This window comes from Phascolarctos cinereus, unplaced genomic scaffold, assembly GCF_003287225.1.
Source record: "Phascolarctos cinereus isolate Bilbo 61053 unplaced genomic scaffold, phaCin_HiC Scaffold_2;HRSCAF=192, whole genome shotgun sequence".
NCBI lineage: Eukaryota > Metazoa > Chordata > Mammalia > Diprotodontia > Phascolarctidae > Phascolarctos > Phascolarctos cinereus.
This window is the reverse complement of record NW_027555625.1, coordinates 145,359,172-145,462,291: the sequence shown is the minus strand read 5'-3', so window position 1 is coordinate 145,462,291 and position 103,120 is coordinate 145,359,172. Positions and strand designations below refer to the sequence as shown.

Sequence of the window (103,120 nt, the reverse complement as noted above, 5' to 3'; positions counted from 1 at the left end):
TTTTCTTACTGCCACAGCCTGCAAACCACTGCAACGGAGGTCCCCCTCTTTCCATGATGCCACACTGTGTGATGGAAATGGACATCTCACACTTTGGTGGCATCCATAGTATGGCCTGTTTGATTTAGGCAGCTAGGTAAAGCAAGCTGATAAAGCAGTGCACCTAGAATCAGGAAAATCTTGAGTTCAAATTCAGCCTCAGACACTTACTGGTTATGTGACCCAGGGCAAGTCATTTGATCTGGGTTTGCCTCAGTTTCCTCAGCTGTAAAATAGCAATAATACTAGCACCTACCTCCCAGGGTTGCTGTGAGAATCAAATGAAATAATATTTGCAAAGTGCTTATCTCATTTGATCGTCACAACCAGGGGAGATAGGTGCTATTATGATCCCCATTTTATAGTTGTTTGTGGAAACTGAGGCAGCCAGAGGTTAAGCAACTTGCCCCAGGTCACACAGCTAAGTAAATATCTGAAGCCAGATTTGAATTAAGGTCTTCCTGTCTGTAGGCCCAGTGCTCTACCCATCTAATCTAGCAAAGCACTTTACACGCATTGTACAAGCACAAGCTTTTATTATAAGACTCTTGGTCATTGCAGAACAATCTCTCCTAATGTGCTCACATAATAGAGACACAGAGTAGTGTACTGAAAAGAGCATCCTGATCTCGGAGCCAAAAGAAACATGGATTTTCATCCTGCCTCGAACACATATTAGTCAGATGGCTATCATCACATTCCTTCATCTCATGGAGATTCATGTCCTCATTTGTAAAATGGAGATGGTAATACTTACAGTCCCTACTCTGCAGGGCTGAAGCGAGAATAAAATAAGGTAGTGTAGGAAAAGAAAGTCATAATCCTTACACAGAAATGTAGATGTCAACCATAATGGTCACCGAATAACTCACATTTGTATAGTGCTTTGAGTTTACACAACACTTCCCAGATAAAAGCCTGTGAAGTAGATGGTATAAGTGGTAGTGTGTCTTACAGATGAGAGAGGCCCATTCTGGAGAAACTAGGTCTGGCAAGATTCCCATTTCGAAAACAAAACCCATTAAGTCCTTACTCTCTAAGACTCTGTGTTGACCCAAAGAGATGTCCAAAAGGTGAGATTTCAGGAAGTGTGAGGGAGATTTCTCAGGGGAAGAAAGATTTTCCCTTAATTTAGAGATTCTTAACTTTATTAGTTGTCCATTAGGAGACTGGGAACAGATTTCAGGGGGTCTATGAACTTGGATGGGAAAAAAGTTATATTTTTATTTTCACCAGTCTCTCATTAACATTTCCTTCCATTATGATTTTTTAAAAATCCTTATTCTGAGAATAGGCTTCTTCAGATTGCTAAAGGTATCCATGACACACAAAAGAGTTAAGAACTCTGCCTTAAATCATACCATGAAGCCTGAGAAGTATAACCTGGAAAGGCAAAGAAGAAAGGAATGCTTGAGGCCCTTATCCTGTTTAGATGGCCAACTTTCTCTCCCTGTGAATGAACTTCTATTAAGAAAATGGTGGTTTTGATGATGGAGGGGGGAGTGAGAAGGGAAGAAAGTTAAACATGGGGCATGGCGTAGGAGACGTGCTCTGTTCCTAGTGGATCCGAGGCAGCCTGGGTCAACAGGTGGAGAACTAGACAGAAACAGAGTGGTCATTTCGGCATGGTGGCAAGAGACTTGGCTAGACAAGCAGAAAACAAGATGGGTGTTAGACAGGAGACTAGGCCAGACAAGTAGGAGACGAGACAGATCAATCAAACAAGCCTGAGCGGCACTCTGAGCCTGAGGCTCTGACAAGCACCTGAAGCTGCTCATTGCTCTTCTTTTATCCCTGGCAGTTCTGCTTGGCTTCCCACGATCCAGACTATCAGGGCAGGCAGGCCCTAAACCCCTGAGGAGGAGATACCGTACCCATCCATCCAGGAGTGCTTAGTGGCGATGTCTCCCAGTAACAGCGGCGCTTTTGTGAATTCTTCCTAGTTGATGTGGGGTCAGTCAGAAGGTTCTGATGTGCTATAATGGTGATGGGTTCTGATGCCTATCGGGTTCCTCTAGGACCCAGCCCCACTCCAGAACAGAGGTACATTTATGTACTACAATTTGTCTACTTAAGGAGAAAGTTTTGGCATCCAGGTAGGCTGAGATTGAGTGAGGAGCTTCACTAATTGGAAAACCCTGGCTTATCAGGGCATACACATCCCTACTTGTTCCACACAGGTTAGATAGTGTAACTATATGCTGAAACCAGTTAGGCAGTCAACAAACATTCATTAAGTGCCTACTATGTGTTGGGTTAAGGGGCAGCTAGGTGGAGCAGTGGATAGAGTGCCAGGCCTAGAGTCAGGAAGACCTGAGTTCAAATCTGACCTCAGACACTTACTAGCTGTGTGACCCTGGGCAAGTCACTTAACCCTGTTTGCCTCAGTTTCCTCATCTGTAAAATGAGCTGGAGAAGGAAAATGGCAAACCACTCCTGCATATCTTTGCCAAGAAAATCCCAAATGGGGTCACAAAGAGTTGAACATGACCGAACAACAAAATATGGTACTCACTGTGCTAAGCACTGGGGATATAAAAAGAGATGAAAGACAACCCTCAAAGAGCTCAAAATCCAATGGAGGAGACAACAAACTAAAAGATACATGCAAAAAAAAATATGTAAAGGATAACTAAGAAATAATTGAGAGGGAAGGCACTAGAATGAAGGGAGGTTAGGAAATGTTTCCTGTGAATATGGGATTTGGGGTTGGGCTAAAAGGAAATCAGGGAAACCAGTGGGCAGAGATGGGAGGGAGAAGGTTCTAGGCCAGGGACAGCCAGAGAAAATGCTTGGAGCCAGGAGACGGAGGGTCTTTTTTGCAGAACAGCAAGGAGGCTAGTGTAAGTGGATCTACATATAAATGGAGGATAAGAGGGAAAGGTAGGAGGGGACTAGGTTATGAAGGACTTTGAATAACAAGCAGAAGTTGCTTTATTTGTTCCTAGAGGTGGCACTTACAGAGTCAGGGGTAAGGGGCAGGGGATGAGGTGCAGTGGAAGGTGACATGGTCAGAAATGTGCTTTAGAAAAATCACTTTAGGGGCAGCTAGGTGGCACAGTGGATAGAGCACCTGCCCTAGAGTCAAGAGGACCTGAGTTCAAATCTAGCCTCAGACACACGACACTTACTAGCTGTGTAACTCTGGGCAAGTCACTTAACCCCAACTGCCTCGCCCTACCCCCCCCCCCAAAAAAACACTGGTGACTGAATGGAGGATGGATTGGAGCGGGGAGAGACTTGAAAGCAGGCAAATCCATTAGCAGACCATTGAAATAGTACAATCATGAAGTGTTAAGGGTACCCCCGCCGTGGTGGCAGCAGTATCAGAGGAGAGGAAGAAACGTGTTAGAGAGACGCTGAAAGGTGAGACTGACAGATTGGAGGCAGGGTAGGACAGGATAAGATGAGGAGTCGAGCATAGCACCCAGGTTGTGAGCCTACAACTCTTGTTGCCCACAAGAGTAAAAGGGGAATGAGGAGCAGGTAGGGGGACGTCCAGTTTTAGACATATTGAATTTAAGATGTATACCAGACATCTGATTCGAGATGTCAGAAAAGCAGTTAGAGAGGCAAGATTGGGGATCAGTAGAGAGGTTAGAGCAGGACAGGTAGATTGGAGAATCATCAACATTGAAGATAAGTGATAGAGTGGAGATGACAGGAGACATGTTAGAGGAGATAGGATGGAATGGGAATGTTTGAGCAGATAAAGAGGTTAGTCTTGGTAAGGAGTAAGATCACCTCTTCATGTGAGATGGGTGGCAGAAGGCATTTGAGGCATATGAGATGAGAAAGAGGGGAGAAGAGGAAGCTTATAGCAAATAGCCTCAATTGTTTTCTGTAACATATGATGCAGGGTTCTTAGCTAAGAGGGTGAGAGGAGGGGGAGCTATGGGAGGCTTGAGGAGAGATGAAAAGGTTTGGAATTCTGCTGTGCAGAGTGGGATAGTGAGCTGATAGGAGAGGTACAGTAGGATTGCCCTAGTTGACGTTGTGTAACAAATTTGCAATGGACCCAATCAGAATTGTAGCATTACTTTCTCCACCTTTGTTCAGAAGCAAGTGTGTAGGAGCAGAGGTGACAAATAGTGAGAGTGTCCAGGGATGAGGCTTGGCACAGTATAGTTGGCAGTATGATACGGGGGGCTAGGGACTCAAGAGAAGAGGACAGTGTAGAGTCGAACTGGTTCACCAAGGGGACAAAATGGGGAGAAGAGGAGACAGGAGACAGTGGCTAGTGGAGAGATGAGGGCCTGGGAGAGAACTGAGGAGTTAAGGGATTAGAGGTCACAGTATGAAAGAAGAGCAGGGTTTGGTAAGGGAAGGCAAAGGGAAAGATGGGAAGTAAACAGATTATGGTACAATAAGGAGATTTTTGGAATTCTTGAACAGGTAGGTGGTACATTTGTGGGTGATAACAAGACCAAGGGTATGGCCATTTTTGGGAGTGGCAGAGGTAGACTGAGTAGGTTGAGAAACTGAGTGGTTAGAATGTTTGAGAGAGAGTTAATATGTATGTTGAAGTCCCAAGTATTAGGCCAGGAGTTAGGGAAGAGAGAAAAATTGAGATTCAGATACTGGACTCATTAAGGAAAGAAGGGGAATGATCTGAAGATCTGTAAACAACAACTACCAGGATTTGATTGGGTAGTAGATACAAATTGCATGAACCTCAAAGAACAAGCATTCCAGAGGACACAGTGGAATGGACTGGTGGGATTTGGTTGGAATTTTAGGATGGGAGGGTTAAGAAGGGTGGGAATAAAGAATCAGGTAATGGGGAAGAAGAGTGGATTAGCTGATGACCTAGAAGGGTTCATGACCACTGGGGTGTGTAAAGTATGACCAAGTGTGAGGATGTTCATCACTGAGCGAAAGTAGCCATTCCTCTTCCCAGAGGAAACTAGAGATCAGGAAGGAGATAAACAGCATGAGTATGAAAGCACATGGTCAGGTGGGGAAGTGGGGGCACCATTTCCCTACACTCCTTTCTTCCGAAGGAAACAGCTGACAGCCAGAAATAAGTCCCATTCTCTACCAGCTTTCATCTTCTTCCCTCAAGAGACAGGTACAGAAAGAGATGGAAGGCCTGAAGTCAAAGGGTGGGTTGCTCCTCTTTGCACCGGAGGTTCTCTCCATTGAATCTGGGAGATCAAGCTAGCAGTAGGAGGTAGAAGTTGCCTTGTGTTGAAACAGATAGCAGTCCCTCCACTTCTCTCTAGCAGTCTTCCCTCAAAGATGGAAAGCCCCAGGTCAGAGGTCAGAGGAGGGTCTTACTCCTCTTATCTCCTGAGGCTGGAGGTCAGGTAGGGACAGCCGGGAGATAGAAATCTTGAGGTACAGGGAGAAGTCCCAATACAAGGGGAAGTCAAATTGGGCATACAGAAGTCAGCCCAGGGGGAGGGGGAACCCTTGTCACTTTCTCTCAAGGGATACCACAGCAAGAGATGGAAAGCACTGGGTCAGAGGAAAACAAAAGATAAGAAGCCCACAGTCTAATGAGGGAGAAAACATGAAAGCAACTATGTGCCAATAAGAAACATACAGGATAGATTGGAGATAATCCATCAGAGAATTAAAAGTACTAGTGTGATTAGTCCCTCTATAAGGAAGCCCAGAAAAGTGCCCATGAAACAAACCACTTGGCTGAATTTCACAAGTGGTAGTCCCTGCTGTTCTTGATCTCTAAAAGTATAATTACATACCAGGAAAAGACATTAAAACTAGCTGATAACTGGATGACAGGGTTAGAATATGTGTTCATTATGGGCAAGAACTGGGTTCGCCCCCCCCTTTCTTTGTATCTCCACTACACAGTACTTGGAACATAGCAGGTGCTTAATAAATGCTTATTTATTGCTGACTGACTGATAACAAGAGATCCAAAAAGGAAAAGCATGAACTCATAATAATACACATGTGATTTTAGACAAGTCAATTATAGCATTTATATAGTACTAAGGTTTGTAAAAAGCTACATGTATCTCATTACTATAAAAAAAAAATCTCTCTATGACTCAGTTTCCTCATCTGTAAAATGGGGATGAGAGAATAGAGAAAGGTTGGACTAGATGACTTTCCAGCTCAGAAACTATCTGCTCTGTGAACTGAGCTAATAATATGAAATGTGGGCAGACAGTGTCCCCTGGTGGCTAGATGGCAAAAAGAAACAATTTCTTCATTGGCACAATTTCTTTTACACAAAAAGCACAATAGCTTTCCTCCTGGTTAGAGAGAGTGATGGAGCTGAGTGGCTAAGGGTGGTGGCTTCTGCCTTAGAAGGCCTGTGCTACTCATAGTCAATCAGTCAATGTGTGCACCCCCCAGGAACCCTAATGTATATACTGTATGAAGTATAACTTTATGCATAGTGCTTTGAAAATTATGAAGTGCTATGCACTTAAGTGTGAGCTGTTATCAAATAGCTAACACTTTATATAGTGATTCACTTAAGTGTGAGCTGTTATCAATAGCTAACACTTTATAAAGTGCTTTCATGTCTACACCCATTTTCTCCATTTCCTAAGCCATGAATTCTGGCTTTTGCACCCACTGTTTTCCTGAAACTATAGTCTGGGAAATATCCAATAGAAGCATGTCTCCTGTCTCTCAGTAGAGAAGTGCTATGCTAGAGGTGTGGAATGAGGTATACCCTTCCAGAATAGGTCCAATGGTGAATTTGTTTGTTTGACTATATTATTTGTTATAAGGGAGGCTTCCTTAGAGGAGTGAAATCAGTTGGAAACTTCCAGACTTTTCAGTCATCAGTTTTGTGATCCTGGATTTAATCCCCTCCCACTGGATCTGCTTTCATGCAAATGTGGCTTCTTCTGTATTGTGTTTGTCACGTTTGGACTTCCCACGTTCATCTAAGGTCACATTCATCCTTCATATTTCTTTCCCTACTCTTCTGTAATTAAAACCTTTTCTGATTGGATGAATTGGGTTCACATGTTAATTAACTACTTAATCATATTTCATCACTGATGTGCTACTTTGATCAAGGTTATAATCATCAATCACTTTTACTATCATTTATAATTATGTCACAAAGACTATCAAACTCTATTAGTCACACCTCTTGAATGCAATTAAACTTGGGAAGCTCTCTTCCCCTTTGTCCTGCTCTGCCTTGTTAGAAGATAGAATCAAAGCATTATAAAAAGTTAGGGCTAGTCTTTTCCAAAACCCTTATTTTACAAATGAAGAGACAAAGGCCAAAAGAGATGAAATTATTCACCCAAAGCCATACAGCTTGGTATTAATAGTTGGGAGAGGTAGCCAGGCATTCCACCAAAGGGACAAAGAACTGACCTACATAACTTCCCATAATCAGCTTTTAGAGCCCTGAGAAAAAGGGACTGCACTTCATTACCATTTCCAATCATTTCTCCAGTAGGGCCTACATCAGCTGAGTACTGTTGGTTTCCTTCCATCTTATCAACTGCTTTAAATCGGATGAAGAGAGGAAGTTGACGGGAAGACTTCCTTGTAGATCCAGAAGGATATCTGAAAGCAACCCTGATGCAAACTTCCGTCCAAGTGTTTTAAATTGCTGGATACATGTCTGCAGATCCTCCCACCCACACCTTTTTGGGACCCTGGAATTCGTCTCAATTGTAGGGGACAGTCTGAGTTCCCCATAATTTGCAGAGGGTTGTCAACAGCTTATCTGGCTATTAATCAGGCCTGTAATCCTAGTTATTTTTGAATGACTTATTCCCTCCACGAGCAGGGCAAAAGTTGTCATAATTCCTCTGTGTGTCCTCACCACCTGGCATACGTAATAGACGCTTAATACACGGTTTATTGAATTTGAACTTAGTGATGCTTATTTAATGTCCCTCCAGAAAAGAGACGCTTAACCTTTCGTGTCATGGACTCCAACTGGAGATTTGGACCTATAGACTCCTTCTCTGAATGTTTCCTTTTCAATTAATAATTGAAGAAAGTGTAAAATTTCAATTAGAAATTAGCAGTGTTAATTTTTTTTTCCAAGTTCAAGGATTCTCTGTTGAGAACTCCTGTTCTAGAAATCTTCTCCTAAGGCCTGAAGCTAGACATGTAAACAGATATCTGGAATTATATTGTGCCATATTAATTGGGCAAAATAGACCAATTAAGGTCATACACTTAAAATCCTTTGAACTTGGTTTAGAAAAGACTTCAGGTTACCAATTCAACAATGGCAGCTGTGTATTATAAGGCTCCTTTAAAAATCCTTCATAACCTTATTTAAGAAAACAAGACTGAAACAAAACTTTTTAAATGTGACTCGTTCTCTAGACATGAATCCCATACCTAGTCTAACCCTAAAGATCTTCAGAAAAACAAAAAATGTTCCTGGATCAGACTCATGGTCTAGTTAGGTGACTGGGTTCATGTACTATTAGAATTTATCTTTTACATAAATGACACAAAATCATAGATAAAAATAAAAAATGTCTTACTGGTTTTGTGTTTTTTTTGTTACTAAACTATTACTGTTTTTGCACAATCAACTTATTTACCAAGTTTAAGGGGAAAATGCCATTTTGGAGCAAGATTTGAAGAAATATTAACATCTAGTCACGTTAATACCTTCTCACTCTTTTTCCCACTTCTTTTCCCATTAACAGCTACTAACTTAAACTTGGGCTGCAAATTTAAATTTTTTTTTCCCCTCAGTAACAGAAGCCATTCTCACTTCAGAACTACAGAGTAGCCAGTGGAAAATGTGTTAGATCTGCTTGCTGCTTCTCGGTTTGTATTAGCTGCTTTAAATATTCCTAGCAGTCATTTATTGTCCTTGCCCAACTCCATTAACAAACCCTTGGACCAGTTTCTCATGGGAGTTTTATCTTCTTGTTTCCAAAAGTTCTTGCTCTCTGGTTTACTTGATCTCTCTTGAAAGCCATGTACCTAGCATGGCTCTGTGACTAATTCAGTCTCTTATTCCTCCTATACATAAAAATGCCTATTAAAATATAGGCAACAAGTCTGGACTTTGGAAATCCTGAATGCTTCCATCGATTCTATTTTTAAGAAGCTTTTCTTAAAGGACCCAAACTTTTCCTCTAGTTAGCATTTTAAAGTCAACATCTTGAACAGAACAAGCTTAATCACTATCTGCACAACGGCATCTCTATTGGTCTCTTACATTACATACTCTTACTATTTCAGTTGTACCTTCAAAGTTCTTCAGTTTCCTTTGGTCAGTCTCAATATGTAGTAACTGCAAGTATACCATGAGTGTCTTAAGGGCAGACAAGAATAACGCCTTCTTTTCTATTTCCAACTTTCCAACAAGGGTATTTGTTTCCAATAACCAGCATGTTTCTGGCCTTTGGGACCACTGAAGACTGGATAGAGCTGGCCTGAGACAGGAAGATGGGTTCAAGTACTCATACATATTGATTGTGTGACTCTGGGCCAAATCAGAACCTCCAGGTGCTGTAGGCAACTAAGACTGTAAATCACAGGGTTAAGTGTTGATTTGTATAAGGGAAGCTTCCTGACTTAGAAAGCTCTTTGCAAATTAAAATTTGACCACAGCAGTACTTGGGATGTCCTCAGCAAAAAGTCTACAGTCCTTCCCAAGTTCCCTTTACTGAGCCATGATTTGACAGCTTAGAACAAATAATCCTAGAAAGTTGATCTACTCAGTATTTTGAGGATCTGCAACTTTGTTGGTGTGGGTACTCCTACCAATACAGACCAAAGCTTCTCTGACTTGCTATAGCCTCCAAAAGCATAGATTGTTGTAGTTGTTGAGGCATTTTTAGTAGCGTCTGACTCTTCATGACCCCATTTGGGGTTTTCCTGGTAAAGATGCTGGAACAGTTGGCCATTTCCTTCTCCAGCTCATTTTACAGATAGGAAATGGAGGTCAACAGGGTTAAGTGACTTGCCCAGGTCATACAGCTAACACATGTCTGAGGACAGATTTGAACTCCAGATGATGTGTGTTCCTGACTCCAGGCTTTGTCCACTAAACCACCTAACTGCCCACAAGAGATTATTTTCCCCAATTGCTGTATTTTACATTTGTCCATTACTAGGTCTAGGTGCCAAGAAATACAGCAACATGACTAAGAGAGTGCAGAGGATTTGACCCAAATCATTTCCATCTTAAGAAAAGTACATAAATTCTGCTGGGGAAGGACTCCCACTGGTCAGTCCAATGCCAGTGACCATCAACATTTTTGTGGGTGACAGGAGAAAAATTAGCACAAAGGAAATCAGCCAATGTTCCATTTTATTCCTTATAAAATATATTTCATATTGCTGCAGTAAAAACATTACATTTCACATTTAAAAATTTTTTTAACAATAAAAATAATACTTGGAAGACAGCTGGGAAGGGGAAAAAGCTCCAGTAAGACAAATTCACAGATCCAGCATTTATCCCCCTTTTCTCTTCCTTGCCCCTAGTAAATAGCCATTCCCTAGGATGGTATTAATGATTTTACAAAGTGTGACTATAAAAGAATGAGGTGGACTATTTAAACAGACCACAGCTCATGCATCCAAAGAGTGTTCTCCTTAATTGGGAGGCTACACACTCATTTCAATGATGTTGCCACTCCTCAAAACAGCTTTGGAATTTCTCCTTGAGAACTGTCTCCAACTGGCAGAAACAGGGGACCACAGGTATGGGACATTACAGACAATATCGAACTTTTTTAATGTACTGGTAAGTTTTGCTGAATTTTTCTGCCCCCTTCTTTTTTATTCTTCATTATAAAAGATGGCTCTCAGAAGTAGTAGGGCTGAGGGATACACTGGGAAATATAGATATAAAAACAAAAGATATTAAAAAAAAATCAGTTTAAAAAAAAGTGAAGACAAAAAGAAGTCTCCAAAGAGCATTAATGAACCACACTTTCTTTCCCTCTCTCTCCGTTTTCATTACCTTATAATCACACCTTGTTTTTAAACATACTATCACCTAGCCTGATAACCCAATTTCTTTTCCAGGACTGGTTCTTAATGCCTTTTGTCTGTTTTCTTAATCTAATATGCTCACAAATTGAAAGGATTTATCACCACTGCTGATATTCAAAAGAATGGAGGGTCTGAAGACTGGCACAAAAAAAAAGGGGGGGGGAGAATTTTGTTCCAAAAATGTTTTGAATGGCAGCATTGGAATAAGTGCATCACTTCTTAGGGTAACTCCTTTGAAGAGGAGTTCACTTGAACATTTATTTAAGTTTTGTTTTTTTTAAAGCAACATTATTCCATGTCACACCTCATACACTCAAGAAGTGCTTAGCGGCCTTCTACTCAGAAGTGTTCTTTCTACCCTGTCTTCCAACAATCAGAATCCATCACCTGGAGAGGCTGAGAAGTGGAGAGAGAGAAAGATGAAGGCAAATAGGATTTCTGGGACTTGATCAACTCACAAACCACCCCCAAAGAGGAGAAATAATTAAGATTTGTTTTGACCTCAAGGACAAACCAAACATTAAGAACCAACCCGACAGCAAGAGAACGGAGGCACAACTGAGGACAGACAGGGCAGGAGGGAGACCCACCACCACCAAGTGAGACAAGAAGTAAAGGAAGCATACGGAGTAGCTGAACTGAAAATCATTAGGATGTTTATCCTTTGGGTTCCATGACTGTCTTCTTCTTCTGCCTCCCATTTTTTCTGCTGTACCAACATCACTGGAAGGATAACTCACCAAGGGAAACGTTCACACCTAACTAGTCTATAACTCTCCAGGCCCTGAGAAGCAACTTTTTTTTTGAAATCAAAGATATCTTGGAGGAAAGGCCTAGTGACCATTTTGGCCTCAGAAGAAGAGAAGGTTGGTCCACCTCTTCTCACTTCTCAGAATGATCCTTCTGCCTCAGGGGGGATTTGACAGATGATCAGGGTACAAAAGCAAGGATGACTTTCTTCTCATACATGGAGGAAATAGAAGCACGGAAGTTAGGTAAAGTTTTATTCTGGACTCAAATTCAGTTTTGACCCAGGACAGACACATGGGAGAAAGAAAGCGGCCCTTTTTTTTTTCCTGGCCTAGTTTCTAGCTTGACCAGGAACAAGAATTCCAACTTAGAAGCATTTTATAAAGTTACAAAAATATATTGCACTGCCATAAGGCAGTTTTCTCTTATTTCCTCTCTCCCTCCTTATCACCCCAGTCCAGCTTGCTTGGATGAGTCATAGTATCATGCTATGGCTACATTTGCAGTTTTGCTTTGTTAGGAGAAAATTTAACCAAAACTCCCACTTTCAGATAGCTCACTTAAGTTAGTAAATGAACTTTGGTGGCTGGGTTTTTGTAGGGATGTAAGAACTCAGCCTAGAACCTGGGGCAGGCACTGCTCTGACAAGGTCCCAGCTGAGGTGGCTCGGTGTGGTTCCCTGAGTTTCAGCCTTCTATAATGTACATCCAGGTTTCCTCCTAAGGCAACTAGGCACTGAGTGGCCTGTTCACATGGGCTCCAGAGAACACTGCATGCTTATCATCTGGGCTTTGTCAAATAGGTTGCCACAAAGTAGAAGGAAGGTAGGAACTGAGAGGAACACAAGAACTGTGCCTTATTTCCTTAGCCCCCTCAGGCCATGTCTCTGCCAGGTCATTATCAGATTCTCCAAGTGACCCAAGCTCCTGACGCCTAATCTTAGATACAAATACATCATTTCTGCTCATCTACCTCTAGAAGCAAGGCACTGCAGCTAAGGGTTCTGGTCCCCAAAGACCTTTACAGAACTTATATTCCAGTGGTCCCTAGGTCCATCCCACACGGCCTTCATATGAGTCCTGCAACTTGCATCCCACATCCCTTAGAACTCCCTTTATCCCACATCCCACCCTACTTTGCCATCAGCTTAGAAACTGGGACTTTGTCATTTTCAAGGGTGGTATGCCAAGACTGGCCCCATGCCTCCATATGGCCTCGACAAAGCACAGATAACAGAATCTAGAACTTTACTGTCCCAGCTTGGGAGTTCATGGGATGCTCACATCGGACATCAGAACTATCCTTTCTCAGAGAGGCAAATTAGACAAGAGTAGAATTTGGGATCCCTCAGCTTCCTTCTCCATTCCCAAGCTGCCACCTATCATCATCTATTCCCTTCACCTAATCTCCCCCAAACCCTCTGCCCCCATAACCAGTCACACCTCCAGCAGCTGGGGGAGGGGTGTGAGGGGGAAAGACTGTCCACAATGAGAATGGGAGAGGTTGAAGAACCTACTATGATCTCTTAAAGACCAATAAGGAAAAAACAGGTTAGAAAGATAAAACATAAGAAAAAAACCCCAAAGAGGTTTTTTTGTTGTTTTTAATGTGACATATTTCTATGACGAGAGGGGTAAAAGATGAAAGGATTTCACTTTGGGTGGCAGCAGAGGTTTCTGGGGAGGCTGTGACAACCTCCAGCATTTCCTCATTGAAATTGAAAAAAAAACACTTAAATGCTCAAAGCCATGTTGATTCACCCTTTGAAATGTGGGAGGTCACTATTACCCTCTGGCATAGCTTGGTTTGGAGACTCTTAAAAATCCATTAGGCTGGGCTTTAAAAAACCAAATGAGATGGCTGGGGGTGAAAGCCAATGTCTAGAAGAACCCAGATTAAAATAGCTTGAACAAATGTATTACTAAAAGATAAAATGTCCTTTCACTTCCATGGATGCTGTTTGTTGAAAAAGGATCAATCTTTCCTTCTCCTGAAGTCAGATGGATCAAAGATGTACTTGGTCAAATCTCTTGACTTTCCATCTCTATCAGCATCAGTACCTCCTGTCTTCATGTGACCAATGAAGCCACTTTTTAAACAATTTCTTCTGCCTCTCCTGGGCACCAAGCAGTCCCTCTAAGAAGATTTCTGAGAGAATTTGCCGACTCAGCAGCAATACCTACAGAGCTGCTCCTTCCAAGAGCGTCAGAAGAACTTGCCCCGGATGAGAGAAAAATAAGAGAAGGAATAAAGAAAATAATTCTTTGGTCTCTGGGTCACTACAGAGCACACAAATCATTGGCTCTGGCTTTCTCCTGTTTTCTGTGACCAATAGGAAGGAAAAATTCTCTCATTTCCTTTGTATTTCCAAAAACAAAATAAAGCATCCCAACAACAAAAAAAAGAAGAACGAAAGGGAAAAAACCCAGTTAAACCTTGACCAATACATCCCACACTCAAAATCTGAACTTGAATCTTTAGGTCACTGCTGGAGGCTCAGGAGACACTGTTGCATCACTTCCTCCTCTGGGCTACCAAGTCAGGGCCTGGGGCGGGGTGGGCTCTGGGAGCAGGGAAGTAAGAAGTCAAGCAGGTTCAACAAGTTCAATCCAGGAATCGCTGACAGGCCTTTTTCCACCGACAAGCTGTGCACCACTGGTCCCGGTGCTCAATGCCATATACCTTACGGCACTTCTTGGCTTCTCCACGGGCTTTCCTGTATGAGAGAAACGGGAGCAGAGAAAAACAGGCATCTGTGATCCAGATGCAGCATAAGCCCATTATCTGCATGAACCCTTTCCTAATCCCTCAACTGCTAGTCGGCGCCCTCCCCAATAAATGCGTGATGACTTGACTTACAAACTACTTTGTATTTAACTACTTTGGATATATTTCTTTTCTTTTAATATTGATGCTGTGCATATTTTTATATTTTGAATGTAAGTACCATGAAAACAGGGAATGTTTCATTCTTTGTATTTGTACCTAACCTAGTATGCACAGTGGGCACTTAAGAAATGACTGTTGGGGGCAGCTAGTTGGCACAGTGGATAGAGCACCAGCCCCGGAGTCAGGAGGAGCTGAGTCCAAACTCGGCCTCAGACACATAACACTCATCAGCTGTGTGATCCTGGGCAAGTCACTTAACCCCACTGCCTAGCCAAAAAAAAGAAATGCCTGTTGATTCACACTGACTGACCCACTGTGGGACTGGCCAAGGGAAACGCTATATAAATAGTAAAGGTCAGGCAATGGGATAAGTCAAAAGATAAACCCAGATGGCTGGGAAATTCCATCTAAATTGGGTAACTGGATGACAGGCATGAGGGTGGGGGTAGCGGGGGTGTTACAAAAGAGTCTTCCATCATTAAGTTCTTAATCAGGTCCTCCATCTATAGGGTACTCCAGAGGAATGGCTATTACTGACCTTATTTCTGTGTATTTAGAGTCTACCCATACTAAAATCTTCCAAAAGCTGAGATGGCAGGAAATAAGGGTGGGTCACTACAGGAGTCTCACCTGGTGCTGCTCTGTGATCGGGGTGGTGATGTGACAATCAGGTGGGATTTCAACGTAGGTGGTGGCTGCTGGGGTTCACTGAAGCTTAGTGACCGGCTCCGGACCTGTACACAAGAAAAAAGATGCACACCAGGTAAGGAAGGTATAAAAGTAATATGTATACCTAGCTAACACTCTCAAACAACAAGCAATACTTACTGAACCCACACCATGTCCTGGGTGCTAAATATTAATCTCTTTGTATGGTGTGAAAGAGAATATCTTAGAGAGGATATTCAAGATGAAGGGAGACTAGCTGGAAAAGAATTCTGTGGAATCAAGCGTGCGATGAGTGAAAAGGAGGTGCATTCCTTTAAACCAAGGGCTTTTAACCCTTTGTGTACTATAGATCCCTTTGGTACTCTGGTGAAGCCAATGGACCCATTCTCAGAATAATATTTTTAAATGCATAAAAGGAAATGACTGGATTATAAAGGAAATCATAGTGAAAATCGCAGTGATGTAATTTCCCCCCTCATCCAAATTCAGACCCACTGAAATCTATCCACAGTCCCTAGGTGAAGGAGCCCTACTTTACATGCCACCGAACAGACAGACAGAGAGTCCAGGATTGGCAGAGGGAGAGCCTGCCCTCGGCTATCATTTGAACTGGCTAGGTCCTGAACTGCTCTCTCTAGAGACTGTTTAGTGGTCCACCTCCTTATTTGAGATATGGCGAAACTGATCTCTCTGCTAGCTCTCCTCTTAGGATCTGCTGATGCGTACTAACCTTCCCTAGAGGATTAGAGTCGTCTGTCTGGAATGAGCTGAGCGCTCACACACAAGCTAAATTAATATTGCCAACTAAGAAGATTCGTTTTACTCTTAAATTAGGTAACGGATGGCACAGGTGCCATTGTATTCTCCCTCTTCAGCCCTGTAGGCAACATACTCTGGCGGGGAGTGGCGCAACAGGTGGGCCCCTCTTCTATTCTTCTTTGCCATATATACCCACTTTTTTCCTTCAGTCTCTTTTCTCAAATGTTATTATGAGGCTCAAATGAAAAAATGAATAAAAAGCATGTTGCAAATTTTAACACACTATATAAATGTCAGTCATTATTTTCTTTTCTAACTTCTTCCTTCCACTTCCTTTTTCTTCTTTCTTTATTCTCCCCTCCTGACAACTAACCCTACATTTTCTACTTTCTTCACCATTTTTCTGAGGGATGCACCATTATGTGTTCCATATTTACCAACAACTCCAAACTTCTTGGTACATTTAGCCATGTTGCCACCTGCAACTTAGGTCAGCCACTGGCACCCACAGGCCCAGTTTAGTTCCACTGATGTCAACTGGGGCCAAAGGAGTTCACTAACACCAAATCTAATCCAAAGATTTTCTCAACAATAAACTCCTATAGAGTCTTTGGTTCCACTGGGGATGAACACAGGGCAGACAGACAGGGTGATCTTTCCAGAAGTCACGTCACAGAAGAAAGGAGTAGGCGTTATCTGTGCCCGAGACATCACCACCCTCTCTCCCATCTTCCAGGTATCTGAAAGTTGCCTTAGAACCACAACGGGACTTACCGGAGAAAGGGATGGGATAGTAGAAGTGGCAGCAGCCCAGCTAATGCTGGTATATATGTGTGGAGATACTGGGATCTGGATTGATGGTAGTGCCTGAGAGAAGAGAAAAAAGTAAAATTTGCATTATTATAATTAAGTTAAATATATGTAATAATCTGATTAATCTAGCAAAGGCTAGATCTTGAAAAGTTTTTAAAAACAGCTATTGCCAATCAATTTTCATATTACAAGCAATGTGGAGATAAGAGGTCCGACAAAGTAATGTGAAAAAAAAATAGAACTTATACATCTGAACATTCCACCCCTCCCACCCCCCCATTACTACTGCCATCTCATGTGTCTATAGCTCTTTGGGATTAACAATGTACTTTCTTTCTGCAGAGTAGCCCTGTGAAGTATAAACTACACAAGGATGACCTCCATTTCAGAGTGACAGAACCAGATGCTCAGAAGGATAGGAGATTCGACCATGGTCATACAGCTAGCTAGGGTCTGAAGCCACACACACATTTTCATCCACTGCCTGGCTGCAAGGCCAATGTCCTTTTAACTGAACAGAGATTCTGACAGTTGGGAAGGGATTTATTAAGTGCCTACTATGTGACAGGCACTATGCTAAGCTCTTTACAATTATCTCATTTTATCCTCCTAACAACTGTGGAGGGTAGGTGCTAGGATCATTCCCATTTCATAGCTGATGAAACTGAGGTAGACACAGGTTACATGATTTGCCACAGATCGTGAGTGTCTGAGGCCAGATTTGAATTCAGGTCTTCCTAACTCCAGGTCTGGTGCTCTAGCTGCTACTAAGTTACACACTGATCCAGCAATGGCTCGAACCACACTGCTCACAGCTCCTCTTTGCAAAGTGTCTTCAGAATCAGTTTACAGATGACGTGACGACGTGGGCTCCTTGTGAACAGGGATTGTTTCATTCATTGTATCTGCATCCCTAGTGCCCAGCACACAGCTGGCGCTTAATAAAGACCTACTGACTGACAGATGAGGACAGCAGTCTCAATCTCATCAACAGTCACCGAAGGACGTCACTCATCTTCATCACCAAACTTGGCTCCGATGACTTTTGGTTGTTCTCAAAAAGCAAAACCGTCTTCGAAACACAAATGTTTACTAAGACCGAGACAATTCAAAAGAATATGCATTGGGCTCCAAAGGCAACTCCCAAAGCTGGTTCCAAAAATACTATGCCAACACCCTTGAAACGAGTGCACAGGCCCTCATGGGACTCCTCGATGCAGCTACAACGCTCATTCTTATGTCCATGTCCTGGATTTTTAGAAATGAGTCACACAACTTGATAGCAGCTAATATTTCTATTTTATAAAAACAGATCACAAGCATTTGTGTAGAGATGGTATTTGTGAAGCCTTTAGTGCAGTATCTGGCGCACAGGAGGCACTTAATGAATACTTCTTTCCCTTCCTTTGCCTTCCCCTCAGAATGTGAACCCCTATTCCTGAGAATGGCCACTTAGAACAAAGCAGAAAGTTGCTAACAAGGGGAGGGAAGAAACAAGCATTTACATAGTGTCTACTATGTACCAGACACTGAGCTTAGCACTTTCACAAATACTATCTCATTTGATCCTCACATCAACCCCGAAAGACAGGTGCTCTTACTATCCCCACTGTACAGTTAAGGAAATGAAGGAAGAGGTTTCTTGTCTTGCCCAGGGTCACACAGCTAGTAAGTGTCTGAGTCCAAATTTGAACTCAGGTCTTCCTGACTCCAAGCCCAGCATTCTATCCACTGAGCCACCAGCTGCCTCTATAATGATGAAAAGACATATAGAATGCTTTATAAATAGTTGCTGTTTTTCAGTTGGGTCCACCTCTTTGTGACCCCATCTGGGGTTTTCGTGGCAAAGATACTAGAATGGTTTGCTATTTCCTTCTCCAGATCATTTTATTGATGAGGAAACTGAGGTAAATAGGGTTAAGTGACTTGCCCAGGGTCACACAGCTAGTAAGTGTCTTAAGGTCAAATTTGAACTCAGGTCTTCCTCCCTCCAGGCCAGGCACTCTATCCACTGTGCCCCCCTAGCTGCCCTGCTTCATAAATTAGCACGGACCTAAAGCAAGAAAGAGTTTTAACAACAGCTGAAAAAACTCATGACAATACTTGCCTCTTCAGGCTTCTGATTCTCCTGGTTATCAGAAATACCTTGCTTAATTCAACAAGTACTTATTCTTTTAACCAAGAGAGTCTGTTCTGAGGCTTACATCCTAAAGAGGGCAATGAGAAGAAGAATGTCCCCATAGACACCAAAATATCTATAGCAACATATGTGTGTGTGTGTGTGTGTGTGTGTGTGTGTGTGTGTGTGACAGCAAAGAATTGTAAGCAAAGTCAATGCCTGTTAATCTGGGGAATGGGAAAACAAACTGTGGCACATGAATGCAATGGAATATTCTTGTGCTGCAAGTAATGATGTGTGTGACAAATACAGAGAAGCATGGAAAGACCTACATGAACTGATGCAGAGTGAAGTTAGCAGAGTCAAGAGATCAACATACACAGTAATTGCAGCAATGCAAATGAAAAAACTACAAAACAATTAAAAATTAATGTTGCAAAATTATCAAGAACAAGCATGGCTCAAAGAGAAGGTAATCCCACTCCCCTCTACAGAGGTGAGAGGTCTTTGGTATTTTATACTGCACATATTTGCAGACTTTTAAAATGTATTGATCAGTTATGCTGAGATTTTTCCTCTTATTTTTCTCTCTTAAAATATACTATTTGCCATATGGGATGGCTCTTTGGGAGGAACAGGCAGAGGAATACTGAGGGAAACTATGGTGATGCACAAAAACAAAAGATATTTTTTTAAAAAACTTAAAAAAAAACAAAACAAGACCCAAGCATTTACTAAGCTCTTACTAAAAAGCAAGATACTCCTCAGCAATGCAAGGATCAAAGACATCTCCAAAGGTCTCATGATGGAAAATGCTATCCACATCCAAAGAAAGAACTATGGAGTTTGAATGCAGATCAAAGCATACTATTTGCTATTTTTTCTTCTGTTTTGTTTTCTCTTTCTTGTGGTTCCTCCTATTGGTTCTAATTCTTCCTTACAACATCACTAATGTGAAAACATGTTTAATAGGAATGTATGTATAGCTTATATCAGATTGCACGCCATCTTGGGGAGGGAGATGAGAGGGGAGGGGAAGAAAAATTTAAAACTCAAAAGCTTATGGAAGTGATTGTTGATAAATTAAAATAAATTAATTAAAAAAATGAACTTAAAAATAAATTAAAAAAAAAAAGCAAGGCACTGCGGAAGTACAAAGACAAAAAAGAAACAATCCCTATCCTCGACCTAACATTCTACATAGACAGAAGTAAATATAAAGTAATTCATGAGGGAGAGACTACTAATAACAGGGAGAGTTAAGGAAATTCCTTCCGTAGGAGGTGACATGGTCTTGTGCTCTGAGGGAAGCTAAGATAGTGGATGTAAGGAGGAAACACATTCTAGACACGAGAGACCACTTGGGCAAATGAAAGCAAGGCAGAAGACAGAAGACTGTCGATGGGGAACAGCCAACAGACCAGCTTCACTGACTCGGAAAGTTCGTGAAGGGAAGTAATGTTAATGAAATAACTGGGAAAGCAGGAAGCCATACTATGGAGAGTTTTAAACACCAGACTGAGAAGTTTGTATTTTATCATAAAAGCAATAAGGACAGAGAGACAGAGACAGAGTAGTTGAAATAAGTGATGACATGGTCAATTTGGGAAATAAGTGATGACATGGTCAATTTGGCAGCTATGTGGAAGATGGATTGTTCATATGTATTTACATATTCTAATAAGCTAATAGATTTCTTTTCCTTTCTTGAAATCTAGCATATCCCTGTGGTCTCCCCACCATGTATTGCCAGCACAGCTAAGGGACAAACAAGACAATACTAACAAATCAGACATGGCCACCCCAAGGGACTGGAACATTTAGAAAAATTGAAAAATTATGAAACACATCCCTGCTTTGTATATTTCCCACATATTTTACAGAGGTTGTTTGGACAAAGTCTATAACTTTTCTCCAAGTCAGCTGATGAACTGGCATTATGGAGAGTTTACTGTACACCCTATAGATGGAATGGGAAGAAGAGAGATTTGCCCTGAGATCCTGACTATATTTACTGTTTTATGTATGTTACCTGTTACATAAATCCCAGTGGTGAGCAAATTTTTCTTCCCCAGGGGCCCAGTCCAACCTGGTTCCCCTGAGAATAAACTAATTTGAATTGTTCTGGAGAATTATTTATGGGAAAGGATTAGGAGCTTGGCTAATAGGTCAAACCTTAAGTCAACTAGATTCTAGATCAGAATGCCCAAACGTTAATCACGTTTCCAAGAGCCAATGGCTATCGCAGGTGCCCAGGACCACTCAAGGCAACCCAAGAACACTCCAAGTTTATGATTCACCATACCTGGTATGCATGGTCAGCCTGAATGTGCCAAAAGGAACCAGGGGCCGACTTGCTGAGAGCACCAGTAGGCAAGTAAGGTTCCAAGACAGGGTGTTCCAGGACTAATGACTCTGCCTGGGGCAGGGGTGGTGGTAGGATGGCAAGGGGTGGGTTGGTCAGACTCTGGATGGGAACTGTCTCAGTGGTGGGAGTAGCAACCGCCACAGTGGCAGCTTCCTCCTTCATCTGCACCTCTGTGTAGTAGAAATCCTCTTCTCGTTTCCACTGGTCAGAGTCCACACTGTCCCTATTGGAAGAAGGAAAGGGAGGCATCATAAGGATTCAAGTTAAGATAGCAGAGAGCTGCATCCCTGACGTGGGAAAGTCACAGTAGTTTGCCAGGAGGATGGAAACAGAAGAGTGAAAAGAGAAGACTGACAGGCTACAAGAAGAGGGAGGAAACATCCCAAACTGGCAAGACAAAGGTCAAACCAAGGATGTCTATGGGCCCTACACTGACTCCAAAGGTGGAAGGAACTAGCCATCTTCACCTTCAGCCCCCCAACCCTATAATACCACGGGTAGAGGAAGAGCCCTCTTCTCCTCTTCCCACAAAATAGGCAAGCCTGAGGTGGGGAAGGGAAATAATTTCCTTGGGGTGACAGAACAAGTCAGGGATAGAACCAGAGGAAAACCAGGCATCTCCTCTCCCAGTCTAATGCCATCAGATGACACTGCCCTAGCCTATCAGTCAAGTCATCAAGCGTGCCAGGCACCCGGAGAAGCAAAAACAGCCCCTGCTCTCAAAGAACTGATAGTCCAATAGAGCAGTCAAACAAGAATTGTTTCTCCTGATACTTGGGGAATCCCCTTATCTCTCTTCATCGCAGGCTTCATCTGACACCTGACAAGAACTGCCCTGGGCGGCCTGAACTGTGAGTGGGTTTCCACCATGACGAGGAGCTCTATCGAGCCTGGCCCAGCTCTCTATGGAGGCCATTTCCCCTGGTCTAAAAGTGTCAAGAGTCAACAGAGTCCCAGTTTTCCTCAGGAAGGGCCAGCAAAGAACCCAGCTAATGGGGCTTAACTAGCCTGTGCTACAAGCTATCAAACGTAAGCAATTCTTCTCCCTCCACTCAGAAAGTGGGACCGTTAAAATAACTTAATTCAGCAAGGAAAGAAAAGACATCTATGAGAGGTCCATGCAGCACAAATAATACAGGCACTCAGCAAATTTCCTTCTTTTTTCCTCATTAAGACTGAAGGAAATAGCTTCTGACAGTCTCCAAGAAGGGGCACTAGGAGTAGGAAGAGCTTTTTTAAAAATCAATCTTAGCATGGACTGGGAAAGAGAGAGAAGAAGGCAGATGTACCAATTTCTCAAAAGCATCCTGGGGCAGAAGGCTATAGAGAAATCACAAGGACCTCAAGGTAGGAAAAGGAATCCCTGAGGGATGAGGCCCAAGGGAAGACCTGGAACCTGCCCCTTGACTTACCCCAGGTGGAGGGTCTTGACATGCCTCTTGATACCCACAATGGAACGCAGGACTTTGCCACAGTTTGGCCACAGACACTTATACATCACCTTCACTGAGTTCTGGAGAGAAAATAAACCCTGAGCATTAGGAAACACTCCTTTTTCCCTACACTCCCTTTCTTACCTAAGAGAGAGTACAAGGTACTGATCTACCCCTCCATTTTCAAGACCAGGTTCTTTAGGGTCATAAACACTGCTTGCTGAAAAGCTTGGGCCCCAGGCTTGTCCGACAGGCTTGTGCAATGGTTGGTGCTATGCCGTGGGGGGGGGGGAGAAGCACACTAGAAATCTCTATGTAGGGGTATAAGCAGTAAGGCAGAGATTAGTGTGAAGACTACAAATCAACAACAGGTACATTTTAAGCTCCCTTCTAGGCACTGGAGATAAAAAAATAAAAAATCAATCCATCCTTGCCTTTAAGAGCAGGGGCCTAAGGATACACATAGGGAGATGAAGGCTCTGAGAAGAGGATGAGGAGGTCCTAGGAAGGCTGTAAGGTTAAGGAAACTTTTGGCATTAAAGCAAAAGGGAATTAAATTATCTTCTGCATGATTTCACATGTATAACTGATATTACACTTCTTGCCTTCTCAATGGGCAGGGGAGGGGTGGGAGGGGGAGGAAGGAGAGAATTTGGAACTCGAATTTTAAAAAAATTACTGTTAAAAATAAATAATAATGTTTTTTAAAAAAACTTAAAGAAGAAGGGGACTGGAAAATGAGAAATAAAAATGGGAAAGTTAAACAAAGATTTATTTTCTGAAAATCAAAGAAGGGTTGTCCAAGGCAAACAATATTTAATATATGCCAGGCCCATCTGTTATATCTTTTTCTCTAGGACCAATTTAATACAGAGATAATTCTAGCCCATCTCCCTCTCTCTCTCTCTCTCTCTCACTCTCTCTCTCTCTCTCTCTCTCACACACACACACGCGCGCGCGCACACACACACACACGATACCTTTCTCTTTCGTGGGGCTGGCTCATCCATCAGGAAAGGATCAGGGTCCGTCTCAAAACCATGGTCAGCTTTTGGTGAGCCAAAGGCCTCACTGGAATATTTGGGGCTTGCTTGCGGGTGGGGAGGAGATGGAGTGGAGATTCCACTGCCTCCACTCCAGCGCCCACTGGTGGTGCTGCTGCCACTGTCTGACACATCCCCACTCTCCTTCCACAGGTCACAAGCTGTTCGAGATGCTGCACAGGAAGGGAGAGAAGATGACAGCCCTAAGGGATTGTAGGCACGGTCCTCCCACAGGATACCTGGGAACTGGCAGAACATCCACCTCTGTGCCAGACAGAAACAGCTTACTCTTTGCCACATGTACGTTCTACAGGTTGCCCCAATCAATAAAGCCCAAAGCACTGGGTGGCAAGGACAAAGTGACAATGAGTCCTAGCCCAGAAGGCCAGGTTTCTAGATCTGGTTCTCATTTATGACACTGGCTTACTGCATCTTCCAGGAAAGCCACCTACCTCTCTGAGTCCCAGTAAAGCTGGGAGAATCATCCCTGACCTCTACAGGTCCCTAAGGGTAAATATGGGGATGAATGAAAGCACAGAATTAAAATGCAGAGTGGTACCACCTGGGGAATGTTACCACATAAGCATCCTTCCCACCTAAGGCAAAATGGAAACATCAAGTTATCGTTTTCACAACTGGGGTATCTTGAAAAGAACGATCACACTCACACTCACACACACACACACACACACACACACAAAGATCACAAATATTTCCGAAATATAAAGGTAGTTTACCAAGGGCTAATCATTTACAGGCAATTCAAGTTCTCATCAAAGCCAAGGTGAATACCATTATTTTTACTATTCATAACAACTACTGACATTTCTACAGCACTTTAAATTTTTCAATGTTTTACATTTACTATCCCATTTGATCTCCACAACAACCCAATGAGGCAAATTCTGCAGGTATTATTATTTCCATTTTATATACGAGGACAAAAATTTCACAGACCCCAAGTTAAGAACCCATGCAAATAAAAACTGATTCCACCGTCCTTTGTACTAAAATGGTAAAACCTCCACCATCCAAGAAACAGGAATATATAGGTACCCTCAAGTACCTAGCAACATGGAAGACTTGGAAATCTTGGACCACTAAGAATAGCTGACGATTCAAAGTTCAATCAATCAACAAGCATTTATTAAGCTCCTACCATATGCCAGATGTTAAGTAAAAATGAAAACTCCCTCTGCCCTTAAACAACTTATAATCTATTAAGGGGAAAACCACATACACATATAAGGAGATACAAAATCCATGCAAAGTAGACATAGGCAATTTCAGAGAGGCTTCAGGAAAAGTCTCATACAGCTGATCAATTAACCGACAAGAAGACAGACATGTTCTCATTGGTTGGCTATTATTATAAAAGCCAAGTTCTACAGGTAGCAAAGAATGAAGGGCACGGAGAGAAGAGTGAAAGGAAAGGAGAGAGTGCATAGCTCTCAGGTCCAAACTCAGTTATGAGACGACACAGTTGACTAAGCTGTGCTTTATCTTCTGAGGGCTGGCTTTAACTGCCAAAGTAAGACAGCTTTAAAAATTCTTCAAAAGGTGGTAGATGTTATTATCCAGAAAAAGTGATATTCTGGTTCTGATTCTGATCAATAAAAAGTAATGGTTTAAGGAGAGGACATGAATGTAAAGACAAAAGAAAGTAAATCTTGCCTCTGGAGAGAACTCTACAACTGACGTGAGACTCTCCTTATGAAAAGGTGTTTATAAATAAGCATTCTGAAAAAGCCCTGCCCTATGGGACACATCACACTAAGGAAGCATTGGCAAGTGGGAGAAATCGTTACCGCCCCCAAGAGAAACAGATGGAACGTCCCACCTTTAAGACATTGAGAAGCAGCTGTTTCTGAAGCCAATGTGGCTGACGAGGAGGCGTACTGTCTTCCCAGGGTGAGTATCCAAACGTGGAAGACACCTTGCCAAGATTCCTCAAATCCACCCAACACTACCTGCTTCCTCTGATTCATGTAGGAAAAAACTGCTATCATCAAGAAAAAAATGCAAAAATGATCTTTGATGACTTTCTTTTGGCTTGTTCACAGTGCCTGGAACAGAGTAAGGGCTTAATAAATGCTTGTTTGTTTCCTTTCTCCCTTCCTTCCTTGGAAGTCCTACATAAAAAATGAGAAAGACATAGGGAAGCAGGTAGTATTTTTACCTCTTCAAGCTCAAGGTCATAACTGAAAAAGAAAGCATGATATGGGAAGTGAACAGCTGACTACATAAATGGTGTCAGAAGAATATTTGGTCTAGGATGCCATTAATGGCTCCTGATGAAGAATGGAATATAGTTCATCAATACTGGGAATAATGCAGTTAGCAAAAGATTTGACAATCTGGTCAAGATAACTTTAAAGTAAACTTTGGGACACAAAGAGAAGAGGGAGAAAAATGTCTAAATAAAACTGTTCCAAACAATACTATAAATATGTGATAAAGAATAAAGCAACTCAATGTACCAAAAAATTTTCAGGTGAAAACAAGAAGTAAGTTATTTGCACTAAATACTCATCACTTCTAATTTCTACATGCTAATACAGAGTATAGACAACAAAGCAAAAATAGGTTATTATTATATCATTAGGTGATAGGAAAGGACTCATGACTGCAATACAGCAAAGTAAAGGGTACATTTTGTTTCAAAAATATGTTTAAGATAAGAATAGATGTAGAAGCATTGTATCTAAAGAAGGCATTGACCTAAATAGACAAACTTGATAGAGGAGGCACAGTGGGAAACATGGGATGGTCCACTGTGGCATGATGGAAGGGACATGGAATCAGATTCAAGTCTCACTTCTGATGTTTCATATCCGGGACTATAGGCAAAACACAACCTCTCTGAGCCTTAGTTTCTTCAACTGTAAAATGAGGGGGCTGAGGTAGGATGACTTCTGTAGTCCCTTCTAGCTCAAACCCTTTGATAATGTTGTGTGAAAATATTGTAGGACTGCCCAGACACAGAAAACATCAGCAACACTTTCCTAATACAGATTATAAAACTGGCCAAGAGGTAAGACATACTAGCCAAAGGGGCTTTAACTCTCTGGCTATCTTCTGCAAACAGAATTTTGCTCCAAGCAGAGTATCTGAGATTCCTGACTTCCCATTCTGACAGACAAAATTAACAATAAAGGTGAAGCAACAATGAAGGTTATTACTGTTCTGGGCTTAGTCTTGACTAACAAAGAAGCAGCAGGTGACATGGAAGAAACAGGAAATTAAGAAAAAAGTAACTATGTCCCATGGAGACAGTAATATTGAAGACCAGCACCATATGGAAAGTCTACCACATGCTATCTCAGATGATGTGACATTCACCTGGGAAAATTTGAGGATTGCAAAAGTTTTCTCTATCGATTCTCTACTACTCAGAGACAGTGAGAGAAAGCAGGTGACAAACACCACCAGTCTTTGAAGAAATGCGATGCCAATGTGCGGGTTGCACCTTCAGTTTTTATTAACACCTTTGCCTGTCACTTGTTTTAGGGACGGTCCAATTTCTTTCAAATGCTTGGCTCAGGATAACTTGCAGAGTTGCAATACATAGAACGTATGTCTGAAAAGCTCAGACACAGGCTTACTTTTCAAATGAGGCAGGAAATAAGAATCTTACAGTTACCAAGTGTCCTGTACAATAAAACTTTGGAAAGACTTCTCTCAGCTCTTCTATTGCCATTAACATTACGTTAGACCTTCTCACAGTGGGTTTTCAAAGCACACTGTCACGACATTTGTGGTAGCAACACATTCCTGCTTTTATCCCACTCTTTTGTCCCATATACCTAAAACAGCTTCCTAGTCAAGACTTTCCTCAAATCTCACCTCCTGCAGGAAAAATGCACGCTGAGTAAATGAGTCATGTTTCCAAATTTTTAGACCTTGAAGCAATCATAACCCACTACAACATGGGAGTTCCAAAGCCACCTGATCCCTGAACTAGAAAAAGCTCAAATATTGACTCACGGTTTAAGCCAAACATCAGGAAGCATGTACAGAGTTTAATCCTGAATGGCACCATCAGGCAAGATTTAGGAACCACAGAAAGGGTCTGGGTCAGGAATTAGGGATAAAAATAAAAACAAGTCAAGATCTAAGCAAACTTTGACCCACAAATCCTCCACATACAGTTGCTCTTCCCAACTGTATTCACTTGAAGTAACTCAAAATTTTTTAAGGAGACAAAATGTATTTTTCAAAAAATGTGAAAAATTAAAACCAAAAATTAATCTCTGCTTCTATTATGTAGATAACATATGCATTTCATGTCACCTTAGAAGGTTCTTTAAAAGCCAGGACCAAGTATGTGTATGTTCTGTATCATCAGTACAGTTTTAAGACTTTATCAATGAATGAATAAGCATTTTTTTTTGAGGCAATCGGGATTAAGTGACTTGCCCAGGGACACACTGCTAGTAAGTGTCTGAGACCGGATTTGAATTCAGGTCCTCCTGACTCCAGAGTCATTGCTCTATCCACTGCACTGCCTAAATGCCCCTGAATAAGTATTTTTTAGGTGCTATGTGCTAAGTATTGAAAACCTGCAAAAACTAGTGCTGCCTTTTATGTGATCACACTCAACACACGTGGGGCAAGACTCTGTTTTCTACACAATTTCTATTGCCACTAACTGAACAGTAACTCTTACTTCTTCCCCTTTCTATACAAAAATCAATGCTTACATAGCAATCCTCAAGAAAAAAGCCAAGAGTAACCTTAATATTTTTAAATAGCGCCCAATTTTAGAGAAGGTTGTCAAAATATACCTTACTCTATAATGCATTAGCTATCAAGTAAATGCTATTTTCTCACTTATTCCAACGATAATCAGCCATTTGTTCTGATTTTAAAAATAAGTTAATTCCTTGAGAGAAAAAGCTTAAAACATTTCAGATAAAGAGGTAAGATGACGGATGGAATGGTGCCAGTTGGGATACAATGAACTGGCTGGACTTGATGTCTTTATAACAGTCCACTTTCCCTTTGCACCAATTTCCTGAGACTCTCTCCTCTGCCTTTGGCTAACCTTGGCAGATTCAGTGGTAGAGTTAAAATCCTATGTAGGTCCCTTTGTACTAATACTTTAAGGGCCTTGCCACCATCACTGGGAAAAACACATTTACATTTACACACACACACAAACACACACACACACACGTGTATATATACACTCTATATACACATGCATAATATATAAACATTATGTATATGTTTTGTGTCATATATTATATTTATGTTTTAATTTTATATGTTTATGTTATATGATAGTATACAATACTTACATCATAATATTTATTATATTTTAATTTCTATTTCTGCATTATAGCATATATGCATACATGTGCACATATATGCAAATATATGAAATATGAACACGAATATATATACATACACACACATGCGCACGTGTGTGCACGCGCGAGTGTGTGTGTGTGTGTGTGTGTTGCAGGTTCAGAAATCTGGCTACATTCTTCCACTTGTTGAAGTACTTAAGATGTGCTCACAGAGCCAGCAAATGACATTCCACTGACTAAATTATGTACATCAGTCTCTTCCTTGATATTGAGGAAGACTTAAAACACTTAAATATTAAAGCAGTATTTTTTTAAAAGTAACTGATAAATTAATCAATTACATAAACGTAATTTTTTTTCTTACCAAAAATGTCGTATTTCCCCCACAAAACTCAGAATAATTGATAATTATGTTAGATGGACTATGCCAGTAAGTAAAGTTGTTCCCTGGGAGTAAGTTTCAGGCCAGCCCTACAAGTTAATTTAAAAACCTTCAGGCCCACACAACAAATTTGATCAAACTACTAATATTCATCACAGTAATGGCAACAGCATGTTTCAAATAGTGCCAAAAGCATTCAGAAAGAGAAATCAGTTTGCTGTGAGGTCACATTTTTACTTTCTATTAAAATATTTTCTTGCCCGTGACTGGGACTGAGTTGAGGCTTAACTTAATATCTTTTGGGGTCTGGCCCTGTAGGCTTGTCCTAGTTTACAAGGCTGAATTAAGACACTTGGAGAGGGGCATGAACGTTTGGAGGCCACTCACATGCTATTTTCCTAGCAAACAGAATATCCCTGTACTGGCCTAGTTCAAGCTCCCCACAAGTGCCTAACTTACTCCCAAGGAGGAACTTACTCATCTGGCCAGTGAGTGAGACTCTGTCCAATGCTCTCATTCATCTTCAAAATGCTCCAGGATCCTCCTCCCCAGGTGAGGAAACTAAGAAAAGAGAAGGGAGGCAACTAACACAGGGTCACTCAGAAAGAATGAGGTGGAATGCGACTGAGAACAGAATCCAGGAATCCTGATGTCCAAGGCCAGTGTTCCTTGCATACAGCTGCTAAAAAAATGTTAAGTTTAAGGGGCCGCCTCCAAACCAGATACCCACTCAGTATTTTTCTTGGGGTTTAGCAAGACTCACCAGGTAAATTGCACTCAATGCCAGGAGGACTTTGCACTACTGGACTGCAAGACAACGTGGTCAAGACCATGGCCGCCATCATCTCATCCATCTCCACTGCATCTGACTTCCTAAATGCAAACAGAGGGAGAGGTAAGGATTAAGACGGCCCAAAAAAAATCCATGAGCCTACATAACCACCATGTTCTCCTGATGACTTTGCATGTGTGTTATCCACTCTGTAGATCACTGCAATCCTACGATTCTGGGATACATCCTGCAACATTACTGGGTCCTCAAGGAAGACGACCCAAAGCAGGGGGGAGGTGGAAAGGGAACAAGCATTTGTTAAGCTCTGACTTTTTGACAGCCACTGTGCTACACACTTTGCAAATATTTTCTCAATTGCTTCTCAGAACAAGCCTGAGAGGTAGGTGCTATTATTCTCCTCATTTTACAAATGAGGAAACTGAGGCAGACAGAGGTTCAGTGACTTGCCTAGGGCCATACTGCTAGTCAGTATCTGAGACCACAGTGGAGCTCAGCTCTTCCTGACTCCGGGGCCACTGCTCTATCCTCTATGACTCCTAGCTGCCCGTAACATATAACAAGGTTTGACATATAAAGACATGTAAAGCACACAGATCAGATTTCTATTTTAAAAAAAAAAATCATGTTGTGGGGTAGGGGAAAAGGAGAGATGAGGAGAAAATTTAAAACTCAACATCTTATGGAAGTGAATGCTGAAAACTAAAAATAAATAAATGTTTTAAAAATCACATGGGATAGGAAGATGTGGATAGGTTGAAATGCATCATTCAATGGAATACCCTATATGATTATAGATCCATTGAAGTAAGCTTTGTTCATTTAATTGATTATGCTCATCGGTTTTCTAATATTGCTGTCTTTATATTCCTGGTATAAATACTGCTTTAGCATAACATATAATTTTAACATGTATTGCTGTATTTTGTCAGAATTTTCCAACACCTTTGAATCAATTAAAATCTAGAAATACACAAAAAAAGTCTAAATAAAGTAAAAAAAAAACTACCACGTTGTGAGTTTTATTACTAATGTAAGTAAACTCAAGTGCAAACTTCAGACCAATCCCAAGTAACTTGCCTGAGCCCAGGTCAATCTCCTGTTTATGGAAGAACATGTACAGGTCATCTATCCAATATAATCCCCTTATTTAATAGGTGGGGAAACAGGCTAAATGACTTACTCAGAGACACAAAGCAAGGGAATAAACCAGGATTAAACCCAAACTAGAATATCATTATCATTGTTGTTATTCAGTTGCATCTGACTCTGCATTCAGGGTTTTCTTGGCAAAGATACTGGAGTAGTCTGTCATTTCCTTCTCCAGCTCATTTCACAGATGAGAAAACTGAGGAAAACAGGGTCAAGTAACTTGCTCTAGGTCGCACAGGTAGTAAGTGTCTGAGGCTGCATTTGAACTCAGTGCTTCCTGACTCCAGGCCCAGCACTCTATCCACTTCACCACTTAGCTGCTCAATCATTATCATTAACAACAATCAACCCTATATAGTCTGTTGAAGGTTTCCAAAGTTCTTTACACACATTATCTTATTCAAAGTTTCAAAGTAGTCTCCTCTGGCATGGGCGACACAGCTGTAAATCCAGCTCCTGGAGGTTGACACATCTCTTTGTTGGGGATCTGTAGGATGTAGAGGGCCACAGGCTGTTCAAGAGGTCTCACTGATGGGTGAAGGCCCCTCTCGGGTGCTGATCTTTGAGCAAAGGTCGCTTGCCTGGTTCGGTGCTCCATTGTATGGATCCGTAACAATCTTTAACTCTCCTGGTTATTGTATGGTCATTAGCAGTCGATTCTGGGATTGGAGTCAGATAAGTGCACATGACGTGCACGCACTGCCTTTGAGCACAGCATGGCCTATACGTCATTGTAACTTGAGAAAGAGCTCCTGTTATTTTACTATATAAGTAAGCGCTTTGCTAAAAATAAACGGAGTTGCTTCCATCCTGCCTCCCGCTTCATCAATGCACATTCGAGATAGAAAATCAAGCTGGTCTTGATTCATCAGGTGATTGGGAAATCCTAGGCCCTAGGTAGGCTCTATAGCCAAGTGAGCTAGTGCACAACAAACGCTGGGCGCCTTCACCCATCAGTGAGACCTCTTGAACAGCCTGTGGCCCTCTACATCCTTACAGATCCCCAACACTCTTGAGCTCAGTTCTGAGCTATGTGGATTATGGCAACAGAGTGTCAAAACCAAGTCTGGCTTTAATACAGTGAGCCCCTGGGAGAGGAAGGGGAGCTCACCAAGGTTGCCTAATGAAGGAGCAAATCAGTCCATGTCAGAAACAGAAAAGGTCAAAGCTTCTACACAGATCAGAGTGGGATTAAGGCCTGTGAACTTACAGCATGGGTGAGCTAGGGAGAGCCAGTCTTTAAACAAATAAAAAAGATAACCTAGTGCTGCAAGTATTACTGCCATTTTACAGATGTGGAAACTGAGGCTTAGGCTGGTAAAGTGAATGGACTAATAAGGGTCATAGGTAGGATATGAACCTAGGTCTTCTTGAATCCCAATCTGATCTTCTTTCTACTATACAATATACGGTAATTGATTCAGAGACAAAAACAGACTAAGAACGACGAAAAATAAGATGACAAAGAAGCCTATATAACTTAGATATTCAAATCATCTGTCTATGCCTTTTTAAGAAGGGGTAGGTTCTACGCCATACTTACAAACCAGCCTTATCCTCACAAAGAAACCAAACAAGCAAACTGTCACCTTGTGAACGTCAATAGGACCTATTTCCTAGGACAACAGCCCCATAAACTAAAGACATTTCAAGATCTTTAAATAAAAATTCCTTAAACCAAACTTCAATGATCAAGTTCTTCCACACTGGCAAAACCTTGAGAGTTCTACAAAACTCTTTCAAAAATAAATTTGAGTTGTTTGAGAATAAAATTAGAGGCATGAGTTAATGCTGAAATTACCACAAAAGAAAAAAAAAGACATCTTTTGAAATAAACTTCTGGAAAGCATTCCAGAATTCCTGTATCTGATGAGAGATCCGCCTTGATTTCATTTCACCAAAAAAAACGACAGTTTATGGCAAGAAGTTAACATTAGCACCTTGTTATATAATTAAAATTTTTCTTTCATTGCTACATGAAAGAAAATCAAATTACTACCCTTGACACATTGTCTCAGGGCCCCATGGAGACACTACCTAGGACTTTATATGCCCAACAATCCTGTGACTAACAGTATCTCCCACCTCTAGTCTGATCCTGCCACCATCATCCAGGGAAGCAAGCAATTCCAGTAGAGACATCTCGAGACTGTAAGAGCTGTCTCTGCTAACATAATAGCCCCTACCTCCTCAGTAGCCAGATACCGAAGACCTGAAAAAGAAAGTTTTCACCACCAAAGTCCTTGGCACTGTCAAATGGTTCAATATCAGAAATGAATATGACCTTCTTAATCAAAATGACATTCAAAAAGATGCGCTTCTATATTAGTCTTCTCCCCTTTCCACTCTAGTCAAACTGGATTACTTTCCATCTGGATCACAGGGTCTTCCCAGCAGCCCTGTTTCTGAGTCCTCCAAAGTCCCAGGCATTTCCATCTGTGCTGATACTACATCCTAAGGATCAGTAAGCCATAGCATCTTCCTGCTGCCCCCTAGGACTCTTATGGGTTGTCTATTAGAATGTGAGCTCATTTTTCCACTTGTATCTCCAGTAATTAGCACAGTGCTTTGCAGAGGTAAGCACTTAATGAATGTTTTTTTATTCACCCATTTATATCTACTGAATGAGAAGCTATCAGCCTTAGACTCCAGGAAAATTTGGATTCACATCCTATTTCTGACACATACTAGCTGACCACGGATCCACAGCTTAACCTCTCAATGCCCAAGGAAATTGAAATTATAGATGAGCTGACAATATGGGTGAATGAAGAGTTTCCATACTAGGCATTCCCCACAAAAGTCTAGGCAAAAAAAAAATCTACTGAATACTAGTCCACATCTACTGTTTTGTCACCAAATTTAAGTCCCAAACATCACAGCATTGCCTGGTAGTGCCAAAAGGTTTCTAAAATTCTGCTTTAGAAAAGAATATGAGGAAAGTTTTTTTTCTCTCCCATTCACACCAGGAATGGTAAATCTCAGCTTACAAGGTAATGTGACAGGCAAAAGTAACAAGAATTGCTATATAAAGTAATAAACAATATGCCTTTTACTTGCTAACACCCAGGTACATCAAACTAAGTATTTAATAGCACCTGAAGCAGCTAAGTTGTCACTTAACATGACAGAATCATTAACTGAGAGCTGGAAGGGAACTCAGAGGCCATCAAACCCAATCCCCCCATTTTACAGGTGAGGAAACTAAGGTCCAGAGAGACTAAATGATTTGCAGAAGGTCACAAATGTAGGTACTGTCAGAACTGAGATTTGTTTTTGGTTTTTTTGGTAGGCAATGGGGTTAAGTGACTTGCCCAGGGTCACACAGCTAGTGAGTGTTAATGTGTCTGAGGCCAGATTTGAATTCAGGTCCTCCTGACTCCAGGGCCAGTGCTCTATCCACTGCGCCACCTTGCTGTCCCCCAGAATTGAGATTTGAACCCAGGATCTCTAACCCCAGAGTCAATGTTCTTCCTACTGTACTATTTCTCAGAGGAAAACCCCAAACATTTAATTTCATGGAAAATCATCACCTGCAAATCTGATGAAAAGAAACTACAAACTAGAGGGAAGGGGAATAAGCATTTATATAGCACCTACTGTGAGCCAGGCCCTGTGGTTATGTGCTCTATGAGTAAAACCTCATTTGAGCCTCACAACAACCCTGCAAGTTAGGTGTTATTATTTACCCAATTTGACAATTAGGGAAACTGAAGCAAACAGAGAGAAGCTGAGTGACTTGCCCAGGGTCACACAGCTAGTAAGTGTCTGACACTGGATTTGAACTCAGGTCTTCCTAACTCCAGGTCTGGCACTCCACCCACTGCACCACATAGCTGCCACTATGACTACACAAAATTATGGCAAATACCACTAAGAGCCAAATATAAACTGAATATTAACAGCTGCTGAAAACAAGGCAGTAAGAGTCCATCTTACCAACCAGCTCCTGCTAAGAGCACAAAGAGAGATGAGGTAGGTAGGCCACTGCTGTCCATATATCAGTCCCAAAGAGGGGAGGGTTTTTATTTGCTTAACCTTGATAGGTCTACTTATACTACAATATGTGGCAATTAAAAAGGTAAATCTTTTGGAGTCCTGGGGGAAGGAAATCACGCCATAAAACCCAAAGCTAAGCTGCTGTTCAGTTTTTTCAGTAGTATCTGACTCTTGGTGACCCCATTTGGAGTGACCCACTGCAGTGGATTGCCATTTCCTTCTCTAGCTCATTTTACAGATGAGGAAACTGAGGATTAAATGGCCTGCCCAGGGCCACACAGCTAGCAAGTGTCTGACTCCAGGTCCAGCACTCCACCCATTGCACCACCTAGCTGCCCTGAAGCTAAGTACTAAGGATCTTTCAATTCTATGATGCTTGGGATCATCTATATCACTGCATTCTTCTTTACCGAGGCAGAAAATTGATAGATGGAGGTGAGAAGGGCAAGCAAAGAACCCAGAGGCATGGTGAGTGTCTCCCTCCTCTCAACGAAGACCACAATAAAGTACTCACTTACTCGGCCCTCTTTACAGTGAGGTAAGCATCCCAGGGCAGCAATATGGTGCTGGAGACAAAATGCTGGACTTGGAGTCAGGAAGACCCGATTTCGAATCCTGTTGCAGATATTTACTAGCTCTGGGACCCTGAACAAGTCACTTAAGTTCTTTCAGCCTCACTGTTCCTCAGCTATAAAATGAGTGTAATAACAGTTACCTACTTCACACAGTTATGAGACTCAAATAAGATAAAATACATAAAGCACTTTGCAAATCTTAAAAAGGGTTACACAAATGCTGGCTATTATTATTATTATTGTTAACTTATAGGAAAAGAGTCCAAAATTAAAATTCCCCCAAATTAAAACTGAGTGAGAGAGAGAAAGAGAGCCCTGAGCTAGCCTCCCATCCCTAAAATTTGGGGCCTGTCGAAATACTAACCCCTACAAAAGGCACCCCATCCCCAGTAGACAAGGCCCTGTCTAGAGGGAATCCCTTCAATTCTCGTCACTATAACCAGAGCCCTTCTAACTGAGAGTACCCATCACACAGAGAGCTACGCACACATTCAGGGACCCAGTGCCTTCCCATACAAACCTCTTCGGGACATCAATATTCCTGGAGACGGATCTGTACACTGTAGCAGGAGCTGCCTGTTCCATGGCTGGTGGCAGTTGAGGCACAGAACCCTTCAGCTCCGGCAGCCACACCTCCTCTGATTTGCAGCAGATCTGCAATTTCTGGTCCAGCAGCAGAACCGTCACCTTATCTTCTGCCCAGCTGTGCTGCTCCACCACTCCTGTACACTCCTGGCCCCCATACCACACACAGACCTGGGAAAAGGAGAAAGAAAAAGGGAATCCCATGGTCAGTGTCTCACAGGTCTCCTCCTAGGGTGCTAACACCCCCAAGGTCTGCCAGAAATTGCTGCTGCTTCCCCATGCCCACACCTTTCCCTTTAGCCAGGGGTCCCCAATCATCTGTGCCCACCTGCAGGGCCCAGGCTGAAAATGCAACATTAGTTCTTGTCTCAACAGAAACCACATAAAAGTTTTAAGTTAAGGCAGGGAATTATCTTAGTTATGTGTCCTTAAAATCCAAAGAGCAAATAAATAAGTGTCCAAAAAAAAATAAGTGCTTTATTGATGTTTTTTCAAAAAGAAAAAACAAAAAAACCTCATTGTCAGTTCCCAACAACCCTTCTCTGGCCTTCCTTCCTCTCCCTAACAGAAAAATCCCTCTTCATAATAAGTAAATATAGCTAAGCAAAAAACCCCATTGGTTACATTATTCCACACCTATAGCCTACCTACTCTCCATTTAGATGACTGTGGGGGGAGGGGGTGCTAGGTGATGCAGTAGATAGAGCACCGGGCCTGGGGTCAAGAGGACCTGAGTTCAAATCTGTCCTCAGACACTTGACACTCCCTAGCTGTGTGACCCTGGGCAAGTCACTTAACCCTGATTGCCTCACCAAAAAAAAAGAAAAAGAAAAAAAAAGAAAAGGAAGATGACAGAGGGAGAATGAAAATGGAGACATCTTCCTAGCACTTTTAAACTTCACAAATCACTTTACATGCATTAATTCCACCTAATATTCCTAACAACCCTGTGAGGTCATCAGTAAAGGAATTATCTCTATTTTACAGAGAGAGAAATGGACACTCATGGAAATTAAGCCCACAGTCAAACAGCTGTTACTGTCAGAGGTGGAATCTGAACTCTGGTCGATCCAGACTCCCAGGCCAATACTTCGTCCACTACACAGCACGCTCAGCATGCTGCCTCTAACAAGTCATCTCTGGGTTGAGACGGCTCACTTGGTTCTGACTTAATGGCTTCTGATCTCTACTCTAGGTCTGCTCTACTAGGGGTACGCAACCTTTAGGCTACATTCCCAAATTCCATCCAGTCCTAGAGCCTCACCTGCTGCTGTCCATGGTTCCTGAATGACAAAACACTGATTTCAAAGTAACCATTAAAAAAAAAAACCCAAGAACAAACTTCAAGACCAGATTTCTCCCCAAATCAACTGGCACTTGCCCCTTGATTCCAAAAGTGGTTGTATCTTCCCCTCCCCACCCCACCCCCCAAAAGAGCACGTGGCATTGGAAGACCGAAGCATGCTGACAACACAGGAGAGGAGTCATCCAGCCAATCACTTACCTCAAGATGCATGTAGCATAAAAAACTCCCACTACATATAACCTTACCCAGAGCACCAAAGAAGAGGAAGGAAAAGTCGAAATATAACAGAGAAAGCAGCGAGGTTCGACTCCTACCCAAAGCCTCCAAGGGCAAGGTCAGATACAGACTTGATATACTCAAGTTGGGGTTAGCGATCTGCATCATGAGGGCCCTTGAGGCAGGACAGGGACTGCCATTCACCCCCATCCCAGCTTCCAACATCAATCTAAGCTGCTTTCTTTATGTCTATCCACCACAGCCCCCTGCTGAAGGACCACCCACAATGAGTCAGTGTTACTCTAGTCCAACTTTAAAACTCCATTTGGTACACAATGACTCCCAGTGAAGAAAAAAAAGCATGAAAGAAAACCCTGGTATCTAATTTTTAAAGGTTGCTGGCTCCTGTACCAAATATATACACCAACTAGGCTCTGCAAACATTTAAGATAAACACCACTCACTTCACTAGCCTCTGTGAACTCTGGATCGGCCTAAAGTCAGTGGCTTTTGGGAGCACTTCCTTCAACAGAGTGGCAAGAGGTATTAAGGATTATACCATGGTGTACCCACAGGCAGCAGAAGGTCTGTTGTACAAACACCCTATGACTTAGGTTCTAAAATTCTTTTTATGGGGGATGTGAGAAAATAGGAATGTTAGTGGAGTTGTGAAATGGTTCAACAATTCTGGAGAACCATTTGGAACTATGCCCAAAGGGCTATCAAATTGTGCATACCCTTTGACCAAGCAATACCACTTCTAGGTCTGTATATCCCAAAGAGATCAAAGGAAAAGACCTAATATGTACAAAAATATTTGTAGGTCTTTTCATAGCGGCAAAGAATCGGAAATTGAGGGGATGTTCATCAATTGGGGTATGGCTAAATAAGTTGTGGTATATGATTGTGATGGAGTCTATGCTATAAGAAATGATGAGGGAGATGGTTTCAGAAAAACCTGGGAAAACTCACATGAATGGATGCAAAGTAAAGTGAGCAGAACCAGGAGATCATCGTATACTGTAAAGAAGGTCTGCCTCTCTTATGACCAATATAGGAGAGATCAGAAATGAGTGGTTTGAGAGAAAAACAGTATCCGTGACACTTGTCTCTCTGTACCCAATCTTATCCCAAAATTGAGAGTAAGGATTCTGAGTCTTCCAACTCCAAGCCTAAAGGGACAGAAATACACTCCCATTCACACTGTGCCCTGACTTACCTTCTGCCCTGGCTGAAACACCACCTGCTGCAGACCTGGGACACCGGGCGCCATTAGGATCTCCTTAGGATGTTCCTGGCAGTGGTTGTCCTTGTAGACAGGGAAGGGCTGAGGGGCAACCACCCCCATCAGCTCAGCATGGGAACCTGAGGGCTGGACTGCCGCTGCTAAGCCATCTCCAGAGGCACTGGGGACAGACACTCGGGCTCCCAGGAGGGAGCGCTTGCCAAGGCGCCGTGACAACACACTCGCCATTCTGCCTTCTGCACTAGAGAGGAAAGTGAGAAAAACAACTGAAGCCATGTCCAGCAACTGTCACCAAGAAAGGGCAAGGAGGCAAGGTTCCAAGATGGAATTTTAAGCCTTTCATGTATTGATTCTAAGCCTTTCATGTAGTGCTTAGATTTGGAAGATAAGGATCTGTTTTTCCTTTGTCCCATAAATCACTCGGGAGCAACTCAAAATTTATGATGGTAATAAGCATGCTGTTATGTTCATCCTTCTAATACCCTAGCTTTTCTAGATATAAACCAAAGCATATCACAAACCTAAATCACCTCATTTCAGTGTAGGTATTATAGAGAAAACTAACTTACTGATCGTTTTTGGAAAGAGTTTTGAGCTTTTTCCAAAACTAATGATAGCTATTTTATTTGTGCCTTCTTTTAACAGGCTCCTTGTATTCTAAGAGCCTTAACTCATTTATCTATATTTATAATTCCCCAAGAACTGTCCCCATTTTGTAAAGGATAAAGCAGACACAAGAGGAATTTCAGAGTTGGCTTTAGCAGTCAGTTAGCCCAACTTTTACAAGAAAAAGAATCCTTACTATAACACACCTGGCAGGTGGTCATCCAATGTCTGAAGACCTACAATGAGAGGCAGCTGGTGGCACAGTGGATAGATTCATCTTCCTGAATTTTAATCTAGCCTCAGACACTTACTAGCTGTGTGACCCTGGACAAGTCACTTAACCCTGTCTGCCTCAGTCTCCTCGTTTGTAAAATAAGCTAGAGAAAAAAAATGGCAAACCACTCAAGTATATTTGCCCTGGACAAGTCACTTAACCCTGTCTGCCTCCGTCTCGTCATTTGTAAAATGAGCTAGAGAAAAAAAATGGCAAACCACTCGAGTATATTTGCCAAGAAAACTCCAAACGGAGTCATGAAGAGTAGGACATGACTGAAATAACACAACAACGAGGGGAAACCCACTGCCTCCTGAGATAGCCACTTCCAAGTTTGGACAGGTTTTTGTGCAGATATGAAGTCTAAATTTGCTTCTTTGCACCTTCCACCCATTACTCGTTCCACTCTAGGATCAAACAGAGAAAGCATAATCTCTCTTCTACAAGATAGACCTTCACATACTTGAAGACAAGCATTATGCCCCCTTCCACTGAGTTTCCCTTCTCCAGAATACTCTCCCTCCCAAGTGATCCTCTTTATCACATGGAGTGTCAAGACCCTTCAGTATCGTAGCTGCCCTTGGGTTTGTCAGCATCCATTCTATCAATGTCTATCAAGATGATACCTAGATCTAAACAAATATTCCAGATGTAACCTGACCAGGAGAGAATAAAGATGAACTTATCCACCTCGTTCCTGGAAGCTATTCCTCTCTTTACTCAGCCTAAGATCACAACAGCCTTCCAGTCGCCGCATCACACTGCTAACTCATGTTGAGCTTGTGGTCCACTAAAAACCCCAGATCCTTTTCAGACAAATTGCTCCCTTACCATAGCTCCTCCATCTGGTACTTATTTCTGAACCTGAATGTAAGACTTTACATATATACCTACTGATTTCATTTTATTAGATTCAGCATAAAGTGTTCTGTCCAGTCAAGATCTTTTGGGATCTTGATTCTATCATCCACTTATGTCAGCTATCCCCCTCAGTCTTGTTTCATTTGCAAATTTAGTGAGGATGCCATCTACGCTTTTATTCAAATCACTGCCTGAAATAAATAAATGAATAAATAAATGTGAGGTAGGCAGATAAATGAAATAAATAAAGAAATATGCTAAGCAGCACAGGGCCAAGCAAACTCTTGGCAAGATCTATGAAGAGTCTCCTTGCCAAATGATTAATGGTTGCTTTTTTTGAGTCTGGACATTTGACTGGTTCTAAATCCAGATAATTATGTATTATTCATGTAAGTCAACATAACTATTTCTGCCAGAAGAAGAGCACGAGGTTCTTTATTAAATGTTTTTCAGGTAAAATTTATCTACAGGATTTTCCTGAACCTACCAGTGTAAAAAGTGTCAAAAGAAGAAATTAAGGCTAATCAATCATGAAGCCACCTTTGTAATCACTGCTTCCTTTTCTAGATATTCACTAACCATCTCTTTAGTGATCTGTACGTGAACACTCCCAGAAACGGAAGTCAATCTCACTGGCTTACAGTTTGCAATCTTCCCCTTTTGAAAATTAGGACATTCTGCCTTTTCTTAGTGCCATAGTATCTCTTCTGTCTTCCATGTTCATCCCAATATCCCTGATACCAATCATATCTGCCAGTCCGAAGTACGGTTTGTTGTTTGTTTTCAGAACACTTCATCTGGGCCAGGTGACTCAAATCCATCTTATTATCTTCTCACTTAACTTGGGTAGCAAACTCCTGATAAGCCATTTTTGTTCTATCGTTTCTAGGGCAAATCTTTGGCAAAACAAAAAAACAGAAACCAAGTGAGAACAGTGCCTATCCAATGTGACCCAAGGCTTAGTATAAAGAAAGAGAAACAGAAACAATTTCCCGAAGCTCAATGTCATGCCTCCTCCATTACTCACATGATCCTACTGTCCAAGGAGGGATCCTAACCCTATCTCCTCCCTGCTGCCCATCAGAACCTTGCTCTCTGCCCTTGGGACTAGGCTTTGTTAGACGAGCTTTTGCCTTCTCTTTCCCCCTGTCCCACCTCTGTAACACCACTTCCTTGCCCTCTATACACCATGTCACCCAGGGATATCCTGGAGCCAGCCCCTACCTGCTCAAGCAGGTTATTAAATTTTCAGTGTAAGCACATACACCTCTATCAAATGAGCAGGTTGTTAAATTTTCAGTGTGACCATTTACGACTCAGAAGTTGGCAAATGCTACAAATGAGGGCTCAATTTATTGTCCTGTTGATTGTCTAGACTTATGTAATGGAGAAAATGTTAACGATGGAGCTTAAACTACCACTTTTTTCCTGCCAGACAGCCAGTCATTAAACATTTAACACAGCACAGCCTGGATGTTACCTCTCCCACTCTTTCTGCAGCAGCCCTTTATGGATTGTTTTCTCCCATTAGAATGTAAGCACTTGAGGACAAGTATGGTCTTGCTTGCTTGTATCCGTACCCTCCAGTGCTTAGCACGGAGCCTGGCATAGATAGCACTTATTAAGTGCTTACTTACATGTCTATCTAAGAATGGCTCTCACTGAATCACAGAGCTCTCGCCATACTTATCTGACCACTCTTTCTCTGTCTCCTTTGTTAATTCATCATGCACATCAAGCCTCCGAATTGTGGGCATACCCCAAAGCTCTTTTCCCACTCTCTTGATGACCTCATCAGTTTGAGGGTTCTCTCTCCCAAATCTATGCATATGGCCAGCACTAATCTCTCTTGGGCGCCAGTCCAGCATCGCCAACTGCCAGACATTTCAAACCAGATGTCCTAGCCACTTCTCAAACTCGACATGCACAAAAACAAAACTCATTCTCTTTCCCCAAAACGTCATCTCTCTTCCAAACTTGCTCATTTCTGTCATGGGCACCACCCCACTTCAGGATGTGAAAGATTCACATCCTCAGAGTGAGCCCCAACATCTCACTCTCCCCCACCCAATGTGTTCAAGCAGCTGCCCGGTATCATCGATGCTACCTCCATAACACATCTCACCTTCCTCCCCTTCTGTCCATTCACAATCCCCGCATTAGTCCAGGTTCCCGTCACCTCTCACCTGGACTACTGCAATAGCCTCCTAAACGGTTTTCGTTCTCTCCTGTCCAATCTCTCCTCAACACAGGTGCTGAAATGATTTTCCTCAAGCACAAGTGAAAGCTCTGGTACTCACCAATAAAAAGACATTAAGTACAAGCCCAGTGATGGATTATGTGCCTATCACCAAATGACCAGCCCAACTAGGTGCAAAGAGGCATATTAACAGAAGCCACCAGGTGATTTTTTTTTGTTTATTTATTTATTTTTGGCCACAGCAACTCATGAAACCACCTACAAAGACAGAGAAGGAATCCAAATGGGCACAGATGAAATCACAGATCCCCTAAGTACTGAAGATGTCCAAATAGGCATTAACAACTGGATCTGCCAGAAACAGGCATGGTGGAAACAGAACTGGATGTGGAGTCAGAGAAAGAACATGAGTTCAAATTCTCCCAGGTACTCATTAACTCTAGCTGTATGACAAGTCACTTATGATCAGGACCTAAAACATACAACATACTTTACTATTTGCTGAGCACATACTCTACCACTGAGCCATATCTAATCCTCCAACAGATGACTGGTCACTAAGTCTTTCCCTTCCTTTCGCTATTAAACTTCTAAAATGAAAAACATAGCTACTGCTATAACATAAATGTATAATAATTAACTTATGATTGTGCTGTAAGGGGATATACAATTTCTTTAGCTCCCATTTCCTCACTAACCTCTCTTAACTTTGCAATCTGGCTTCATCATCCATTTCTTTTTGAAATGGGTCTTTTTTTTTTTTTTTGGTGAGACAACTGGGGTTAAGAGTCACACAGCTACTAAGTGTTATGTTTCTGAGGCCAAATTTGAACGCAGGTCCTCCTGACTCCAGGGCCTGTGCTCTATCCACTGCGCCACCTAGCTACCCCCTGAAACTGCCGTCTTGAAAGCCATTAATAACTTCCTCTTTGCCAAATCCAATAGCATTTCTTCACTTCTTGTCTTCTTTGATATCACAGGCATCTGACAGTTTACTGGCTCATCCTTCAAACTATCCATTCTCCTAACTTTTAAAAATCTATGGTATCTTTATGTGATTCCTCCTTCACTATGACCCAAGATAAGAGCTATTAGAATGTGAGCTCCTTAAAGGCAGAGACCAAAAGCACTGCCTTTCCTTGTATTCTCAATGCTTACTTAACACAGTCCCTGTCATGTAAAAATCACTTAATAAAATCCTGCTGACTGACCCACTAGAATCATACACTCCTAAAGTTGGAATGGCCCTCAGATCATCTATATCAACCTGTACTTAATTTAAGATGTCCTTTGTGAGGGAGAGCTAGGTGATACAGGATAAGAACCATTCCTAGAGTCAGGAGGAGCCAAGTTCAAATGCTACCTCAGACTCTTGCTACCTACCTGTGTGACCCTGGTCAAGTCACTTAACCCCACTTGCCTCCCACCGCTCCCCCCATAAAAGACACCCAGTGGTATACACTGTAAGAGCAGAAAAAAATCCCACAAAAGTGCTCATCTAGTTTTTATTTGAAGATTTTCAGTAACAACAGTTACTGAATGAATGGGTAATGAAAGGAAAGGGTAATGAATACAATAGTTCATTCCCCTTTGAGACAGCCCTTTCCCATTTCTGGACAGCACTAATTTTTAGGAAACTTTTCCTTATACTGGTCCAAAACCAGTTCTACTCCTTCCTACCCAGCAGAATTCCTACCCAAATTCTGTTACTCTAGGACAAAGCCAATCTTACTCTCTCTTCCACAGGGGAACTCTTCAAACACTGTAAGAAGGCTGTGCACGGCAGAAAGGGCACTGGCCTCGGAGTTTCAAGGACCTCAGTGTCTATCTTGCCTCTGATACTACCTGTGTGACCTTGGGCTAGTTATTTAATTTCTCTGGACCTCAATTTCCTAATTTTACACATTAAGAGGTTGAATTAGATGGTCTCTGAGATCCCTTCCAACTCCAGATCTCTGAACCTCTCTCTCTGAGGCTTTAAACATACCCCACCCCCTTAATCTTTGAGCTGAACATGCCCAGTTCCTTCCACTCCTCCTTGGATGGCACAGTTTTGAGTCCTTTCTGTCACTCAGTTTCTATGCATTCTCTAGCTTATAAATGTCTTCCTAAAATATGATACCTAGGATTAGACCCAATAGGAGGTCTGACCAGATCGGAGACCACCTTCATTGATACTTTTTCTTTCTATTTGTAGAGAGATCATAAGTACTCCAAACAACTTGACAAACTGTCACAGAATTTTGGATAGAACTGCCTTCCCACCCTACAGAACCATGGACACATGTGATTTAAGCTGTATCAGCAAAAGCAAAATTATGCCATGGCACAAAAGACTACGTACTTGAATTCTGAGCTCCCCTTTCCTGATTTCACAATCCTATGCCAACAGAATTTATACAGTATCAACAAAATGATTAATGACCACACAGTCTGTCTTGGAAAGAGGAACTGAGTACAGCAATGGCAAGTCCCCCAAAAGATCAACGCAGAGGACAATCAAGGTTACTGGACTGGAAGCCACTCGAAATGCCTTACAGTTGTTGTATTCTTGGGGCAGCCAGGTGGCACAGTGGATAACGCACCAGCCCTGGAATCAGGAGGACCCAAGTTCAAATCCGGCTTCAGACACATAACGCTTACTAGCTGTGTGACCCTGGGCAAGTCACTTAAACCCACTGCCTGACCAAAACAAAACAAACAAAAAACCCAAAACATTTGTTGTCTCCTTTCAGCCTCACAATGACCCTGGGAGGTAGGTACTATAGATATTATTACCCCCATGTAACAGATGTGGACACTGAGGCTAAGAGATTAAGTGACCCATCCATGATCACACAGTTAATATGGGTGAGAGACAGAATTTGAATCCAGGGCTTCCTGACTCCAAATGCAGCACTTTAATCCCATCGTGGAAGAAGCCACACTTGCACCCACCCAGGTTTTCTCATTCCAAGACCCGTGTTCTTTAAGATGTTGACTTGGACCTTTGGCACAGTCTGACTTAAATGAACCCTTCTACATTAATGACCACTAATACATAAACAGATGTATCTTCTTCTAGTGTCTTCTCAGCCTATTTGGGGTGTGTTGTGAATCAGCTAGCTTCTTCCCCTTTGGTTTGATAAAACTACTGGCCGAGTCCTGCTGCCCGACCCACTTGTATTTCTCTGCTGAATGTCCAATAAACCTTCCTATAAAATTCAGCTCCATAAAAGATGACCTCCTCCCTGTTCTATCATCACAAGCATGTCTGTCTCACTAGACAGAGGAAGATAAAGAGGAAAAATAAGATCATACATTTAGAACTGGAAGGGACCTTACAGAACATGAGATACAACCTCATTTTACAGATAGAGTAACACAAGTCCAGTGAATTTGCCAAGGTCATATAGGCAGCAAATGACTGATAGGCAAGAGGATGGGTGAGAAATGGAATTCATCTATCATCATTTCTCACTTTCCATCCCCCAAATACTTCAAAACGGGGGACATCGAGCAGAAGCAAACTGAAATTTCTCATTTATCTCTTCTCCTTAACTTGTTTGGCTAAGCTCCACAAAAATTAAACACTTCTCACATTCTATATATAGATTTGGTTTCTTATCTTTAAATTCTTTCTTTAAGATCACAAGACTGCCCAGATCCTATTATTCAGGTTTGTGACCTTTACAATTTACAGGAAATCAGAATAAGGCAGGGGAACTGGTAGGAATACTGAATAGAGATGAGTTTGGACAACTGTCCACAATATAAGATTCTTACCAACTACTGAGTTGGGCTTCAACTATCATGATTAATAGTATAGGTCAAACTTTTCTTACCTATTTTGTTATTTTTTTAAAACTTTATGTCCTTAAGGTCCTATCCTACCTCTATGCCACTCCATGTGGTAATGGCACCATTATTTGAAAAGAGAGTTTACATACAAAGTAGATTCCTGGATTTAATAATAATAATAATAATAATAATAATAATTCAGTTATAAACACTAAAAAAGGGTGGTGGGGGAGAGGTGCTAGTTTCCTTTCCTGGATTCTATTCAGGATCTCAAGGAATAGATCTCACAAGATTTTAGAGCTGGAAGAGGCTGTCTGTCTCTTCACCTTAATTTTACAAATGGGGAAACTGAGGTCCAAATAGATGGAGTTACTCATAGTCACATAGATAATTAGCGACAGAGCAAGGAACTAGAAAGGGGGCCTAAACGTGAATCCTGTGAAGAACAAGAAAGTTACTATTTTAAGGGAAAAAACAGTAAGAAAACAAAAGCCAATGTCACTAAAAAGTTCTGATTTAGATGTATGACATTATACACCCATAGAAACCATCATAGTCTAATGGAATGAATACTAGATTTGGAGGACCTGGGCATGAATCTGAGCTATGTCACTTAGTGTAACCCTGTTCAAAATCATTTAACTCCCCAGAGAGCCAGTTACCTCACCTACAAAATAAGGATAATCATACTATTTCACAAGTAAAATACTATCTACTTTTAAAAGCACTACGTGAAATGTGAATTATTACATTCAACAAAATGAAGCTACTGTGCCCCCAAACTTTAAAATAAAAAGGGAATCTAGAATTAAACTGAGAACAACCATTTTTAAAGTGAGGGACAGACTACTTTTCCCCCAAAAAATGTTTTCTTCTATCTCACTTCTGTCACCCAAGGAGAGGTGACAAGTCCCACTTTTAGCTTAACTCTATCTAAATGGTACAGGCTAATATACCCTAAATGACCACAAGATGGCAATGTTACTCCACAAAAGCAGACAATTTTATTCTCTACAAAATAAAATGTTAACATTTTCTCATTTTCCAGGGCAAAACGTTAGGGTTCCTCTGCACAGAATAAGAGAAAAAAGCTAGCATCTTGAAATTACCTGTACTTCTAAATTTTAGACAGGGCCATCACCTTGAAATTACTTCTACTTCTAACTTTTAGGCAGGACAAGAAACAAGTAATTCTGAAGATATTCAACATTTAAAACAAAATTAAAAGATCTCAATTTTTTCAAAGCAATTACAATCCATCTAAAGCTGTTGTTCAGTTGACTGCCTCAGGCACACAGTTTGTTTCTATGGCATTGTTCCCTGTTGTTTCATCTAATTTGTTTTCACAGAACCATAGATAAAGTATACCTGTGGAAATATAGCAAACCAGTTATTTCTTTGCCCCTCAATTTTATTTTCACAAATACAGACTCACTGGACTGTTTCCTTATTATCTTATGGCATCTCCCCGCAGAGTTACTGAGTTTTCCAAGTTCTCTTTCAACTCCTGTCTGACATCAGGTTGCTTTCTCCCTTTATGTCACCCTCTCCTCCCTCATCTCATTTTTATTGACCAGAATACAGAATTTTAATATACCACTATTTATTTAACAGAGCCTTTAAAAATAACAAGTGGATCCTTTTACATTTCAGTCTTCTCAATTAAAAATCAAAACACGTAAATTAAATTGCTACTTCCCCCAAAGAATAACTACTCCATAAATTTATAATTTAATTGACTCATGCATTTTCCTTTTTCAAAAAAGGTCTCTTTTCACACTCTACCAACTATCTCCCCTCAAGTTAAAGGTCAATGCCTCATGCCAACATTGGTAAACAGACTATATCACTGTTAATCATTTAGTAGCTCTGGAGAGACCTTTAAACATTGCTTGCTTTCTTAAAGGGCACTAAGAGAAAATATGATCATCTGAAAATTTTAATAAAAGTTTTGATCAACTTTATGGTAAGAGCAAGACAATGAAAAAATCTCCAGAAATAAATTCAATTCAATTCAAAAACATTAAGGGTCTGTCAGATGAAAACCAGGGTAGATTCTTCTGGTATTAATTGAATTACTTCTTTTATGTTAAAGAGCAATGACAGTAGAAACACAGTTTTTATATCTACTAAGGAGATAGATATATATATATAGAGAGAGAGAGATATAGATATAGATATAGATATAGATATAGATATAGATATAGATATAGATATAGATATGGCCCTATTGACAGCACAGCCCAACAAGTGTTCCTTAGGAATCCAGAAGTAAATAACAGTCCCCTCTTTCCAGAGTTACTTCTGGCCCATACACCACTTTACAGAACCAATCTCCTGTTGTTTCATGCTTTAAAATCAGTGTCTGGCCTGTTGTTCTCCTTTCACCTTGTGCTTCTACTGTACTTAAATTATGATACAACTTCCTTCACACCGATTTTCCTCTTCTCTTCCATCCCCCCCTTTTTCCTTCAGAGTTAATAAGTGGCCCACATCACCCAGCCATCTATCTGAAGGCTCTGCCATACAATTACAGCATAGTGGTGAGAGGAATAAACCTGCAGAGTAGCAACAATCCCATTTTAGCCTGGTGGGGAGAGGGGAAAGAGGGGGTGAGGGGAAGCCAATTCATCCATTCTTTACTTAACAGAAATTCACTTAGCAGAATTCTAAACTCACAGGAGCCAGTACTCAAAGCCAGGTCCTCAAATTTCAGACCCAACACTCTTTCTGCTACACCACTACCACCTTCTTAGAATGTGAGGTGGGATTCAAATCCACGTCTTCTTGACTCCACTCTACACACTACACAATTCTTTCCTAACAGAATTTCCCAAAACTTGTGTAACAGGGAAGTACCATCTCACTCCTCTCCCCTAACATGTATTTGCTGGCCAATGTCCCAAAATGATCAATATTTTCCCAGGCTCAACAAATATCAGTTTGTTGTACTAAAAGCATGAGGATACCCGCCATCACTTGAATAAAAGGAACAGGAGTAAGAACAAACTCTATTTACTACAATCATCTGTCCAGTTGCTATTTGACATTGAACAGGTGCCAGACAAGTCCACGTCCCAGCTGACACTGGACAACGCCTCCAGTAAGAAGGGAGGGGAAAAGACTGAATGTCCCCATCTACTATGTCCTCCCATTCATCCACGGATACTACAACCAACTGTTATAGTGGTTAGTGAGCAAGACGTCTACAAACATGCCAAGCATCAATCACTATTGACCAACAGGCCTGCACTGATGGAGCCACAACGAAGGGTACACAGTAGGCACTAATAAGGCCTCAGCAGACTCAGATTCTAGTTCCAAAGACGAAAGTTTAACATCATGAAACAGTAACAAATGCTACAAAGCCACACATAATTAAGTTGTGATGGACTGGTATAGACTAGTGGTGTCAAACTCGAATAGATGGGGAGGGGGGCCCCACTAAACCATACATAAAGATCCTGGAGGGCTGCATGCTGACTTAGAAAACCACATGTTTGGATACGTCTTCTTCTGAATGAATACATCAACATTCGAATCAAAAAGTGATGACATTTCCATCTGACTTGGGCCATATATGGATGGGAGTGTTGTGCGCCACACTCAAGAGTGCTGTGGTTCACAGGTTCTGCAGGTCTGACGGAGAATTTCAGAAGCAAAGAAGCCAATGAAGGCTGGAGTAGTCAGAGGAGGTGGGACCTGAGCCGGGTCTTGGGAGTTCCTGACAAGCACAAATAAAGAGAAGTATCCTTGGCTACAGTAGGTTCAGAATTGAGGAGTGCATAAAACTTAGCCAAATTAGGAAGCTTTAATGGTTATCAAGTCTCTAATGGGACAAGTACTGCCCAGTCTTTGCAGTGTATTAAATTCTGACTTTGGGGATTGTTACTTTGTGACATTCTGGCTACAGTGTAGCATTAACACTTTAAATATACCAGTTAGTGTTCTGAGATATATACATAGAGAGAGAGAGAGAGATACATAGATACATAGATGCATATAGATATATGTATACATGTATACACACACATCCCTATGTATATAGATATAGATAGATATATATATTTATATATGCCTTCTTCTTTAAATGTGTAATTTTTAAAGGTTTGTTGAAATTTCTAAGTCTGATCTTAGTGTTTCCAAAGGTCAAAACATTATGCAGTAAACTTTCTCTCTCATTTTGTAACAGATGTGAGCCCTGGAAAGAGAAGTTTTACTTAACACAATCCACTCAAACAGCAAACAACTTAAAGATACTATTAAAGATATTATTCAAGAATAAAGTCCATGGAATGCTTAGCACAGAATAAGGAAGGTGTGGATTCATACGATCAGAGACTTAGTTGCTGGAAGGGACTTTCAAGAGTCAATGAGTCCAATTATTTTATAGGAAATATAGAGAATTCATAGAAAAAATAGGAAACTGGCTTACCCAGGATCACGCAGTTTAGAAATGTCCAAAGCAGGATTCAAATCCAACTCTAAGTCTTACACTCTCACCCACTTATCACACTGCCCCTCAAACCTCACTTCTGACAGTCCAATGGCCTAGGACTTACCTACTGAGTTACAGACCCTTGACATAGGTCAGATCTCCCCTAGTAAAGATCAGATTTTTTCATGACTGGACAGTTTCACTATACGAAAATTCATCTGGGACCTTCCTATTTTTTTCTAATGGTGACAGTCTGTATCCCTATCACCAAAAGTCAGTTTTTCTACTAACTTGCCTTATGCCCATGGGTAAAAGCCACTTGTTTTCACTTCTCTTTTGTTCTGTCTCTGCTCCTACAAAAGGAGGGAGTTTGATCAAATCATCTTTCAGGTCACATCCAGCTCTGATGGTCTGAGAATCTAGCTAGCAGACCTCCAACTTCAACACCACCACTTTTACTACTTCCCTGGCAAAACTGTTCTCAAACTTCCCATTTGGGGAGATCCTTTCTCAGAATAAAGGAAGAGTTCATACCAAAGGATATCTTTGCTCTGGAGTGCTCCAAAGAGGCTGTCAGTCAATTAATTAACAAGTACAGTGGTTAGAGTACTAAGAGTACTAGGCCTGGAGTTAGGAAGACTCATCTCCCTGAGTTCAAATCTGGTCTGACACTTACTAGCAGTGTGATCCTGGGCAAGCCACTTAACCCTGTGTGCCCTGGTTTCCTCATCTGTTAAATGAGCTGGAGAAGGAAATGGCAAACCACTCCAGTATCTTTGCCAAGAAAACCCCAAATGGGGTCATAAAGAGTCAGACATGACTGAAACAACTGAACATACACACATACAGGTATATATACACATAATACATATATATAATACAAACAAAATGTATAGACACACATATAAGCATGTATACTGATTCTGAAGCCACTATTTGGCCCTGCTACCTCCACAATGTAGCTTTCATGAGCCAATATGAGAAATATTTAAGATGCTACCACTGAATCAAATTAAACCAATTTAGATTCAAATTCACTGCATTCTCTCTGCTGTTATTAATAAGTGCTTGTTGATTGACAGCAAATCTTTCTTCTATAGTGAACAGCACAGTGTAACAACAAACGGTTGGTTATCCAGAATAACAATGTTATACCAAATTACGGCAGATGGGCTATAGTAACAGTATCTTTTGTCAATGTGATTACAAAGAATTCTCTACAACAAATGATCTGGTTCAGGGAATACTTTCTCTAACCCAGTGCACCGTAGAACTCTTCTAGTAATAAATACTCACGTATTTACTATAAGCATTAAGTTCCATACAACTCACAGCACATCCAGGAAATGGGATATCTGTAGAGTGCCTAACATGTGGTAAGAACTTAATAAAACGTATTCCCTTCCCCAAAACAAGTATGCTTCTGCATACCCTTTGAGAACTACTGTTGTGGCCCTGCTCATAATATGAAAGTTAAGAAAGGTTTAGTAAGATAGTTCTGTTCCTACTACAGATGGAGAAATAAAGAATTTTCTTAATGCTACCAGGCAGAAATTGCACTCCTGAACACTTGAATTTAAGCATTTAAGCTCTAAAACATTTTCTATTTTAACTTTTTGATGGAAATCTGTTTTTCAAATGGATTACATATTTTACCAACTTCTTAAAAAGAAGCTGAATGTAATATAACTTTTTTCTTAATGGTTCATTAGAATATACATTACAGTGCTTATTATTTCTCCAGTTACCTGTCAATATCCCTCACTTTTTCCCACATCGAATGTTTCAATCACACACATTCCTACACACAAAAAAATTCATCCTTAAACACAGGGTAAGGCAGAATACTAGATGTGGTCCTAGGCTAGACCCCTGGCTCTGTAACTTACTAGGAGAGGGACCTTTGGGAAGCCACGACTTCTCCAGGCATCAGTTTCCTCATCTGTAAAGAGGCTGGACTGAATGATCTTCATGGTCTCAACTGTAAAATGGAGATAAAAGCAGCCCCTACCTCACAGAGGTGATGATGATGTGAGGATCATGTAAGTTATCCCTAGAGCTCCCAGCACAGTGTCTAGAACACAGGAGGTCCTTAAGTGCTTGTTCCTCACCGTCCCGCTTTCTCTTCTGAATTCTGTAAGATAAACAACTAGGTATTTGAAAAGAAAAGGGCGTGGGGCTTGGAAGTGTTTATATGACATATCTCCTCTCTCTCCTCCATTCAGGGTGCTTGCTAATTCACTACAAAATCCTGGGCATCAACTGGTCCATCTCTAACTCAGTCAAATCGAGAAGCATTCATTAAGTACCTACTGATTGCCAGGCACTGTGCTAAGATACAAAGAAAAGCAAAAAAAGACCAGCCCCAGCTCAGGGAGCTTCAAAGCTAAAAGGGGCAACAAAATTTGTCTGTTTCAACACAGTTCTAATACAACGAAAGAAATCAGGCACTATGGCTAATGTTCACAGTGAATTTTTTTTTCCCCTTAGGGTCTCCCTAAAAGACAATGAGTATGAGCAAACTCCAACACACCACCAACCAAAGGAGGAGGCGAGGTAGCCGTGCAGCCAGAACATAGCTATACACGACCTTCTCGACAGAGCTGGGTGCCTGCCTGTCAAGACTTGTGTAATAGCTCGTGTCTGGTGGTTTTTCTAAACTGTGTTTTTTTTTCTTTTTTTTCTGGCAAGAGATGGTTCACTGGGGATGGGAGGAAAAAATATTAGGAAATGAAGGTGATAAAGAAATTTCTGTTTAAAATACTAAAAAACATAGGAATAGATGGTCTTTTCCTCAGAATAAATAAAACACTGAGAGCCACTTGTAATAGAGATAAATGAGAATCCTCTCCAATTAAATCAAGGGTTAAACAAGGACGCTCACTGTCACCACTTCTATTCAACATAGTATGAGAAATTCTAAGTATAACAAAAAGGCAAGAAAAAGAATTGAGGTTGAATAAGCATAGGTAAAGAAAGGAAGGGGAAGGGGAACAATCATTTATTAAGCACTTAATACATCCCCCTATGTGAAGTACTTTACAAACATTATCTCATTTGACCTTTACAATGACCTTGTGAGGTAGATGCTCTTATTACCCCCATTTTACAGATGGAGAAACTGAGGCATACATAGGTTAAAAAACTTGCCCAGGGTCATACAGCTATTAAGTGTCTCAAGACAGAGCAGAACTTCATTCCAGTGCTTTATCCACTGAGCCACCTATCTGCCTCTGGAAGAAACAAAATTATCACTTTCTGCAGATATGATAGTGTACTTAAAGAATCCTAAAAAGGCAACTAGAAATTAATTGAAATTAACTGAATTAAATGCAACTTCAGCAAACTTGCAGGGTATAATAAGCCCACACAAATCATCAGCATTTCTTCATAAAACCAATAAAACAAAGCAGGAAAAGATAGAGAAATTCTACTTAAAATAACTACAGAATGCATAAAATACTTAGGAGTCCCAACTCTCAAAATGCATTCTTTCACCTGCTGAATCACTACAGAGATGCTGGGCACCAATTCCATTTCAGCTCGAGTTCATGAAGATAATTTCAAAGCAATGCATTCATTTTAAATAAAATTCAGTGTATCAGAATAAAGAAAGCAAACAAAAAAGTCTCTGAGAAGTCAAACTAGATGTCAAAGTCCATGTACTAGCTTTAATCACAGAATGGCCCCTCACTTGGATCCTATTTATTCTTACTTTACACACAATTCTAATAAACTGTCGAGTTTCCATTTTAAAAAGCAAAATTGGAGGCAGGAAAGGTGTTAATAGAGACAGGTAAGCTAACAGCATTAAGATGTAGCAGCAAAACTGATATAAGTTCTTTCCCCAAAAAAATCTTTCCTTCTTACTAATTTCCTTATTACTGCCCAGGGCACCATCATCTTTTTCTCAGTCACCCTGGCTCACAACTTTGGTGTCATCCTCAACTTCTCACTAGACCTATCAAATTATTTGCCAAGTCCTGCCAATTCTACCTCTGTTAATATTTCTCATCTATACCCCCTTCTCTCCTCTGACCCTGCCACCACCACAGTTACAAGTCCTCATCATCTCACACCTGCAATACTACAGCAGCCTGCTGGGTGATCTCCCCACCTCAAGTCTCTGCCCTCGATAATCTACCCCTCTACTCAGCTATCAAATTGATCTTCCTAAAGTAAAGGTTTCACCCTGCTGATCAATAAAGCCCAGTGGCTTGTTGATTTAAAAGACCTCCAAAAAACTGTCAGTATGAGGTCATTTAATATAAGGGGAAATTGTTTTTCCAGCTCAACGTTCCTAAGGATATCACTATAATGAACATTCATACCTACTAAGCCCCTGTATGGAAATTTTCTCCAACAAATACCCTTCAAAGCAGATCTCAACTTTCTATGATTTATTAAGTCCTAGGAAGCTGACTGAGATACAAAGAAATTAAATATCTTTCCCAGAGTCACAGAGCTACTTACTAAGAGTCAAAGATTCGACAAGATTTGAACCCAACTCTAATTGATTCAAAGCCCATTACACCCTGCTGACTATTGCAATAATGGAAAATACCATGAAAAGTTTACATTATGTTCAGTATACTGTTTAAGAAGGCAAAGAAAAGTACAATCTATTTTTAGAAAAATTCCATCTTTCTAAAAGGTTAAAATGGGTGAGACAGTTAAAATGTAGGGGGTGGGGGGAATCTAGTTTTGAAGCCAAGAGGGGTTTAAACTTCAGTTTTTGATGAGACCTGTGATTTGACTGGTGTGAGGAGCTCCCAAAGAGAAACTCACTCTCTCTCACATTCTCTCTCACACACTCTCTCTCTCTATGCCAATGCAGTATTATCTGGAGAATGTATTTATCTTGAATTGCTTATTCCCTAATGGTACCACTTTCAGCATTTTAGTACACATGAAAGAAACAGGTAACCTGACTGACAAGAGAAAAGGTTATCAAACTTGATGAGATGTGTGTAGAGAAAGGCCTACGGTAGGGAGGGCCCTCAAAAAAAGTACTTCCCCCACCATCTGGAATCAAGATGAGGAAATATCCCCCTATGATGGAGAAGCTAACAAAAGTCAACACACACACAATGGGTGGAAATTAGGCATCTACAGAAGTCTTCCCCCAACGAAATGATCCTAACAGACAGAGAGAGAGATGGTTTGTACAGTGGCCAGCCTTTTGAATCTAATCAGAACTGCCAATCTAATATGTAAATAAATGTAAAATAAGATACACATACAGAAATCCTATTATAAGATTAAAAAGATATGAATATGGGGGAGGGGGTTAAAGAAGATATAAATAAAACAAAGTGGTAAGGAGGATAAATAATTCTGATAATTTGTGAAAGACTGAAGTCTAAAAGGCTGACATTACCAATTTCTGTTTCTCTAGTCCTACCCAAAGGGCACTTACTGGCCTATACAAGTTGTTTTGTCTACTTGGCAAATATATTCCCTATGGTGGAGAAAGGTTCCCCAGGCCGTCATGGCTTAAATGATACCATCCCCTAAGATCAGCTAATGCCTAGTATTCTGACTGTGCTTAACAAGCAACTCTGAATACTAACTGGGTTTCCCAGTGGGACTCTCCCACAGTGAAGGGACTAGGTTAACTATTTGATAAGAACATTCCAGTCCCCTTGGCAGTCATATTTCCATTTAAATTAATAAGCTGACTTTCTACTGTCTAAATCTATCTCCTATGAGATAGTTATAGTCTAACCAACCTCCCAGGGCTTGATAACTCCCTGAGTGGGTTAAGAGAAAGAAATTTTTGAACCTGACAAGTTGAGGACAAGCACCTAGGCTTGTGGTGACCCTATCAAAGTGCAAGCAATATAGATGAGGCCCTGAATGAAAACGTCCATAGTTTTTAAACATAAGATCACTGATTTAAAGCTGAAAGGGACCCTAGAGGTCATAGATTCTAAAAATATCCCCTTGTTTTACAAATTAGGAAACAGACAGAGAAAGGTTAAATAACTTGTCCAGAGTCAAATACATAGTGTCTGAGATGAGATCTGAAACCAGATCTTTCTAGACTCCAAGTCCAGTGTGCTATCAACAATACTATGCTACATCACAACAGAAGGTACTAATGGCCATGGTGTAGACGGGAGAGAGACAGAGACAGATCACAATATATATATATATATAGTGATATATAGTAACATTTCAGCAAAATATTGAAGAGAATTTAAGCTATAGGAAGACAATTAGTCTAGAACCTCCAGGGCAAGGGTTCTTAACTTGTGGGTCCATTAACTTGTTATTTTTAACATTGTTATAACTATTTCAATATAATTGGTTTCTTCTGCAATCCTATGTATCATATTATATTTTATTCATTTAAAAACATTATTCTGAAAAGGAGTCCACAGGTTTTACCAGACTGACAAAAGGGTCCACAACGCAAAAAATTTAAGAACCCCTGGTCTAGGGAATGTTCTTCTAAGGACTCCCTTTCCCCATACTTGGACTCAAGAAAGGCAGAATCTTAAGGAATGGATGAAAAGATCATGAAGGGAAGGGTATTTGAGTTTTCTTAGGAACTAGGAGTCCCAGATGAGGAAGACAACGGCTTTACAGGAAGGATGATCTCAAGAGGATGTCCTGATTCAAAATCACATCACAGTGCTAGCTCTAAAAGAGTGACCTGCAGGATAACATTCAAACTAAAAACCGGAGAAATAGGAACCCAGAAAAACACAACTCAGATTCATGCAAACTCAACTAGAGCAGCTGAGAGAAAAGCCCTAGGCAGTATTAAAATAAACGAAAGGGAGAAGTCAATCCATCAAAGTGGACGTTAAATGGGCATTGGAAAAAGGCAAAATAGCCAAGTTAGGTTATATAAATGCTTCTGTGTCCATGCTAGAAGGCAAAATGAGATGGCTGAACTGGCATGCTTGGCAACAAACAAGTGTCCTGACATAGTTGGCATCTTAGAGATGCAGTGGCAGGAAGGTAGTCAATGGGATTTGGTGACTGCAGGATACAGAGTTCACAGATGGATAGGGACAGGTGGATAGGAGGAGGTGCAGCACTGAGGGCTACCATAAACTGTAACAGGGTAAAAATAGTACCCAGGGGAAAAAAATGAAAGCACTATGGAATCTCTGGGGCAACCTTCTAAATTCACATAATAAAAATTTAACAAAAGGGATATATTAAAGACTGTATCACTAGGATAGTGCAACTATATAAAAACACTTAATGACATTTTAAAAAACTTCAAAATTAGGTAGGAAAGTGAACAGGGGAGACTTTAAACATAGAACTGCCAGATGCTGCATTAGGAAGAAGTGGAAATGACTGCTTTCTAGAATTGGCAGTTTAAGAGGCTGCCGCTAAAGGAGAACATACAAGATATGGTCCTGATTAGTGAAGATGAGACCTGTCCAAAATGTGGCCAGGTGTGAGCTACTAAATAACAGTGATTGCAACACAAATTAAATTCATCTTTTATGGCAGGAGAGGGAACATCTAATAATTCCATCACACAGTTTCTGTTTCAGAAAAGGGAATTATGACAAACTATATTGGGAGGGAAGGAATGAAAGCAAATTAAATAAAAGTCAGAACTTCAATGCTTCAATGGGTTATGATCGCTTCCATCTGAGCGTTCCTTCCAATGGGGCACATCACAACAGACCCAAACTTCTTCAGCTTATGTAATTCTTGTCTGACTCCCATAAATACTCATGGGGGTGCACCCAATGTTCTGGGGACTTTTTCCTCCAGAACTCCTGATGGTGTATGGATACCAAAGGTGCACATGAGCTCACACCATTATTGGTTGACTTCCTTTTCTAGTAATCTGTCCGCTGACATGCTATTTCTGGTAATATTTTGTTGGTAATTTGGGTATTGTTGTTGTTCAGTCATTTTCAGTTGTGTCCAACACTTTCTAACCACATTTGGGGTTTTCTTGGCAAAGATACTGGAGTATTTTGCCATTTTCTTTTCCAGCTCATTTTACAGATGAGGAAACTGAGGTAAACAGGGTTAAGTGATTTGCCCAGGGTCACACCACCTGGCTGCTTTTGTTGGTAATACCACATATCTTCTCTGTCTTCCACATAATTCTTTAGAGGCTGTGGAATGTCGCATCTTGGAACCATACTGCATCACTATATGACTACTGATATAAAAAAGATGAGCCACTGTGGCAGAGAAAAGCTTGGAGTCATTACAAGTGCCATACATTTTCCCTAAAAGGGTATTCAGTTTGCTCTCCATACTCTGCTTCAATTCTGGGCCAAGTTCAATGTTCACCTGCAATGTCTAACCAAAATATACAAAAAGTTGCACTAACTTGTATAGGTTGTCCATCTATCTGAATACCACAGTCCAAGCAATGAGCATTTTATTCCCATATGGTTTTTCCTATGTGGATCACTAGGCCAGTTTCTCTCTTGAGCAATTATGGATCTCATTTCATAAGCTATGTAATGCTTTGGGACTTGATGCAAACCTCAACAAAAAAAGAGCATCTAGAGACCCTACTATCTACAAGGAATCGTTTCTTCATTTGGATTCTATAATGAGATCCTCCATGATGATTGCTAACACCTTTGACAAGTATTGGTCTCTTTTATGCCTCACTTGATATTAAAGGGTTTATAGACAGTTATCCCTGTCTTACACATTACAAGGAACACTGTCTGATTTTAACACGTACAAAATACATTGACAGAGTAAAGACCCTCAAGTAGTGCTATGCTCTTCCAAATCCCACAAACGATAAAAGGTCAGGATCTTTCTGTTAATCTTTTTTCTGTAAATATGGTCAACTATAGAACACAATCTATAAAATTCTGTTTATTTCCTTCTTAAACTTTCAGCAAAAATACCTTTGATATACATGTAGATAATTTTCAAGTATTTCTGAGATTGAAAAATAAGTATTAATTTATACTTTCTCAGTTTTTATACTTTCTTAGCTCCCTTTTTTGGATTAAAATAAGGCATCTTGAAAATCAATCCCTCAATGCCTTTAAAACTGTGTCACCTTCAGCACTGACCTGTTCTGTATATACTCTGTCCTGTGCAAGTAGCTTCCCATTTTTTGTTATTGCCCTTGTCTGCCATATCTTTCCACCTCAAAAGAAGAAATCCTTGCTAGTTGAGATTATTTTTAAAATCCTGTTAGCCTCCTCATTATAGCAATTATATTAGTTTTTTAGGAAATGCTTATAAATCTGTGTCAATATCTATTATGTCAACTTTTCCAACCTTTTTGTTATCAATGTATTGTTTCAATCAGTTTGGAGTTCCTCATTTGAGAATAATGGCTTCTCATTTTTATTCTCAATTCTAATCTGGCACTGATTTTGATTTTTGCTCCAACAAGTCACTGGTCTGACTTAACACAGACCATTTTATAAATGACTATCATATCAGTAACAAGTCACCTCTCATCTTTCAAAAGGTAATCAATTTCATTTGGGGGGGATATTTTTTGGTGCTTGCCATATCCAGAGGCTCCTCTCCTAACTCTCTTCTTGAAGGAGCTATTTTTGACCTATAGGCAGAAAACTTCTGTATAGTCTATTAAGTCTTGTCCTGTCTCACTTCTTACTCCAAAAGTCTATTTTCGATTATGAGTTTTGCCAACTTCCTTTGTATCCAACACTTACGCATTAAAGTCAACAAAGACTATTTAATTTAGAGGGTCTTAGCAAGCAAGCTCTTCAGAGAATTCTGTTACCTCCTCATGCTTTGTAACAGATGCTGGTACATAAATTGAGGTTATTTTTGTAGTTTCATGGTCTTTTTGCAAACATTTGAGTATTTCAATAAGAGATGATCAAGAATCACTTGAAAATGTTTCTTGTTGCCCCTGGACACTCAATTAAACTAAGTGTGACAATTCCTTTCTTAGCTTCTCTAACAAGAACCTATCAGTCACCTTTTCATTTAGTTGTTACTTCATTTTGTCTTCTGGTTCCACTTATAGTAAGAACATCAAGACAGGTATGATTCAGTTCCTTCAGTAGCAGCATGTCCACTCATTATTCAAATTTACATTAACAAACAACTCCGTTGCTGTTTGTAAACTGTCCAAAAACCTGATTCTTACCACCTTTTACCTACCCTCTTCCCCACCATTCAGCCATTATCACCACAGAAGCAAAAGTGGGTCATAAAGGACTGGGGGCCATTTTGTATTTTTCTTTGTTTCAATGGTTGCCATGGCTAAAGAATTTGTCACCAAGTAGCCAGCCTATTAGTGATGAGCCTCATCCTACTTAACTAGGCTGGTACTTGGATAAGAGACACAATCTGTTGGCAGGATTATACCTGAAGCCTTTCCAACATGGCAGAACCCGCCAGAGCTCAGGCTTCAAGAACACAGGGTCATCCTATAGCACAATGAGGTACAAAACAGGGTTTGTGGAGAACTACAATCCATAAAAAACTCAGATACTACTTAACATGCAAGGAAAAGTATAGCTTAAGGATTAAAAAAAAATTAGGAACTCCAAGCAATGCCCGGAATGGACAACTAGAAGAGTCAAAGAGGTTACTGCAAAGTGCAAGTAGAGAGAACTGACAAATTCACAAGTATGGCAGGAAAGTGTCTGCAAGGTAGAAGTGGAGAAAACAGGGAAACTCATATGTAAACTAGAAACTAAGGGGTCAAAAAAGACCCTGGAGATCACTCTGCAAGGGACTCAGTGGGACTCCTTGATAAAAGCGGAGAAAGAATACATGCATTACTGATGAAAAAGGAGACAGAGAGGTTGAATGAACCTTGTACCTTGGTCTCTACTGAGAATATTAATAAGATCCCTCTTCCCAAAGTATCCTCTTAAGGAGGAAGACATTAGTATTACAACAAAGAGTTATATTCAATTAGATCACAGATTAGGATTTTGTGCTAGGGAAATGACAGAGGTAATTTTCCCTCTGAGGAAAAACTCCCATCATTAGTAGGCTTGAGAAGAAAAGAATAAGTCACTTACCCTTAATAAGAAAAAGTTAATCTAGCAAATTTCTGCAAATCTCTTGGAATAAACTATTGTACTATGTTATAACAGATTTACTTATTTTGCCATTTCTGTGAGCCCATTCTCTCTTTTTTCCCCCTTTTCCCTCTCCATTAACTATTTGCTGCTCACTATATGTCAGTCAGAAGGCAGGGTGGTAAAGAAGAAAATTAAAGGAAATAATCTTTGTTCAGTTAGAACTCAAGAGCTAGAATTAGTATGAGGTAACTGGGGCTATGCCTCAAAGTTTAATAATAGCAGACGGAGCACCATTTCTGTTATATTCTTCAAAGCTACCCAACTATCATAGTCCCTTCTCCAAGTCCCAGGACTGTACTCTTAGAATCTTCCTTTATCATGGTATAGTGGAAAGATTACTAGATTTAAAGTCAGAGGGCTTGGGTTCACATCCTAGTTCTGCTTTTACTACCTGTGTAATCACAGGCATATCACTTTCCCTTCTGAGGCCTATTTGTTCTGTCAAATAAGGGAGCTGGACCAGATGACCTTTGAGGTCCCTTCGAGCTCTACAGCTCTGCCCCACAATAGTTATGATCCATATTCAGGATGTTCAAATCTTAAACTGATCAAATGAATGTAGATATGCCACCAGGGACCAGAAAACCTCCACTTGAGAGTTCTCAAGGATATAACTGGGAAACTTTATGATCACTTATCACAATCTGCTACCATTCCAAAGGACCCAAGATTGCAAATGTGATCCTTATTCATAAGAGGGAAGGGGTGGGGGAGGAATGACAACTCAATTACAAACCACTGAGTTTTACCTCCATACCAAGAAAACTGACAGAATCTATTCTAAAGGATAGAATCATTGAACAAAAATAAAGATTAGAACCTACTGGGGGGAAAGGCAACCTGGTTTCTATAATGATATCATGCCCGATTAATTCATTAGAGCTCTCTGAGGAGATAAATACACATGTAAATCAAATGGGTATCAGTGGATATAAATCCTTAGACATTCAAAGCTATTGACAAATTTCTATACCAAAGTCTATTTAAAAAATTAAGTCATTCAGAGACATGCTGGGAAAGGCTTTTCTCTGATGGGAGGAGATTGACTTAAGATAGAAAACAAACACCAGGAAATAGCTGGGCACTTGTCTGAACTACAGATTGGTACTAAGGTCAGTCTTATTTAACATCTCCATAAATGATATAAAGGAAAGAAAACACAATGAAATCTTTAAGTTTGTGGGGAGATAGCAGACTTCTCCAGGTAGCACCAAGCCAATGGGGACAGTCTCTATGACAAGGACAACAAATATGACATTTAATTGGCATTTTACTTTCATCTGAGCCTCAAACAATGTTGTGAGTGAGGTACTGCATACTATTTAACAAACCAGGAAACTGAGGCTCAGAAAGGCTGACTTGCTCACAGTATCAAAGCTAGTGCTTATCAGTGGCAGAATCAGAGTTCAGCTTTTCTGGATTCCACAATGAACCAAGAAGATAAGTAATAACAGAAGCATATATGAGGACTTAAAAGACCAAATTATTTATAGATACAAAATGAAAGACTACTAAGCCACAGGAGGCTGGGACTCAAGAATCATGGTCAATTGTTTCCTGAGAACACCTACCCGCTGTTACACTGGGCCTACAAAATGCCAGCAAAATACCGAGCATCATCAAGAAAAGTACTCACTTCAAACGTCTGCTGAAACCCCTCTAAGAGTTTGGAAGCAGTCTTTTAAGAACTGTTATGGCTGGAAAATTCCAGTAGCCAACCTGGTGATTATCTAATAGTCTGTCAACAAGCATTTACTGAGTGCTTATTATGTACCAATCACTGTGCTAAGCACAGGGGATACAAGGAATGGCAAAAGACAATCCCTGCTCTCACAGAGCTAACAATTTAATGGTGGAGACAACGTGCAACAAGATATTCACAGGAAAAATTCTAAATAATCAACAGAGAGAAGGCAATGACTTTAAGGGGAATAGGGGAAGGCTTCTCACGAGGCAGAAATTTAGCAGCTGGGACTTGAAGGAAACCAGAAAAGGCAGGATGCAGAGAGCATTCTAGGAATGGGGAACAGCCAGTGAAAAAGTCTAGGGTAGGGAGATAGAGTGTCACGTTCAAGGAACAACATGGAAGGCAATGTTGCTAGATCACAGGGTTCATAGACAGCAGAAAAAAACATATAAGACTGCAAAGGTAGTAAGGAGCCAGGCTCTGTCTGGTTTTTAAAGCCAAACAGAGAATTTTATATTCAGTCCTGGAAATAATGAGCCACAGGAATTAACAGAACAGGAAAACTGGCAGATTTGACAGATCAAACCTGTGCTTTAGAAAGATGTCACTGAGACAAAAACTCACTATTTGATTAAAAACTGCTGGGAAAACTGGAAAACAGCATGGCAGAAAATATGTACAGACCAACACTTTATACCATATACCAAGATAAGGTCAACATAGGTATGTGATTTAGACATGAAGGGTGATTTTTGCTAGTTCAGTCATTTTCAGTGGTGTCCAATCTTTCGAGACCGCATTTGGGGTTTTCTTGGCAAAGACATGAGTGGTTTGCCATTTCCTTCTCCAGCTCATTTAAAAGATTAAGAAACTAACGCAAACAGAGTTAACTGACCTGCCGAACGTCAAAGTGTATGAAGTCAAATTTAAACTTGGGGAGATGAATCTTCCTAACTCCAGTCCCAGCACTCTATCCACTGCGACACCCAGCTGCCCCTATAAAGGGTGATACCATAAGCAAATTAGAGGAGCATGGAATTGCTTACATGTCAGATCTATGAATAAGGGAAGAATTCAAAACCAAACAAGAAATAGAGAGCATTACAAGATACAAAATGGCTAATTTTGATCATATTAAATTTAAAAGTTTTTGCAAAAAAAAAGCAAAAACAAAGACAATCAAGATTGGAAGGAAAGAAGAAAGCTGGGGGAAATTTTTTTATATACCAAGTGGCTCTGATAAAGGCCTCATTTCTCAAATATATGTAGAACTGAACCAAATTTATAATAATACAAGTCATTCTCCAATTGATAAATAGTCAAAGGATATGAACAGGCAGTTTTCAGATGACGAAATCAAAGCTATCTATAGTTATGTGAAAAAATGCTCTAAGTCACTATTGATTAGAAGAATGCGAATTAAAACAACTCCGAGGTACCACCTCACACCTATCAAATTGGCTAATATGACAGAAAAGGAAAACAATAAATATTGGAGAAGTAGGAAAATTGGGAAACTAATGCACTATTAGTGGAGTTGTAAACTGATCCAACTATTCTGGAGAACAATTTGGAACTATGCCCAAACAGCAATCAATCCAGCAAAACCACTACTAGGGTCAGTATTCCCAAAGAGATCCTAAAAAAGAGAAAAAGACCTACATGCACAAAAATTTATAGCAGTTCTTTTTGTGGTGGCCAAGAATTGGAAACTGAGGTAATGCCCATTAACTGGGGAATGGTCAAACAAGCTTTGGCATATGATTGTAATGAAATACTAATGTGCTGTAAGAAATGACGAGCAGGATGATTTCAGAAAGACTTACATGAACTCATGCAAAGTTCTCCTGGTAGAACCAGAGAAAGAACTCCAGAGAAAGAACTGATGGAATCTGAATGCAAATCAAAGCATACTATTTTTCATTTTCTTTGTTTTTTGTGGGGTTTTTCTGTCTGTTTTCTTTCATAACATGACTAACAAGGAAATATGTTTTGCATGACTGCACAAGTATAACCTATATCAAACTGCTTATCACCTCAGGGAGGAGAGAGGGAGGGAGAGAATTTGGAACTCAAAAATTTTTTAAATGAATGGTTAAAAATTGTATTTACATGTAATCAGGGGGAAAAGAAAAATATTTTTAAAAAAGATAAAGAAGGACCATATAGGCAGCTGAATAGAGGACGGACTGAAGAGGGGAGAGACTGGTGATGAGAGCCTGCATCAGGATGGTGATGGTTTCAGGGGAGAGAAGGTGTTATGAGAGATGTTATAAAGGTAGAAACAACAAGACAGCAACAGACTGGATATGTGGTATGAGTGCAAGTGAAGAGTTTAAGAAGACACCAAGGTTATAAGTTTGGGTGACTGAAAGAATGATGGTATTTTCTATACTAATAGGGAAATTCAGAAGAGGAGGTATGGAGGGAAGGACAATGGTTCCATTTTAGACATAGTGATAAACAGATCTGAGAATCATCTACATACAGATGAAAACTGAACTCATGGGAGCTGATGAGATCACCAAGTGAAATGGCATAAAGGGAAAAGAGAAGAGGACCCAAGACAGAGCCTAGAGGGATACCTACATTTAATGGGAGTAACTAGGATGAAGATCTGGCAAAGGAGACTGAGGAGCCATCAGAGAGGTACAGAGAAAACCAGAGAAGATAGTGTCATGATAACTGATAGAGAGAGGATGCAGGAGAAGAAGGCGATCAACAGTGTGGAAAGCTTCAGAGAAGCCAAAAAGAATGAGTATTGGGAAAAGGCATTAGACTTGGAAATTAAGTGATCGTTGGTACCTTTGGAGAGAGTTTGTCATTGTTATTGCTAAGTTGTTTCACTCACCTCTGACTCCCCATGAATCTACTTGAGGTTTTCTTGGCAAAAATACTGGAATGGTTTGCCATTTCCTTCTCCAGCTCATTTTACAGATGGGGAACTGAGGCAAACAGGGTTAAGTAACTTGCCCAGGATCTCTCACAGCTACTAAGTGTTTGAGGCAGGATCTGAACCCCAGGTCTTCTTGACTGCAGGGCCAATACTCTATCCACTGCATCATCTAACTGTCCTTGAGGAGAGTAGTTTTAACTGAATGAGGTCCAAAGCACAGAGTTTAGAAGAGGACTAGAGGAGGGAGAGGGGAGAAACTGATTTTTAAATGGCTTTCTCAAAGAGCTTAGCCATGGAAGGGAAGAGAATGTAGGATTAAGGAGTTTTTTATGACTGGGAGGCCCAGGGGAAGACATGGACATGTTTACAGGAAGCAGAGTAGCAGCCAATAAAAAGGGAAAAACTGAAGATTATTGAGAGCGGGAATGATACACGGGGTAATTTGTTGGAGAAGACAAGATGTAATGGGGTCATCTGTGCATGTAGATATGTTTGCCTTGACAAGGAGAGGGCTACCTCTTCACATGAGACAGCTAAAGGAGGAGATGGTGGGAGAAGACATATGAGAGACATGAGATGATAAAAAAAAAGGCCTTATAAATATATAAAGCTCCTGTGTACAACCCACAAATAAAAAAAAATTAAGGCTCTGTTTGTGGTTTTAGTTCCTCCATAAAGACATTATGGAGCTAAGAAGATCAACTGAAATGATAGCAGGAAGGGGGAAAGGGGTGAGGGTAGGGGCTGCCATATATGGCAGACTTAAAAGTCTAGAACTTTTCAGCCTCAAAATACAGGATACTGAGAAGGATATAACCATAAAGCCACGAATAGCACAGTCTCATCCATCAAATCCCAAAGACAAGTGACAATCACCAAAACGGGTGAGAAAACAAAAAAATTAAATATAACACATTACCCTGTAACTCTGTCCAAATCAGTATCATATTCCTAAAGGATTCAGTAGGCAACTGGATACCAGGCTAGAGAGACCATGGATCTGACCCAGTCTGACAGTTCCTAGGTTCTATATTCATAGACCCAGTTTTCTAGAAGTTCCATGGACATTTATGGTATCAGTTTCCTCAGCTATAAAATGAGGTCACTAAATTACAGAGATGATATCTAAGGCCCTCTCAGGCTCTAATATTTCTTGAATTTTAATGATGGTTAGAAATGCAAATATAGAGAAGCATGGACCATAACCTTTTAATAAATAAACTATTAATAAAAATAACCCATGCTGACAAAATAAAAGCGTAAATCATTGCCATCCTTCCTAGGAGCCCTAACTAGCCTTAAACTAAAGTGGTATCATAATTTCTAGATAGAGTTATAGGTGGCTGCTTAACCGTCCAGCTTTTCTCCTTTACACACCCTGTAAGACTAGGGCCAAAGTCCTATAAAAAGGTGGCATGCCATGACAATGGAGTTGATTGTGAGGCACATAGAAGAAACCTCTTTCAGTAACAGCTCTCCACTTCCACCCACCTCCCCCAAAGGCTGAACACAAAAGGCAAGAATATGTACTGAACACACACTAAATATACCTGTGCCTATCTCCGTGGCCACACAAAATCCCCTCCTCCTACAAATTCAACACCCCCAATAGAACTGAAACTTCTTTTGGGCAGGAACTGTTTTGGTTTTTATATTTCCAGCCTATCACAATACCTTGTGTGTAACAGATGCTTCATAAATGCTTTTTCATTTCACTTCCATGGTCATCCCAACTTAGAGAATTCCTCAAAAGAGCTTAATTTATTTGCCTGGGTTATTAAAATGCAGAACCTGCCTGAAGGGAGGTAGCTGGTGTATAGTATGTTGTTTTTGGGAGATTTCTTAGGTCTTTCTATTTTAAGGGGGGGAGGGTAAAGTACAATGACCTGACAGCATGTTTCAAAGAGGCAAGGAGTTCAACAATGGAGAACACATCTGGTTCTAGTCGACCCTGTGCTAAGAAACACAGGATCTTGTTTCAACATCACAAGCCCAGCCCTGTAGCTTTGCAAACTGTGAAGTTTATGTGCTAGTTCAAGGAGGAGGGAGGGAGAGAGAGAGAGAGAGAGAGAGAGAGAGAGACAGAGAGAGAGAGAGAGAGAGAGAGAGAGAGAGAGAGAGAGAGAAAAAGGAGAGGAAGGGAAAGAAGGGGAGGGGGAGAGAGGAAGAGGGAGGGGGAGGAGGAGGAGGGGAGAGAGAGAGAGAAAGAGAGAGACAGAGAGAAAGAGAGAGAGAGAGAGAGAGAGAGAGAGAGAGAGAGAATGAATGAATGTTAAAGGGGTCTCACAGGAATCCTACAGGAATATCCCAGGAGCTTTTTGAGTTCTTCCAACTCAGCACTTGATCACTCCAGAAAAAAAAGGAAACTACACCAGACACACAATTCTATAACAGCTCTTGGCCACACTGAATTGTACATTTAATTCTATGAGCTTGGAAGGCTCAAAGGGCCTGATAAAGGCAGTGTGGTATATAATAACAAAAAGTAATAGATCTGGAGACACAGAACATGGATTCTAGTCCTGAGCTGCCATTACCTTTTTAACCTTTGAAATAGCCACTTAATCTCTCTAGGCCTTGTTTCCCCTAATTGGTTAAAATAGGACTAATACCCAACCAGCCTACATCACAGAGTTGTAATCTTGAACTGAAATGTGTACATGAGCACTATACCTATATAATGTGTTATTTTACTATCACCAAGTCTCAAACATTTGTGTCACATAGTTCAGCCCATGCCATAGCATTCATCATCAAAGAATCAAGAATTAAAAACATAAATAGTGGTCCAAGATTTTAGAGAGTGTAGAGGACCTCAGCTGCCCCAAACAAGGTTAAGAATAGTAAAACCGACTTCCTGCTTCATAGAAATATTGTGTAGGACAAAGCACTTTTTAAAAAAAATCTATAAAACAGTACATAATTATAAAGTCCTACAGAAATGCAGAATAATTTTAATAACATGTTTTAAAATTGTCCTTCAGGAATTAGAACTTTGAGCTGTCCTATCAGATGTGTGAAATCTCTGTTGTGCTATGCAAAGAGCCTAAGTACCATGGAGACAGTCAACATAAAAACAGGTAATAAGATCAAATTGGATGGAGGACATAACAAATTTAAAAACAGCACACCAAGAAGCAATTCACTTTCAGTAAAAAAAAAAAAAAAGAAAGAAAGAAAAGAAGGAAGATCTACGTCTATGAATTTCTACACTATGAAAAATTCTCCCTAGACATAGTTACTCCTGCCAAGAAGACCTCATAGCCTTCTGACCCTCAATGGATAATAATGGGTGCGTGCTTCTATTATTTCTTGCCCCCTTTCTGCCTTCTTTTTCAGCAAGCATAGTAGGCAGTACAATTTCTTCATTGGGCCCACTCCAGCAAAACACAGGCAAACTAAAATACAGCAAGGATTCTTAACACTCATCCTGGGACACAAGAGGTACACCTGTTGACTTGTTACACACTTCAACTTGAAATAAATCCATCTCTCTCTAAACGCTGCCAGTTCTTAATTCATTCCTTTCCCACAGCTCTCTCCCCATTATTATTTTACCCAGTGTGAAGCTCTGACTTCTGAGGTTGCTGAATACAGTACTTTGATGTTTCTAAGTTGGGGGGCGGGAAGAGGGGGAGGGAGAGAGGAAGATAGAGAGGGAGGGGAAAGAGAGAGACAGAGAGAGAGAGAGAGAGAGAGAGAGAGAGAGAGAGAGACAGACTGACTATTTGCTGTGAAGTCGAGCTGAAGCTGGAGCTTAGACTCGACAAACTCTAGCTCCCATTCCCCTTCCAGGGCTCTCTCTATATAATATATTCTCTGTGTTCTGTCTCCTCTAGCCCCACTGCCTTTTTTTTTTAAGGGTCATATCTGAAGTTCAACCAAGAAAAAGGTCAGGAAGGATTTGATCTAAATCATATGTGTAAACCAAATTAAAATAAAGCAAGAAGGCTGTATTTAATCAAATTGTCCTACCAGTCAAGAAAGAAAACATGAAAAAGACTGACAGTTCAAATCAATTGACAATCTTATTTTCTGATATAGACTAAATAAGAAGCACAAAATATTCGAGCTGGAAGAAACTTCTGAGATCATCAAAATCCAACCCCCACATTTCATAGATGAAGAAACAGAGGGCCACATTCTTCTGGAATATTTTTACTCAAAGTTTCTCCAATTTCTAGTGCCCCTCCTTCTTTGCAGTTTTTTATCTCCACACTTTTTTCATTGCCCAGATCTACTGGACCAATAATTCTCTATTCATTTATTTTACTAAAACCTTGTGCTTTTTAGATGAGGATTCAACTTTGTGTACCCCACATTTGCAAAGAAAACATTCCTAATCGAGTATACTTGTATCTCATTCAGTCACACACAGAGAGCAATTAATAGGAATAATGTCTCTAGCAATAAAACTAAGCATACTTTTTATATTCAAAAGGACTCTAGAACAGCAGTTCTCAGTACTCAAGATCCTTTTAAGGGGGCTTGTGGGGTCAAAACTATTTTTATAACAATAGGATATTTTCATTTCAATTAAAGGTTCTGGGGTAGGTCCAATAAATTTTAAAAGTAAAAAAAAAGGGGTCTGAGACCAAAAGGTTTGAGAACTGCTGGTCTAGACCAAAGGTAAGATCCAGAATTCACCAAGGCTACAGACAACAACCTCATTTTCCCCCAAAATGCTAATTCCCAATATTCAGTTATTTTAGGGAAAAGAATTGACAAACTGAATTCAATGAACAATTGTCTAAACACATCTATGTGTAAGACATTGTTATAGGCAGGAGGACACAAAAAATGTAAACTGTCCCTGCCCACAAAGGGTTTATATTCTGGGGAAAAGAGTGAGAGGATACATCATATGCATATGTGAAAACAAAGCATACAGAAAGCAATACAAAGTAATTTCAAGAAAGAGTGCTAATAAATGTGGGGGAGAGCCTCCTCCTTCAATCAACTGCCAAATCTTGTCAAGGCCACCTCTTCAATCAACATTGCCAAGTCTGGCCATTTCCTTCCCCTCATGCCACAGACAATTCTTCAATTCTGCATCAGCTCCTACTGCACCCGGCTCCTACCTGATCTCTCCACATCCAGGCTTTCCTGTCTTCAACAAATCCTCCACAGAGAACGTGATTTTCCTAAAGCAGATGTCTAACCCATTTCGTTCTCTTGCACAAAAAGTTCCAGAGGCCCCTTATTACCTCGGGGATAAAACTCAAATTCCCAGGAGTAGCATTCAAAGCCCTTCACAATCTTGACTCCAGCCCGTCTTTCCCAAATGATTACGCATTACTCCTGCTCACATGCTCCACATTCCAGCCAAAATAGTCTAACCCACTATGTCTTTGCACAGGATGTACCCTATTGGAACCATGTTCCTCAACAGGCCTTTCCTTATTCACCCACTTGCTGGCTTTTCCTCCTCCAAATCATTCTGTATGAAGTTTCTATTTGTCTATATTTGGGAGTATGTTGCAAACCCCGCCCTCCAACAGAAATGTAAGCTCCTTGAGGGCAGAAACTCTCACTTTCGTATTTCTATTCAGAGCACAATGCTTGGTATGTAATAAGCAATTAATAAATGCCTGTGGATTGAATCAGGTGGCATCTGTGCTATGTGCTTCAAAGGAATCTAGGGATCCTATTAGATGTGAGGAAGGAGTGCACATCTGACATGGGGGGCCACCAGTACAAAAGGTATGGAGGTAAGAAATGAGATGTCATCTAAGAGATGAAACATATACGGGGTGTCCCAAAAGTTTTGGGGCAGCTTTAAGTTAGCAAAGTTATAAAGTAGCAAATATAGCTTTTGGCTGTAGGCTATCCAGTCCCATTCTATAATTGATGAGTTCTGGCTCCCAATAGACTGAGAATTGAGGGGGGAAGGAGGAATGGTTAACAGGGAGTTGAAACCCAAGATAAGTGAAGTGATATGAAAGCATTTAGCCACCAACTCTCAATGAGTTCAATCCCCAGGTAGGACAAACTACAACCCAAGGTACTTTAAAAACAAAAACCTGGCATATGCTGTTGCTGAGATACTGTCAGTGACCTTTGGAATAATGCAGAAAACATAAAAGGTGCTGTGCTGCAGGGCAAATGTCATGTTTTGTTGTTGTTGGTTTTTTTTTTAAAGTTAGAAAGTGGATTATACAAACTATATATAGGCCAATGAATCTGAATTTAATTCCTAGCAAAATCCTACAATGCAATTATTAAAAGGATGGTTAGTAAACATCCAGAAATGTGCACTGCAATCATAAATAAACAAGATGGCTTCATGAAGAACAGGTCCTGCAGGCCTAACTTTGTTTCCTTTTTTGATATAGACAAACATTATTTCATCTGACCTTCCCAACAACCCTGCTGAAGAAAGTACCACTGATCTTATTCCCTTTTTACAGATGAGGAAACTGAAGTTCAGAGAAGTTAAAGGTTTTACCCATGGTCACACAGCCAGTAAGCATCACAGGCAAGTTTAGAACCCAGGTCTTCCATGATTCCAAGTCAGACAACTTCACCATGGAGGCATGGATGGGAAAATAAGCATTTCTAAACTGCCCACTTTGTGCTAGAGCCAGGGGTGGTGAACCTTTGGCCTCAAGGCCACAGGTGGCCCTCTAGGTCCTTTGCCTGAGTCCAAGTTTTATAGAACAAATCCTTTTATTAAGGGGATTTGTTCTGTGAAGTTTCGATGCAGTCAAAGGGCCATATGTGGCCTCGAGGCCAAAGGTTCCCCAACCTGTCACTGTAGCAAAAGCACTTCTACAAACATTATCTCTGTGATGCTCACAACAACCCTGAGAGGTAGATGCTATTTTTGTTCCCATCCTGAGGTTGAGGGAACTGAGGCAGACAGGTTAAGCGGCTTGGCCAGAATCACAGAGCTAAGTGAAGTGTCTGAGGCCGAATCTTAATTCCCATCTTCCTGACTTCAGGCCCACCACTCTGTCCACTGAGACAACCTAGCTGCCTCTCCAGGATAAAGTTCACCTAGATTACAGCAAAGCATGACAAAAATCTCATGATATCCTTGTGGACAACACAGAAAACAGTGAGTTAGCTGTTAGGTCGTTTTATCAGTCGTGTCTAATTCTTCACGACCCCATCTGGGGTTTTCTTGGCAAAGACACTGGAGTGGTTTGCCATTTCCTCCTTCAACTCATTTTACAAATGAGGAACTAAGGTAAACAGATTTGTCCAGGGTGGCAAGGCTAGTAAGTATCTAAGGTCAGATCTGAACTCACGAAGATGAGTCTTCCTGATTTCTAGCCCAGTGCTCTATCCACTGTACCTCCTAGGTGGTGGTCTAGCTGACTGTCTAATTATGTAGATGTGGAACCAGCTGAATGGCCAGACCCTAATATTTAAATGACACCCTGAATGGAGGAGGGGGGTGTCCAGTGGAGTGCCCCAGGGATCTATAATTGTTTCTCTGCTGTCATTTAACCAGGTTAATAAAAAATAATAAATAAAGACCTGAGGCATATTTATGACATTTCACTTTAACAAAGCTAGGAGAGATAGCTAAAATACTGGATGATGGCATAAAGATCCAAAAACATCCTGACAACCTAGAATGTTGTGCCAGATTTACCAGAATGAAATATACCAAGGATAAATGTGAAGTCTCACTCTTGATGTCAGAAAGTCAATTTCCCAAGTACAAGGAGAGGCTTGCCTGGAGAGCAGTTTGCTGGATAAGATCTGAAAGTTTTTAGTGGATGACAAGTTCAATATGAGTGAACAGTGGCATTTACAGCAGCCAGAAAAGCTAATGTGACCTTAGGCTATAATTGGAGGGACAAAGAGACCAGCCAGGACTAAAGAGGAAATTGCCCTACTGTATTCTAGCCTAGTAAATTCTCAGCCATAGAAGGAGGTGGGACTCATCCAATCCTCCCCAACTCCAACACCAACAGTAATCATTCCAACATATTCTGATCCTTCTCAATAAGGAACTAACATTTATGTGGAGCTTCAAGGTTTAATGAGCACTTCACAAGTCTTCTTGTGCTTGCTACGTGATACAGCCGCCAAACTAGCTAACTCAGATCTAAGCTCAGTTAATAAACGTATACACATCAAAAGGCAGTAGTCTTACAGTACTCTGCCCTGGTTTAGTTCACATCTGGAGGCAGAGTGCAGAGCGAATAGAATAATGGACATGGGCCAGATGCCACCTCTGACACCTTTACCATCTCTCTGTGATCCTGGACAAGTCAATAGAACCTTTCTGAGGTTCAGTTTCCTCAAGTATAAAATGAAGGGATTGAATTAGATGGGCTCTAAGATTCCTTCTAGTCCTAAATCTATGATCCTAGGTTCAGATGTGGCAGCCAAACAGAACAGGTCTAAGAAGCCATCCCTTCCAAATGACAGCCCTTCTAATATCTATGGCTATCAATCTTACTGTCCCAGGCCTTCTCTTCTTCAGTCTAGAAGACATTCTTAGTTCTTTCAATTAATCTTCATCTGGCAAGAACTCAAGGTCCTCCACCATTTTTGTAGCCTTCCTTTGGACACTCTCAAACTCATCAAAGTCCTTGCTAAAATGTGAGAAACTTCCTAAAAATGAGAGTTGTCCAAAGTGAAACAGGTTGTCCAAGGAGGTTATATGCTCCTCATTACTGAAGTTCTTCCACAGAAGGATGGATAATCAATCAATCAACAATGTTCAGTCATTTCAATTGTGTCCAACTCTTTGTGACCCCATTTGGGATTTTCCTGGCAAAGATATTAGAGTGGTTTGCCATTTCCTTCTCCAGCTCATGTTACAGATGAGGAAACTGAGGCAAACAAGTTAAGTGACTTGCCCAGGATCACAAAGCTGGTAAGTGTCTGAGGCCGAATTTGAATTCAGATCTTCCTGACTCCAGGTCTGGTGCTCTACCCACTGTGACACCTATCTGGTTTAATCAATCATTATTCTCTCACAATTAACTGATGCTTTAAGATTTGCCAAGTATTTTCTTCAAAACAACCCAATTAAGTATGGCAAGTATTACTGCTGCTGTTGTTATTGTTTTTCACTCATTCAGTTGTGACCCACTCCTTATGACCCTATGTATGGATCATAACATGCCATTGCTGTCCTTAGAGTTTTCCTGGCAAAGATACTGGAGTGATGTGCCATTTCCTTCTCCAGTGTATTAGGGGAGGGCAAACAGAGGTTAAGTGACTTGCACAGGGTCACACAACTATTGTCTGAGGCTGGATTTGAACTCAGGTTTTCCCGACTCCAGGCCCACAGCTCTATTCACTGAGCCATCTATTACCAGTCTACAAATGAGAAAACCAAGGCTTTGGGAGGTTAAGCAACTTGCCCAAAATCACACCTAGACACCTAACCCCAAGGCTGGTATTCTAGCTACATTATCACTCAGTTTTTCTAACTATTATGGTAAGCTCTTTGAAGGCAGAGGCAATTTTATTTCTGCCTTTGTATCTCCAGCACATAGCAGACATTTAATAAATGTTTTCACTGAATAGTCAGTTCGTGGCTTATCTAGTTTTGAAATCATTTCCCAAAAGGTCATATAAATACATTGTCACAGACACCATATAATTAAAATCCATAATGCCTCATTAGTGATACCAATCAACATGATCATATCTTACATTTTGAGAACCTTAAGAATTCAAAGAGATCTTACTTTAGGTCTAGAGGACTCCCTTCAACATTTCTGACAGGTGATAACCCAGCCTCCAGTAATGGAGAATTCTCTCATAGAATAGCTCTTTTTCCACGTTTTGTTTTTCCTCACAGTCCTAGTAATTACAGAGTTCTTGGTACTTCTATATATTGATAAATCTGTTATCTAATTGGTAGGGGTACTCCCTCATCCTGTGTAATGCTGGTCCATGCCCTCCACAGGGCATCCAATATGCTAGGGCAGTTCTAGACATGCAAGCCTTCCATTCTTGTCTCTTACTACATGATCATCTCACCTACTTTTCTAGTTATTCATCTCTCTTATGATCTACTTTAAGCCTCTTTTCCCTTATATTGAGAGGAAATTTACTTTATGTCAACATCCCCCCATTGGTCCTAATCTCATCCTCTGGAGCTTTTCCAGCTCTGACAGCCTACAATTCTGAGTCTTCTTCTACAAGACAATCTGCCAAATACTTGAAGTTAATTACCAACTCCTTTTCTTCCACACATTCCCAGTGCTTCCAACCTTTTCTCAAGTGTCAGACTTTCTTCTCCTGTGGACTCTGTTCATTCCCTCTTAAAATATGTACCCCAGAATTCAACACAATAAACCAGGTATAGGATGACCAAAATAAGAATGCCATATGACTATTATTTCCTGTGATCTAGACATAAGCATACCTCTCAGATCTATGCCACATGAATTGGATATATTCTATTTAGGTCTGCTCAATTCCATCTTCTTGGTTTCAACCCAGCATTTCATTCTGCAGGGATCACTTTGCATCTTGATTCAGTCATCTAACATATCAACCATCTCTAATATGTCATTAACCAGCCCTTTCAACCTTCTGTCTATTGCCAATCTGGTAAGCAGAACTTTTTTTTAGGGAGTTAGTGATAAAACTGTCAAACAAGAAAGGACCAGAGACAGAGTCCTGTCACACTCTGCCAGAGACACATCACTCTTTCCTGACATAGAGTTGTTAATCAACATTCTTTGAGTGTAATTTACTGAACTGAACAAGCTTTGAATTCCTCTAATAAAGATATCAGCAACTTATTGGCATCAAAAAAATCTTCAAAAATAAGTCCCTTTTTTGGGGGGGGGGGTTAGGCAATGGGGTTAAATGACTTGCCTAGGGTCACACAGCTAATAAGTGTCAAGTGTCGAGGCCAGATTGGAACTCAGGTCCTCTTGACTCCAGGCCCGGTGCTCTATCCAACTGCATCACCTAGCTGCCCCCCAAAAATAAGTTTTTTTGAAGAGCCATGTTATGTTTTATATTTTTCCCAATCAATGCCAGAGAATTTTTTTTACCAATCTTATCTATACTGGCTTATGCTTCTTTTTGTTCTTCTGCTTAATTTATACAAGTTAACATGATAATAAAGCCAAACCAGTTAGTGATTGACTCTAAAAGGCCCAAATTATAATGGGCATGCGCTACCTAGGAATTAAATCGAGGATTCTAGGAGGTAATAGATCCTTCTCCATGACGTTATCAGATTAACTAATTGTCACCTTGAAAAGCAAGGAGAACCTGGGCCTCAGTCCATGAGACATGAACAAGGAGGAATGAAGATAAGAAAAAGGAAGCCCAGGGGGAGAGAGAAGAGAGAACATACGTAAATAGGGCCAGCAACTAAGAAGGGGACCGAGAATGGTGGAAGGATGGATAAGGCCTGAGACTTTACTCACCCTATTACACTGGCAATCCATTGCTCAAAGTAATCAGCATACAGCTACTAATTCCTACCTTTGCTTTAACTAAAAAAGCCAAAGAAAGGCTTAAAAAGCTATACCAAAAAAAAGCTATACATAGTTAATGCACAGATGCTGATCCTGACCTAAGGATACTATCAGCTGGCCCAGATGTATTTAGTCATCTGTCAAATACCTTGTTAAAATCAAAATGGCTGAGTCTCTCCCCTAATCTATCAACTTAATGAGGCCCTTTAAAACTTTTAAAAGAAATGAGGTTAGTGTAGCATTGATTTGTTCTTAATGAACCCATGTTGGTTCCTAGTAATCTATCTTTACACTCTATAACTGTTAGTGTATTTTTAACTGAAGTAATTAACAAAAGGTATTCTGATGAAAATGCTTAAAAACCCAATTTTCAGAATTCTGGTTTTTTCTGCCTTACATATAGCAGCATGAACAACGTGTCCCTGTCCAATCTTGCTGACCTGTAGGGTACTTGGGAGATGGTATCAGTTCCAGGGCCATGGCAAAGATTTTGATTCTCTGGACAGCCATGGCAATTCCACACCAAACCAGCCTGATTACAAACCAGAATTAATCTGGTTTCCTGAAAGTCTTTCAGACCAGAAATAACCTGGGGTTGAATCAACATCCTGAAGAAACTCTGAATCTTTATGTCTGCCTTGCAGAACTTCAGTTACCCTGTAACTGAAACAGTTTCTCAGGGATAGAGAGAGATGGCCATACAATCATCCTTTCTGATTTCACTCTTTCATGCTGAGGGGCAAGAGGTGCATTTCACACCTTGTGACCAATTCCTGGGAATGTAATGCCAAGCAATCTGGACATACCAAGCGACTGAATGACATCACAGAGTCAGTATATAACAAGATTCATTTATATTAGTATGTGAAAGAAAGAATGGGGGTGACTTCAACACACAAGAGGTATCCCTTAAAATGCAAAGTACAGGTCAGATCTCCTTAGAATGAACACTTTAATGGAAAATTCCAAACCAAAAACATTACAAAAATCTCAACCAATGGCTCAGAATTAGTATTCCATTGATCTGGTTACAACAAATCAGTCGTACACAATCAACACCTCTCTCTCTCACCCCCTTCTTCTTTTCTCCCTTTCTCCTCCTCTCTGGCCAGTTTTCAAAATGTTACTTTTCTTCTAAAGAACTTCTAATGTCCTCCCACTGCCTAACAGATAAAGTAAATAAAACTTGGCCTAACATTCAAGACTCTCTTATGACGCAGCTTCAACCTACCTTTCCAATCTTGTTTCCCATCATTCCCCAATGAGGAGCTAGGTGGCACAGTGGTTAGGGCACTGGACTTGCAGTCAGGAAGCCCTAAGATCAAAACTGTCCTCAGGCACCTACTAGCTGTGTGAGTCCGGGCAGGTCACTTAACCTCTGTTGGCCTCAGCTTCCTCTTCTGGAAAACCAGGAGTGTTTTGTTTTTTGGGTTTTTTTGCTTATTTGTTTTTTGGGTTTTTTTGTGAGGCAATAGAGGTTGAGTGATTTTCCCAGAGTTACATAAATGCTAGCTGTTAAGAAGTGTTTCAGCCCTATTTCTTCCTTGGTTCAAACACAGGGCATAACAAGTGTTTCAGCCCTATTTCTTCCTTGGTTCAAACACAGGGCATACTCAACCCTGACTTGAAACCCACTCTTCAGGGGCCCAATTCAAATCTTACCTCCTCTATAAAGCCTTGCCCCACCTGAAAATGTTCTTCCCACTTGCTCCCTTAATTTCTATAGTAGAATCACTGAATCCTTATCTTAGAAACAATTCACCCTACCCTGGTCATTTTAGAGATGTGGAAATTGAGTCTCAGAATACAACATGACCCAAACTAGACTGCAAGCTCATGGAGGGTAAGGCCCTTGTCTTGTACATCCTTTGCATCTCTGACAACACCCATGAAGAATAGCTTTAAAAACAGCAGATACCCAAACAGGAATGAAAATCCCTTGCAATGAATAATCCAGTAGGACTTAGATTTCCTGCCATCCACGTAGTACTTTTTTCGTAATAGTGAGTAACATATGACTGAGGGAAGCAGTTCTCACCTGATAATTCATTGTCCTTGCCCTCAGAAAGAAAAGATTAGTAGCCACAGCTTCATGCCCAACCCCACAACAGAATAGCATAGTGCTCATCCTGCAGCTCTGCGATCTTTTCATACAACACATCCCCCCCAAACCCTCAACTCTCCGATGTTGCAATCTGAGACCGAAGGAAGCAGCTAAGCAATACTAAATCCACCTAGTGAACTGGCTCGCAGAGCTTGGGCCACAGGAAGTACAGTCCCCCTCTGTGTTTTAAACCACTGGTCACCCCCAATTCCAGGTCAGAAGCAAACAGTGTGGAACAGGAAGGACACCAGCCCTGGAGTGAACAGTGTTTCCTAGACCCAAGATTCCTTCCCATGCCTTCAGTCTAGGTGAGGTGCCAAGTCCAATACAGGATTCTCAAATCTTAAAAAGGGGATAAAGAAAAGAAACTCAAGATGCCTTAACTACAGGTGTTTAGTGAATTTAGTGAATTAGGTTCCTACTCCACTAATCCCATAGATCACGTAGGAGTGTGTATGTACACATATAAATGTGCATATATTTTATATGAGTATGTATATACATACACACACATGCACATACACAGAGACATATATATACATATGCTGATATAACTTCGTCTACTCACACCATTCCCTCACTGGATACTTCAAGATCAAAAACCAAAAGGAACAAGGATTGCACAGCATACAATTTCTTTTTCTCCCCACCAACTTTTGCCTTTGACCAAGTCCCTTCCTGTCCCCAAATCTCCAAATTCTACTTCCCCTTTTATCTTCAAGACAGGGTCAAATGGAACCATTCTCACTGGTCTGCAAGCTTGTATTAAGAATGTTGAGGGGCAGCTAGGTAGTGAAGTGGATAGAGCACTGGCCCTGAAGTCAGGAGGACCTGAGTTCAAATCCGTCCTCAGATCAAACACTTGACACACTAGCTGTGTGACCCTGGGCAAGTCACTTAACCCCAACTGCCTAATAATAAGAATAATTTTGGGATGCTGAGGACTCAGCCAAGATCACCTAAAGCCAATCTACTTCCAAACACTATACCAACTTACTCTCAGGAAAGCCCAAATCCTATTGCAGTTGCTGACCTTCCTGACTCTAGGTTCCTCTCCTTTCCAACTTAACCTTCCTACTCTTACCTCACCCCATGTCTCAGCCAGGTGTAGCCTTTGGGAGCTGACACAGAGCCTGGGACTGGAGCTAAGGGCAATGCAAGCTGGAATCTGGCCCTGGTGAGTTTTGAGTTGGGTTGGACTACCCCATATAGCTCATTCCCTTCAAGGGCTCATCTACTCATATGGTTTAAATGCCACTCAAAAAACCAACATCTGCAATTCTGTCCTCTCACCAGGCTGACATCTCCCAGTGCCTAATAAACATTTCTCTCCATATAGATGCTTTGCCAAACAGCTGAAACTTCTAAAATTAAAGTCAACCATGCCTCCCCCAAACAGACATGTCTTTCTAATTTCCCCATTACCACCAAAAGTAACTCCACCTTCCTAGTCTCAAGTTTGAAACCAATTTCTACTCATTTGTTCTTTACTCTGCCCCCGACATTGTTACCATTTTCTCTTGCCATTAATGTCTCAAATTCACCCTTTATTTTCCATTTCTACAATCTTCGCCCTAGTCCAAGGCTTCGTTATCTTATATCCAGAATATTACAAAAACCTCCATCTTTCTTGGTTGCTTCCAAGATCTTGCTGCTTTAATTGGTCCTAAAAGCAATACAAGAACCAAGGATTTTTCCAGTGCAGGAAGATCCTCTGTCAAGGCATATGGTAACCCCTTTTTGCCCTCATGGATACTTCACGACTTGTTACAAATTTTAAAAATTACATCCTCCTGTTGTCAACTGGTATTGAGCCTCCCCAAACAAGGAGGGTCTTTGGGTGACAGGCATACAGTCTGTCAATATGCAGTACTTTCCAGCTTAGTAGGACCACCCAGAACTTAAATTACACCCCTGGTAAAGCTTTCAAGAACCCAGGGTCATCTCCCGGCCACAACGAGGAATCTGAGGTCTTCCGCGCAATGTCCTAAAAACAATTCCTATTTTAAAAAAAAGTTCTTTACATGAGCCAGAACTCAAAAGCTAGGACAAGAGTCAGGAAGATGTAAGTTCAAACCCAGCTTCGGACACTTCCTGTGTGACCCTGGGCAAGTCATTTAACTTGTCTGCCTCAGTTTCTTCATATGTAAAATGGGGATAATACTACTTCCCATTCTCCGGGGTTGTTGTGATAATCAAATGAGATAACATTTGTAAAGCATTCAGCATAATATCTGGCACATAGCAGATGCTATATAAATGCTTATTCCTCTTACACTTGGTCCCATATACTGCACAACCTTCAATGGCTCACTGTTACCTAGAGAGTTCAACATCTCAGTCTGGCATTCAAGGACCTTCTCAATCTAGTCTCAAAGTACTTCTTCAACAGATACCCTCTGATCCAGCCAAGGTGGTCTCTTCACCAATCACCCAAAGAAGCCATGTTTTATTTCTACCTGCACAAGACCCATCCACCCCAAGAACAACCTCCTCCCTACCCCTATTGAAATCTCACTTATCCTTAAGGACGCAGCTTAAGTCTCACCTCTTCAAGTCTCTTGTCCTCTTAACACATTCTATTTTGCATTACTTATTTAATTTATAGTTTTATTGATTTAGATCTGGAAAGGGCAAGATCACATACATAGGTGCTATATCAACTTACTCATCTATAAGTTACACGAAGGCTGGGAACTTGTCGTATTTATATTGGTATCTCCCACCAGTGCCTAGCATGTAGTATTCTGCATACAGTAGGTACCTATTTTTGCTGAATTCAAAAATTTGCTTAACTGTGGAAAACAGAGGCATTACTTGACAATTTTTCTTACCTATAATGATCAATCACTTCCTTTAACTGTTATTGCACGTATTTTGCCAGCATTGTTCTAGCATTTAATTATAGTGCCTTTTACTGCTAATTAACTGCTTCACTTATTGTCTCCTCAATAAGATTACAAGCTCCTCAAGTATTAGAACTATGCCTTAACACTTCTTTTGTACCTCTCATTGGTTAAATGAATGGACCTTCTACTCTTACTGTGATGCCTTTCCTAATCCCCTCCCCCAGTTGCTAGTGCTTCCCCACAATTACTTTTTATTTAATACTTTGTATTTTCTACACTCCTATATGTGTACCTGTCCTTCCCCCAAAAGAATGCAATTGCCCTGAATGCAAAGACTTTAATTTTTATTATCTTTGTGTCCTCCGAGCCTAATACTCACTGGGCACTGAGTCGGTGCTTAATAAATGCACGTTTAAGAAATGCTTGTTGATGAAACGGCAAATTTGTTTACCATCTCCTAGTCTGTGTACCTTTTGATCTCCCAGTTTGTGTATCTTTCAAAACTCACCTCCTCCTGGAATTCTTTCTTGCTAAAATCCACCCCTCTGTTTTTTTTTAAATTTCCTTAACAGTTATTTATGCATTCAGCACTTACAGTGTCTTGTAAATGAGACTATTCATAAAGCCTTTAGCCCAATGCCTGGCACATAGTAGGCCCTTAATAAATGCCCATTCCCTAGTCTCCCTCAACCAGAGTGTACACTCCTAGAGGTGGAGGTTTTTAATCCTTCTTTGGTATTCCCACAGGGCCCTGACACATAGTAGGCACTTTATACATACTGGAATTGAGTGGGCTTGTTCAGAACCTGAAGTTGTAAATTCCTTGACAACAGAAACCAGGCCTTCCATTTCCCCTACCCAGAACTCTGCCCAGAGTATGCTCTCAGGAGTGTCTATTTGCACAGCGTGCTTAATAAATGCTTTATCTATTCTGGACCTATAGATGACCGACTGAAGGAATGGACTTTTTGCTCTTTTCCAGAAAGTGGTGGGCAGCACCATAACCTCGGTGCCTTAGTGGTCTAGTATCATGGGAACGTGCCCGGCCTGCCTGGTCAAAACGCTCCCAGCCCATCTGGGAGTGGGGGGGGTTTGCTGGTATAAACTGCCTGCTCCTGCAGGGAAAACAGTGAGACTCGCACACACTCCTCACTCCCCCCACCCACCCTTCACCACGTTCAGAGCCAATCCCAAGGTGAAGGAGTTAAAAACCTCAAACTCTGAGTGTCTCCCCCCATAAGGGAGCGGAGGAGAATTCTGCGGTTCCAATCACGTTTCCACCGCACAAACTCCCTTCGCCCAGGCCCCCACCGGGCAGGCCAATATGCTCCAGAGAGTCGAGAGGCCGGGGAGGAAGAAGGAAACCGTGCACAACTGGAGGGGCCGCGGGGGGCCGGGGAGGGGACCCCGAGCACAGGGAGAGGGGGGCCGAGGAGAAGGGCGGGAGAAGAGGGTGGGACCGGCGGCGGGAGGCATCCAGAAGCCAGGCTCCGGAGGGTGGGTGGGTGGAGATTGAAAGCAGCGGGCGGGAGGAGCGAGTGCTGCGCCGGGGGCCGGAGGCAGCGGAGGCAAAAGGCGCCCTTGAACGCTAGCCGTCGGGGGTCGGGGGAGAAAAGGGGCGCAAAGTTGGGGAGGAGGAGGAAGAGGGGGTCGGGGAGCAGAGAGAGCTAAGCAGGCGGCGGACCAGCGGGCATGCACCCCCCCACCTCTCCGCCCGTCGGGGGCACTGCCGCATCGCCCCCCCCCTCCACCGCCAGCCGAGTCCGCCGGCCCGTGCCCCGGCTACGCCGGGCCCGCGGCAGCCCCGCGCCCCTCCCGGGGTCCTGCGGGCGTGGGAAGTTACCGCGCTGCTCGCCTCGCTCGTCCAGCGCCGCCGGCCGGGCCCCGCGCAGCCCGCCCGCCTTGGCTCCGTGCGCGCCCACCTGGCCAGCCTTTCGCCGGGACACAGCGCTCACGTACGCGGCCGCGGCCACAACCCGGCCCGGATTTCCCGCCCCGGGAAGGGAGCGGACGGGAGACACACCCCCAACCCACCCCTCTCCTCCCTCCCCCTGCCCGCTCCCCACCCCTCCCTCCTCCTCCTCCCTCCTCCTCCTCCCTCTCCTCCCCTCCTCCTCCTCCTCCTCCTCCTCCCCGCCCCGCGCGAGTAAGACCCACGCCTCCTCCCTCCGGACACGCACGCACGCTGTTGGTGGCTCGTCCACACCTCCCCTCGGAGCAGCTCAGGGCTCCGGCCCCCGGGTACACAGCGGGCGCTCAATAAGTGCTGGCTCTCCCGGCTCTTCCTGCACATGCGCTGCACGCTCGGCTCCGGCCCCCTCTCCTCCCCTCCCTCCCTTCTGCTGAAACATAAGCCCAAACCTGCCCGCACTGGAAGCCAACACTCGGAAGGAGGCGTGTTGCTCTGCCGAACCCCCTAACTGAAGCAAAGTGTCGGGTTGTTGTTTTTTGGCTGAATCACAAACCCGACCAAAGTTGGTTGTCTAGTTTTGTGTTTAAAAAAGAAAAGAAAAGAATAATAATGGTCGTGCTTAGGCGTTTCCTTCCCCGAGTATGGGCCGAGGCTCGGAGCCAGGACGAAAGCCAGAAACTCTGTGTCTCGGATGGGAGAGGGGCCCAGGCCACCGGGCTGGACCTGGGCTGGTGGCCAGCTGTGGGGGGAGGGGTGATCTGGGGAGGCGGGGGTGGCTGGAAGGCTAACCAGCCTCTTTCTTTCCTCTCTCCTTCTCTCTCCCTAGCAGAATCAGGCCGGACTGACTCGTTTGCACTTTCCAGGGAGGTTCCTTAGTGTTCCTAGAACCGATAAGGGAGGGGAAAGGGAGCACTTTCATAACGCAGTATTGGCTCCTCTTGCCACCATCGGGGGGGGGGGGAACGAAACGTGTGATGGTGGGGACGTTTGTGACCTAGCGAGAATTGATGACGCTAGGAGAAGTAACTGTTCGATCCTCCGTTTGGTAGAGAACAGACCAGACCCAACAGAGTTGGGGTTCCCTGGGTGCCCAGGTGAATACTTAAATGAAAACAAGTCATTCACTACAATTAACAGAATAATTACCACCACCACCCTTTAAGAAACAAAATTCTGGAACATTCTTTATACATAAACCATTTAGTTCATGTTATTTTTCTTGCCTTTTTTTTTTTAAGTAACATACTGGCTGTGTTTGCTATGGGCAAATCACTTAGCCTTTTCTCAGTGCCCGACAAAACTATGGAAGACTAAACCGCAGATGAGCCGACTCTCTATTAGGGGCGTGAATTTCCATATCAGGGCTTCCCAAGTGGTAGTCACAGGTCCAGGCCAAAAAGAAAAAGGAAAAACATGGATAGAACCTAAACTCCTAAGGAGCATTTCTTATCATTCAGCCAATTACTAGTTAGCTGGTCAGGTATGGGGGGTTTTTTTCCCCCGTCACCAAGGAGTCGGTGAAAACTTAAAGATATCTTCCTGAATAAACAAATGCTTACCGTGTTATATAATTCATCTTATATTAATTTAGAAATATTTCCATTACTTGACCAAAATATAGAGTTGAGAGGCGGCTTTAGTGGACATAGCCTTGGAGTAAGGAATTTGTTTAGTCTTGTCCCTGGACCATATCCCACCAATATTGTCCACAGGGTTTTCCTGGCAAAGATACTGGAATGGTTTGCCATTTCCTTCTCCAGTGGATTAAGGCAAACAGAGGTTAAGTGACTTGCCCAGGGTTGCGTAGCTAGTAAGGTCACATCTGAACTCAGGTCTTTCCGACTCCACACCCAGTATTCTATCCACTGAGTCACCTAGCTCCTTCATCAGTCAGGAATAACTAATTCAAATCTTCCGTCTGGCACATACTAGATGGAGGACCATGGACAAATCACTTAACCTCTCAGTTGTTCGGTCATTTCAGTCATGTCTGATTCTTCATGACCTCATTTGGTGTTTTCTTGGCAAAGATAATGGTTTGCCATTTCCTTCTCCAGCACATTTTACAGATGAGGAAACTGAGGCAAACAGGGTTAAGTGACTTGCCCAAGGTCACACAGCTAGTAAGTGTCTGAGGCCAGATTTGAACTCAGGAAAATGAGTCTTCTTGATTCGATGCCCAGAGCTCTATGCCATGTGCCCCCAGACAACTTTCTAAGACTAAATTAGAGAAATTGCTACTCTGAATCAGGGAATTCTAGTCTACACCAATTAAATAACAGTTCCAAACTGCATACACCTCCTTTATATCCCCCTCCCCCAATAGAACTGAAATTTTTATTATTTAGCATTCAAATATTAGTTTATTTTATCTTATTGAATATTTGCATTTTAGGTTCCTTGTTCTCAAATTTTCCTTAAATCAGTCACCAAGTATTTTTCCAGTTGGTATCAAGAGATCTGCACTGTGCTAGGTGCCAGGAGGATACAGAAGGAGTATGACACATTCTCAATATTCATGGATCTTCCCTGTCTAGCTGAAGACAGGAGACTAACACATATGTAACAACTAAAGTGTAACCCAAAAGACTGCACAGTTAAGTGCTAAATCGTGTGGTTAAAGGAAGCTTTATCACTACTGGGTTGGCCAGAGGAGGAAGGACCACAGCTAGGCCATAAAAAAGGTATTTAATCTTCCCACTAGATAAGTGGGAATGGATATGTACAAGCAGTTTTCACAATTGCAAACTATCTGTGACCATGAAATATTATTCCAAATCATTAATAATGAAAGAAAAGCCCATTAAAACAACACTGAGGTTTCGCCCCATATGCAAATCAAGCAAGATGACAAAAGATGAAAATATTATTGGAGAGGGTCCAGGATGACAGGCGCATCAATGAATGGGATGTTGTGGTAGAGCTGTGAATTGGTACAACTGTTATATAAAACAATTTGGAAATGTGCAAAACAAGTACCTAACAAGGTAATAATCAATCCAAAAGACTTTATCATGAAGATTAAATCATAGGGTCAGGCCCTGTGCTAGGTAGGGGCTAGGTTAACAAAGACAAATTTAAATTGTTCCTGTCAGCAAGAAGCTCACATTCTATCCCAGGAAATGATACTTACTCATCATAAGTAGTTACAAAATATAAAGTAATTGGGGAAGGGGCTGCTAACAGCTTGGGGAGGGAAGTGTCAGGAAAGGCCCCATTTCCATCATTTTCCACGATAGCACTTGACCTGAGCTTTGTAGAAAGTTAGGGATGTTAACAAGATGGAGGTGAGGAGTGTCTTCCAACCCTGGGGAAACAGTTTGTGAAAATGTATGGAAATAACAGATTGGAATGCCATGTTCTCCAAGCAACACTAAGCCAGTCTGGCCCAAATACAGAATGAAGGAAGGGGACTAATGTGTATGGATTAAGTCCAGAAGGGGAGTCTGAAACCAGGTTGTAAAGGGTTTCAAATGTCCAATAGATGAATCTATATTTGATCCTGGAAGCAATAGAGAACCACTGCAGCTTCCTGAATGACACGGTCAGACCTCTGTCTTAGGAATATCACTTGGGCAGATGAATTGGAGAGAGTAGTGACTGACAGCAAGAAGCTGTTGTTTAGTTGTTTTCAGTCATATCTGACTCTTCGTGACCCCATTTGGGATTTTCTTGGCCAAGATACTAGAGAGGTTTTGCCATTTTGTTCTCCAGCTCATTTTACAGATGAGGAAACTGAGGCAAACAAGATTACAGGCTACTTGCCCAGAGTCACACAGCTAGTAAGTATCTGAGGTTGGATCTGAACTCAGATCTTCCTGACTCCAGACACAGCACTCTATCTTACCTACTGTGACACCTAGCTGTCCCATGAAGGCAAGGAGACCAATTAGGAAATGCACACACCATTGGTTTGGTTTCATTTTTTTTTCTGAGACATAAGAACTATGGGTATGGAATATTCCATATGTTGTCAAACATTTGCTGTGTCAGCTGGTTTCATTTAACTTTTTCTTTGTTAAAAGGAAGGCACGTTGAAGGTCAGAGGGGAGGAAGAGTATATCCAAAAATGATTGTAATATGAAAACAAAAGGAAACAATAAAACTTTCTTTAAGAAGAAGGCATTTAATCTTGTAAATGGACTTTCATGCCTGTCTGTCAATGATTTTTTTCTTACATAAAATTTAACAGGGGAAAAATAAAATCTAGTGAGCCAGTTTGAACTGGTCACAAAATGTATACATTTCAAAACTCACAGTTTCTTTAATCTTGTTCACACAGATAGCTAGCTAACTATAATTAGTTATTTTTGTGCCAGAATAAAATTCAGTTGGGGTAAGTAGAGCAAGTTGGGGGGGGGCACATGGCTCCAGGAGAGGGGTGCAAATGGTGATAGGACTACCAGTGGTAGAAGCCCCAACCTGAGGAAGCATGGGCAGTCCCCTCTAGGGATGCCTGGGGGGGCCATGGAACAGGACTAGAAAAGGACCATGAAGTGTGGAGCTGGGAGGTTGGAGAGCCACCTGGATATCATCATCCAGAAGAAAGGCCATGTTGTTCCAGAGCTAAGGCTCTGATTATGGATGAAAAATTCCTAACCTTAGAGCCAACCTGGTGGTGAGCCTCTCAGATTTATCTAAGTTGATCCTGAAGAAACAGTACAGTACAACTTATCATTGAGCCCATACTTTTCATCTTGGTAAGGACAGCCAGAACATCCACTCTACTGACATGGAAGGGAAGGGAGGAGGGAGGGGTTGGAAGAGAGGAAGGAAAGGGAATAAACATTTTTATATAGCTCCTACTATGTGCCAGCAATGTATGGGGTGTTCAGAAAGGACTAGAACCTAGCATGGGCAAATGAGAACAATTTGTTTCAACAGCCATGAAGGCAGCTGAAGCAGGCTCTATGGAACGCTTAGAGCTTGGTCAGACATTGAAGACACTAAGGTCACCCCCTGCATCCTAGGCTATCATCAGTCATCCTGACTTTTGTCCTGCCCCTGGATTTCATTGACTCAGGAAGAGAGAATGAGGCTGATAATTTTGTACAACTCTGCCTCACTTAAATCCAATTCTCAAGCAAGTGATGACATCACCCAAAATAACATTGATCCTCTTCAAAAATGAAAGATGAACAACTGTTATGTGCCAGGCCCTATGCTAAGCACCTTATACATATTAGCTCATTTGATCCTCACAATTGTGGAACATAGGTGTTATTGTCCCCATTTTACAGTTGGGGAAACCAAGACAAACAGACGTTCAGTGACTTGTCCACAGTCACACAGCTAGGAAGTATCTGAGGCTCGATTTGAACTCCAGTCTTCCTGACTCCAGGCCCAGAACTCTATCCACTGCACACCAAGCTGCCTACAAGAGAGTCCAAGGTTAATTCCATCTCATTATGAGGCATGACCACACTTTATAAATAATGCTAAAGCATAACAAAGTGAAAACACTAAAATAACCTGAAAGTCTCCAAGTCTAGTATCAAAGGAGTTCATATTTTACTGGGTTTGAGTCCTTATACGGAAAGTACACACTCAGAAGGCACAAATTCTTCTGGTACAGAATATGTACTCTTTGATTATAGGCACTGTTAAATAAAAATGGTAGAGTACTACTGAGTTGTGGAGACAGAGGCAACTGCTGTGGTTAATAGCTCTGAAGAGCAAACCCAGTCTCAAGGGGCACTTGAGATTTTAACACAATAAAGTGAATTTGACCTCAAAAGTGTTGTTACTAAGACTTGGTGAGATGTGACTCACAGCTGGAATATGGCAAGGGAAGAGTAGAACATTCCAGAAGAAGAGATTAGATAAAAAGAGTCATCAGTGGAATACTGGGATATCTCTAAGAGATACTCCTTTAGGAAAATCCATGAAATGAGGATATAAAAGCATGGTGGAGAACATTTGGGTGAGGGTCAATGGGGGAAAAAAATAGAAATGATATTGAGATGGGAAAATGTTACAGGCCTTCTAGCTAGAAGAAGAAAACGGATGCTGAACTTTGGGAGCAGATCCCAAAACTGGCAGTTAAGCAGGATAATGAGCAACTTCAATTATCCAGATGTGTTCTAGAATTTCTCAATTCACTTCAAGTGAAGTGAAGCCTTTATTAAACACCTACTACAGGCTAGGCAATCAATCAATAAGCATTTATTAAGTGTCTACTATATAATTGAGGCAGCTAGGTGGTACAATGGATAGAGCTCTGAGCCTGGAGTCAGGAAGACCTGAGTTCAAATCCAGCCTCAGATACTTCCTAGCTGTATGACCTGGGCAAATCACTTAACCCTGTTTGCCTCAGTTTCCTCATCTGTAAAATGAGCTGGAGAAGGAAATGGCAAACCACTCCAGTACCTCTGCCAAGAAAACCCCAAATGGGGTCACAAAGAGTCAGACGTGACTGAAAATGACTAAACAACAGTATGCTAGTCACTACACTAGGCTTCAAGGATACAAAGACAAATGTGAAACTATTCCAGACGTCAAGGAGCTTACGTTCCATCTGGGCAGTCAATAACAGGTATGTACCACATACATTGAAAGACCCTGTAAACTAACAGTAAGGAAAGTTAACCAGGAAAGCATTATACACAATGACACTACAACCATATGCTACAACAATGTAAATTAATGGAACAACCACCACAAAACAATTAAAACTGAATTTTCAAAATTGAAAAGGAAAAACTTGTTCCTAAAGTAAAAATATGAGAAGACACCTCCCCCACCCTTTTACTGAAGAGGCAGGGGTCCATGCATGTGGACTCTATGTATAAATCAGATATTTTTCAATGTGATTTTGTGGAACTTTTTTTTCTCTTATTCTTCCTTTAAAAAGATATTAATTATAAGGGAGAGCTCTCTAGGAAAGGGAAGGGAAGCTATAGAGAGAGAAATATAAGCAATGTAAAAATAAGGGACAATGACCAAATCTGTTTTTTGAAAAGTGAAATACTTATAAAATAAATATGAGGTAATGGGGCACTTGTGGGAATCAGGAGAGACTTCAAATAGGATTTAATGTTTAATGTAATTAAGGATTCCACAATCTAGAGGCAAAGAGGGTATGCATTCCAGGCACAGGGCAGCCAATGCAAAGGCATAAGATGGTGTCATGTGTGAGAAATAATAGGGCCAGTTTGCCTGGATTGTAAAGTATGTGAAGGGAAGTAATGAGTAATTGGACTGGAAAGGCAGATCAGGACCAAGTTGTGAAGGGATATAAATCACAAATAAAGGAGTTTATATTTGATCCTAAAGGCAATAAGAAGCTACTGGAGTTTATCGAGTCAGGGAGCACTTTAGGAAAATCACTTTCGAAGCTGTGTGGAGATTGACTGGAGTGGGGAGATACTTGAGGTAGGGAGATCAATTAGAAGTCTATGGCAATAATCCTGGAGAGAGGTGATGAGAGCCTAAACTAAGGGTGGTGGCTGTCTGAGTGTGAGAGAAGGTGTAGGGCCAATAACGACAGCTAGATATGTGGGGTGAGGGTGAGGAATCATGAATGAAACAAAGAACATCTCAACAGAGAACCATCTCAACAGAGATGGTAATATTTTTGGAAGAGGAAAAGGGAGAGGAGGAGTTGGGGGGGGTTGGGGAGGGTAAAGATAATTACTACAGTTGTGGACATGTTGAATTTGATATGCTTTTGGGACATCTATTTTGAAACTTCCAATAGGCAGTTGGTAATGAGAGACTGGAACTCAGGAAAGGAATAGGGTTGGATTTATAAATCTTACAGTCATCCGCATAGAGATGGTAATTAAAAATATAGTGAGCTGATTCAAAAATAAATAGGGGGATGGGAAACAAACATTTTATTAAGCATTCATCACGTGCCAGGCACAGTACTAAGTGCTTTACAATTATTATCTCATTTGATCCTTATGCCCCTGTATGGTAGGTGGTATTATGATCCCCATTTTACAGCTGAGAAAATTGAGTCAGGCAGAGGTTAAGTGATTTCCCTAGGGTCACTCAGCTAGTAAATATCAGAGAATGGATTTGAATTCAGATTTTCCTGATTCCAGACCCAGTGTTCTATCCAGTATGACACCTGTCAACATGGTAAAGGGTGGGGTGGAGTGTTGGAAACTAACTACTAGGGGGAATCAGGAAAGGCTTCATACAAAAAGTGGCATTTGCGATGACCCTTGAAACCAAGAGGTGAACGGGGGGGGGGGGGGGGGGGAGGAAGCATTCTAAGCCTGGGATGAGAGCCTGAGAGATGGGAGATGCCATATCATAGATGGAGAACCTCAAGCTCCATTTGCCAGGACCATAGACTAAATGAGGAAGATTAAAGCATATTAAACCTGGAAAGACAGTTTGGAGCTGTGGTGTAAAGAGTTTTAAATACCGAACAGATGAGTTTGCATTTTATCCTCGAGGCAATAGGGAACCATGTGACAGTCATGATGTGGTCAGACATGTGCTTTAGGAATATTGACTTGACAGCTGAGTGGAAGATGGATTAGAAAGGGGAAAGGCTGGATATAGGGAGACCAATTTGCTGGATATTTATTGCATTAAACCGAGTGAGAGGTAACAAGGGTAAACTAGAGTAGTGGCTTTGTGAGAGAAGAAAGAGAGTGAAGGGTGCACACCTGAGTGACCGATTTGAAGGATGGTCGTGCCCTTGGCAGAAATGACAAAGTTTAGAAAAGGAGTCTATTTGGAGGTGGGGGGAGGGAATGATAACTTTTGTTTTAGATGTGTTGAGTTTGAGATACCTGCAGGGCGTCCAGGACAGGCAGCTGACAATGCTGGACTGGCGCTCGAGAAAGAGATGGAGGCTGACTATGTATTTGGGAATCAACTGCATAGAGATAATCAAGTTGAACCCACGGGAGCTGATGAGATCATTAAGAGAGAAGGTGCATAGAGAGAAGAAAAGGGATTCCAGGGCAGAGCCTGGGGTGGGAGGAACACTCACACATAGGGGGCAGGATGGACATGGATGACATTCAACAAGGAAATAAGCCTATTTTTGAAAACAGTAGATCTTCAAACTCTAGGTTGTGGAATTTAACTTTGATTCCTGACAAGATTCCAGGATGCATCATTAAAGAGAATATTTATGAGGGTTTGGATTAACAAGAGGTGCTCGGGCAGTCATCAGGAACACGTAGTGACAGATTAACCTTATTTCCCTTTCCAACAGTGTTATCAAACTGGTAAATGAGAATACTATCGCTAAAGGAAGCCTGGATTTCAGCAAGGCATTTGACAGAAGAGGCAAGTACAGTCAGTACAAGGGAAAGAGTCACGAAAAGGAAAGAATTAGGAGTCAGAGGAACTGGGTTCTGCTTCTGACTCGTTTACTCACCATCTCTGTGACATATTAATTAAACATTTAGGCACTCAGTTTCCTCATCTCTGAAACAAGAATGCTGAATCAAACTAGATGACTCCTCTGACAGTGGAAAGAATACTGGATTTGTGGTCAAAAGACTTGGGTTCAAACCCAGCTCTGCTCTTTATACTACCCTTGTGACCTTGGGCTTCATTTCACTTCCTGGGCCTCCATGCTTCATCTGTTCCATGAAGGATTGGACTGAATGACTTCTAAGGTTCCCTCTGGCTCTAAGTCTAATGATCCTAAATCCTAGAAGTCTCTAATAACATCTTCTTGTCCAAAGTGGAGAGATATGGGCTGAAGGCCAGTATAGCTAGGCGAAATCAGATCTGGTTGAATGACCAGATCTAGACAGTAGTGATTAATGGTGCAGTGTGAACTTTGAAGTGAAGTCCCTGGTACAGGGGATCTCTGGGTCAGTGGATAGATTTCAGGGGGTCCATGAACTCAGATGAGGGAGAGGATTACATCTCCATTTAACTAGCCTCTAACTGAAGTTTAGCATTTCTCTCAATCACAAATATAAGCAACAATCTTTATTCTGACAAGGAGCCTGTAGATTTCACCAGATGGCCAAAATGGTCCATAACACACACACACACACACACACACACACACAAATGTGAAGAACTCTGCTATACTAAACCACCACAGGGCTCTGTCCTAAGTCCAGCTCTATTTCCTTGGAGAAAGGCATAGATAGAATTCTTATCAAATTTGTGGATGACATAAAGCTAATTCAGCTGATGACAAAATAAAAATCTCCCTCCCCCCCAAAAAAAATTACCGGCTAGAACAATGGACTGCGTCTAATCAGATCAACTTAATAGGGAAGTATAAAATGTCACAGACTAAGCTCTTTGAGGGTAGGCACTGTCTTTTGCCTTTCTTCATACTTCTGATGCTTAGTACAGTGGTTGGCCCGTAGTAGGCACTTAAATGCTTGTTGACTGACAAAGACCAAACTGGAAAAGAGCTCAGGGATCATCTAGTCCAATGTCCTCATTTTATACATGTTCTAAGAAACTGAGGCCCAGAGAAATTAAGCTAGTTGCCCAAGGTCACATAGGCAAAAAGTAGTAATAGACATTTCTATAGCACTTTTTCAAGTCTGCAAAGTACTTTAACCTACATTTTCTCATTTGAACCTCCTAAACACCCTTTAAGTTTTGTTTTGTTATTTAGCAATTTTCAGTCATGTCTGACTGGAGTGGTTTGCCTTTTCCTTCTCCAACTCATTTTACAGATGAGGAAACTGAGGCAAAACAAGCTGAAGTGACTTGCCCAGGGTCACACAGCTAGTAAGCGTTTGAGGCCAGATTTGAACTCAGGAAGTTGAGTTTTCCTGACTCCAGGCCTGGTACTCTATCCACGACACCATCTAGTTGTCCCATATTGTTGTTGTTTGTCCTTCATTCTCAAAGACCAGTGCCATCAGAAGGGTGATGTCTTGACTTTCGAGTGAATTGGATTTAAGTGAGGCAGGGCTATGCAAAATCAACAGCCCCATTCTCCCCTCCAGAGTCATCAGAGTCCAGTGGCAAGCCATAGGTCAGAACGACTGGCTGCCCCATAAGTTTTGGTAGAGTATTATTATCCCCATTTTACAGATGGGCAAACAGAGACTCAGAGGCTTGCTCAGGTCTTCTGCCCCCAAGTCCAGTACTCTTTCCACTCTACAAGTACTGCTATACTTGGATTTTGTTTTGTTTTATTTTTTAAAGCAAATGAGCAACTGTAGATTAAGGGAGCTATAGCGAGAGATTAGGGAGGGAGAAATTAGGCTTGGGAGACAGAACACCAGGAGATTTTTAGTGGCCTACCAGCTCAATGAGTCATATCACAACAAAGTTAATGTGACATTAGTCTATATTAACAGAAACAGTGTCCAGAATGACTGAAGTGATAGCTTCACTCTATAGTTTTCCTGGTCAGATCCTCTCTAAAGTATTGTGTTCAGTTCTAGCTGTATTCAGTATAGAATTGATCAAGGATGCTGATAAGCTAGACAGCTTCCAAAGAAGGTCAACCAGCATGATAAGGGGACATGAAACCCTGCAATACATAGATATGTTCATGGAACTGGAGCTGTGTAGCCTGGAGAAGAGAAGACTTGGGAAGGCTATGTTAGATGTGTTCAAATATTTGAAAGGCTGTTAGATGGGAGAAGGGTTTGATTGGTTCTCCTTGGGTACAGAGAACCCTAGAGCAACAGATGGAAAGGGCAGATTGGCTCTCAGTATAAAGAAAACACTTCCTGTTCAAAGACGGGATGGCCTGCCTTAAAATATAGTGGATTCTTCTTCACTGGAGGCCTTCAATCTTGAAGCTAACTGGAGATGATGTAAAAGGGAGATGATGTTCAAGGTCCCTTCTGACTTTGGCTCTAATTCTATGAATCTCTGCCCCAAGGTCAACACAGCCCGAACCCCTAACAGTTCCCTCTGAACTGTTCCCTCTCTCCTATGGCTTGTCAGAGTCAGAAGGTGAGAAGCTCTCACTGACCCAAAAGCACAGTACCCATCTCACGACCATGTACACACATGCATATATCAAAAGAGAGATGGACAAAGTTGAGTTTCCCTGTAGGAGTACCTGTATAAACCAACACAAATTCATGTTCCCATCATATGTTGTGAGCATCTCTGCCCTCCCAGCAAATGCAGTCATTCTTGCTCAATACACATGCTACCTATCACATGCAGAATTCCTATCTATACTGCATATATACATATATATGCATTTACTATATATGCATTATATATGCATAGTATAAACAAGAGAAATATTTATATACTATACTATATATAAACATATATATATGCATAGTATAGGGAGGGGAAATATGCACATACCATGTTATATGCACAAATATGTATTGTATAGGTAGAAAATATGTATATACTATATATAGATATATAGGTGGTACAGTGGATAGAGTGCCACACCTAGAGTCAGGAAGACCTGAGTTCAAATCCAGCATCAGATACTTCCTAGCTCTGTGACCCTAAGCAAATTACTTCCCCTCTTTGCCTCAGTTTCCTCATCTATAAAATAGGGATAATAATGGCATCTACTTGCCAGGGTTGTTGTGAGGACCAAATGAGATAATAATTGTAAAGGGTTTAGCACAGTGCCTGGCATCTAGCAAGTACCATAAAAATGATAGGTATTGTTATTATATGTATAGTATAGGTAGTATATAGGTATATGTAAATATATGTATATGCACATATATATCTATGTAGAGTACAAGTAAGATTCATACATGTGTTTATAAAACTATAAACAAATTACACTTAATTTCCTTGAAGGTTGGGATTTTTTTGGTCTTTGTTCCCTTTCCCCACTATCTTCCATAGTGCCCTAAGCCTCCAGTGTAGTTCTCTATTCAGAACCGAATACCTACTGAGTACCCTGCCTTACCTTTACCCTATTCCAACCTCAATCAACCAACAAGCATTTATTAAGCACTACTATGTACTCTGTGCTAGAGAACAAAGACAAAAATAATACAGTCCCTCCTCCATGGAAGAGCTCTTCCAGTAGACTACTGCAATGAGAGTTTGGCATATGCCCATAGTGCCTCTGACCACATACCCCCACATGGAGAGGCTGCTCCCGGGAGAGTTATGATGGTATGGAATGGAAGTAACTTAGAAAGATCATGGAGCATGTGTAGATGTTCTGTAATTTGTTTTAGTCTGCTAACCATGTGATTAGAAAAAAGCTTTTTAGCTGTATAGTCCCACTGGAGGCATCTTCAAAAAAGCCTGGGTCAGTCTGGGCTAGTGTCTTTGCTTCATCCTCCATGGAAGTGTTCTGGTGGTTTGATTCCTCTGATGAAGGCATCTTGTGAAAGACAATGAATGCTATAAGGGAAGAGGCCTCAGGCCTTCTCTCTGGAACCATGTGGCCCTCTGAACACAGGCCTGGGTTCTTTGCCTACCTGGGTATTTTAAGCAAAGGGAGAGTGGTATCCAAGAGTATGGGTTTTTCAGTCAGTTCGGTATCAGTGCCCAGAGAAGCAAGCAAAGACCTTCAGATGTGAACTTTGGGACCCAAGGGATATTTAATCCCCTTGTAAAAGCTAATTGATGTTAAGGTAGTAGGAAAAGAGAAGCTCCAAGCCTCTCAAGGTACCCTTGTGTCATTGGAGAGAACAGACCTGAACCCAAAGGGTCAGATGTAGCTGCCATGGCTTTGGGAGAGTAAGCCAGAACATATTCACCATGTTACCTACCACCGTAATTTATGTAATAACATTATAGGTCTAGAGCTAGAAGGAACTTTTTGTCTTGTATCTCAGTCAATCAACCAGTAAGCATTTGTTAAGCCTAACTATAAGCCAGAAACTGGACTAGCTACTAGAGATGCAAATACAAAAGCAAGACAGTCTCTATCCTTTCTGAGCAGATAGATAATCTGACAAATAAAGTGAACAGAAGGCTAGATAAAATTTGGGCCTCTTTCCACTTCCCCTCCCAGAATAATAATAATAACTCCTGCTTACAAAGCACTTTTTTAAAAAAAACTACGTCCGTGATTTCTTTAGTATAGGGAACTCCTCTGCCAATGCAAATCAACAGCTGTAATTTATAGTCTTAGGAGCTAGGAAATCGTGGAGAAGCTAAGTAAATGCTCTGGGTCACACAGACAGTAGGGTGACTCAAACTCAAAGACCTCTGATTTCAAGGCATACTTTCTACCTACTACACTAGCTGCTTCTCAGAGTCCTTTGAGGTTTGCAAAGTGTTCTCTTCAAAACAGCCCTGTGGAGTAGGTAGTAAAATATTATTATTCCCATTTTGCAGTTGATAAAACTGAGACTAGCTAGTGAATCACAGCCATGATCTTCAAAATAATTGGATTGACCTAGGAATGTTTAGGTTCAGATCAAGGTAGACATAGTAGATAAACCTCTAGGCAGGGAGATACTAGTAAATGTTTCATCACCAGCTACTGGATACAGTTTGCAATCTAATCTACATAGTTAACATTTTCTCCATGATCTTTTAAAATCTTTATTGTTCAGTCATTTCAGTCAATCAACTGACTCTTCATGACCCTATTTGGGATTTTCTTGGCAAAGATATTGGAGTAATTTGCCATTTCCTTCTCCAGCTCATTTTACAGTTGAGGAAACTGAGGCAAACAGGGTTAAATGCCTTGCCCGGAGTCACACAGCTAGTAAATGTCTGAGGCCAAATTTGAACTCATGATGATAAACCTTCCTGATTCCAAGCCCAGCACTGCCCTTCTTAAGTCTTGACAATCCATAAAAGAAAAAATCATTTGTGTTGTGTTTGCTGATTTTCTGAAGTATTAATGCTCACACTAAATTTAACAATGAGCTTTCAGGAGACATTCAGGCTGGCTCCAGAACACCCTTGGCTCTAGGAAATCCTACCTGCTGCCAGCTAGAAAGTTGAGTACAAGGCTACCTTAGAGGCTCCAATCAACTTTAAGACTAGTCCAGGTTGGCTCTGGAATTTATAAACTGAACCAAATCCTGAAATCTCATTCAAACTAGGCCTGCAACTGGTAGGGCCATCCTAGAACTAATCTGTGCTCCAGGTTGGGAAGGGTCCTTTATAAGGGATAACCCAGAATCAGGCTGGAATGGCAGGTCACTCACTGAAAACTCTGTGCAAACCCCTCCCCCCCACCACCAAATTGGACATTTCAGAAAGGTCACTGATTGCTGGAGAGCACAAAGAAGAAAACAACCAGGGTGATGAAGGACGTCAAGATATTGTCACATGATATAAGAATCAGTCAAAGGAACTGAGGCTGTTTAGTCTGGAGAAGATAAGATTGGGGGTGTTGGGGTGGGAGAGGGATGGGATATGAGAGCTGTCTTCAAGTATTTGAAGACACTTGGAAGAGAGATTATACTTGTTCTGCTGGGCCCCAGACGGAAGAATTAGGAATAATGGGTATAAGTTGCAAAGGGGAAAATTTAAGTTTTTATATAAGGAAAAACTTCCTAATAATGAGTTGTCCAAAACTGGAACGAGCTTCCTCAGGAGGGAATGTGTTCTTCCCCATGGATATTTTCAAGGAAAGGCCAGATCACAGCTTGGAGGGATGTTGGAAAGGAGATTTCTTTTTAAGTTTGGGTTGGATGGGATGACCTCTAAGCACACTTTCAACCCTGAGATTCTGTTATCACGTCACTAGTTGGGAAAATCCTGCTCAAGAAAACTAAGATGCTTTCTACAGTCTCTCTGAAGGCTTTACTTAAAGCATTACAGAAATGTGAGATGTTAATATTATTATTATTATTACTATTATTATTACAGCAGGGATATGTTAAAGCATTTTCTCTTCTTGGGCCTTCTCTATGATCCTGTGATTGACATTTGTGCTATGAACAGGAATCTCCAGAAACTCTTCTTTTCCTAAGATAGGACAGCTAAGTATCATTTGATATGTCCTTCGGCTCCCTGAATTTTACTCAATGTTAGACCAAGGACATAGTCTCTCTCTTAATCTTACACACTGACATATACAGGCACTTACTAGCTGAGCAAGTCACTTAGTTGTGTTTGCCTCAGTTTCCTCATCTACAAAATGAGCTGGAGAAGGAAATGGCAAACCACTCCAGTATCTTAGCCAAGAAAACCCCAAATGGGGTCATGGAGAGTCGGACATGACTGAAAAACGACTGAAAACATACATACACACACACACACACACACACACACACAGAATCTGTCTCAAAAAAAGCATCAGGGAAAGACCTACTTCTCTCCCAAGTAACCTAACATACACCAGCCTTCAGAAAAACACTGGAAAATACATATCTCCCTTGTGTGTCAACTGAAAATAATGATTATAAACCTAGCGCTAAAATTCAATACCACCGCCACCACCACTACCATTTTAAAGATGAGGAAACTAGGTCATGAGGGACCTTAGTTTTTTTGTCCAAAGACACAGAGGGATAAGTGGCAGAGCAGGGGTTTGAACCCAGACCTTATGGCTCCCAATTCCCTGTTTTTTTCCATTGCAGTATTGCTGTTCAGTCATTTTGTGTCTGACTCTTCATGACCCCATTTGGGGTTTTCTTGGCAGAGATACTGGAGCAGTTTGCCATTTTCTTCTTTAGCTCATTTTATGATGAGGAAACTGAGGCAAACACAACTAAGGGACTTGCCCAGAGTCACACAGCTAGTAAGTGTCTGAGGTCAGATTTGAATTCAATGACCCTTTAAGATGAATATCCCTACATGTGTAAAGGTACCCCCATGTACACATAAATACAGAAGCATATGGACACATAACATTCCTACAGAGCTGTAACTGCAGTGTGGGCTTTTTCTGTTCCCAAAGGTACCAAATTTAGGGCACATTTACATTCAGTCAACAAACACTGGAAAAAGACAATACTTGAACCTCCTCAAGTCACTAAGGAGGTATTCAGAATTTGGGACTATTCACTCTACTAAAAGCACTCCAGTGGATTTGCTATGGACAGGAAATGTTTAGCTGAAAAGAGAGTATAAGAGTGATAGTCCACCCCTAATTAATCACTGAAGATCCAGACATTTCAATTGAATCAATTGATTCATCAATCAAAAGTAAACTGGGCATGAATAGGTCTTTAATCAATTTGAAAGGACCATAGGGGGTTACGGTCATTGGATAAAAGCAGATGACACCACATAGGAAATATCTTGTGATTGGTTAAAAAGAATCAGTGATACCCCTTGAGGCTATGTAGGAAAACAGAGAGCTAGTTCAGAGCCAGTCAGTTGTGTGGCTGTCAAAACAAGAAGCAGAAAAGATTCCAGGGAATGATTCACTCCAAAGAAGGAATGAGAAAAGAGAGTTTTGTCTCTCTGCCCACAATGAACAGGTAACGACCTTTTAAACTTTGAAAAGTTAGAAGATCCAGAATTCCCATTTATATCAGCTACAGTGTCCCGAAGTAGTCAGCAATGGCGTCCCTGGAACAGGTAGGAGTGACAACCACATCTGTAGTTGGAGTTGAACGCACTCCAAGGCAGTTTTGAGTATTCTCCAAAGAGACCAACCCATGAAGCCCAGGAAAGAACTACACCTAAGGGAAACTTGATGAAGATTCCACCAAACTTAAAGAAAAAGACTTCCCATAACCAGGAGCTGTGAGTTGACCTTTGGCCACATGTACTCTCTACACAAGAGTGTGCCCCAGTTCTAAGCTGACAGCACTGGTGGTCCTTTGGCAGAATAGAAAAAATAGGATTAACACCAAATAGCAAGAAAAATTAGTTAAAATAGGAAGCTAGTAGTCAGGACATTGAAGTCAGAGTT

At 41.3% G+C, this 103,120-nt stretch overlaps 1 protein-coding gene across 4 annotated transcripts; it reads right to left on the bottom strand.

Moving 5' to 3' along the window:
- Nucleotides 1-10,262: 10,262 nt before the first annotated feature.
- On the bottom strand, nt 10,263-85,515 carry ZNF395 (zinc finger protein 395). 4 transcript variants are annotated; one of them, XM_020988686.2, is made up of 11 exons: nt 85,372-85,515; nt 53,548-53,670; nt 39,351-39,618; nt 36,545-36,780; nt 30,272-30,381; nt 23,749-23,984; nt 22,748-22,848; nt 21,273-21,558; nt 16,810-16,902; nt 15,238-15,341; nt 10,263-14,434 (listed from the first exon to the last, which is right to left on the bottom strand). In XM_020988686.2, the coding sequence occupies exons 3-11, from the start codon at nt 39,603-39,605 to the stop codon at nt 14,323-14,325; spliced, it is 1,533 nt and encodes a 510-aa protein (XP_020844345.1). In that variant the 5' UTR covers nt 39,606-39,618; nt 53,548-53,670; nt 85,372-85,515; the 3' UTR covers nt 10,263-14,322. The 4 variants fall into 4 exon arrangements, with proteins under 4 accessions (XP_020844345.1, XP_020844354.1, XP_020844338.1 ...); XM_020988695.2 differs by having other exon boundaries at nt 39,351-39,613; XM_020988679.2 differs by lacking the exon at nt 53,548-53,670.
- Nucleotides 85,516-103,120: the final 17,605 nt, after the last annotated feature.

Bases quoted from the DNA above. Each gene is read 5' to 3' on its own strand.
- ZNF395 (XM_020988686.2), bottom strand. From the start codon at position 39,605: ATGGCGAGTGTGTTGTCACGGCGCCTTGGCAAGCGCTCCCTCCTGGGA. The intron at 22,849-23,748 runs GTATCGTGTGTG...TTTTCTCTCCAG, and splicing joins CAGCCCCACGAAAGAGAAAG to AACTCAGTGAAGGTGATGTA. The intron at 21,559-22,747 runs GTAAGTCAAGGG...TTCTTCCAATAG, and splicing joins GTCAAGACCCTCCACCTGGG to GGACAGTGTGGACTCTGACC.